This window comes from Oreochromis niloticus, linkage group LG15, assembly GCF_001858045.2.
Source record: "Oreochromis niloticus isolate F11D_XX linkage group LG15, O_niloticus_UMD_NMBU, whole genome shotgun sequence".
NCBI classification, from domain to species: Eukaryota; Metazoa; Chordata; class Actinopteri; order Cichliformes; family Cichlidae; genus Oreochromis; species Oreochromis niloticus.
The window spans coordinates 17,609,189-17,753,367 of NC_031980.2; the positions used below are offsets into that span (position 1 = coordinate 17,609,189).

At 43.7% G+C, this 144,179-nt stretch overlaps 3 protein-coding genes, 1 long non-coding RNA gene and 8 other non-coding genes across 14 annotated transcripts; 10 read left to right on the top strand and 2 right to left on the bottom strand.

Moving 5' to 3' along the window:
- Positions 1 to 701: 701 nt before the first annotated feature.
- On the top strand, positions 702 to 15,225 carry tmem214 (transmembrane protein 214). Its single transcript, XM_003446313.5, has 17 exons — positions 702 to 980; positions 7,059 to 7,252; positions 7,462 to 7,612; positions 7,708 to 7,842; positions 8,676 to 8,758; positions 8,995 to 9,100; positions 9,808 to 9,889; positions 10,051 to 10,152; positions 10,299 to 10,440; positions 10,635 to 10,726; positions 10,852 to 10,900; positions 11,073 to 11,180; positions 11,708 to 11,825; positions 11,908 to 12,004; positions 12,321 to 12,489; positions 12,751 to 12,902; positions 14,185 to 15,225. The coding sequence occupies exons 1-17, from the start codon at positions 827 to 829 to the stop codon at positions 14,312 to 14,314; spliced, it is 2,064 nt and encodes a 687-aa protein (XP_003446361.1). The 5' UTR covers positions 702 to 826; the 3' UTR covers positions 14,315 to 15,225.
- Positions 15,226 to 15,608: 383 nt separating this feature from the next.
- On the top strand, positions 15,609 to 15,696 carry trnay-gua (transfer RNA tyrosine (anticodon GUA)). Its single transcript is given in 2 exon segments — positions 15,609 to 15,645; positions 15,661 to 15,696. It is a non-coding gene; the product is annotated as a tRNA-Tyr (tRNA).
- Positions 15,697 to 15,883: 187 nt separating this feature from the next.
- On the top strand, positions 15,884 to 15,956 carry trnaa-agc (transfer RNA alanine (anticodon AGC)). Its single transcript has one exon. It is a non-coding gene; the product is annotated as a tRNA-Ala (tRNA).
- A 513-nt stretch (positions 15,957 to 16,469) lies between these two features.
- trnaa-agc (transfer RNA alanine (anticodon AGC)) lies at positions 16,470 to 16,542 on the top strand. Its single transcript has one exon. It is a non-coding gene; the product is annotated as a tRNA-Ala (tRNA).
- A 5,614-nt stretch (positions 16,543 to 22,156) lies between these two features.
- Positions 22,157 to 22,229, top strand: trnaa-cgc (transfer RNA alanine (anticodon CGC)). The gene has a single exon. It is a non-coding gene; the product is annotated as a tRNA-Ala (tRNA).
- Positions 22,230 to 22,517: 288 nt separating this feature from the next.
- Positions 22,518 to 22,590, top strand: trnaa-cgc (transfer RNA alanine (anticodon CGC)). Its single transcript has one exon. It is a non-coding gene; the product is annotated as a tRNA-Ala (tRNA).
- Positions 22,591 to 23,387: 797 nt separating this feature from the next.
- Positions 23,388 to 23,460, bottom strand: trnaa-agc (transfer RNA alanine (anticodon AGC)). Its single transcript has one exon. It is a non-coding gene; the product is annotated as a tRNA-Ala (tRNA).
- Positions 23,461 to 38,400: 14,940 nt separating this feature from the next.
- On the top strand, positions 38,401 to 61,403 carry LOC100701731 (up-regulator of cell proliferation). The gene is made up of 3 exons (XM_003446312.4): positions 38,401 to 38,799; positions 54,678 to 54,745; positions 55,796 to 61,403. The coding sequence occupies exons 2-3, from the start codon at positions 54,718 to 54,720 to the stop codon at positions 60,448 to 60,450; spliced, it is 4,683 nt and encodes a 1,560-aa protein (XP_003446360.3). The 5' UTR covers positions 38,401 to 38,799; positions 54,678 to 54,717; the 3' UTR covers positions 60,451 to 61,403.
- A 3,716-nt stretch (positions 61,404 to 65,119) lies between these two features.
- Positions 65,120 to 65,192, top strand: trnaa-cgc (transfer RNA alanine (anticodon CGC)). The gene has a single exon. It is a non-coding gene; the product is annotated as a tRNA-Ala (tRNA).
- A 287-nt stretch (positions 65,193 to 65,479) lies between these two features.
- trnaa-cgc (transfer RNA alanine (anticodon CGC)) lies at positions 65,480 to 65,552 on the top strand. The gene has a single exon. It is a non-coding gene; the product is annotated as a tRNA-Ala (tRNA).
- Positions 65,553 to 124,116: 58,564 nt separating this feature from the next.
- Positions 124,117 to 129,609, top strand: LOC109194916 (uncharacterized). 2 transcript variants are annotated; one of them, XR_002056664.2, is made up of 4 exons: positions 124,117 to 124,445; positions 124,880 to 125,188; positions 127,864 to 127,983; positions 128,330 to 129,609. It is a non-coding gene; the product is annotated as an uncharacterized LOC109194916 (long non-coding RNA). The 2 variants fall into 2 exon arrangements; XR_003214323.1 differs by lacking the exons at positions 124,117 to 124,445; positions 124,880 to 125,188 and adding an exon at positions 125,646 to 127,571 and having other exon boundaries at positions 127,656 to 127,983.
- LOC112842520 (uncharacterized) lies at positions 129,380 to 131,846 on the bottom strand. 2 transcript variants are annotated; one of them, XM_025899229.1, is made up of 5 exons: positions 131,390 to 131,846; positions 130,983 to 131,075; positions 130,428 to 130,601; positions 130,263 to 130,339; positions 129,380 to 130,012 (listed from the first exon to the last, which is right to left on the bottom strand). In XM_025899229.1, the coding sequence occupies exons 1-5, from the start codon at positions 131,417 to 131,419 to the stop codon at positions 129,967 to 129,969; spliced, it is 420 nt and encodes a 139-aa protein (XP_025755014.1). In that variant the 5' UTR covers positions 131,420 to 131,846; the 3' UTR covers positions 129,380 to 129,966. The 2 variants fall into 2 exon arrangements, with proteins under 2 accessions (XP_025755014.1, XP_025755015.1); XM_025899230.1 differs by lacking the exon at positions 130,983 to 131,075 and having other exon boundaries at positions 131,390 to 131,833.
- Between the last annotated feature and the right edge of the window lie 12,333 nt (positions 131,847 to 144,179).

The following is a 144,179-nucleotide window of genomic DNA, read 5'->3' on the forward strand; positions in this document are numbered from 1 at the left end:
ATTTTCACAATTAGGTAATTATTGGTTAATGAAATGACATTAAATGTCTAATATTGTCTGACTACTAAAATAAAGTAAAATAACAAACAGATAAGATGTATGGGTGAGAGGTATGAAAGAGGTGTGGTAGAGATTGTGACCGGAAAAGGAAAGTTACAGAAGTGGGAGCAATGACTGTAGAAAATAGTCTACTACAGTCATTGGGTGGGAGAGTGGATATTGTGGACAAAGGATGTTGGAGTTGGAGCTCTCGGGCAGGATTAAAAGAGGACCACTGTACTCTATAAAATCTAAAATGGCTCACTACTAATTAATATAGTATGGCATAACAAAATAGATAAGAGATAACCCCAAGGATATTAATTTTGGTATTAAGTTAAAAAGTATTAAAATGTAAATTTTGCGCTAATTCTTTTTTTTTATTTTTTGAAAATTTAAAAACAGTTATCAAAAAGCAGTTACTGTTTATTTTACATTAAATTGTAGATTTTAAAAAAAAATTTATTTTATTTTTTAAAACCGAAGTCATATTAATTTTTTATTTAGTTTTTTAAAATGAATCGGGGTCTTCTATGATTACGTTTTGAAGACGCGTTTAATAAATTCCTTATAATGTGTTTAAACTTGTTCCGTTCGGCCACGAATACGAAAGTTAACGGTCCAAACGCGTCACTCTGACGTCATGCCGACATAGAGACGTGGCACGCGGACGGTTAAACGCTCAGAGCAGCTTACGCAACGTCCTCTCGTTCATTCAGCAGCAGGGAGGAAGGAGGCAGGAAGTCACGGTACCCGAACTAATAACAGCCCATCTGGACCCGGAGACATGGCTTCAAATAACGGCTCGGTCGGAAAATGGGAGGTGGTGAAGAAAGGCAAGAAAAACAGCAACAACTTCGGCGGAGGAGGCAAGACAGCGGCCGACAAGAAAGCCAGCGGGGGAAGGAAAGCCCTGGGCGAATCTAACCAGCCGTCCAGACGTAAGTGAACACGGCCCACTGCTACCTGCTGAAGCTCAACCTCACGCAGCATTACTTCCTTGTATTCATTTTATCTCACACCGTCTGCGGTTTTACCAGCTCACCTCTGAGTGGCTCTACCCTAAGTCCGTGTGTCGGCGTGAATTTTAAACTACTAGCTGAGCGGCCTTTGTGCTTCGTGCTGCTAGTTAGCTCGTTAGCAGTGTCAACAAAGTGAACGTCAGCACTGAGAGTCTGTCAGCATGTGTGAGCTGTTTTTTGACCTTTGACTTCTCTTCAGCTGCGCTTTCGAACGAGCCTGAAGGTGTTTTTATCATCTTGGAGCTGATCTGTATGACGTTAAGCAGCATTAGTTTGTTTTTACCTCGCCTGTCATTGCTCTGGGGGTAAATATTTAACAACGTGGCCATTTAAATCTTATGCTACACGTTTAGCCATTGTTTTACTTAAGCTTTATGCCTCATAAACAGTTATCACAGCTATTATCATCGTTTATATAAATAGATTAAACTCGTTACTCTATTTTGTTATTACTTTACTTTTCTGACTTTATTTTCTTACTTATGTAGCAGGACTCCTATTAGTAACAATATAACTTACTGTTCCTGTTTACCTATAATCCTCGAGGTAATCAATGACTTGATTCATAGCAGGGTCAGAGTTATGTTTTTGTTTGAGCCTTCTGGTGTTCTACAGTAGATGATAACCACAGTGACAACAAATAATATAAATAGTGTTGCTAATTTTGATTTTTAAAAAGTTTTCCTGCTAACAACTTTTTATCAAGTAATGTTTACTCAGGTTTTTACTTATGTCTTCTGATCAAACATGGAGTGAAGATTCTACTGACATTCCTCACATGAATAAAGTCGCTGGAGTGTTGGATCTCAAACTTGTCCTCCTTTTATTACTATCAGTGGCATCAGGAGAATTCTCACTGTTAACCAGAAATGTCCCCAAAGTTGGAATAATGTGCTAAACTCAGTAATTTGATTTACACCTTTAAAAATGGGAAAATGAAACCTAGTTCAGTAACGTTGCTATGACAAGTTTAGACGTGCAGTTAGGTGATATTAAGACTGTATTACCAGCTGCTTCAATCTACCACATTGCTGAAACATTATGTCAACCTAATGATGTTTTGTTTTTACGGAGTATGAAGCCCGTACTTAATCTGGAGCTCCTAATCTACTTATTCGTTTTTTTTTTTCTGCCATGTTTTAAGAACCAGAATTAATTTGTGTTTTATCACATGTTACGTACCAAACAAACCCTGCTGTTACCTCTGTTTAGAGTCCCGCCCGGTGTCTCCTACCATGTCAAAGACGGTTACCTTTATATGTGTTAGATATGACTCTTCACAAGGCCAACATATTATTTACTGACCTCTGATCGATTTCTACCCTTAAATTGACCAAAATACTTTCTAAATCTAGCAATAGCAGCTTGAAGAGGCTTCACTGAGTCTTTTGATTTTTGGATGATTATCACAAAATGATTATATCTCACTTTGCTGGAGCTGTTTGTTTCTGCTTCATTTTTATCACTGAATCTTACTGTCCAAAGTCTGATCACTATGGCTGATTCAGTGGGGAAGTGGTGTAAAGCTTTCGCCTAAAGCTTATAAGAAATAAACCCTATCTGTTTAGTAAATTAACTCTCCAACACTTCATGTGAATCATTTTATTAACGCAAACAACAGAATCACACATTCAGAAAGACATTTTGCCAAATCTCAGTTTGTCTCTTAAAGGCTTTCATCAGCACTTGATCATGAGGCTGTTACTTTTGGGTCTGTGGTTTTGACACATAAAACTGGAGGATTTTTTTTTCACTTCAGCCTGGAGGGATTACGTATGTGGTAGAGCAAGAAAAGTGTTGCAGCAAAATCAGGCATTATGTAAGTGTTCAACAGATAAGAGTGTGAAGCTTGGATCCTCTTAAGTCACAGAGAAGAGTGGTAAATGTCTCTGCCTTTGCTTTTTGCATTATTTAAAAAGCCCTTTAAAATCAGTGATGTTTATGATTGTGCATACCTGCCCAGGGACTGCAGATGGGAATTAGCTAGTAGATAAATCTGGTACAAGGCATCTTTTCTCTTATGAGGTCATTGTTTTGGTCCCTGACAAATAAAGAACTGCTTGTATGATAACAATGTTCAGCTTTTTGTTCCCACATGTCTAAACATGTGAGAACGATAAAGCTTGAATTTAATGAAGCTTAAAAACATCTCAGACATCATCTCAGCTATTATTGCCTTAGAGTGGACAATGGTATAAGGGCAGTAAAATTGTATTTATTTATTCTTTTTGGTATTTTCGCTTGATAGAAACTATAATCTGAAAGCTGTCACATGTTAATGATTTCTGCTAATATGCTTCTTGTAGTAAATTACACCAAAATGATCCCAAAACTGTTGTTTCTTTGAGGTAGTTTTAAATGATTTCATAAAACTGAGATGAAAAATCTACTATCAAAATCACCAGGGAGTCTGACTGTAGACAGTAAAATGTGAGATCCTGTTAGTTGTTCTTTCACTGTGGAGCTTTTGAGCCCAGTCATAATACTACAGCTTATAGCTGCCTCGCCCAGCACCAGCCTCATATGTAAAGCATAGGGTGAATGACTGCTGGAAGTCATAGACACAATCGAAAAGATTTAGAGTCATGAAAATGTATTCTAAGCTCTTATTTTGAAAGTTTAGCTAGCTCTGGTCCATCACATGTTTCTCGACTTGCTGGCTTTGTTGTCACTTCCCTCCTTGATATCTTTCAGCTATCCGGAGTCTGTCGTCTCAATCAGGCTGATTTTAACTACGCCATCTTGGACTTCAGCTGGAAGCTGGAAACATTAGTCCTTTCTCTGCTCTGGAGAACCCACATAAGATCTAGAACTAGAACCTGCAGCAGGTGAAGAACTGGTTCAAGTGTTACTACGCTGAGCTGACCAAGTTTGGAAAGCGGAAAAGGGACTGCTGTCATCAGCGGGAGTCCAGTGTGAGGAAGTTGCTAGAGAGCCAGCAGCACAGTCTTGTAACAGTTCATGAAATGGTCACAACATTTAATCTGGGCAATATTTTGGGCTCTCTCTCATACTGACTTGTATCCATGTACACACAAAATAAAAAGAATATTTCCAGTTTCAAAGAGGGAAAAAGGCGACATTTAGAGAGAGCGGGGGTTAATAATTTTACTGCTCACACCAGAGACCAGTTTGAGTCCCACATGGGAAACATTTTTACACTTCAGTTGGATTATATTAATCGTGTTATTTAATTATTTTCACAGCTCAATTTCCATGCAACTCCCTAATCTCAGAAACATGCAGATAAAGATTGAAGATACAGCACGATTCATTCAGAAAAATAAATGTTTAGTGTGGTAAACCTTCTGTAATCCAACCTTCAGTTAAACTTTTATCAGCTTTTTGCTTCTTATTGCTCTAAAATTTTAGAATGCCTTCCCTCTTTGCTGAGCGAAGCCAATCACCCATCAGGAGACTCCTGTCTTTGTTTTGAACCGTTTGTCATTTAAAAGGACTGCTGGTATTTCCCTAAGTCTGCAGTCATGTGCTTCTTTTTTTAAACAGATGTTAATTGGTTGGTTTTAAAGAAACCAACCAATTCACTTAAAGTTCCCTGTTCACTTAGACTTTAAGTGATTATCCACTACAGACAATAGTGCACAAGGTCCCAGATAAGGTTGCAAGGATTTCTGAGTCATATGATGCCATAAGAAAAGACATTTCAAGCTCCACATTTTGTTAAAACCTCGATAATTAACCAGGGAGTCTACTGTTTCAGCAGAATCATTCCATGAAATATCAGTTTCATCACCTTCCCCGTCCCCCTTCCCCCTCTCAGAATCAGCTGATTTATTTCTTTATTTATTGGGTGCAAAAACATTGGTATATTTGTTGAAGCCTTGCATAATTTAACCTCCATATTAATGTATTTTCAGAGTTATAGGCCTGGGGTGGGCTGAAATTCAGTGTTTTTTATTTAGTTTTATTTATTTTCTAGTATTTTTAGACCTCACACAAATTTGTTGTTGTTGTTTGTTTGTTTGTTTGTTTTTCATTTCCCAGCTGAAAAAATACAGATGAAACTGTCCTGCAGGCCACAAGAAAACAGCTGAGCACTAGATACCAAAGATTACAAGATTGTAATTATAGACAGGTCTTCCCATGCCTTAATCCTAAAGCTTTGATGGTGGTAACTTTCCTCCCTGACTTTAAACATTGTTATAGCATTTTTCCAGTTCAAGTCATGAACACACGCAAGCACACATTCATGCAGCATTTGGCTTGCATACTATGCAGCTCTCCCACTATCACACAAACTCACATGCTTGTTAAACCTCTTCATATGTTTCTCTCGTTATATTTTGAGCTTCTCTGTAAAACATGCCACACTGCGGTCACCAAACCTTTTCATGCTTTTAAGTTGTTATCGCCACTTTCATGTTCATGGACTTTTAGCTAGATTCATAATTCCTGAGTTGACTCATCAATTTGATAATGACCATCTTTCACCGCTGTATTTTTTATGTTGGAGTAAGTGATTTCAGATTTAAAGCAAAACTAAATAAAGGAGATAATGGATATGTTGAACTTGCTTGTAGTACAGGACCTGAATGTCAGCGCTTTGCTTCCTGACATGTTTGATTCAATATGACTGACATGTCTGGTCTTGATGCCTGCTTCCAGCTGATTCAGTTCAGGGGCATGAGGACTAGTTTTAGTTTTGCAGTTAACACACTGACTAAATATAGGTGTAATGTTCTCAGCGACATGTTCAGCTTGAATGATCAGTCAACAGCTGGTGGTGACATCTGCTTTAGCTGTAGAAGTCTTTAGCATGAGTTACACAGAAGCTTTAACACTGTAGATTTAAATTGAGTTTTACTATTCTGTGTAGTAGTATTCAGGCAGTACTACTGGTTTAAGTTGATCCCCTGTACCTTGGGTCAGGGAAGAAAAGGTAACGTGATTGGCCTCTTTGGACCAGTGCTGCCATTTCCACCACCAACAGTTATGAGTTCACCTGTGAAGCAAACAAGACAAACAGTATTTTATTCTTGCTTTAATTTTAAAGGAAGCCTGGAAAACACAGAGTGACACTGGTTGTCCAGTGTTGAACGCCGTGTGTTTTACTCATGTTTGAGACTAAAAATAGAGAAACGCTGACTCTAAAGCCACATGTGTGACTAAAGCTTTATTTGGTTCAGTCCAACTTCTATTTTTCTCATGAAAAAGCACAGCAGCTCAGTTATGATCACAGGTAGAGTTTAAAAAGGAGCTCTATTCTGAAACGGAGTGCAGGAAAGAGGCAGCACTGTGACTGACACAATGGCCTGAGTTGGAGTGAAGGAAAACATTTTTCTAGAGCCAACAGAAGCAGCCCATATTACTGTGATCACTATAAAAGCTTCATAGGTAAAAGGCCAATTTGAGTCGTTTATCAAATCACCTCATTAACCAGCTTAAATGTAAAGAAAAGTGATCTTAGTTCCTCCCATCCACCCCTGGTGTGTTTTGCAGAGTGACAAAATGATTCATCACCAACAGAGTAAAAACTGGTAAGCAGTTAAATTGCTCACTGATTTCCCCACAGTCTGTAAAGGTGTCAGATTTATTCCAAGCTGCAGGTATTTGATGGGAAATGAATAAAAGCAGAACAGGGTCTATTTCAATGTATTGCTGCTTTCGGCCAGTGAGAGAGCTTTGACATCTTATAAATACAATTACTTGTTATTGCAAATAAGTATTGATTTAATATCAAAGTACAGGCTCTAAAAATATCAGGCGTTCTTAACTTTGTATACGTCTGCAAAACTGTTTAACAAGTAACACACAAGGGGGAGAGCTGGAATGCTGTTGGTGCTTAACTCCAGTCCTTTGTGAATTGTATTGAGTGTGCCACAAATATTCCTTTGGGTAACAGCCCATTACGCAAGGCGTGGAGGGAGGGCAGAAGGGGGTAAGCAAGACGCTGAGGGGAGTAACTTGATTTTTAGGACTCAGTCAGGATAGAGGAGTCACTGCATTTCACTGCAGCTGCTTTGTTTTGTCCTTCAGCGCCCGTGAAGATGTCAGAGAGTCTGTATGACAGCGTGGAGAAGGTGGGAAAGAAGCAGAACAAGGAGCAGGTTCCTCCACCATCCGATCCTCAAAACAAGAAGCCCTCATCAAGTAAACCACCCAAGAAGTCGCATTCGAGCAATACGGCCTCTCCCACAACTTACAAAACCCTCGAGGAGGCCTTCAAAGCGGTTAGTAAGAGACATTTTCTTATATTGGCTGATATTAAACTCAGTGGAAATTTAGTGAAAAAAATGACCCGAAATGATCTCTAAACAAAGCAGCATTGTTACATCTTCAAAGCCAACTGTCACATGCTGAAACCGATCTAGCCTTTGCTTGAAGGGTGTGTTCTTTTTGAGACTCCAGTGCTGATATTTTTCTCTTGTCCTGTCTTCAGCTGGATGTTGCAGACCTGAAGCAGCAGTTGGCTCGCAGTCAGACCCTGTTTCCAGAAAACCCTTCGGTTTGGATCAAAGACCTGGCGGGATACCTCAACCTCCATTTAACTGCCCAGGATACGGAGCCCACACTCAGCAGCCACCCTTATGGTCAGGCAGACTCTTATTTTGATATGCCCATTTATTTATCGCACAGTTAAAGCATTTCAGTACTTAAGTCTTCCTGTTTGTCTTTTCTGTCCCAGACTACCCATACTGCCTTACAGGAAAAGAGCTGAAGGGCGTGATCAAAGGCCTCATTGGACGTTGCAGCAGCGCTCTGCCAGATTTCTTCGACCACTGTGTTTACACTATGCTCAGGGAGTTGGACAGGCAGTCAGGTAAACCCAGGAGAACCTCTTACATCCTTTTATTGATGTGACTTTACTTAGTAGAACATTAACAGACAGGGAAAAATGCGCCAAAATACTAAAGCTGCAGAAATCTCAATAATAAACTTGAATGTTCTGTAAGTTGAAATAATATTCTGATTGAATATAAAACATATAAAACGTTACATATAAACCAAATAAATACAAGCAAATAAACAAGGGGGTAAATAGGTGGGGGGATGTGGGATTTATGCCCAGGTTAGTGGTTGTCTTTGACTATAAAAAAACATCTCACCTCAATGGCAGCACAGACAGAGGTGAAGAGAAGGCCAGGTGGTGGGCATACTTGTCTGCCTCGCAAAGCCTACAAGGCAGCGACAGGCCTGAAGCCAACATCTGAAAGCAGATGAGGTGAGAGACCCTGAAAGAAAGGCAGCTGCAGGCAATCATGTTCCTTCCTTGTATTCACTTGCAAAAAGCTTTTGTTATGTCTAGATTGATCTATTGATCTAGATTGATCTTTGCACGAGCTAAACTAAAGAAGCTTTTAGCGAGGAGCAAAAGTGCACTGCTGTGAAAGAAAGTGATGTGTCTTGTGGTGTGACTGTCTTGGCAGTCAGGGGACAAAAAAAGTTCTAATCAGTGCAAAAACCACTGTTATGGTTCAACGCTAGGGTGGGGTCAAAACTGATCATGACTCAAACCTCAAATTACCAGTGTTTACCTTTTAACAAACTTGAACCAAGAGCATTGTAAGTAAACAGTCAGCAAGGTCACCAGGATGAAATAAAAATTCATAAGAACTCGAAAATGTACCTAACGCTTATTGTTTTTATTTCCAGGAGAACCTCTACATGGCTACAGAGTTTGCATTCAGGCAGTCCTACAGGACAAACCCAAAATAGCCACCCAAAATCTGCCAGAGGTGAGTGTGTGACTGTCACTCCGGCAAATAATCAGCAGCTTTGCTGCTCTTTTCCTGCTCTGCATGTTATTACACTAAAAGCTCTAGCTATATTTTTCCTAACTTTTCTAGACATGTGTAATATTATCAAATTATGTATTATAGTTCCAGAGTGGGTATTGCTGGATTTGTCTGTTGGAATAATTTTGCATTGTTATATTGTAAAACTCTCCCCTCTCCTTGTTCCTGTTCTGCAGTATTTGGAAATGTTGCGGTCGGTTCAGAATCGTCCAGTAAAGTGTTTGACCATCATGTGGGCTCTGGGCCAAGCAGGATTTTATGATCTCAGCCAGGGTCTAAGAGGTAATAAACACTTTTACACAGAGGCACGCAATAATTTAAATATTTTACATTACTGCATATCTATAAAGCCCAAAACTGCTCTGAACAAGTAGGCATTTGCCCTGTATTAGTCAAGGTCTGTCTGTTTTCCCCTTTCTCCCACTTTCCCAACAATGTGTGAAGACAGACATTCTGGGTTGGGGTTCACTGAAGCAACAGAGCACATTAGAGCAGTAATATTCCCCCGTGATAGCTGCTGGTGCTCCAAGTGTTTGTCTGGTGTTTGGTGAGACTGTGAGTCTGCAGAATGTGGGCATGGGAGGGTGAATATTATTAGAAAATTATGTAACAGCTTTCATCTTTCATCCCCTTTATTTAATTCTGTTTGACTGCTTGAAGGCAAGTGAAAACACATTCTGAGCTTAATATGCTAAAGTATTCCTCATGTTGATAAAAACAAAATGGCAGGATGTGAGGGAATGTGGGTGGAAACCACTTTTGGAAAATTTCTTGTTTGACGTTGATGTCTGGGCTCCCGTATGTCAAAACTTATGTGATTATATTAAATATTTACAGTGCAAAATTGCAATGAAAGTTAGGGGAAAATGGTGTCTAAAATTACTAATTAAGTACGAAATTACACCCAAGTTGTGATTAAACATATATATATTTTCACTTTAACAGAAGGAAAAAGTTCCTAAACTAAAAAAAAATGTTATTTGTTTCAGTGTGGCTGGGCATCATGCTCCCTGTGCTGGGAGTGAAGTCTCTGTCCTCATATGCCATCGCCTATCTGGAGAGACTTCTCTCGTAAGTCTGACTCAGAAATCCATGAAATTTCTCAAATTTCTTCATCTTCCAGTCACTTCCTTTCCATTCATTTGTACTATTTGAACTATTAAGATCATTACCAGTGATACCTTTAATTTGAATGTCATGGATATTTCAACATACTTTAATTCTTTTCCCAGACTTCATTCAAACCTGACAAAGGGATTTGGTATTATGGGTCCGAAAGAGTTCTTTCCTTTGCTTGATTTTGCTTTCATGCCAAAGAACGCCCTGTCATCAAGGTAAATGTAAACCAGTGCAAACACAGACCAACAGCAAGACATCTCAGACTGTTCATAATCTCTGTTTAGAAATAAAAGCATTGCAAAAATGTTATCTACGTTCTGAGCTGAGTCCTAATATATTTTTTTTCTGTTTGTTATTACAGTCTGCAGGAGCAGCTGAGGCGTTTGTATCCTCGACTGAAGGTCCTCGCATTTGGAGCCAAGCCAGAGAACACGTTGCACACGTACCTGCCGTCATTTCTGTCCAGAGCCACGCCACACTGTCCTGATGACATGAAGAGGGAGGTGAGACCCACAATTCTGTATACAGTCCTGCTGCTACTGTACTGTTACAGCAGCCATCACAACACGATCTTTAACAAAAGTGATTAAATAAAGCAGAATGGCTCAATAAAATTGTGTTCTCACTAAACGATGTCAAAGAATACATTGTGAGTAAAACTATAAAAATTAACCTCATTATCTTCTGCTTCTTGCAGCTGCTCAGCAGTATGACTGAGTGTCTGTGTGTGGATGTTCAGAGCTTAGGAGTGTGGAGGCAGCTCTACACCAAACACCTACCCCAGTCCAGGTAACCTGTGGACCATTTATTTTTTTGTCTTTTTTTTATGATCACATCTCCACATAAGGTAAACGGTACAAATCAAGATGATTTCAAACTAGTACATAAGCTGACTCACTGCTTTCTTTCCTCAGTTTGCTTTTGAACCACTTATTAAAGTCCTGGAACATCCTTCCACCAAAGGTACGAGTCCTGTCCCGATGTCTGTTGGTTCATAAACCAAACGCACCTCCCAGGGATACTTTTATTTAAACATCAAAGCCTGTTTAACCTGATTAATAATGCAGTTTTAATGTAACTGGTATTTTTAATGTCTTTTAATTCCATCACTGTGTTTTACTTGGACTTCTTTTAGCTTCGGAAGAACCTCGAGGAAACGATCCAGTCATTTAGAGTGACCAACGAAGAAATGAGAGACACCATTGAATCTCATGACCTTCAGGAGTGCAATAGCCTGTGCCAGGTGAGCAAGTCAGCCTGTTCATGTTTGATAAAGAGATGTTTGTTTAAAATTAAACTCATGATTCCAAAAAAGTCTGGGTTAGACATGAAGATCGTGTAATATTAAATCCTGAAGCACCTCCACAATATGAAAACAAACAATATTTATAAAGTGCTGACAGAAGGCATAAAAACCTTAAAAAAATAAGATATAAATTTAGGAACTAAAACTAAAGGAATGAAGAGAAGAATATTAATTTGAAAGCCTATTAAAGAGATCAGTAGAGTTGTGATATTGGAACGACTGTTTTGGGACTTACTGGGTAGTTTCCAAGCAATCTAGGGCAGAGTTACTGAACTGAAGAGCCTGGTGAGTTGCAAATGTTAGTACTGGAAAGATGAATGTATGAATGAGCATGTGCAAATCCTGTTTAAAAACTTCTTCTGACATTATCCCTGCTTCTTGGGCAACAGCTAGACATGTATGCAATCATAAAGCTAACACTTGGATTATGAACTGTATTTGACATGTGCTTTGTGATTCTCCAGAATCTGCAGGTAAAGATGCGTGGTCACGGGTTTCCCTGGTCCAAGCTGCTTCTGGTTCTGCTCGTGTTCGTTGCCGGCTTCATCGCCCACGACGTCAGATCAAACGGCTCTGTCGCAGGTCTGTCAGAGTGCCGTTTAATCACCATATTCGCCTATCTTTGTATCTGTGGCCTACTCATTGTTTTTATATTGCATTTCAGATTCCATCACAGCCAGGTATCTGCACTCCTCAGGGATCACAGCTGTATCTCAGCAGGCCTGGAGCAAAATAACAGTCTACTCAAAGCAGGGCTTCAGGTACGATCATTTCTAGTCAACAGAGCCGACACTTAAAAATGATCCCTAAAATCTAAAACAAGCTTCTGACTCACTTCCTGATAATGCTCAGGCACACAGTGTTTTATTCCCTGTGGTTTGTTGGCTTTTATTTAGAATACTATATTAATATAGATTTATTAGATTAACCTACTGTTCTGTCATAAAATTATTTGCTTTTTTTTAAAAAAAAAAAAAAAAAAATTCTGTGGCTTTTTCTTTTCTTCCATTTTTCCTCTAATGAAGATTGCAGTTGTGATCATTATTGTCTGTATTGTGTGTTTTGTATTTTCTGTAGCTGGTTGGAGACAAACACTCCTTATTATTACTCTGAGTGTGTCCGGGTTTTGGGTCCAGTAACGGAACAAGGTTTGGAAAAGGCAAAATCAGCAGCCGTCTTCATCTCTGAAAACACCTCACGGTTTATTGTCTGGGTTAAAGAAACCACACCGCTTGTCATAGAATGGGTAAGGCCATGGCTACAGCTGCACCTGACCTTAAACATTTAAATGTTGAAGTACAATATTTTTTTTTGGGGGGGGGGGTGAAGCACAGCTTTCTGGGTGTATATTAAACAGTCCAGCTGGATTGGCATTTCATCCTTTTGTGGATTTATTTGTGTTTATACTGTGTCACTTTTTCCCCCTTAATTAAACTTTTGAGCATTACATAAGAAACTAACAGATAACCTCAGTCTGACTCTGATTGTGTTGCATGTCTTTGTCCAGGTGAACACCAACACCCCAGAGAGTGTGTTCCAGGCTATGGCATATTTGAAGGAGCTCCTCATCTTCCTACATCAAAACTACATCCTGCCAGCGCTGGCGTACACATCTAACCTGCTACAGAGAGCATGGACTAACTTAGAGGACTCTTGCAAGTCAGTACTAACAGCAGCTCTTTAACAGTTAATCTTTAGTACTACATGCCTGAGTCTGGGGCAGTTAAACCAGCTGGGACTGGTTTCACAAAGATGTATTTGGCCTGTAGGGTTAAACAAGAAGAACAGCACAGCTTGTATTAGAATAATCTGACTAAAATGAAGACACCGTACCTCTGGGCTGACTAACTGTAAGAATCTGTGGCACTGCTGCAACAATGATTTAACTATGAAGCCCTCGTTATGGTGCTTGTTGGGATGAAACGTGATTCACTTTTACTTATTGCTGTGTTTTATTGAAGCCACTGAGAAATGTGTGCAGGTTACCAGTCGCACTGACAGATGTAGTGACATGCCAGTTTATCTTGCTGGAGTTTGGACCTCGTTTCTATTTGTTCTTTGAGGGAGTCGCTCACCAGAGTTTTTGGCAGGTCTTTGTAGGCTTTGTCTGTGTATGTTTCTCCTATTTGCATAGTACCGTCACAGCACCACACACACATTTCACTTCTCAGCAGTGTGCTCTTCTTCTGTTTACTGGAGTCAGGTAGTTGCACCCTGCTGATAAACAATCAGACTATTTTTCCATTCATTCATCCTCTGACACCTGTCCAGGTCTCGGTTGAGAGAGCAGCAGTCTAAAGCAGAGATGCATCAGTGGCCATTTCCTTGGCTGTTGATAACCTCTGAGGTGATTGACAGATGAACTCTGTAATGATCTGTCAATCTCCTGCTCTGTATACTCATGAACAAGACCCCGAGAACGAATTCAGAAACTGCGGAGCAGACCGCTAAGGCCTCCTCCTTTGACCACCAGATGTATATAACACTGGATGCCTGCTGATGTGGCCCATTAAGGCCCAACCACCAAGGTGCTTGATTTAAGAGCCTCTAATGCAGGCCTGGCTTAAATGTAAGCGGCATCATCATTGATTAGTCTGTATATCATCTTCTCTTCGCACTGAGTCTGACTCCTCACCAGGGATAATTTTGCTTTGTAACTCTAAATGATCCAAACCATTCTGGAATCACCTGGGAGTGCTATGGTGGTGATTAATGGAAAAATGGATTATTACTATTTAATTTTTTCCCAACAATTTAACGACTATCTAGATATTTGAAAATCATGAGCATTCCCACAAATTGACCATCAAATACGTCTCGCCTGTTATTTAAACCAGTCATCAATAGTGTAGTAGCCAAATGTGTTTGTTTGTATTGTTTAAAAGGAGCTAAAAGAATCATTAAAGCTGCAGTGAGTGATTTTTGACTTTCTCTGTTGCAGTGGGGAGGTGTCTGTATCATGTCTGCAGGGCCACGCCTTGTCCTTTACCAACTCGACGTGGCAGCTACTCCAACACACGACCTCGGCAATCAAGACATGGGCCCAGGATTTGCTCACTCGAGCGGGATAACGTAATACACACACAATATGCACACAGGAAGCTCTGTATACTGTAAACACACCAACACACACACTCTGGCCCAGCGTGAGGCTATCATGTCCTATGTGACGCAAGTGGGTGCCGCAGGGTCAGAGGGAAACGAGCTCACTCAAAAAGACCCTTTTTGTCTCTGGTTTTGGTTAAATTTTAAAATCAGTTTGGTGTTGTTTAGATGTTTGTTTTTTTTCTATCAGACTTTTTGTCACTGCTGGATACGGAGGTCGTACCCTTCTTTCTCTCTCCCTGAGTTTTATACTGCAAATTTCTGCCACTGCTTGAGCCTCTGGGTTAAGCAGGTTCTGTAATTTATAGAAAATATAGGTTTGTAGATGATTTATAAAACGTTTTTATTTAAATATAATGAAAAAAGTGTTATGAAAGTTGGTAAAGGCAGGGAACAGGTCAGAAACTTCTCCAAGCCACTGGAAACCTCATCAGAGGGTCAAGTCATCTTCAACACCTGGTCCTGTGTGTGCAAACCCCTTGTCAAACCTAACTAGGGAATCGTGTCTCCAGGTGGATTTGCTCATCCAGAGTGCGGTTGTGAACACAGTCTTCTCACATCAGTCCAGAAGAAAAAAATCTGTCTGTTTCTGCTGCTTTGTTTCTGTCCCATTTTCTTATGCTTCACCTACCAGCAGAAGCTTCTCGCCCGAGCTGCAAGAAGCACCGGCATCATGTACCTGAAGGTCAATGCATTTCTGTGTTTGTGTCTGGTGGATCAGTGATGCCAGCTTTGTCATCCTGTATGCTCAAATCTGAGAAACGCCCTCCTCTGGACATTTTACTTAACTAACCGCCCCCTGTAAACAAGATGATATGGAAGAGACTAATGTCTTACTTTGTAATGTAAATGATTTGTAATAAAGACTCCAACCCCACTGCAGTGTTTTTATCAGCTGATTTACGCAATTGTGCTACTAGCTACACAGCAAATAATAGAGACCACCTTGTTAACAGTTGTCTTGTCATGACTTGGGGATTTGCCCTCAAACTTCAATTTCGCATATGTATGTTCTTATTAAAATATAATTATTAGATATGTGTATTCAGGGTCATCTTAAGAAGAAACAAATTTGTCTCACCACCTTTTAATATAGATCAATGTGAGAAGAGTACCCTGGGTATGTATTTTTAGTCAAGTGTCGCTGACTAAGCAGTACTCTCAAAAACGTATCTTGTCCCAGTAAATCAGCTTCTTCCGCTCGCCTGCTGAGAAGCGCTCCCGCTTATAGACAAACACCGTGGGGAGGGGATACCATCCCCTTCGATAGCTCAGTTGGTAGAGCGGAGGACTGTAGAGGAGTTCAATAGACATCCTTAGGTCGCTGGTTCAAATCCGGCTCGAAGGAGGTGACTTTTTTTTTTACCTCTCTCTCTCTCACGGTTTACAAGCGCAACGATCGAATACAGATTACATAGTAGATACAGTTCATTAGCCGAACCAGCACCATTGCTAGCAAACAAACAGACTCTCCTGGCTATAGCCCACCGCGATTACATATATATTATATCAGGTTACAAGGCATCGCACTTAAAGGGGGATTAGCTCAAATGGTAGAGCGCTCGCTTAGCATGCGAGAGGTAGCGGGATCGATGCCCGCATCCTCCAAATTTTTGTGTTTCGTTGGCGTGAGTTTGTTTTAGCTCTCAAGTTGCAAAATGCAACCAACCAGACCAAGTAGAAAATATGGTTATTTTAAAAATTGGTTATTTTAAAAATTGGTAATTTTTTTTTTTGGGGGGGGGGGGGCTGAGACACACAACGAAAGAAGATGCCAATGTCACATTTACATTTTGACGAAAGTTTTTGCGACGAATTTCACTGAAATCAATTCGTTCGACACTTCAAACTCAGGTAGTCTTTGTATAAGTTATTATAGGTCCCTGCTGTCAACACGTTCTCACCTTCAAAGCCTAATATTTTAAGCTAGGTGACAAATCGTCGATATCTTACGTTTCCGGGGACCGAACATGAGGAAACATAACCGTTTGGAATGACTCTACACATGTACGCTCGTTTTACGTACATCTCTTTGGAAAACACGACCTAACATCATCAGGACTTGACAAATCGTCATGATATTACGGGTTGGGAGGGCAAACAGGCTGCGCCTGAAGCGTAGGGGGATTAGCTCAAATGGTAGAGCGCTCGCTTAGCATGCGAGAGGTAGCGGGATCGATGCCCGCATCCTCCAAGCTCCGTTTTTGACGTGTTAAAATATTTTAAATAGAGCATTTTAAATATTCATGGGATTTAAAACTGTTTATTGTTTATGGAGACTAATACATTCTAAGAGTAAATCGTAAAACCTGTAAAGCAAACAGGAACTGATTCATTAATTACTATTTCTATATGGCAGTGTATATTAATGAAATATGAAGTTGATATAAACATAACTTTAAATAAATCACCTTAATTAGTAGAATGAAGAAACGACCTGAAATAGAGAATAAACATATTTGTATGTTTATGACCCCCCCGATAGCCGTAGATGTGTCTGTGCTGCCGCCTGGAGGCACAAGAGAGAAGTTACATCTGCAGCTTCAACGTTTTCTTTAACACTAATAACTATGGCAGAGCACTGAATGTAAGAAAGAGAGGCATTACTATGAGATGACTGTGAGGTAGCTTATTATCATTTGGTAAAAAGTGCAAATGTAATCAAGCGCACATGAAAAATTAACTAGCTTTAGAGCTTTTTGTATTAAACTGTGTAAAAAGTTTACTTGCATTGACTTGATATTCTGTGCATGGCGTTTACAATGACTAAAAAGTTCATGTGACCAGGTACCCCAATTAGAACTTAAGTGTTATTAAACAACTTTTGGAAGGAGGAGCAATCCCAGTTCAAAGTTCATATGCAAAGCCCTCATGTGCCTGTACTCAGGACTGCATATGTGCAGCTCTGAAACAATCAGAAGGAGATTAGCACTTGTTTTTTGTTTGTTTATTTGTTCATTTCAGGCACAACAAAATACATATATTAAACATAAGGTGCACAAAAACAAAAAACAAATTTACCTGAAAAGGAGTGGGACGAAGAAAACTTATTAAATCCCACCCCTATACTCACTCATCAACAAAAAACAATAGCTTCCCACAGCTACGCCCATCATTGCAAACCAAACAACACATCAACAGCCCCGGGCATCTCAACGGCAGCTCGCAAACAACAAATAGAACCTTCATAACTTAATACAAAATATATTAATTATAAATTGCGTTACCACAGGTAACAGGCAATAATAATTACATAGTAACAAACACACATCTACACATATATATACATACATACACTTTTTTTTCTTTTTTTTTTGAATCCATACCAGCAATGGTAAGAGAACAGACATTACAGAGCACACCAAAACCATCATTGAGTATACTGTGACCAGACCAACTGTTTGTAGAGGAATTTAAATTTATGAATATTTTTGCATTGTTTCAGTTGTAAACTCAGACTGTTCCAGATTTTCACACCACATACAGACACACAAAAACCTTTACGGGTTGTTCGAGTTCTGGGTAATTTAAATTCTCCGAAGCCTCTCACATTATAAGCCCTTTCTCGAATTTCAAATACAGTTTGTAAATTTGTAGGTAGAAGTTTATTAAAGGCTTTGTATAAGATTATGGATGTATTGTAATTAACCAGATCCTGGAATTTAAGTAACTTTGCCTAACTTTGCTTAGCATGCGAGAGGTAGCAGGATCAACGTCCGCATCCTCCAAATGGGCTTTTCTCTTTAAGCATCATCACGAAAACATTTCTCAAGTCAATTCAAGTAGCTTTTATTGTCATTTCAACCATGTTTAATGGTACAGTACAAAGTAAAACGAGACAACGTTCCTCCAAGACCCTGGTACTACATATGACATGTAACAGACAAACACAGGACTGCGTGAAGTGCAATGTGCAAAAATTGCAACAAGACAAGACGGCACGACACTAGACACAACAGGACAATACAGAGACAAGTGCAATGGAAATGTGCAAAATACTAAGAATTGTGCAAAAAGAAACTTGGTGTCTGAAGCTGTGCGTGTGTGAGATACTGCAGATAAGTGCTTGGTAGTGACATGTATGAAGGTGTGTGTGTGTGTTTGTGTGTGTGTGTGTCATTCCAGTCACTGAGTGTTCAGGAATCTTACAGCTTGGGGGAAGAAACTGTTTCGCAGTCTGGGACCGGATGCTCCGGTACCGGATGCTCCGGTACCTCTTTCCAGAAGGCAGCAGGCTGAAGAGTGTGTGGGGTCCCCCACAATGTTGGTGGCTTTGTGGATGCTTCGGGTGCTATAAGTGTCTGTGATGGAGGGAAGAGAGGCTCCAATAATCTCAGCTGCTCTCACTAAGGTATTTCGATCCGATACAGTGCAGTTACCATACCAGACAGTGATGGAGCTGCTCAGGACTGTGAGATTATTCTGTTATCATATGTTATCTTATATCTGTAGTTAAAGTAGTTGAATTATGTTAACTGTTGTAGGTCATATTATACCCCTTAATATAGAGTGTGTGATCAGTATGTAGTTTTAGTTTGCATTATACTTCTGACTTAAAAGAGTGTGAAAATCATTAGATCTATTGGATTGACCTGTATTATTAGACACTGTTGAATGTGTTACACTGTTTCTTGACATTTCATACTGCTGAATCATGAAGAGAATGTTGGGTGCAGAGGACCTTGTTCTGATAGCAGAAGAGACAGACCACATTCCATGCCCCCACCTTTACAGAGAGCAGAAAGACAGGGAGCCGAGGTCATAACTTAGGCGCCGTAAGAGAGAAAGAATGTGAATGTTTAGGCTTTTTATGACTAGGTGGGGGCCACTAGAGGCTATAAAAGGCTGAGTAGCCCGTCACCATTTTGAGACATGCTGTGACCCTCTGCAAGCATCTCTCCCGTCCGGACGTTCTTATGCTCTTAAGTGTTGAATTGTATGGAAATAAAATATTGTTGATTGAGCATTTATACACCGAGTATTGTCCTTCCTTCAGCCCAAAGATTAAAAGAATTGGGAGATTTTAACAGGACGTTGATGAGACCCACCACAGTCGTGACATCAGTGAACGTGATGTGGTTCGAACTGTGCATTACTGCACAGTTGTGAGTCAGCAGAGTGAACAGCAGTGGGCTGAGCAAACAGCCCTGAGGGGCTCCAGTGCTCAGTGTGGTGGCGTTGGAGATGCTGTTACCCATTCAGACTGTCTGAGGTCTCTTCTTCAGAAAGTCCAGGATCCAGTTGCAGAGGGAGGTGTTCAGGCCCAGCAGGCGCAGTTTTCAAATCAGGTGCTGGGCAATGATTGTGTTGAATGCTGAACTGAAGGCTGTGAACAGCATAACATGCGCCTTTATTGTAGGGTTTAGGGTGGTGGCGATGGCGTCATCTGTTTGGGCGATAGATGAACTACAGTTTGTCCAGTGTGAGTGGCAGCTCACAGTGTGAGGTCTTAATGTGCCTCATGATGAGGCTCTTGATGCACTTCATCATGATGGGTGTGAGTGCAACAGGACGGTAGTCGTTGAGGCAGGACACTGGGGACTTCTTTGGCATGGGGACGATGGTGGTGGCCTTGAGGCACGTTGGGACGACAGCAGTGCTCAGGGAGAGGTTGAAGATGTCAGTGAGGACATTTCATTTCATTTCTTTATTTATTTCACACATGGTTCAACAGTGTTTCTTTTCCTACATACAGAACCTCCTTCCCATTAATATCTGTCAGCTGGTCTGCACATTCTCTGAGCACTGTCCAAGGGATGTTATCTGGGCCAGCAGCTTTCCACGGGTTAACTATGCGAAGAGTTTACCTCACATCAGCAGAGGTCAGACACAGAACCTGGTAATTGTGAGGGGGGGATGGACTTCCTGACCAACACGTCATTCAAGCATCAAACCGTGCATAGAAGTTGTTCAGCGCATCTGATATGGAGGTGTTATCATCATAGGCAGGTGTTGTCTTCCTCTAGTTGGTGATGGCCTGCATGCCTTGCCGCATGCACCGCGTATCTGCGCTGTCCTGGAAGTGGCTGTGGATTCTTCTGCCATGGGTGCACTTCGCTGCTCTGTTAGTAAGCATTTGCTTTCTCATTATGAAAACCTTTAATTTGCAGAGTGAACAAATCCCTTAAATCCCTGTGACTAGCTATCCCTACCAGACCTTACTGTTACTGGGCATTCATAAGTCTGTCACGAGACTCAGGAATATATCCTTCACAGAAAAAAGCAATGTAATCTTTAGTCATCATCAATGGGCGATTGATATAGTCTGACAAATAATAACTAATGCGTCTTGATATTGGTTCAGTGGCACACGTTGTTGCATTGTGCTCTCGCACCAGCAGGAGACACAGGGGGATTAGTTCCAATGGTAGAGCGTGCGCTTAGCATGCGTGAGGTAGCGGCATCGATACCTGCATCCTCCAAACGGCCGTACCTTTAAGCACCAACCTCCAAAAGCTGATTCTGTTCATCTGGACGTAGCGTTTTGTGGGAGAAACATTTCGTCACTCATCCAAGTGACTTCTTCAGTCTCAGCTGACTGCAAGTTTCCCCAATCTTATAAACAGTACATTTGCATAATGACTGAAACCTGCCCAATGATGGAACAATGGGCTAGGAGGTCACTTCCTTAATCTTAATTATGCAAATTTTCATGACCATTGATCAACAACCACTGACCAAAACCCACCACCTACTTCACATACAAGGGTCAGTTCTACAGGCAGAAACAGTGGTGTGTCATGGGTTCTCCGGTTTCACCCATCGTGGCCAATTTGTACATGGAAGAAGTGGAAAAGAGGGCTTTGCTATCCTACCCTGGAACACCACCAAGCCATTGGTTCAGATATGTGGATGACACCTGCATTGATTAGCAAGATTATCATGAGAACATTTTGTCACTGCTCAGTGACGAAAATACTTATGAGCCCCTGAAACGAGACCCAGGAAATGGTTACAGGAAAAGGGTGACAGACTGTCTGAAGTAGCAGGTTAGCCTTCTTAGATTGTGACATTTCCATCAGTAATGGGGGACATCTAAAAGCTGATGTGTACCGTAAACCTACGCATACAGATCAGTATTTAAGGTTTGACTCTCATCATCCAATGGAGCATAAACTGGTTGTCATCAGGACGCTACAACAGAGAGCGAACACCATCCCAACAGACACAGCGGCCAGAGAAGCAGAAGAACATCACATCAAGAAGGTCCTGAGTAAATGTGGTTACTCCAGCTGGACTTTTGTCAAAGCTGGGAAGGCACCGAAAGAAAGCTCCAGCCGATCCAGGAGAGAAGGACAGCTGCCTTCTCGAAAACCTGTAGGGATCCCATATGCATCAGGAGTATCAGAACAGTTGAGATGCATTGTTTCTAAACACCACATCTCTGTGGCTTTAATTTAAGAGAACAAACGTTTTAGGATTTCCTTACCTGGAAAGGAAAAAAATATTTAAAAAACTAATTTGGAGTGTGGCAGTTTGGGCAACAAGGAACAGTTGTCCATTCAAAACGAGCACTCTGCCTTTCAAGACAATGAGCCAGACTTTTCAATTGCAGTTTATTCATTTTTCTAAGTAACAGATCATTTCAAGTGCTGTGTTGACTTGATATTCTGGGCATGGCCTTTACAATATTTGAAACGTTCATGTGACCAGGTACCCCTACTAGAAGCTAAATGTCATTAAACTACTTTTGGAAAGAGGAGCAATCCCAGTTCTAGGTTCATAAGCAAAGCCCTGGTGTGTCTGTACTCAGGACTGCATATATGCAAACACCAAAGATCATGTGACATGTGTAAACTGCAACCAGAGGGGGATTAGCTCAAATGGTAGAGCGCTTGCTTCGCATGCGAGAGGTAGCGGGATCGACGCCCGCATCCTCCAAACGGGTGTTTCACTTTAAACCTCATCATGAAAACATTTAATTTGCAGAGTGAACAAATCCCTTAAATCCCTGTGACTAGCTACCCCTACCAGACCCTACTGTTACTGGGCTTTCATTAGTACGTCACAAGAGTCAGGAATATATCCTTCACAGAAAAAAGCAATGTAATCTTTAGCCATCATCAATGGGCAATTGATATAGTCTGACAAATAATAACTCATATGTCTTGATATATTTTCAGTGGCACTCATCATTGCATTGTGATCTTGCTACAGCCAAAAACACAGGGGGGATTAGCTCAAATGGTAGAGCGCTTGCTTCGCATGCGAGAGGTAGCGGGATCGATGCCCGCATCCTCCAAACGGCCGTACTTTTAAGCATCAACACAAAAACATTTCCTTTCCACAGTAAACAGATTCCTTAAAGCTCTGTGTTCAGCTACCCCTGGTTAAGTAAAGTTACACTGGAAGGAGCAGCAATCCCAGTTCAAGGTCTACATGCAATGCCCCCCATCTGTCTAGACTCTGCGCTTTGCTTATACAGAGCTAAAGGATGGACTGTCTGTATTTTTTTCATTTTTCACCCTAAAACAATGGAGGAGTGAAATAGTCACTGTTAAAGAAAGACTTACCCTAAACTAGATTTACTGCCTGCCACCTTTTTTTCTTTTTCACTGCCTGTGCATGTGAAGCAGGTGCTCTACCATTTGAGTTTTTTATCAACAGAAAATGTTTATCTTTAAAGTCTGTATAATAAATAAATAAACTTTATTTACTTTGAATACACTCTAAGTTTTATGTGTATGAGGTAGTTGGTTACTGGTGATGAAACACTGAACCTTGTATAGAAAAGGGTTCATTACTCAAAGCTTTTTAACACAGTCATCTATGGTCTATTGGCATCTGGTAGCCAATAATATTACGAGCAGCTTGAATCTATAGATTGAAATGAACTGCTTTATTATGATTGTCCGCTCAGTTGACAACCAGTGTTTAATGTGATTTGAGAGTTCTGTGATGTTGGGCTGCCCTTGTATGCTTGAACATGTACAGTATCTTTGTGGGGTGAAAAGACAATGCCTGTCTGGGTAGGTGATGAGAGGGATTTCACTGTGTGAACTCCTCTGTTTTTGTGACGATGCCTAATAGAATACTTTTTGGAGGATGCGGGCATCGATCCCGCTACCTCTCGCATGCTAAGCGAGCGCTCTACCATTTGAGCTAATCCCCCACATGAGTCATGCCTGAATGATGTCACCAGACACTGATAAATAGTCTTAAAATATGTAAGACAGGTCGGACTTTGAAAGTGAATCATCAGCAAATACATAAAGATTATTTCAGAGATGAAAGTAAAATTAATTTGGTTAATTGAACAGATATTTTAGGACAGTGTATTCTCTTCTTGGAGACACAGCACCAAAAATAAATCATATACCATAGCATAAACCACAGCCAATGACAAGAGGGGGGGGGTGTAGTAACTTTTACCATTTACTGAAAAAAGGCATGGGTCATTATCAGCAGAGGTTTCAGATCACCCTGTTTACATGTTTAACTTAATAACTAGAGGTGCAGTACGGGGTCTGGGAACGCCTTTGTGTTCCCCCGGACAAGCTGGATGAGGTGGCTGGGGAGAGGGAGGTCTGGGCTTCTCTGCTTGGGCTGCTGCCCCCGTGACCCGGCCCCGGATAAGTGGAAGAAAATGGATGGATGGATGCTACTGCAGAATTAAATACTACAGGAAAGTACTGAACAGCCTCCTACAATGTAAGCCTTTGCATTTAAAGATTCAGCACTAAAAACTACCTGCCCAAAATCTAAAACTTGTCCCTGAGGAAACTGAGCGTTTTTCCACAACTATTCATGGCATCTTGGGATGTGTTTTTTTTCCCATTTGGTTTGAAACTTCATTTAGAAATTTTTCTAAAACTAAGTAGCTTAATAAGGAGGAGGAGTCCAAAAAGAGGGTGAGGAAGAGATGAAGATATGTGTAATTACCGTTGTTTGAAAATAGAGAGAGGGACATACTTACGAAGGGAGAGATTCAGTGACAAGAACAGGGCCTTCAGAGCAGGCAACAGAGAGGAGGTGAGAATTACTTAAGGGTGAGTCCCTGTGTCCTCAAGGACTATACCCCCAGCTTTGTGGAGTTGTTAATAAATTCTGTTATGACCTTGAGGCTGCAGAGGGTCCTGGTGCTGTGGAAGATATCATGCCTCATTTCTGTACCAAAGATGCCAGGTCCCAGTGGTTGCTAGGATTACAGACCTATGGTACTGATTTTCCATGTCATAAAGACTCTGGAAAGGGTCATTCTTTGTTTTCTTTGGGAGGGGGGGTATAAACAATGAAAGGTGGTGGATTGGCCAGATGCTGGCAGATGTGTAAAAATAACTCAGTTGTTTGGTGGTGGCTATGGCGGAGCTACCACAGAGGCCAGCAGGTGGATGAGGGAAAGAGGGAGGCAGGAGGAGGAGAGACCTGAGGCGGCCGCAGGTCCGAGTGTCAGGTGAACTGAACTTCAGGTAAGAAGTTTATTTTCGTTATGCTGACTTTTTACCGTTAGCTACAATAACTCATACTGCGTACTAGCTAACATGACGGAGTTTCTATACAGCCTGGGTGGGTGCTATGATGTTACTAATAGTGAACTTTATTTTATTCATAAGGTTAGTTAGTAGAGTTGCCAACCATCCTGTAAAAAACGGAATCGCCCCGTATTCAGAGAAAATATTACGCGTTTCGTATTGAGGTGAAAAGGATTGCAGTTTGTCCTGGACTTCAGCTAGAATGGAAAAAGACACAAAGCTGGAGTTATTCTGTGTCTTTACGCTGCAGCTGCCTCTTCTTCTCTCATTCTCTCCCCCTCCCTCTCCTGTTGCTACTTCAATCATGAAACTGATCAATGATCAGCTGATCGGCTTTTCTCTCTTGTTTGTTTATCTCCCACTTTGCGCCAGAAAGAGGAAACCAGCGGATGTCGCGCTAAACAACAGCGGCACGTTTAAGCTTGATCAGCTGTTGTTAGAATTGATTTAATATTACTTTCTAGTATCAGCTGATGTTTGCTGGAGCCACAGCTGTAAAAGCTGCTGGTCATGATATCGGTTTGGATATGTGGTGAAAGGGAAAAATGAAGATGAAACCAGGAGATGTCCTTACTGAATCATCAGAGCTGGACAGGCGATGGAGGTTTAAGTTTTAGGTGGCATGAATGAGTTGAAGGGAAGTTATGAACTGTTTCTGAGAGACAAATAACACCAGGATCTTTTTCTAAGTAAGCTGGTAACTGTCCAGGGGCGGGTCTAGCAAAGTTTTGCCAGGGGGCCAGGTAGGGCATTAACAGGGAAAGGGGAGCACAAAGAAATACTTTTCTTTCTTATTCTCATTTAAAATGTCTAGCTTTTAATAAATAATTATCTGAATCTTGCAATCAAAGTTTTTATCTGATGTAAAATGTATAGAAATCATACATATATACCAACAACACAGTGTACATCACTGTAAACAGCGTTTGTTTTCATTCAAAGGCTTTATGGCCTTTCCTATAATACCTGGTGGACCGGTCTCTAGTCTAAATGCCAATGCCGATTTTCTGTTCCAGTCCAGCCCTGCTTACTAGCCTGACTCGGAGTTGAAGATGCCAACATCTACCTGCTCAATCATGTCTACGCCTATCTGGACCAGCTGTGAGTGTCATGATTTTTTACTTTTCCAGTGGATTCAATGATTGGATGCTTCAGTGGGGGTGATGAGATGGAGTATTGGACTGTGGTGGACTCTTTGGTAGAGAAGCATCAAATGGTGAAACCCCAATCATCTGTAGCTTAATGTGACAAACACAAGCAAATGATTGTGGACTTTAGGAGGACCAGGAAACCAGTGACACAATGTTCAATCCAAGAAGTCGAGTGGAGTGTAAAGTGGAGGACTATAAATTACACACTGACAATAAACTGGACTGGGTTATAAACACAACTGCATTGTACAGGAAGGGTCAGACCCATCTCCATTTTCTGATGCAGCTGAGGTCTTTTAATATCTGTTGGAGAATGGTCAGCATTTTCTATGAGTCTGTTGTGGCCAGTGCCATACTTGCTGTTGCTTAGGGCTGAGGGTTGTTGATGCAACTCATTAAACTGATCCACAAGGCCAGTAACGTTGGGCTAGAGTAGCAAATGTTGCCTAAGTTATCCAAATGAAACACTGAACAACACAGGAAATCGCTTGTGTAGACTCAAATGTCATCACTGGACCCGACAAATCTTTGTAATCCAAAAGTAGATTGAATTTTGAGTTCCCACATCTTGCATTTTTTTAATGCTTCTATTCATACTTTTAACTTCATGTTTTTGGTTACTGCATGGTCAAAGCCAGAAATTTCTGAGACAGAGCATGATCATGATCCACCGTAGGACTGCATTTCATAGGCTGCTCATCTTCTGCTGCTGGGTTGTCTCGCTCAGGTCTTCGTAGCAGAATGGAATATTCATTCCATTAAAATAGTACTGGGGCATCTCTGTTATTTATCTTCCTTTTCCTTTCAAATGTTTTTGGCTGAATGATCTGATCTGGAGTGAAGTGCAGTGTAGACTTTGCTGTGTGCAGTAACGATGAAATTGTTGTTTCTCATTCTCATTAGCCACGGCATTCTTAATTCAGGATTGCTTGGAAAGCCACAGAAACTTAAAAATTCTTTATTTTTGGAAGGTGCTGTTCATTTAGGGAGACAACAATGTTTGTGATACAGTTTTCCTCTGAAAACAAGTTCATCTTTCCTTGTGCTCATTGTTTCACAAATAGGAAGTGAGTCAGCTGCATTCTGCGCTTGTTGATGTTACATCACCACCACAAAATTCATGTCAGTCTTATACTCTGTGATTCCATTGGCTCACCTTTAAAATATCTTGATGGTCTGCATGGGTTTTGTATTTTGGCTCCTCTGCAACAGTCTGAGAGGAAAACTCCTACAAATACATATTCAATTAAGTCAGCTGCAAAACTAGTCGACAGAAAGCTGCTTGGGGGATTTAATGAAGAGGTTCAGTGTCAGTTTTGGATGGAAAGGAGGGGACACAGCAGTTATTTTTGTCCATCCATCCATTCATCCATCCTACCCATCCATCCATCCATCCATCCATCCATCTTCTTCCCATTATCTGGGGCTGGGTTGCAACTCGTTCACTCATGAACAAGACCCCGAAATACTTAAACTCCTCCACTTGGGCCTGGAACTCGTCCCTGACCCAGACTGGGCACTCCACTCTTTTCCAGCTGAGGACCATAGCCTCAGAGGTGCTGATTCTCATTCCCGCTGCTTTGCACTCAACTGCAAACCACTCCAGTGTGAGCTGGGAGCCACTACCTGATGAAGCCAACAGAACCACATGATCTGTGAAAAGCAGAGATGCGATTCTGAGACCACCCAAGCGGAAGCCTTTCCGCTACTTGGCTATGCCTAGACATTCTCTCGATAAAAATTATGAACAGAATCTGGGATAAAGGGCAGCCCTGGTTGGGTCCATCACCCACTGGAAATGAGTCTGACTTATTGCCGGCTATGCGCTCCACCGGCACTATGTACAATAGAGCACTGCTTTCCCCTCCTGAGTCGCTTGACTGTTTGCCAGAATTTCTCCTAGGCAGTACAAAAGTCTTTTTCCATGGCCTCTCCGAACTCCTCCCACACCTGAGTTTTTGCTTCAGACACTGCCTGAGCCGCGTTGCCCTGTTGGTACCTATCAGCTGCTTCCAGACTCCCACAGGCTAACCAAGTCTGATAGGACTCCTTCAGCCTGGTGGCTCCCCTCACCTCTGGTGTCCACCATTTGGTTCGGGGTTTACCACCACGACAGGCACCAACCACCTTGTGTCTGCAGCTCAGATCAGTGGCTTCCTCCCCCACCACCTCATCCAGCTCACCACTAGGTGGTGATCAGTTGACAGCTCAGGGTCTGCCTTCACCCAAGTGTCCAGAACATGTACAAATTTCTGTAAAAATACAGCCATTAATGTGGTAGGCATTAATACCTACCTGCAGGCTCACATAACCTGGAGAAACAAAAGAGCAATAATACATATGAATACACCACGTTTTAGTACTATATTTGGGAAAATTTCAATACAGCATAAATTGCTGTCAGATAGAAGATAGAAGAAGAAACTAAAAAAAAAAAAAACTAAAACCCATCACCAATGGGCACACTGCCCTTTCTGTACCAACAAGACTATACATGAGTACACAAAGCCAAGCCAGGGAGTAAGTGAGATTGGTGTTAAAGAATTTGACTAGCCTGCAAAGAGTCCTGACCTCAACCCGAAAGAACTCCTTTGGGATGAACTAGAGTGGAGACTGCAAGCCGGCCTTCTTGTCCAACATCAGTGTCTGACCTCATAAATTCTCTTCTGGAAGAACGGTCAAAAACAAACTTTCCCATTTATGTCCCTCTTTTTGGCTTCTAACCTCTTTTGGCTTCTAACCTCTCCAAATTCAAAGAGTAGAAAAAGCTCTCCACATTGAGAGAGAAATTTAAAGAAGACTGTCAGAAGAAAGACTCCAAACTCATTGCAGAGCTGGATCAAGCTTTGCTGGAGAGCTCTTTAGGAATAGAGCATTACATGAGAGAGATGGGGCTGATCTATGAGTTTTCTTTGCACTCACAAAAAACTGTTGATGAAATAGATGCTCTGCCAAGTGTTGTAGCTAAAATGCTGCTTGATGGATATCCTTTAGAACTCTTGGATGGAGATGCTTCTAATATTCCAGAGAGATGGGTCGCAGATGTGCTGATGGAGCTTCATAGGAAGGTTGGAGAGAAGAGCAGACTGTTGGTAGTGTCTGTGTTGGGTGTTCAAAGTACAGGGAAATCAACACTCCTCAACACCATGTTTGGTGTGCAGTTTCCTGTCAGCAGTGGCAGATGCACAAGAGGGGCTTATATGGTCTTTCTCAAAGTTGGTGAAGATTTAAAAACTGAGCTGAAATATGACTTCATAGTTCTCATTGATACAGAAGGTCTAAAATCTCCTGACATGGCACAACTAGAGGACAGTTATGAGCACGACAACCAGCTGGCAACCTTTGTCGTTGGTCTAAGCGATGTAACCATTATCAACATTGCAATGGAGAATGCAACTGAAATGAAAGATGTCCTACAAATCACAGTGCATGCATTTTTGAGGATGAGGCAAATTGTTAAAAAGCCAGTTTGTCATTTTGTACACCAAAATGTTGCTGGTGTTTCAGCTTATTCCAAGTGCATAACAGAGAGGAAACATCTCTTGGACCAGTTAAATAAAATGACCAAAATTGTAGCTACAATTGAAAAGCAACCTTCTATTAAAGCATTCACAGATGTGCTTGACTACGACATTGAAAAAAACCACTGGAACATCCCTGGACTCTGGCATGGAACCCCACCAATGGCACCAGTGAACACAGGTTACAGTAGTAGTAATATACCTGTAGCTTTTACATAATACAGCTGAATGCAGGCATGTATAATGTAAAAAAAATATCAGTCTTGACATGGAACCCTGTCGAAAAGCTAACCTTTTTCATGTGGTTAGCAGTGTGCATATAGCTATTGAGGAGGTTTTGCAGGCTGTACCTATTTTGCACATGGAAAATTCAAAGAGTAAAAGAGCAGGGAAGAACGTCTTTGTCCATGAGATGCACAGAGATGAGAAGACAAAAAGAGGGACATAAATGGGAATGTTTGTGACTGCAAAACACACAAAGGACGACTTGTACATTGGACTGTTGTTTGAACCCTTTCTCACTGTAAATAAATGCACTGCCTATTCATTCCAAAAGCTTCGCTTTTGGGTCCCTCATTCTACTCACCGTGACAGTTCCAGACCACACACATTTATTGTTGCTTCTGTCCACATCTTTTCAAACACATCTATCAGCCGTTTACCTGACAGAGCTGATTTTTTGCAGTTGCCCAAGAGCCGCATGACCTGCTCTTCGATCACATCTCTGTATTTTCTCTGTATATCTTGAGCCTTCTTTTTGCTGATCTTTAGCTCAAGGGCACAATCAAGTTTAATGCATACAGACTGTTGAATTTCTTTGGCAAGGCCAGTAATACTTTTGGAAAAATCGTTCTTGTAGTTCTCTATTTCTCTATAAAATTTATATCTCTGTCTTTTCTTTTACGGGGATTGTGTGCTTCAATTTTACTTATAATGTGCCAAATCACTACAACAGGCGGCTCAAGGCAATGCCGTCGAGAGTAATGATCTTGTTAGACAGTGTTTCTAAGATTTTTACATCCCGTAACAATAACCTCAGTTTTATCTGAACTTAGAAGCAGAAAATTAAAGCTCATTATGTGTCTAAGACATCCTGGCAGTTTAACCAATAAAAGTGGGTATCATCTGCACAGCAGTGAAAATGTATGCTATGCCTTCTAAAGCATGTGTAATGTAAACAGAACTGGTCTTAGCACAGAAGCCCCTGGAGCTTCATAATTAACCTCAGTGTGAGTGAAGAGGACTCGCCATTTAATAATAGCTATAATAAAATGTTATGGCCAACGATATCAAACGCTGCACTTAGCAGGAAAGATTTAAATATGAATGAAGGCTGAAAACTGATTAGATTAATGTCTGATGATCTTTTCTGTGCTTCTTCTTCATGTTTGTTACACCGAACATATTAAAGGATGATTTAAGGTCCACAGGAACAGTTTAATTAGACACACGTTTACTATTTTTCTTTATACTCTTTCGTTCTTCCATCACTGACATGTTCAATATGATAACTATATCAGAGGAGAAAATAAACCCTGTGTAGTTTAAAAACTTTAATTTAATCAAACTAAAATGTTGCTGAACTCTGATGGACGTGTCTTTTAATCTTGTCAACAAAATCTGCCATTTATCATCTTGTAAAATGTTCCCTCTGCTTCTGTTGTACATCTCCCCTGACACTCTCTGCTTCACCTGCCCTGTGCAGCTGGTCCAACCCCTGCCTGCCTCCTTAAACTGGTGTGTTTAAATCTCTTTACCTCTGTTGTGAACTTTACACAAAGATTGTGGTAACAAAATCAAACTGACGAGGATCTTGTTTGAAAAACACGCACTCACAAGACAAAATAAAAACAGACTGCTCAAAGCAAAAGCAGAGCCCTCACAGTTGGCAGTACAAAACACAGTGACAACGTGCGTATTAGATTCCCCTTACTCCCAAAAGCATAAATATGAAAAAATGGGATCACCAAGAATATCCTAAAAATGGCATTGAGGGGTGTGTTACAGTGAAAAAACAAAAAGCAGCCAAATTTTCATCTGAAAATGTTGACTTTTAGTAAAAACAATGCTCTGTAGTTTGATACTGTCGTTACAGACAGTGCGGATGTTTAAAGCCTTTGGACGCACATTTGAAATGCTGTCATTCTCCTTATCAACTGGAAATGTTAAAGCCATAAAATGACTTTTTCGAACGGCTAAAAACTATTGAACAAAAAGCATTGTTGAGCCTGTTCCAAAATTTGAATGTACATGTGTTGAAAGTGCGGGTCTTGTTGAATTATTAAACATACTTTCTTTAATTTTTCGAGCCACAAAACCAAAACTTTTAATTTTCTTCCGCACTTAAGTGGAAGTACTGTGGAAAGTTTTACCTTACATATACAGGGCTGACAGTACAGCTTCTGAGGTAAGTGTTTACAAGATGTTATAATCTATCCAAAGGTTCTTTGCAATTTTACATTGATAAACATTAACCTTAACATATTTGGCCCATATAAAGTACTATGGCCACACACTGTCATTTAGAATTGTTTAAATAACTCGTGTCTTAAGTCATTCCATCACACAGAAAATTAAAAAACAAACCCACATGGTTCACTTTTATATCACAAAATGTTAGAAATATAAGTCGTTCATAACAACCTGAAAGGTTGGGAGTTTAAAATGCAAACCAGTGGAAGCAGAAGTAGAAGACTATAATGTCACAGAGCACACGGTGTCTAATATTGTGTAGACATTTATAAATAAGAGCTTAATAAAGATGCTTAATTTCTTAAGACATGTGCAGGTGGAGTGGTCTTTATCAAAAGTAGAAGTTACATTTGTGGCTAAACCACTGTACCCAAATCTTTAAAAATCTACTGTGTAGGATGCTGTGTAAGTAAAGCTTGTCCTTCTCACCCACGTGTAACAAACCATCTGTTGGGGGTTGTGGATTTGTCACCTCAGCATTGTGAAAGTGGGGAAACATGCTTCTGGCTGAGCATAAGAGTTCTGCTTACAACTTAGAATCTCTGTTCTAAATGAAATTCAGATGGGTTTTTTTTAAGTGTGGCTAATGTATTATTTGACTTCTAAGGCACACACACACACACACACACCCACACACACACACACACACACACACACACACACACACACACACACACACACACACACACACGAACAACAACAACACAGCAAAGAAGAAGAGGGGTAGTTTTACTATGCATCATAAAAACGCAATCATGCATCTTCCAACTGTATCTTTCTGTTCTGACTTTAGAATCATTGGTTGTTTACTGATCCGTACTTTGGGAGTCGTACTGTTGTGATACTGGGGAGAAAAGGGTAAGGTTTGATAGACTAAACCATTACACACAAAACTTCAAAAACCTAAAGAGTGAGTGAGACTGCTAGCTGTGTGGTTCAGCAATAAACTTATCTACAAATGTGTTAGTAAAGAGTGACGTGTACTTCTGTACCATTAAGCAACGGTTTAACAAATTTCACTGCAAACTATAATAGGAATCTGTATTTAAATAGAACATAGTAGTGATGGATTAAGTGCAGGAAACACTAGTATAAGGTGTCTATGGAACAAATCTCCTTCAACGTTCAAAATGACCAAAGTGATGACTACAAGCGTTTCTCTCAGTTGGTTGTGTTTAGGGAAAAAGCAGCTAAATACACTGAGACTGCTCCACACTGTTAGTGAGTTAACTCTGGATATCTGTAGATTTTGTCAAACTTGGAGTGAACAAAAGCAGAAAAACAGTAAAAGATGCAGACAGTGAAAGTCTGGTTTATTTTATGAATACAATGAAACATTTTACAGTCCACAGAGCAAAGTAGCATACATGATAAATAGATACACATAACACGGACAGTGAGAAGTAAAACTCGTCGACTTACCACGTTATATTCTGTGAACTTAAAATAAACCACAGAAATTAGAGTTTAGTGTTTTAAAGTCATCTATTAAAAACATGAGTCAACATTACTGAAGTGACACTTTAACGATGCTTCATATCACAGTATTTATGATGATAAAACATGTTCTCTCATTAGCAGATGTCTGCGCTGTCACTTGTCATGAAAATGTCCAGAGCCAGGGTTCAGCTTCCTCTTCAATTACCATTGATCATTAATAGGGCGCACAAAAGATTTGTCACATTATCCCCATAAACAACATGCTTTTATAGAAATCATTGTGACACAAATATTTAGATTCTTGTTTCACAATGTGCATGAACTCAAAATCTTTAGAGTTTCATATTTATAAAGTATCGCAAAGAATACATTTATACCATCGTATGAGCTACACTTCTTGTAAAAAATGAACTGATTGGAAATGCGTTTGAGAAAAGCTCCTGCTGTGACCTTCCTTCTGTGAGGGCACACACTCACACACACGCTCACACACGCACACACACACACACACACACACACACACACACACACACGCTCACACACACGCACAGAGAGAGAGAGAGAGATCATTAATACAAAGGACTGGAGCTGGTTTTGGATTTTCACTTGTTGTTGTTGTGAACAGTCACATAAAATTAATTCCAATTTTTTTGCCTTTGCTTCAATTAGGATGTTTCTTTAAATCTACCATACCTTTTATTGTTCAAAAAGTTTACTGATATAGTAAGGAAGTAGCTAGGGAACTCAGTAAGTATGAGCAACAATAGCTTAGGGACAGTTTCTCCAATAAAGAGGAATTCATCATCTGCAGTTCGTCAAAAAGTGCCATTAAAACAATTCAGCAGATCCTCAAAGTTTGGATACAACCTGTTTTCAGCTGTAGAGGTAGAGGTACACCTCATGCACTTATCAACATACAGTTTAGAGGCTTGCATTAGAGCGCATTGGTGCTTGGGCATCTTTTATTTAGCATGGTTGTACCATTGTGAATGTAGCTATATAAATAAATACGCTCAAGAGTCTATCGTATGTTTGTGATGCAATTAAAAATTTGAAAATATATTTTTAAATCAGTAACTTTGCAAATTTAGAGGAATTGTTTTCGGACAACATATGTGTCACATTTTAAACAGGGTTTGTATAATCAGCACTGACATACAGACATTTATGCACTGGGTATAACAGACATGCTTACCGTGTGAAAGGCCCGCTGATGTCTTGGAGCAGAGAAACACACTGTATTGTTGCTTTTCTCTGTTGTATAAGCAACGTCCGTAGGTCAGAAACGCTGTGTGCGGGTAGCAAAGGCAGCTCCAACGCACATCCAGGCATCCGTGTGAAAGAAAGGTGTCACTGCAGCTAGGCTCTCAGGATAGTCAGGCTTTTATTTATATTTGCATTCTGGTGCGTTAAAACTAGCAGCCTCTGTGTCCCGCTTGGATCATCATTCCGAAAATTCAGATATTTAAATAAAATGGTGAATTGGCTAGCGATGAGGAGCCACTTAGATCCGTAAAATGAGGTTTGATTAAATTAAACTCTTATGAACTGCGATGTATTCTAACTCTCTGCTGATGTGTTCCAAACAAACGATGTTTTCTACATGTCCAAACTGTGTGCTAACTACCTCACACCACTGTGTCTGGGAAAAATAAAAAGTTAAAACGATATACCTTGCGGCAGTTGTGAAGTGCTGAGGAAAATACTGTGTGTCTGATGGGGTGTTTTTATATAGGTGGATTTGGTTTCAGTTGGCCTCTGAGATGCAGATATAAAGAGCAGGTTGTAAAGAAAAAGTGGAAAAAACTATCATGTGTAACACTGTATTTACCTTGTGTTTTTTAGATGTGTTTTTTGCCCTATATAGCTTTGTGATCCTGTAGAAAGAAAGAGAAATACACATTTTAATGTTACTATGTGTGAAACAGGTAAGATTGCTTCTAAACAATGAGGCACAAACTGTTTTGTGTGAGAAGAAGAAACACAAACCTTGTGTAAGTGCACGTGGGGTGTCCCGGTGTGCCGAGTTCCTAAAAATCAGGCTTTTGTTTAGAAAAGAAAACAGTTTGAATATTTTATGATATACTGGTGTATAAATTTAAGAATCCATTAATAGTCTTGTTTTACCTACCATATATGTTGTCCATGTTAAAAAGAACGCTCTTAGGTTTGCTGCCCGTGCTGATGAACGAAGTGTTATGCTCTCAAGGGTCATTGTAAAGGGTTAGTGTGCCTGTTTAGGACATTTTTATATAGGTTGGGGCTTGTTTCAGTTGACCTCTGAGATGCAGAGATAAAGGTGTGGGGGTGTAAGCAACAGGTGAAAACCTGTTTGGAGGATCGGATGGTCAGTAGAAAGTGTAATGGCAAGATAAAAGGTGAAAAACCTTTGGTGGCTCCGCTGGACCTCTGATATAAGATAACAAGATGTTTGTTTGTAATGAAAACTATGCAAGTACAGTTGAGATGCTCTTGATAAGGATGACCTCTTCTGCTGACTGTAGGGGGTCTAACTGTAGCCCCCCTCTGTCTAACTGTTGCAGAATTAAGAATCTGAAGTATCAGAGCAGGAATACCTGCTGTTTGTGGTATTCTGTTTGAAACTATTACCCCCTGTGTGTTTCAGAGCGCTAAAGAAAAAGCAAAATGCTCCTAAAACAGTTAAATCATCTATGTTGAATTAAATGCTATGTTGGGGGGGGGGCAAAAATCTACAGGTATATTACTACTTACAGTGAAGCTGTAGCAGATTTCAAGAAAAATCTTTTGGAAATAATGAAAGATGACAGAGGCAGAGCAGCCACAGAGATCCCAGATTTTCTTGAATGGATGAAAAGTCTGTGGAGAGCAGTCAAATATGAAAACTTTATCTTTAGTTTCAGAAACACTCTTGTGGCTCATGCTTATGACAACCTTTGCAAAGAGTTTAGTCAATGGGAATGGGAGTTCAGAAAACACATATTCTGCTGGCAGACAGAAGCAGAGTTAGAAATCATAAATACTGACAATGAATCAGAAGTTAAAACTTGGGAAAATGTGGTCCATTCCAAAAAATCTCAACTGTCTGGCAAATTAACAGACCAAAAACAGCTAATGATGGAGAAACTAAGTCACTATTATAAAAGAAAAGACAGAGATATAAATTTGATAGAGAAATACAAGAACGATTTTTCCAAAAGTATTACTGGCCTTGCCAAAGAAATTCAACAGTCTGTATGCATTAAACTTGATTGTGCCCTTGAGCTAAAGATCAGCAAAAAGAAGGCTCAAGATATACAGAGAAAATACAGAGATGTGATCGAAGAGCAGGTCATGCGGCTCTTGGGCAACTGCAAAAAATCAGCTCTGTCAGGTAAACGGCTGATAGATGTGTTTGAAAAGATGTGGACAGAAGCAACAATAAATGTGTGTGGTCTGGAACTGTCACGGTGAGTAGAATGAGGGACCCAAAAGCGAAGCTTTTGGAATGAATAGGCAGTGCATTTATTTACAGTGAGAAAGGGTTCAAACAACAGTCCAATGTACAAGTCGTCCTTTGTGTGTTTTGCAGTCACAAACATTCCCATTTATGTCCCTCTTTTTGTCTTCTCATCTCTGTGCATCTCATGGACAAAGACGTTCTTCCCTGCTCTTTTACTCTTTGAATTTTCCATGTGCAAAATAGGTACAGCCTGCAAAACCTCCTCATTAGCTATATGCACACTGCTAACCACATGAAAAAGGTTAGCTTTTCGACAGGGTTCCATGTCAAGACTGATATTTTTTTTACATTATACATGCCTGCATTCAGCTGTATTATGTAAAAACTGCTTATTTTTACCATTGTTATGCAGACAGTATCCTGTTACATATATCTAGAAAGATAAATTTGGTCCTTGTGGAAAGTCTTCCTAGAAGAGTTAGATGTTAGAAAGCTGCAAAGGGTTTGCCAACAACATAAAACCCTGTGGATTAACTATGGGATACCACTCATTCATATGCATGTTACTTTACATTGCTCTCAGAGTAAAAGGCGAGTCTGTGAGTACTGGCACAGAAGTGTCAACAGTTTTGCAATATGAGGAAATATTGCTTTTGTTATCTTGTTATTGTCCTAATAAATGTGGTCAAAGTGATGAAACCTGGGAGCTTTATCTTCTTGTTAACAGCTATTTGATAACTGCTTACTGAAAATGGTCTTGTTATATGGCTTTTTTAATGGATGGTAGGAAATCAGCAGGATTTGGGGTCAAAGTTTGTTTATTGATTAATTAAATAATTAAAACGAGATTCATAAAATAAAAAACAAAAAGATCCACTTTTAACTATACCATAAAATTCCCTGACCCCATTTTGCACTGTATTGTATATACCGTCAAGATGTCCTACAAATCACAGTGCATGCATTTTTGAGGATGAGGCAAATTGTTAAAAAGCCAGTTTGTCATTTTGTACACCAAAATGTTGCTGGTGTTTCAGCTCATTCCAAGTGCATAACAGAGAGGAAACATCTCTTGGACCAGTTAAATAAAATGACCAAAATTGTAGCTACAATTGAAAAGCAACCTTCTATTAAAGCATTCACAGATGTGCTTGACTACGACATTGAAAAAAACCACTGGAACATCCCTGGACTCTGGCATGGAACCCCACCGAAGGCAACTAAGTCACTATTATAAAAGAAAAGACAGAGATATAAATTTGATAGAGAAATACAAGGAAGATTTTTCCAAAAGTATTACTGATTACATTAAAAGATGAATATGCTGCAAGCTGTAAATGTTTTTTATGAGGTTATGGTTTCAACGTGACGTCATGCATCACTGAGTGTGATATAATCCCAGTATAAATGCTCTTAAGGTTATTCCCAAACACCACCTCTTAAGAAGACATTCAGATGAAAGGAAAGACGGCCTCCAACAGGTCGACGTGCTTGTATTTGTGTGTTTGCGTGTGTTCTCCTGTTCTCTTCTGTGTTCATTGTTTACGGAGATAGCTAGCAACGACTGACTTCCGTGCTGCAGTGCTGGAGCCGCCACACCTGCGACACCCAGCTACCTCTAATCATTCGCCATCTTAGGCAGAACTACTTAATGGTGTGGTCGAACGGCAGTCAGCGCTGCGCAAGGGAAAGATATTGCATTTGTGTGTGTGTGTGTATATATACCAGGAACGGAGACGAAAGGGCAGTTCCGGGAGGAGGTTTACGAGCGCGGAGAAGCGTCTGGGAGGAGAACGGAATACTATCACACACCCTTTGAGCACTGGGAGGAGGACACCACTTATTATTGAGACTTTTGAACAGTTTATCCACTATAAATAAACGCACTGTTTATCTTCAAGTGCTCCGCGCCTGGGTTCACTCTTATCATCCACCGTGACAAAAGATACGGCAGTTTCATGTAACCTATGAGAAGTAAGTCTAAACTTCATTTTCTAACAATTTTCTTTTTTGCACAAATGTGTCTTTGATCAACATTATCAAAAAACTTAACAACTCTAGATATCCTATGACCAGTGTTGGGCAAGTTACTATGAAAAAGTAATTAATTATAGTTACTAGTTACTTCTTCAAAAAAGTAACTGAGTTAGTAACTGAGTTACAAAATTCTAAAAGTAATTAATTACTTGAAAATTAACTATTGCATTACTTTAAAAAAAAATGTTTAACCCTCTGGTGTCCAGGATATAATTGGCCATTTTTGACTACTTTTGATTTTCCCTCTACATTTCACCTTTAAAAACTATTTACTTTGCCTTGTTTGGTATCATTCTTTTCAGCACGACCTCACATATCTGAGTTATGTTTTCATTTTGACATACTGTATTAACACAGTAGTAGTAATACGGTGGCACTAGTTCAAAATGGCGGCCGGCATGCGCGTTCAGGTGCTGGGGGTATGCGAGTTCATGTGTGGAAACACACAGGGCGTCCGTGGGGTCATATGAGTTCATGTGTTTTTAACTTAATTTAATCAAACCATAGGGTTTTTAATTAAACAATTTTTTGTCACTTTGGCGTGTCTCAACATTCATTTATGCAGACATATGTGTCCTTAAGAGCAATTCTTTGTTTTTGCATGTAGGGGTGGAAGCCGTTTTTGTTCACAGTGCGCCTTAACAAACCGCGAATGCTTTTTATTTACATCTAGTCAAAAGTGTTGGTAATAGTGTTTTAATCACACTAATTTTGTGATTCTGACAATGTCTCAGCAGGCAGTGATGCAAGTATTTTATTTTATAAACCACTCAAATGGGAATTTCTTCTGAATGGGCAATGTCAGCCTGTTCACAAGTCTTTCATTTAATCAAACCACTAGTTTTAATCTAACTAGTTTTTACGCATCTACTGGGGTTTCTTTCACACGTTGATGCGATCATTTTATTTAAAAATCGTGATTTCGGAATGTTGATCCAAGAGGGAGACGGAGGCTGCTAGTTTTTTCAACACAGTAAATGGTCACAAATAACATTCAGCCCCTTTAGAAAATAGAAGCTATTGGGCTACTTCTAAAACACGTTGCACACGATGTCACCTTTTCCCCAAAGCAGCCAGTATCACTCTTTTCAAACTAAATGTGTTTTAATCACATTCATATTGTGATTCTGATATCCCAGGATGCAGCGATGCAACCATTTTATTTATTTAAAAACGGATCATTTTCTTCCGTAAGGAGTTTCATGGTTTCAGAGTAGTTTTTAACACAACAGATGGTCGCAAATAACATTCAGCCCTTTACAAAATAAACGCTGCAGTGATACTTCTAAAACCAGTCGCACAGACCCGTTCCGTCTTTTCACCAGCCGGCTAATTGTTTGAATTTGTTCAGGATTGCAAAAGCCCACTGCGGGTATCATTTAATTGTTGTGCTTCCTTAGGAAGACAAAAGATAGGTGTATCACTTAGTTGTTGAGAGTACCATGCATACAAGGACCCAACCTATTGTTTAAAGTGGTTGGTATCGGCTCTTTTTGTACTTCCTCGACAAGGTAAAAGCCCAGCAGATGCAGTATTGCCAACTCCTCAGTAAGGAAAATCGCTATTGGCTGTCCTAAAAGTCGCTAGAAGTCGCTAAATGACGTCAACGCCTAATTTGCATAATTGGTCATGCTAATGTAATTGTAACCTGTTGGAGAGAGAAATAACATCGTGGAAGACACATAAAGTCAGTATAAAACGTCCTAAATGCATTTAGAATTTATTTAGATCTACAAATTAAATTTCTTTTTGCAATTATTGTTTTTTAATGTCACAATTCCAACCCTGCTCCTTTATCCGGGCTTGGACCGGCAAAAGTGACCCGAAATCGGCACTCTGGTGGAGTTACTGTGTGTGTGTGTGTGTGTGTGTGTGTGTGTGTGTGTGTTTATAAGTAGTTTTAAAACTTGTGATCCACAAAACAGCATAACAGTAAAATAAGATCTGACTGCGTTACAGTCAGTGTGGGAGCAGCGGCTTCGCTCATGCACGATTCATTTGCAGTTTGGACGCATAGGTGTGAACATGTCCTGCCCTGATAGCAGCTGGGGGAGGACTATCCTCCGCCTGTGAGTGCTTTGGCACGGGTAAGGTGCCCACGGCAGCACCGCTGCTTGTTAACAGTAAGAGTGATACGCGCTTTCACGTCAAAAAGTCATCATAAATAAGTCTCCAATAACACCAGAAAAAGTCGCCAGATTTGTCGCTAGTCGCTTTTTAGAAAAAAAAGTCGCTAAGGGGTCTGAAAACTCGCTAAATATAGCGACAAAGTCGCTAAGTTGGCAACACTGAGCAGATGTACCAGTCGAGCAAGGTCTCGCCTATTTTCTGAAGTAGCCAGCAACAGCGGACCCTTAGGCCTATCTTGGCCAGTTACACCGAAGCTCAGCAACTGCGTGCCCCACCCTCATTTTTTAAACTTGCACAGCAAGGTGATGCCCTGCAGGTGTATCGCCCCCCCAGACTTATCGGCACCCCATCTACTGTTTTTGGAAGCACCCGGTCCTATATGAAGCGTTGCTCAGAGCGTGAGACCCTCGCCATTTCGCGTCAGGACCAGCGCCGGTGCAGACCATTTTCTACCCACACAGAGCGTTTCTGACCAGCCGGCGTTGCTTATGCATAAGAGAAAAGCGACAATACAACGCGGTTCTCTGCTCCAAGACATCCGCGGTCCTTTCACACGGTAAGGATGTGTGTTATAGCCAGCGCTTCATAAATGTCTGTCTGGCAGCGCAGATTATTCAAACTGTTTTTAAAACGTGACTCATTTGTTGTCCAAAAAACATTTCATCTAAATTTGCTAAGTTACTGATTTAAAAATATATATTTTCGAATTTTTAGCTGGATGTCAAACATATGATAGACTCTTGAGCATACTTATATAGCAAAATTCACAGTGGTATAACCATAAAACATGCCCAACTGTGCACCAATGCACTCTAGTGCAAGCCTTTAAACTGTATGCTGATAAGTGCATGAAGTATACCTTTACCTCTATACCTGAAAAGAGTCTGCATCCATAATTTGTGGATCTATTGATTTGTTTTTAATGTGGCGCTTTTTTTTTCTTTTTTTTTTTCACGAACTGCAGATGATGAAATCCTCTTTATTTGAGAAAGTGTCCCTAAGCTACTGCGGCTCATACTTACTGAGTTCCCTAGCTACTTCTTTACTATGTCAGTAAACTTTTTGAACAAGAAAGGTGTTGTAGATTTAAAGACACATCTTAATTGAAGCAAAGGCAAAACATCTGAATGAATTTTATGTGGCTGTTCATATTAAATCCATCAAAGAGTGAAAATCCAAAAGCTGCTGCAATCCTTTGTATTAATGATCTCTCTCTCTCTCTCTCTCTCTCGCTGTGTGAGTGAGTGAGTGCGTGCGTGCGTGCTCGCAGAAGGAAGGTCAAGGCAGGGCAGGAGCTCTTTTTTTTTTTTTTTTTGAATGCATTTCCAATCAGCTTTTCTTTTTTTGCAAGACGTGTAGCTCATACATTGCAATAAATGTATTCTGCTACATCTGCTAATGAGAGAACATGTTTTTCATCATAAAGACTGTGAAAATAAGCATTGTTAAAGTGTCACTTCAGTAATGCTGCTGGGAGAAACAAGTGTTGACTCATGTTTTTTGTTCTTTTGTTTTTTTAAATACATGACTTAAAACACTAAACTCTAATTTCAAAGGTTTATTTTAAGTTTAAAGAGTATAACAGCAGGTAAGACGATGAGTTTTGCTTCTCACTGTCCATGTTGTGTTGTAGTATCCATTATCATGTATGCTACTTTGCTCTGTGGACCGTAAAATGTTTCATTGTATTCATGAAATAAACCAGACTTTCAATGTCTGAATCTTTTACCGTTTTTCTGCTTTTGTTCACCCCAAGTTGACAAAACCCACAGACATCCAGAGTTAACTCACTAACAGTGTGGAGCAATCTCAGTGTATTTAGCTGCTTTTACCCTAAACACAATCAGCTGACTGAGAGAAATGCCTGTAGTCATCCACTTTGGTCATTATGAATGTTGAAGGAGATTTGTTCCATAGACACCTTATACTAGTGTTTTCTACACTTAATCCAACACAACTATGTTCTATTTTAATCCAGATTCCTTTTATAGATTACAGTGAAATTTGTTAAACCATTGCTTAATGGGACAGAAGTATAAGTCGCTCTTTACTAACACATTGTAGATAAGTTTATTGCTGGACAACACAGCTAGCAGTCTCACACACTCTTTAGATTTTGAAGTATTGTGTACAACGGTTTAGCTACAGATATAACTTCTACTTTTGATAAAGATCACTCCCTCTGCATATTTGTTAAGAAATAAAGCATCTTTACTGGGATATTTATTGTCAAACTATGCAATTTTCCAAATGTGTGTGGAGTAAAATGTTGTCCCCATGAATCATTCAGGATTAACAACACAAACTGTTTTGATAGCAGAAACAGTCTGCCTTATAGTTCCCACACTTTACCGCTAGTTTTACAAACACATTCTTCTTCATATCTGTTTAACTGGTTTTTTATGAAACTGATTTTCAATAGTACAACCAACGTCTAACTTTTCCTTGCTCCCCAGTATAAATGCAAGAATTTTGCAGGATTTATTGAAACTGTCACAATTTAACACTCAATGCCATAAACAGAGTTGATCCATGTCTCTATGGACACTGTTTCATACATCAACAGCTCTGAAAATCACTTTTAAAGTAATGTAGAACATGATCTCTCTCACTCTCAGCGTCTCTAAAAAAACCCAGCAAACTGACAATCACCTCTAAAGAAGGGGGTTAGTTTATAGGTTTTTTGCTTGTTTGTTTGTTTGTTTGTTTGTTTTGTTTTTTATCAGGCGCAACACCATGTAATGCATGGATGTTAGACTCTTTCACCACCATGCTCAGGGTCTCTGAGCTCTAACCATGGCTGCCAAATGTGCCTCTGAGCCTCTTGTGCCTTTTCACCACCAGACTAAGTTTGTAGTCTCGTCTCACCTACTAATATTATTTTATTACAGGACAATATTCAGCTAGGTTACTACTTTGACTTTCTTACTTTGAGCACATTTCTGAGCCCATACATTATCAAACTTTTACTTGAGTATTTCTGACACTAGCAGCTATACTTCTACTTAAGTCGCCTCTGTCAGTGCGCCCCAGGGCAGCTGTGGCTACAATGTAGCTTGCCATCACCAGTGTGTGAGAATGGGCGGATGACTGAATGTAGTGTAAAGTGCTTTGGGGTCCTTAGGGACTAAGTAAAGCGCTATACAAGTACAGGCCATTTACCATTTAAGTAAAAAATGCCTGCACTATCGGTATAAAGCTGTCTGTAATTCTTTAACAGTTCATGCAAAAATTATAAATTAAACCTGCAGCACAGCTAACTCTTTTTAATAACCAATAACAGGTGTATTTCTTAGATCTAGTGATACAGCCAAAACACTCTGCTTGTATAATGCCATATTCTCTCCCAGCGTACCCTTGTCTCACAACAGGGTGATTCCCAAAGTACGTCTCAATAAACAGAAACTCTAAAACCAGAACACAAAGATAAAGTTGGAAGATCAAAGATTAAGGTTTGTGTTTTTATAGCACGAAGTAAACTGTCCCCTTGTCTTCTAGGCCTTGGCGTGCGTACCTTAGAAGTCAGATTATACATTAGTCATACTTCCAAAAACATTTTGAATTCCATTTATAACTGAGATGTCAAGCTGATATCAGACATCTTATGCTCACCAGGAGCATGTATCCCCAACTTCAAAACCTTACGGTGTCAAATTCACAAGCCCAACATGGGCTCATTCAACACAGGGGCCAGAAGTGCATGTCACCCTTTACTGACACACTGTAAATAAGTTCAATACAGGGCAACTCGGCTAACAGCCTTGGAAACGCTTTACATGAAATAAAACTTTTTAGAAAACCCTTTACAAGAATAAATGTGATGATCTGTTTTACCTGAATCAAATGTATTAGTTTGTTTACTTGAAATAAAACTTGTTTTGGAAACCCTGTACATGAAGTAAAAAGTATCGTGTTGTAAGTTCTGGCATTAATATTTCCAGCTGATAAGGACACGTATTGCATTTCAAACGCTTTATACAAAAGAGTTTTAAACATCCACTTTGTCTGTAACGACAGTATCAAGCTACATAGCATTGTTTTTACTAAAATTCAACTTTTTCAGATGAAAGTTTTTCTGCTTTTTAACATTTTTTATTGTACTGTAACAACCTCTGAATGCCATTTTAGGATGATATTCTTGGAGATTCCAGATAGATAGATAGATAGATAGATAGATATAGATCTATCTATCTATCTATATATATATAGAGATATATATATATATAGATATATATATATATATATATCTATATCTATCTATCTATCTATCTATATATATATATATATATATATATATATATATATATATATATATATATATATATATATATATATATATATATATATATATATATATATATATGTATATGTGTATATGTATATGCTTTTGGAGTGAGGGTATCTAATACACAAGTTGTCACTGTGTTTTGTACTACCAGCTGTGAGGGATCTGCTTTTACTTTGTCTTGTGAGTATGTATTTTTCAAAGGAGATCTTCATCAAGTTGATTTGGTACCGTAGTCTTGTTGACAAGATTAAAAGACACGTCCATCAGAGTTCAGCAACATTTCAGTTTGATTAAATTAAAGGTTTTTTTTAAACTACACAGGGATTTATTTTCTCATCTGATATAGTTATCATATTGAACATGTCAGTGATGAAAGCAAGAAAATAAAGAAAAATAGTAAACGGCTGTCTAATTAAATTGTTCCTGTGAACCTTAAGCCCAAAACAGCCTTAAATCATCCTTTAATATGTTCGGTGTTACAAACTTGAAGAACCACAGAAAAGGTAATCAGAAATTAATCTAATCAGTTTTTCAGCCTTCATTCATATTGAAATGTTGAAATCTTTCCTGCTAGACCAAATTGCAGCATCTGATACTGCTGACCATAACATTTTATTACAGCTATTATTAAATGGAGAGACCTCTTCACACACACTGAGGTTAATTATGAAGCTTCAAGGGCTTCTGTGCAAAGACCAGTTCTATTTACATTATACATGCTTTAGAAGGCATAGCATACATTTTCACTGCTATGCAGATGATACCCACTTTTATTGGTTAAACTGCCGGGATGTCTTAGACACATAATGAGCTTTAATTTTCTGCTTCTAAGTTCAGATAAAACTGAGGTTATTGTTACGGGATGTAAAAATCTTAGAAACACTGTCTAGCAAGATCCTTACTCTCGACGGCATTGCCTTGAGCCGCCTGTTGTAGTGATTTGGCACATTATAAGTAAAATTGAAGCACACAATCCCGTCGCACAACATCAACATTTATTTATATACAAAATAAAAATGCTTTTTTTTTTTTTTTTTTTTTTTTTTTTTTTTACAGAAAAGAATTGTAACTTCACAATTCATCACCGTTTACGTGGGTACATAGGGTAAGTCCTCATCCTTATCCCATAGTGATTCGGGTAATTTGTCAGGGCCTTGGAAGGGTGGCCATATCAGGATACATGTTTTAAAAATGCGCTAAATGTAGGATACATGTTTGAAAAAGGATACATGCTTTTAAAATGTGGTAAAATGCAGGTTACACATTTTAAGAAAGAAAAATCTGGATACATGTTTGAAAAAATAAGCAGGGTAGCTGTTTGAAAGATACGGTACAATACGTTTTTTTTGTTTTTTTGGAAAGAATCAGTGTTTCAGAGAAAACATTAGCAGCCTCCTTTGTAACACTCTGTGACCAAGCGTGGCTGTCAGATTTTCACCACGTGCAACCCCACCAGATTGGTGTATGCCTCGGCGATGGCGTCAAAGACTTTCCTTTCCGATTTCAGTTCGTGCAAGAGAGTTTCCGCCACCATGAGGGCTTTGACGTCGTCCATTTTGATGTTGCGAGCAAACAGAAGCCGTTGAATAGATGGAATGAAACGAGGGGTGAGGAGTCTTTTTCTGATGCTGTGATAATTTTCAGCGTAAAAGTCATCCTCCAAGACTTTTACGCTGTGATAATTTTCAAAACATGTATCCTGATATGGCCACCCTTCCAAGGCCCTGACAAATTACCCGAATCACTATGGGATAAGGATGAGGACTTACCCTATGTCTACCCTATGTACCCACGTAAACGGTGATGAATTGTGAAGTTACAATCCTTTTCTGTAAAAAAAAAAAAAAAAAAAAAAGCAAAAGCATTTTTATTTTGTATATAAATAAATGTTGATGTTGTGCGACGGGATTGTGTGCTTCAATTTTACTTATAATGTGCCAAATCACTACAACAGGCGGCTCAAGGCAATGCCGTCGAGAGTAAGGATCTTGTTAGACAGTGTTTCTAAGATTTTTACATCCCGTTACAATAACCTCAGTTTTATCTGAACTTAGAAGCAGAAAATTAAAGCTCATTATGTGTCTAAGACATCCCGGCAGTTTAACCAATAAAAGTGGGTATCATCTGCATAGCAGTGAAAATGTATGCTATGCCTTCTAAAGCATGTATAATGTAAATAGAACTGGTCTTTGCACAGAAGCCCTTGAAGCTTCATAATTAACCTCAGTGTGTGTGAAGAGGTCTCTCCATTTAATAATAGCTGTAATAAAATGTTATGGTCAGCAGTATCAGATGCTGCAATTTGGTCTAGCAGGAAAGATTTCAACATTTCAATATGAATGAAGGCTGAAAAACTGATTAGATTAATTTCTGATTACCTTTTCTGTGGTTCTTCAAGTTTGTAACACCGAACATATTAAAGGATGATTTAAGGCTGTTTTGGGCTTAAGGTTCACAGGAACAATTTAATTAGACAGCCGTTTACTATTTTTCTTTATTTTCTTGCTTTCATCACTGACATGTTCAATATGATAACTATATCAGATGAGAAAATAAATCCCTGTGTAGTTTAAAAAAAACCTTTAATTTAATCAAACTGAAATGTTGCTGAACTCTGATGGACGTGTCTTTTAATCTTGTCAACAAGACTACGGTACCAAATCAACTTGATGAAGATCTCCTTTGAAAAATACATACTCACGAGACAAAGTAAAAGCAGATCCCTCACAGCTGGTAGTACAAAACACAGTGACAACTTGTGTATTAGATACCCTCACTCCAAAAGCGCATATATATATATATATATATATATATATATATATATATATATATATAATATATATATATATATATATATATATATATATATATATATATATATATATATATATATATCTGGAATCTCCAAGAATATCATCCTAAAATGGCATTCAGAGGTTGTTACAGTAAAATAAAAAATTTTAAAAAGCAGAAAAACTTTCATCTGAAAAAGTTGAATTTTAGTAAAAACAATGCTATGTAGCTTGATACTGTCGTTACAGACAAAGTGGATGTTTAAAACTCTTTTGTATAAAGCGTTTGAAATGCAATACGTGTCCTTATCAGCTGGAAATATTAATGCCAGAACTTACAACACGATACTTTTTACTTCATGTACAGGGTTTCCAAAACAAGTTTTATTTCAAGTAAACAAACTAATACATTTGATTCAGGTAAAACAGATCATCACATTTATTCTTGTAAAGGGTTTTCTAAAAAGTTTTATTTCATGTAAAGCGTTTCCAAGGCTGTTAGCCGAGTTGCCCTGTATTGAACTTATTTACAGTGTGTCAGTAAAGGGTGACATGCACTTCTGGCCCCTGTGTTGAATGAGCCCATGTTGGGCTTGTGAATTTGACACCGTAAGGTTTTGAAGTTGGGGATACATGCTCCTGGTGAGCATAAGATGTCTGATATCAGCTTGACATCTCAGTTATAAATGGAATTCAAAATGTTTTTGGAAGTATGACTAATGTATAATCTGACTTCTAAGGTACGCACGCCAAGGCCTAGAAGACAAGGGGACAGTTTACTTCGTGCTATAAAAACACAAACCTTAATCTTTGATCTTCCAACTTTATCTTTGTGTTCTGGTTTTAGAGTTTCTGTTTATTGAGACGTACTTTGGGAATCACCCTGTTGTGAGACAAGGGTACGCTGGGAGAGAATATGGCATTATACAAGCAGAGTGTTTTGGCTGTATCACTAGATCTAAGAAATACACCTGTTATTGGTTATTAAAAAGAGTTAGCTGTGCTGCAGGTTTAATTTATAATTTTTGCATGAACTGTTAAAGAATTACAGACAGCTTTATACCGATAGTGCAGGCATTTTTTACTTAAATGGTAAATGGCCTGTACTTGTATAGCGCTTTACTTAGTCCCTAAGGACCCCAAAGCACTTTACACTACATTCAGTCATCCGCCCATTCTCACACACTGGTGATGGCAAGCTACATTGTAGCCACAGCTGCCCTGGGGCGCACTGACAGAGGCGACTTAAGTAGAAGTATAGCTGCTAGTGTCAGAAATACTCAAGTAAAAGTTTGATAATGTATGGGCTCAGAAATGTGCTCAAAGTAAGAAAGTCAAAGTAGTAACCTAGCTGAATATTGTCCTGTAATAAAATAATATTAGTAGGTGAGACGAGACTACAAACTTAGTCTGGTGGTGAAAAGGCACAAGAGGCTCAGAGGCACATTTGGCAGCCATGGTTAGAGCTCAGAGACCCTGAGCATGGTGGTGAAAGAGTCTAACATCCATGCATTACATGGTGTTGCGCCTGATAAAAAACAAAACAAACAAACAAACAAACAAACAAGCAAAAAACCTATAAACTAACCCCCTTCTTTAGAGGTGATTGTCAGTTTGCTGGGTTTTTTTAGAGACGCTGAGAGTGAGAGAGATCATGTTCTACATTACTTTAAAAGTGATTTTCAGAGCTGTTGATGTATGAAACAGTGTCCATAGAGACATGGATCAACTCTGTTTATGGCATTGAGTGTTAAATTGTGACAGTTTCAATAAATCCTGCAAAATTCTTGCATTTATACTGGGGAGCAAGGAAAAGTTAGACGTTGGTTGTACTATTGAAAATCAGTTTCATAAAAAACCAGTTAAACAGATATGAAGAAGAATGTGTTTGTAAAACTAGCGGTAAAGTGTGGGAACTATAAGGCAGACTGTTTCTGCTATCAAAACAGTTTGTGTTGTTAATCCTGAATGATTCATGGGGACAACATTTTACTCCACACACATTTGGAAAATTGCATAGTTTGACAATAAATATCCCAGTAAAGATGCTTTATTTCTTAACAAATATGCAGAGGGAGTGATCTTTATCAAAAGTAGAAGTTATATCTGTAGCTAAACCGTTGTACACAATACTTCAAAATCTAAAGAGTGTGTGAGACTGCTAGCTGTGTTGTCCAGCAATAAACTTATCTACAATGTGTTAGTAAAGAGCGACTTATACTTCTGTCCCATTAAGCAATGGTTTAACAAATTTCACTGTAATCTATAAAAGGAATCTGGATTAAAATAGAACATAGTTGTGTTGGATTAAGTGTAGAAAACACTAGTATAAGGTGTCTATGGAACAAATCTCCTTCAACATTCATAATGACCAAAGTGGATGACTACAGGCATTTCTCTCAGTCAGCTGATTGTGTTTAGGGTAAAAGCAGCTAAATACACTGAGATTGCTCCACACTGTTAGTGAGTTAACTCTGGATGTCTGTGGGTTTTGTCAACTTGGGGTGAACAAAAGCAGAAAAACGGTAAAAGATTCAGACATTGAAAGTCTGGTTTATTTCATGAATACAATGAAACATTTTACGGTCCACAGAGCAAAGTAGCATACATGATAATGGATACTACAACACAACATGGACAGTGAGAAGCAAAACTCATCGTCTTACCTGCTGTTATACTCTTTAAACTTAAAATAAACCTTTGAAATTAGAGTTTAGTGTTTTAAGTCATGTATTTAAAAAAACAAAAGAACAAAAAACATGAGTCAACACTTGTTTCTCCCAGCAGCATTACTGAAGTGACACTTTAACAATGCTTATTTTCACAGTCTTTATGATGAAAAACATGTTCTCTCATTAGCAGATGTAGCAGAATACATTTATTGCAATGTATGAGCTACACGTCTTGCAAAAAAAGAAAAGCTGATTGGAAATGCATTCAAAAAAAAAAAAAAAGAGCTCCTGCCCTGCCTTGACCTTCCTTCTGCGAGCACGCACGCACGCACTCACTCACTCACACAGCGAGAGAGAGAGAGGGAGAGAGAGAGAGATCATTAATACAAAGGATTGCAGCAGCTTTTGGATTTTCACTCTTTGATGGATTTAATATGAACAGCCACATAAAATTCATTCAGATGTTTTGCCTTTGCTTCAATTAAGATGTGTCTTTAAATCTACAACACCTTTCTTGTTCAAAAAGTTTACTGACATAGTAAAGAAGTAGCTAGGGAACTCAGTAAGTATGAGCCGCAGTAGCTTAGGGACACTTTCTCAAATAAAGAGGATTTCATCATCTGCAGTTCGTGAAAAAAAAAAAGAAAAAAAAAGCGCCACATTAAAAACAAATCAATAGATCCACAAATTATGGATGCAGACTCTTTTCAGGTATAGAGGTAAAGGTATACTTCATGCACTTATCAGCATACAGTTTAAAGGCTTGCACTAGAGTGCATTGGTGCACAGTTGGGCATGTTTTATGGTTATACCACTGTGAATTTTGCTATATAAGTATGCTCAAGAGTCTATCATATGTTTGACATCCAGCTAAAAATTCGAAAATATATATTTTTAAATCAGTAACTTAGCAAATTTAGATGAAATGTTTTTTGGACAACAAATGAGTCACGTTTTAAAAACAGTTTGAATAATCTGCGCTGCCAGACAGACATTTATGAAGCGCTGGCTATAACACACATCCTTACCGTGTGAAAGGACCGCGGATGTCTTGGAGCAGAGAACCGCGTTGTATTGTCGCTTTTCTCTTATGCATAAGCAACGCCGGCTGGTCAGAAACGCTCTGTGTGGGTAGAAAATGGTCTGCACCGGCGCTGGTCCTGACGCTCTGAGGAACGCTTCATATAGGACCGGGTGCTTCCAAAAACAGTAGATGGGGTGCCGATAAGTCTGGGGGGGCGATACACCTGCAGGGCATCACCTTGCTGTGCAAGTTTAAAAAATGAGGGTGGGGCACGCAGTTGCTGAGCTTCGGTGTAACTGGCCAAGATAGGCCTAAGGGTCCGCTGTTGCTGGCTACTTCAGAAAATAGGCGAGACCTTGCTCGACTGGTACATCTGCTGGGCTTTTACCTTGTCGAGGAATTACAAAAAGAGCCGATACCGACCACTTTAAACAATAGGTTGGGTCCTTGTACGCATGGTACTCTCAACAACTAAGTGATACACCTATCTTTTGTCTTCCTAAGGAAGCACAACAATTAAATGATACCCGCAGTGGGCTTTTGCAATCCTGAACAAATTCAAACAATTAGCCGGCTGGTGAAAAGACGGAACGGGTCTGTGCGACTGGTTTTAGAAGTATCACTGCAGCGTTTATTTTGTAAAGGGCTGAATGTTATTTGCGACCATCTGTTGTGTTAAAAACTACTCTGAAACCATGAAACTCCTTACGGAAGAAAATGATCCGTTTTTAAATAAATAAAATGGTTGCATCGCTGCATCCTGGGATATCAGAATCACAATATGAGTGTGATTAAAACACATTTAGTTTGAAAAGAGTGATACTGGCTGCTTTGGGGAAAAGGTGACATCGTGTGCAACGTGTTTTAGAAGTAGCCCAATAGCTTCTATTTTCTAAAGGGGCTGAATGTTATTTGTGACCATTTACTGTGTTGAAAAAACTAGCAGCCTCCATCTCCCTCTTAGTTCAACATTCCGAAATCCCGATTTTTAAATAAAATGATCGCATCACCCAGTGAAAGAAACCCCAGTAGATGCGTAAAAACTAGTTAGATTAAAACTAGTGGTTTGATTAAATGAAACGCTTGTGAACAGGCTGACATTGCCCATTCAGAAGAAATTCCCATTTGAGTGGTTTATAAAATAAAATACTTGCATCACTGCCTGCTGAGACATTGTCAGAATCGCAAAATTAGTGTGATTAAAACACTATTACCAACACTTTTGACTAGATGTAAATAAAAAGCATTCGCGGTTTGTTAAGGCGCACTGTGAACAAAAACGGCTTCCACCCCTACATGCAAAAACAAAGAATTGCTCTTAAGGACACATATGTCTGCATAAATGAATGTTGAGACACGCCAAAGTGACAAAAAATTGTTTAATTAAAAACCCTATGGTTTGATTAAATTAAGTTAAAAACACATGAACTCATATAACCCCCACCGACGCCCTGTGTGTTTCCACACATGAACTCGCATACCCCCAGCACCTGAACGCGCATGCGCACACGCACGAAACCGGCCAAACTTGGCCGCCATTTTGAACTAGTGCCACCGTATTACTACTCACAGTTGATCTAAAATCAGACAAAAAACATAAAAAGTAGAAAAAGTTATATTTTTTACTTTAACAACCACAAACATGTTTAATGAATCATATTTCATAACTTCAAATGCAAATATAAATGGTCAATTTTAAAATCCTATGCACAAGTTTTGCAAATGACAAAGTTATTTGCAGCCATTTACCTTTTACCATTTTTTTAATAACCATTTCAAACTATTTACATAACGATAAACTTTTCTGCATTCAATAAGATGCCACACAAATTATTTGTGCCACTCCAAAAAAATTATTTCTGTCCACTATAAAGAAGAACATCACAGCCTGATACCTGCAGGCCTGACAGCAGCAGGTGTATCACTCATCCTGTTTTTTACCTGGAGACAGCAGTCACCTCATTGTTCTGACACACAACACAAGACTATTCACAACACTACACACTAACTACACAAGACAACACACTAACTACACACTCCAAACACGCTAAACGTCACAAATCTCTTACATCTCAAAACTCGCTCTCTCTTTTTCTGCTCTCTCGCCGTCACTCCTAAAACGTCCTCCTCTTCATAAACAACCAAATGTCCTGTTGCCATATAATTTTTTTGATTGGTCAACGTGGTGCATTTTTCCACCAACACGAACAGGCAGGGGTTTTTTTTTGCTCATAAGCAGAGAGTGCTTGCTAGCGCTGTCCTTAGACAGTAAACGTGATGAAACTATTGAGGAAAAACACGCGTATACATTGTTTATTATGACTCTGGTTTTACGTGGCCTATCAACACAATTTAAAAACTGGTATATATCACCTTGCTGCTATGCCATCTTAAAGTGGTCATGTGATTGGCTTACCACGACTACTTTATTCTTCCTCAGTCAAACAGCAGCACTCATGCGATTGTTTTGCCCCCCCTAGCTACAGGTGTTGTGCCAAAAAGTGATTGCAATCAGCGGGAGCACGCAGCTGCTTAAAGCTGCAGCACCCAGATTACTTATGTAGACAGCTGCTTCCGTGCAACTGATATAAGATGTTGCATGTATTCTTGTTGAAAAATAGTAACGCGACCACACCGCATTTTCTTGTTAGTAACAGTAATGGCGTTGTAACGATAGAAATAGTAATTAGATTACTCGTTACTGAAAAAAGTAATGCCGTTACTTGTAACGCCGTTATTCCCATCACTGCCTATGACCAGGATGAAAAAGAATGTACAGAAGGGAAAATCATGGTTAGTAATCTTTGTATTAACTCAGTGAAGTATGCATTGTTTGTTTATTTGACTCATTAATGTCAAAGTATTATTTTTCATAGCTCTATATTAAGTAAATAATATTTTGTCTTTAGGTTTATAGAGAAGAGCACAGAGGAACAATCAGATTCATGAATGATGGACAATGAAGACAAGACTCCAGGTACACAGCCACACACATTAATTCTGTTATTGTCAAAGTTTCTCATTTAAAAGGTATTAGATTTTATATTTGCATGTATTTATTATTCATCTAAAGTTTTATCATAGTAGTTAGTGTTTGCCACCATGAGAATAATTTTCAACTGTTCAAAGGATTAAATGTAATAATTTTCTTAGTATCATCAACAATCAATTTACTTTTGGTAAAAGAAAAGGGTCCAGGACCAGTTTAATGTTTTAAAGTCAAAGGGGACCTGCTAAAATAGTTGATTAAACGGAAAAGGAAAACAACAATAAAGAAAATATTAAATCCTATGAATTAATTATTGTAAATTCAGAAATTTAGTAATTGTTTTCGGTCATTTTGGTCATCTAAGCCTGTGACAACAAAACAGTGGTTGTCTAATATAAGAGAGCAATTTTAACAAAAAAGCCAGTTGAGTTTAAGTTGTGCTACAGTACATAAAGCAACAGTAAAAAAAACACCAGTTATGGATTATTAATTTATTAGTCCTAAAGATTTCATAATTTCTGACTGTTTCACCGATATAGTTTTGAATCTAATAGTAATGTTAGTTACATTCAAGATACAAAATGCTTGTTAGTATTTTCTTATTGCTACGGGGGCATTTCAATTAAAATAAAATTAAATAAAATTGTCACTCAGTCCTCAGCTCTTCAGTGTTTGCCCAATGAGGCCACAGAGGCTTAGAACTCTCTCTTAGTATTGATTTATATCCCATTTTATTTTTCAAGAAAAACTCTGAAAGCAATAGAACAAATTACAAGGTTTTTAAAGACAAATAATAGTTGTTCTAGCTATATAAGTATCCATTGAAAAAGGAGAATGGTACATCGATTGCATCCTGTCTTCCCTTTATATTTTATTTATTATTGAAATATTTCATTCACCCAGACAAAATAAAAAACTAATTTATAACTATATAGTTAAATAACAAACATATAGTCAAAAATTCAGTCACAGATTTTGGAGAAGTTCTTTCTAAAATGCTGCTTGTCTTTAATTGAAACTTCTGTTTCCCTTCTTTAGGCCTGGTAAAATGTATCGCTAAACTTGGACTGGAAAATTTTTATCCCAACAAGCTGACGCTGCAACTTCTATTAGAAATCAACAAAGGCAACACATATGATCACCCTGTTCAATCAGTGAAAGATATACCATGGTGCTTCTTTAGAAGATTGTTTAAAATCAATGCAGAGTGCAGGGACTGCACACACGTACCGAATAATAACCATGAGGAGGATCTGTTTGATGATCAATATGACCTTGACTTTTGCCCTACAGATGACACTGACGATAGGTTTAACCCAGTTGACATCATAGTAGCACTTTTCAAATGTGCTGACAGCTTCTTGCAACAGCAAATGACCCTCAAGATGTCAATGTGCCAGTTTTCTGTCCCACTGTTGATGCCTCATAGCAATAACAGTCAGTGTAACCTGATGCTTTGGGCTCTAAGAGACATTGTCAAAGAGTGGCGTCCACATGATTCGTCTCAATCAAAAAGCTTTGTTGAAGACAACATTGTTCAAGCAGATATGCCACTCTATTCATTTGTGAGGCTGAAAAACTGCAGCCTATCCAAGTCACAGCTTTTGAATATTATTCTCAGCCGGGGTCAACAGAATCACAATTACTTCATTCACAGAGAAATGGAAGGAGGAGCAATTGAAAAGAAAATTGCCAATGGACTGGTTGAGGTTTGTTGGTACCTGCCCAGTGGAAGAGAAAATCTTGACATTTTTCCAGAGCCAGCTGCTTTCGCTAATTTGCGAGGAGACATTTTTGAGTCGCTCGCACAATTCTATTTTCTTTACCAAGTATCAACTGCTGTCTTTGTGTTCCTGGACAAAGTTGAAGAAAATGAGCAGAAGATTTTGCTTTCTCTACCAGATGTGAAAACAAAACTGTTCTTAGTAGTTGATGTCAAAGACAGGAATGCAAAAGAAGACATGTTGTCTGTGAAGGCAACAGTAAAAAAATTGGATTTACCAAAATCCAGCATCAAAATTAAAGGCTCAAACATGAACGTTGTTGAGTTTTCAAAAAAGATTTGTTCAGCTATTAAGACCTCAAATGCAACCACAATGAAAATGATCAACATGTTTGACAAAGCTGCTGAATTTGGTTTGTCTGTGGATGAATGCAAGAGTGAAAACCAAGAAAAGGCAGCTGAAGAGATTATGAGGGGCATTGGAGTGCGAATTATATCTGACTACAAGAAACAACAACTTCCTCTGCAGGGAGACAACTGGAAGAAGTTGTCACAGTTGGAAAAAGAACAGTGTAGATTAAAAGATTTTGGTGACTCAGGACCGGAAGAGTACAAATGTAAACTCCAGCAAGAAGTGAAGCAAATTAAGAAGGAGCAAAGTACCTACAAATTGTCCAAAGCAATGCGAACTTTTATTGCTAACTTATCTACGAACAACAAGGAAGAACAAAACTATTTCCTTAAATGGATGAAACTGAAGCTTGATACACAATCACGGAAAAAACTCTCCACATTGAGAGAGAAATTTAAAGAAGAGTGCAAGAAGAAAGTGTCCAAACTCATTGCAGAGCTGGATCAAGCTTTGCTGGAGAGCTCTTTAGGAATAGAGCATTACATGAGAGAGATGGGGCTGATCTATGAGTTTTCTTTGCACTCACAAAAAACTGTTGATGAAATAGATGCTCTGCCAAGTGTTGTAGCTAAAATGCTGCTCGATGGATATCCTTTAGAACTCTTGGATGGAGATGCTTCTAATATTCCAGAGAGATGGGTCGCAGATGTGCTGATGGAGCTTCATAGGAAGGTTGGAGAGAAGAGCAGACTGTTGGTAGTGTCTGTGTTGGGTGTTCAAAGTACAGGGAAATCAACACTCCTCAACACCATGTTTGGTGTGCAGTTTCCTGTCAGCAGTGGCAGATGCACAAGAGGGGCTTATATGGTCTTCCTCAAAGTTGGTGAAGATTTAAAAACCGAGCTGAAATATGACTTCATAGTTCTCATTGATACAGAAGGTCTAAAATCTCCTGACATGGCACAACTAGAAGACAGTTATGAGCACGACAACCAGCTGGCAACCTTTGTCGTTGGTCTAAGCGATGTAACCATTATCAACATTGCAATGGAGAATGCAACTGAAATGAAAGATGTCCTACAAATCACAGTGCATGCATTTTTGAGGATGAGGCAAATTGGTAAAAAGCCAGTTTGTCATTTTGTACACCAAAATGTTGCTGGTGTTTCAGCTTATTCCAAGTGCATAACAGAGAGGAAACATCTCTTGGACCAGCTAAATGAAATGACCAAAATTGCAGCTAAAATGGAAAAGCAACCTTCTATTAAAGCATTCACTGATGTGCTTGACTACGACATTGGAAAAAACCACTGGAACATCCCTGGACTCTGGCATGGAACCCCACCGATGGCACCAGTGAACACAGGTTACAGTGAAGCTGTAGCAGATTTCAAGAAAAATCTTTTGGAAATAATGAAAGATGACAGAGGCAGAGCAGCCACAGAGATCCCAGATTTTCTTGAATGGATGAAAAGTCTGTGGAGAGCAGTCAAATATGAAAACTTTATCTTTAGTTTCAGAAACACTCTTGTGGCTCATGCTTATGACAACCTTTGCAAAGAGTTTAGTCAATGGGAATGGGAGTTCAGAAAACACATATTCTGCTGGCAGACAGAAGCAGAGTTAGAAATCTTAAATACTGACAATGAATCAGAAGTTAACACTTGGGAAAATGTGGTCCATTCCAAAAAATCTCAACTGTCTGGCAAATTAACAGATCAAAAACAGCTAATGATGGAGAAACTAAGTCACTATTATAAAAGAAAAGACAGAGATATAAATTTGATAGAGAAATACAAGGAAGATTTTTCCAAAAGTATTACTGGCCTTGCCAAAGAAATTCGACAGTCTGTGTGCATTAAACTTGATTGTGCCCTTGAGCTAAAGATCAGCAAAAAGAAGGCTCAAGATATACAGAGAAAATACAGAGATGTGATTGAAGAGCAGGTCATGGAGCTCTTGGGTAACTGCAAAAATTCATCTCTCTCAGATAAACAGCTGATAGATGAGTTTGAAAAGATGTGGACTGAAGCAACAATAAATGTGTGTGGTCTGGAACAGCGAGATATTGCAGGATCAGTCCTGGAGCAATTGAAAAAAAAATTCTTAAACCGGAAAGTCAACAAGGATTTACAGGTTGACTTAGAAGAATATGGAAAAGATCCATTTAAAGTTAAACATGCCCATTCAGATTCCTGGTTGAAAAAGTTTAAAAACTGGATTCTAGGTGATTGTCAGAGTTTTGCAGACAGTGCAATTGAATCTTGCACACAGTTTGTACTTGATACAGTAAAGACAAATGGAGATTACCATGAGTCTTTCGCAAGGGAACTTCTAGAGAAAATTGATAGTTTCCTTGAACACAGTTGCAAACATCACAAAACAAATATACAGTTTGAGATTGACCTGAAACTTCACATTTGTAGCTTTGCCACAAGGCAGTTCCTGGAAATGCACAAAAAGTTCCTGTACAAAAACAATCCTCAAAATAAGCTGGAGAAGCTCAAGAATCAGTATTTGTCAGACTTTCTCGATTTGTACAAAGAGAGAGATCACTGCCAACGAAAAGCAAATGATTTTGCCAGAGTTTGCATCAAACCTGCAGTGGAAGACTATGTAAACAGATCACTGGGAGTAGATATTGTAGATGAGATTGTGACCAGCTGTCATTCAACAGAGTACAGTTCCCGCTCTTATTTCCAGTACAACATTCAGAGAGAATTACTTCAAAAAGAAGATTTCAATAGTTTTGTGAGGTACATCAGTAACTATGAAATGTATGTTAAGAACTGGATTTATGAGCACGTCAAGCAAAAAATGTCAGAGGATGAAACTTTATGCAAACTGAAAAACAAGATCCTGCAGGTCATATTTACAAAAATCACAGAAGCGTTAAATAAGGCATCAGAAGCAAAGGATGGCACTCATCTTGAAGATAACAAGGAAAACATCACAGAGTTCATCAACAGCATGCACAAATATCTAATTAAGGACATCTCATTATCAGAGGAGGATGAAAAAGCCATCCTGTTTCAAATCCAAAGCACATGTTATCCATTTATCAAAAGTCTCAAGACCTCAATAGAAGACTTAAAAGCAGAACTTCAGCAGGAATTCTCAAAATCCAAAGATATTGCTGCAGATTTGGAAAAGCTTCCAATCAGACCACATGATGAGCTTTTCAAGCGGGTGTTTGGTTGTGGACAACAGTGTCCATTTTGTAAAGTGCCCTGTGAGGCTGGAGGGAAAGAACACGCTGAGCATCATGCAGCTGTACATCGGCCACAAGGTCTTGGCAGATATAGAGACCTTGACACAGAGAAGCTGGTTGAAACATTATGTACAACTGATGTGTACAGTGGATGTAAATTTCGTAATGCACTCACTAAGCAGGAATGGCATCCTTACAAAGAATACAAAACATATTATCCAGAGTGGCACATTCCAGCAGACCCTTCCATAGAAGCATCGGACTATTGGAAGTATGTTTTAGTGAAATACAATGAACAGTTTGCTGAAAAATATGACGCCAAGCCAGCTGATGTTCCACAGGCCTGGAGAAGCATTACAAAGGAACAAGCACTGAAAGGCTTAACAGAAGCATTCAACATGAAGTGAATCAAGTACAATCCTAACAAATATCATTGAAGAAAACAATGTTAAAATAAGCAATGATGTGTACTTAGGATACAGGACATCATCATTACGAAGATCAGTCCAAATAAAAATAAATCAATACTAATAGTAAATGATTTACTTGGCTGAAAGATGTCAAGCTTTCTTATTTTCTTTTGTATTGTGTCCTTGATATAAACTACAAATAGTAAGTTTTGACCTTTTTTTAGAGACCATTGTTAGAGTTTTTTTTATCTTATATTATTTGCTTTTCAGACTTTTCAATTTTCTGAAGTTTTCCTGTTTTTTATTCAATATTCTAGATGTTTCATATTCACTACAAAGAATATGTAATAACATTATTTTACAACATGATCATTTATATTTTTGTTTTCTTTTCCTCTGTTTTCCCAAAATATTTTAATATGAAAAAGTAATTTAATTTTAAAATACTTGCTTCAAAATTATATCATGAATTTCTGCAGGGGTTTTTGGACAGCTGGTCATGTCATTTCAGACTTTAACTTTTTCTAAACATTTCACTTTTTAAAGAATTTATTTCATCAGTAATTCATATTGCAACACAGCTATGCATGATAATAAAGACAACAATGCTAATGCTACTTATGACTTTTAAATATCTTTACGTTTTTATTTATCATACACACATTTTAATACTTACACCTATAGGTATAGGTATTTTCATGTTATGTGCATTTATAAATAATTTATGTGTCAATGAAACTGACCTTTTGCTAATTTTTCCTTTTTCTATAAACAAACCAAGAGGAGAAAAAAAAACTAGCATCTGAGGGTAACCATTTTTTTTCTGTTAGACTTGTAATGATTTCAAATAGGCTTTTTTTGTTAAACATTTTAAAGTTCACAGATATATAGCACAACAATTTGCACGATGACTAGTAATGATGATATACTGTATGTACACTACATTTGAAAAAGTCTTCATAATAAATATGTCTTCATAATGATTTTTTTAAGTCAATATTCTTGCTTTAAATTCTCATTTTTTTTTAAACATAGCCATAGCACATTACATTGATGTCAATTTGCACTAGCCCTTAAATGCTGTTGGTACCGACTGTTTCATGGGCCACAATAAAGACTAAATGAAAAGAGTTACATCTTGGTTGGGAGGAGTCTGAGCTTCTAAAAGTGGGGAATTAGCATCTCTAAACAACAATTCAGAAAAGTTTGATTTTGCATATTGAAAAGACTGATCCAATCACTCTGAAAAGACTTTCTAACAGGTCTTCTCTCTTTAATGTCACAAAAACTGGAAAAACATCCCTGCTCATCCTAAAATAATATCAGAAAGATGGCAACTGCTTCTTTAGCAGTGACATGTGTAACTTGCAATCAGAGGGGGATTTGCTCAAATGGATTAGCTCAGGGGTCTGCAACCTTTTACACCCAAAGAGCCACTTGGACCCGGTTTCCACGCAAAAGAAAACACTGGGAGCCGCAAATACTTTTTGACATCTAAAATGAAGATAACACTGTATATATTGTTTTCTACCTTTGTGTGAACAACTAAGGTGTGCTGCTTATGAAATCCATGAAGTGCTACAGAGAAAATTACATTTTATTTATGTAATCAACACATTTTGAACTCTTAAAGAAATATAACAAAAGCAAAGACACCCAGCTGAACTAAAATGATCCATGTAGCAAACAAAAACTGTTGTGAGCCGCCTCCCTTATATCGCCTTTGGGCTTTATATAAGGGAGGCGTGGTCTGCAGCGCCGCTGCAGGGGAGGCGGACGCACCTGAGCGGCACCCGCAATCACGCCTCGCCGCCTTAAAGTCTGTGCTCTCTCTGCTGTTGTTGTTGGTGGTGTGTGTCGGGCTGTGAGCTGCGAAGCTACAGCCGGCTGTATGCGTGCAGCAACCGTGTGTGAAAAGTGGTCAATAAAGAGATGCTGAAAAGCGCGTTCATGCAAACATCGTCGGGTCTGCCGTGATGTGTTTACAATGGGACTTCTGATCCTGAACCTCTGCTCACAGCGTCTGCTAATTGGTGCTGTGCGAAGTCAGTTTACGCAGGACTGTAAGCTGTCATCTGTCGTCTGTGAGGCGTGAGCAGTGTTTGTCTTTAACATAGTTCACGGTGGAGCTGCTGACATAATGTGGGTCCGAAGATCCATAATTGGCCTACCTGGGGTTGAAAGTCTCGATAAATGCACGGTGTTTCGGCGGGAATACCAGCTTCCGCGAGTGTGACTCTTATTTTGAGCAAGGAAAAAATAATAGAATATAATTTTATATTTATATTTCAATATCACAATAATCTTCCAATTTAGAACTACAAGTTTAAAAGAACTAACATAAATAAAATACACTTCAGCGAAATACTTCTAATTTATTTTCCCAAACCACGCGGAGCCGCACTATAAGGACTAAAGAGCCGCATGCGGCTCCGGAGCCGCGGGTTGCCGACCCCTGGATTAGCTCAAAAGTGCTCTACCATTTGAGTCTTTTGTCAACAGAAAATGCTTATTTTTCCAGTCTGTATAATAAATAAATAAACATTATTTACTTCGAATTCACTCTTCATTATGATTGTCCGCTCAGTTGACAGCCACTGTTTAATGTCGTTTGAGAGTTCTGTGATGTTGGGCTACCATTGTATGCTTGAACATGTACAGTATTTTTGTGGGGTAAAAAAAACAATGTCTGATTGTTTGGGTAGGTGATGAGAAGGATTTCACTTTGCAAACACGGGAGGTTGCCCAGAGCGTCATCGGCAAAAAAACCCCAACAAAACCAAAACATTTGCTCGTACTCATGCTGCCCCGACGTCATGCCAGCGCATATTGGGAATGGCATAGGCACTGATTGGCAATAATAAATGCACACCACTCAATTATAAATATCAAGGATTAACAGAGGTGATTATGAATAAATATCAAGAAAATTGACGAGAATATTCCAGAGTAGAAAAGACCGTGTGTAAAAAGGGTGTAACTATTGCAATGTTTACAGTGTATTAGATGGAGGAGTTGTACAGGGAGATGGCCACGGGCAGGAATGATTCAGGGGAGAAGGAGGAGAAAAATAAGAACATTGTTTCTGCCCTGGAGAGCCTGCTGCCTCATCAGAAAACTACTGATTGCTAGAATGAATGGCTTTGGCTGGACCTGCCCCTTTGAACTAGGTCAGAGCGTCACGTCACCAGGCTCCTGATTGGTTGTCGTGGCGCCACGTGACGTTGGAGTTCAGATTTTTCCAACTCCATCGGTAGACGCGATAAGCACGAATGCACAAAATGCACCACACAAACTGCAGTGCGTATTTTACTTCGCGCTTCAAACATGTCAGTCACGCTATTTGGTTGCGCGAATCAGGCAGAAAAGTGTTTTCGTGACACAAATCTGCTTCTGAAGATTTGCGCAACTCCCAGTCGCACTTCATCGCGCTCCTCCATTGACTTTACATGTAAACCTGAAGCTCTGGTCGCGTGTATCGCGCTCGGTGTGAACGCACCTAAAGGCTAATCCTACACTAGATTTACTGCGTAAATCAATGGCCTTTACATTATTTGAAAAGTTCATGTGACCAGGTACACCTACTAGAACCGAAATGTCATTAAGCTACTTTTGGAAAGAGGAGCAATCCCAGTTCTAGGTTCATAAGCAAAGCCCTGGTGTGTCTGTACTCAGGACTGCATATGTGCAGCTCTGAAACACCACAGAACACCACCACTGTTCAAATCCCCACAAGGCTGCCTGCTATGTTGATTGGAATGATGGAGCAAGCTGTGGCTTCTCAGAATGGGCTCATCAGATGCAGCACGGATGACATCTTGGAGAAGCTTGCGGCTGCTGTGAGTACTGAGACCGACTGACAACATCTGACAACATCTCCGAGAGGCTCACGGCTGTTGTGAACACTCGTGCTCTATGAGCAAACTGGATAACATCTCAGTATGGATGGATAACATCGTGGAGAGGCTCACAGCTCTCCAACGAGAGACCTGTGACCAGTGACGGACATTAGACCAACTGTAAAATTGGAAGCAGTTTGTTCGCAGTAACCAAAACAACTACCATCTTCATTTCATGCGACCCCCCTGGCGCCAGCTGGATGCTCAAGGCAAAAGCTGACGAGAATAACAATTCTCCCTTAGATAACAAGACTGTGTTGTGACTTTCTCCCTCCTCTTCAAGGCCACCCGTGTCGACCGAAGACTGCTGACTTTTGCCTAACCGGGTGAAGGGACACTTTCTCTCGGTTGAACACTGAACACACTCACACGTACACATACGCATGTACACTGACTCAGACCTGCACTCACCCCCACCCCCTCCAAACACCTTCGAAGCTTATGTCTTCTGTGTTGTGAGATGTGATGATTCATGTGCTATGTGATGAGGTGTTTTTTCTGTTCTCAAACTGATCTCCCTGTTGGAGCTCAGTCTGGGGGGAGTTATTTTTTCTCCTCGTCTTTCCTCATGTTGTCGTTGTCGTCGTTCCTCATTTCCCTCGGGATGAATAAAGTATTATCTATCTATCTATCTATCTATCTATCAATCTATCAATCTATCAATCTATCAATCAATCAATCAATCAATCAATCAATCAATCTATCAATCAATCAATCAATCAATCAATCAATCAATCAGATCATGTGACGTCTCAATGGCAACCAGAGGGGGATTAGCTCAAATGGTAGAGCGCTTGCTTCGCATGCGAGAGGTAGCGGGATCGACGCCCGCATCCTCCAAACGGGTGTTTCACTTTAAACCTCATCATGAAAACATTTAATTTGCCGAGTGAACAAATCCCTTAAATCCCTGTGACTAGCTACCCCTACCAGACTTTACTGTTACTGGGCTTTCATCAGTACGTCACAAGACTCAGGAATATATCCTTAACAGAAAAAAGCAATTTAATCTTTAGCCATCATCAATGGGTGATTGATATAGTCTGACAAATAATAACTAATGCATCTTGATATTGTTTCAGTGGCACACGTCATTGCATTGTGATCTCGCTGCAGCAGATGACACAGGGGGATTAGCTCAAATGGTAGAGCGCTTGCTTCGCATGCGAGAGGTAGCGGGATCGATGCCCGCATCCTCCAAATGGCTTTACCTTTAAGCATCAACACACAAACATTTCCTTTCTCCTGCTTATGTAAAGTAACACTGGAAGGAGGAGCAGTCCCAGTTCAAGGTCCACATGCAATGCCCCCCATATGTCTAGACTCAGCACTGTGCTTATACTCCCTACATTGGCATTTATCACCCTAAACAATGGAGGAGTGAAATGGTCACGACTTAAACTAGATTTACTGCCTGCCACCTTTTTTTCTTTTTAACTGCCTGTGCATGTGAAACAAGTGCTCTAACATTAGTTTTTTATCAACAGAAAATGTTTATGTTTAAAGTTTGTATAATAAATAAATAAACTTTATTTACTTTGAATACACTCTAAGTTTTATGTGTATGTGGTAGTTGGTTACTAGTGATGGCCAAATTAAGTTTTCTGAAACACTGAAGCTTGTATAGAAAAAGGGTTCATTACTCAAAGCTTTTTAACACAATCGTCTTTGGTGGCATCTGGTGGCCAAAAATATCACGAGCCGCTTGAATCTACAAATTAAAATGAACTGCTTGATTATGATTGCCCAGGCAGTGAGTGACATCATCAGACACCGATAAATAGTTTTAAAATGTGTGAGACAGGTCGGACTTTAAAAGCGAATCATCAGCAAATACAAATAGCTACGATTGTATGATTTTTTTTTTTTTTTTCCATTTATGAGTTCCTAGGATTATGTGATCTATCCGGTATTTAAAGCGTTAAAATTTTGATTTTCATGATCTTTTGATTTTCATGATCAGCACTAATGCCAATTTAAAAAAATCAAGTCAATGAAAGTGGAATTTTTTTTAAAGATATATTAATTTTATAGTATTTTGTAAACGTAAATAAGGGGTGGCCATAAAAATAATAAAAATTACAGACCTAATCTGTTGGTGGACACTTTTGGCCACGAACAAGCTAAAAGGGTAGTGATTTTAAACAAACCCAGAGGGTTAAAATGAACTGTCCAGGTAGGTGATGAGAGGGATATCACTTTGCAAACTTATATGTTTTTGTGACGATGCGGGCATCGGACCCGCTACCTCTCGCATGCTAAGCGAGCGCTCTACCATTTGAGCTAATCCCCCACATGACACATGCCTAAGTGACGTCATCAGACAGTGAGCAATAGTCTTAAAATGTGTAAGAAAAGTCGGACTTTGAAGTGGATCACCAGCAAATACATAAAGAGTATTTCAGAGGTGAAAGTAAAATTTATTCGGTTTATTGAACAGATATTTTCGGACTGTGTATTCCCTTCTTGGAGACGCAGCACTAAAAATAAATCATATACCACAGCATAAACCACAGCAAATGACAACAGGGAGGGGTGAAGTAACTTTTACCATTTACTGAAAAAAGGCATGGGTCATTATCAGCAGAGGTTTCGGATCAAACCACTGTGAGACCTTGGGTCACCCTGTTTACATGCTTAACTTAATAACTAGAGGTGCAGTACTTTAGTGACCTTTAACTGATCACACATGCTGTTGCGTTGTAGAGCTGCAGATGCGCAGTGCTGAGAAAGGACACACGTGGGCTTTGCTTCTGGAAATTATACTACTGGGATAGTTCCTCCCTCCAGCACTCCACGGTCACAGTCAGTTGTTAGCGGGAGTAGCATTCATGTGATCAAAAAATACACCAGTGGGGAATTAGCATCTCTAAACAACAAATCAGAAAAGTTTGATTTTGCAGGTTGAAAAGATTGATCCAATCACTCTGAAAAGACTTTCTAACAGCTCTTCTCCCTTTTAATGTCTCACAAAAACTGAAAAACATCCCTGCTCATCCTAAAATAATATCAATAATTATTTCTGCAGATTTGTGGAGGGGAATTGGAAGCAGCAAATCGCTGCACGTCAGCAGGTGAAAAGAAAAGAGAGGGAGGAAGTTAAGTTGGACGTGTGTGTGTGTGTGTGTCACAGAGATCACACAGCTGAGGCATGTGGAGGTGTACAGCACATAGGTGTTTTGACTGACAGCTTCTAGCTGTAATCACGTGTATGATTGTTTTCACATGTGAAACGGATGTAAAAATGATTGGATGAAAAATCCCCCCGTGGCCGGCAGTCTGAATAAAGGCTGTGAAGTCGTGTCAACATGGTTTCAGTTATCCTGCAGGAAAGTAAGACTTTAACTTTTTATTTGATACATCAAAGCGTGAAGGTATGCAAGAGGGACTACTTTTACACACATGTAGACTATTGTACTGATGTTTCAAGTATATTTTTTTGTCTCTAACCACAAGATCAGATGTTTTCTGATAGTGAGTGAGGGTTTTTTTCCAGAGAGAGCAAATGTTTTTAATATATTGATCATTTTGAGCCATTTTAGTTCACAATGGAGAGATCTGATGAAACTAAAATAATAATTTTAGTCAATTTTAGTCCATAGAATAGGCTGGAAAATCATGGGGAGACCTTTGCCTGTTCACATTTCTCTCTGGTGTGATATCACACCCCCATTGTGCCAATGAGTTTAATCAAAGGATGAAAACTAACATTTTGTACCCGAAAAACTATTGAGTATGGATGCAGTCATTTTGTAAATGATTCTGAAAAAAAAAAAACCCTTTAAAAATACAAGATAAATAATTGGTTCTCTTATATTTTTTTTAAAATTTTTACATACAGAATAATTAGCTAGTTCAGTTACAGAGCCAATGCATAACACCACCCACCTCAAAGTGCTTTATATCATCAGCTAGGCCATACAATACCAGAGAGAAGTCCAAAAATCACTCCCATTTAATAGGAAGAACCATTCAGCAGAACCAAGCTCGTAGGTTAAAGAAAAAACATAAAAGAGGAAGAACAATCAACAAAACACAGACTACAGGAGAGAGAGGGCATTGTTAATGACGTTCAGCAGTGGCACATAGACACGTGGAGAAGAAATGCTGTGTCCATCATGGGAAGGCCTCCAACAGACTGATGTAAGATGCATAACTAAGTGATGTTTCAAAAAGGAACACTTTAAGGCTAACCTTAAAAATACAGGGGACGTCTGTCTCCTGAATCCAAAGTGTAAATGGTTCTACAAAGGAACCTGAGACTTGAAGGCTCTGCCTCGCATTCTACTTTTAGAGGCTCTAGGAACGACAAGCAAGCCTGTAGTCGTTGATCAAAGTGCTCTACTGGGATAATATGGCACAGTGAGATCTGTAAGTTATCATGGCACATGATAATTCAAAACTTTGTATCTCAGGAGAAAGATTTTAACATTAGAACCACCTGTGTAATACTGTGTAGCTGACCTACCATAGATGAACACAAGACTTTGACAGTGAATTCTTTCAGGAGGTTGGAGCGTTCATGGATTGTTGTCAGCAGTTTGTGCCGTTAACACAAGGGACACTCCACAGTCACAGTAACAATAAATGCCAGAACCATAGACTGCATATAAAACATGAATGTAGCTTTGGCGTTTGGAAAGTGAAGCCAGTAATTCAGCTTTCAGTATTCCTGATGGCCGTGAGGAGGGAACTCATTTGGTTTCGAAAATAATTCTTCTTCTATGGAAGTCTGGAAAACAAAGACTTTGATCCACAACCTCAGGAAACACTTTCCTGATGAATTCGTGGCCAGAGTCACTAGTTTCAAGTCTTATTTAATACAATGTGACTTTCATTGTATAAATTATGTTCTCCTTTGTGTAACTGACAACTTGCAAGCCTTTGAGCGTGTGCCTCAATTAAACAGTGAAATCCACACTCACTTGTCACATCCCAGATTCAACATGTCTAGACTGTCACGGCAAAAGTGCACAGCTTGAGGCTTCATAACAAGTTTTTGCAAACTAATGGATGGACTCACAACAGTGACAGTCTGTGGCATAATGTTGCTTTCTAAAGATATGACCGGTGTTTTCTTTTGGCTTTTTTTTATATATATATTTTTCTCATTTCTCATTTTTTTCTGAATTACAATATATGAGATTATTTTCTTGTTCATCCCATAAGAGCACTCAGTTTCATAACAAGAAACCGAGGGTTCTTCATGTCTGGTTCAGACATGAAATTAACCAAAACATTGGTCCAACTCATGCATTTGCCACAACAAAGAAGGCAGATGTTGTAAATTCTCCTCAGCATCAACTCCACATGCCATCGTCCCTATTCTTCATCTCATTACTTGGCATATATAATCTCTGGTTGTACTGTGGCTTTTTGGGGCAGGGAGACAGAGTGAACTATAAAGGGTTTTATACAAGCTGAGGAGTGGAGTTAAACTGGAAGGCAGTCTGCATGTTTGTATGGAAACAATTCTTTCATGAGTTGCAATTCTGTTTGATTCCAGATATAAAAAGCCACAGGGAGAGAAAGATGCATATCAGTCTTGACACCTAAATCCAGGATGATGCTGCACTTGAAGTGCTATCCTAACCTCACCGAAAAGACTACATTTAGCAAAAGTATTCTCTGTGCATTTCTTTTCCTAAGCAATAATGATTCTGAACAAGCAGGATAGAAATTCTTCCAGTTATATTAAAGGATCCACATACTTTTTTGGGGAAGAAAAGTGAGTTAGGTAACTTTAAACTTTGCATATTTGTTGGTGTAAGACAGGCTGGTCTGAGTATTTCAGAAACTGTTGATCTGCTAGGATTTTCCCACACAACCATCTCTGGGGATTAAAAAGAGGAACATATGCAGTGAGCAGCAGTCCTTTGAGTAAAAATGCCTTGTTGATGTCAGAGGTCAGAGGAGAATGGCGAGACTGCTTCAAGATAATAGGAAAGCAGAAATAACTCAAATAACCACTCATATCAACCAAGGTGTGTAGAAAGACATCTCTGAATAACACATTGAATCCTGTAGCAGATGGTCTACAACAGCAGAAGACTACATCAGGTCCCACTCCTGTCAACTAAGACAGCACAGGCTCACCAAAATTGGAAATTAGAAGACTGGAAAAACAATATGAGCAACATTCAGAGGTAGGGTCAGAATTTTGCATAAAAAACACGAAAGTGTGTCTCCGTCATGCCTCGTTCAGGCAGTTTTGCTATACTATTGGCTGTAAATTACTTCAGGTGAATGGAATGTCTCTAAATGCTCATCTCAGCCAAAAAGCTAAGGATTTTTTTAAAACTGTGAATCATGCAAAACCGCTCTGGTAAAATGCAGGAATTGTTTTAAAAAAGGGAAATGAGCATAATAAGTTCCCTTTGACAATAATTTTTTTAAAAATCACAAATTATTATGATCCTACTTTAAGTCTAATCTCTGTACTCAAGTAATTACACTAAGTCATGCAAATGTTTTGTGTTTGTTCTTGACAGGGAAGCACGTTTTCTTTCTGGCTGCTTCTCTGTGGTCTGACCAGAAACTAACTCATCCTTATTCTAGAAAGTGAACCACAACATGTGGCAACAGAGCCCACAAACATGAGCTCATTCCTCTTGAGGGAAACTAGCAACTGAAAAAAACAGAGATAGAAAGAGAGAAAGTCCCAGTGTTCCTCTCCACATCCATTTGTCTTTGGACTACATTCCTGCTCCTCTTCCTCAAATGAAATGGTTATCCCTGCAAACAATGAGAAGACTGAGCTGCAGGAGCATCTGCAGCATGTGAAGTGGGACATGAAACAAAAATTGGCTCACAAGGTCGAGGTCAACTTCAGCATCAGCACATTCTTTGAGCCAAGGCATTGGAGAGAAAGCAGGCGCGAACTGAAAATGGCCCAAGTCTCTTCCTAACATGCTTTTATTTCCCACATACTTTGTGATCAGCAGGCCTCAGTATGTTATCAGGTAATACTGAGACAAACAGCTGCTTACGTGCTGAAATGTGGATGTATTATTTGAGTAAAGCATTACACATGAATCAGAAGAACAATACATTTTGACCAATAGGCTAACAATTAAAGTAAACTCATCAGTATTAAAAATACAGCTGGAAAGGTGAACTGTTCCTACTTTAAGAGCAAGTGCAAGTGCAGGCAGATATGTTGCAAAATGTATTTACCATCATAATTAAATACAAAAAGAAAGAATGTGCAGAAAAAATCTGAACTCTAAACTAACTGTAAAATCAAATGACTATTATTTATTTGCAATAAAATAACATAAAACACACACCAAAGTACACACAGGACTTTTTATTAGTAAGTTACAATGCGGACACATGCACTGCCAAGGACATTTAAAAAAAATAATACTATGACATTTCATCATGTTTCAGTTAAACAAGTTAAGAATCAAGCAGTTAAGTAAGAAAAGATTTTTTCTGTTTATAACAATTAGAACATGTATGATTGAACACAGAAGAAACATGCACTTTACTGCACTGCAACATAGAAAATTATCCTAAGTGTAGAAAAACATATCATTTTCATTTGACAAACACTTGATGATACAAATGTGTTTGCAGTGACTGACTCACCCGAGTTTCTTCCAGAAGCCACAGGTTAACAGGTTAAAGGATATTGTGTCACACAGCATGTTCTTTGGAAACTTGTTCAGCGCAGTGGTTTGAGAAAATATCACAGGCTGTCTGAGCGAGCAGGGTTTCCTTGATGTCATACCCCTCCAGAGGCAAGTGCGGTGTTGGTGGTGCATCACGGTGTAGTGTGATGTACCGGGTTGTCAAAACCGGCTGCTGACATGACAGAACACTGCCCTCCTGCACCAGCCCAAAGGCACTTTCCACAAGGGGCTTGTCAGGTCAGGGATCTGGTAATGGACCCACAATGCCTCTGTAGAATCCACTCCTAAAGAAAACATCAATGACAATAATGTAAGGAAGAAGGTTATTATACTGAACAACAACTAAACTAAAAAGTGTGAAACAGTGGTGCATAAGTTAGAGACTGGGATGTATATATGTACATGACTGAGTTAGCCGTCTTCAGAAAGTGTAATGTTGTATGTAAATTAATACCTATTCTGACACATGCATGTATGAACAAATAGCAACATGCATTTGTAACACAGGAAACCAAATTTTACAAATCTAATTACCGTACTCCAGTCTGGGCCATCCTATTTGGTACCGGCTTAGTGAAGATCATAGAGTTGATAGGTCCTGGCTTCACACCCTAACAGAAGACACATTTACTATGGATGGTGTTGCTGTTCATATGTAAACATGGTCTAATTCAAAAACTTTAACCTTATTTAAATTACCACTGTCCGTGGCTTGTGCCATTGCTGTTCAGATTCGGTGCAGCTACGCACAGGGGGACAACCGGCACTCTGAGTTGTGAGTAGTGTGCTGTTTGGAAGAGCAGTGCCACTGTGTGATTGCACATAACAGCACCTGCCACACAGGAGCACTGGCGATGAATCCAGAAGCTTAATCTAAGAAGAAAGAACTAAAATTAAAAATGTAACATCATCTTCATGGAAGAGCCAAACAGGAACATAGTTCAGTGTTATGGTTACTGACCCCTACAGGCTTACCCTCCTGAATGCTTAGTGTTTCCTTCTCTCCCTATTAAAACAATTTAACCATCCTTGATAACTGTAATAACTTAGATTGTGTATATTTGCAGTATTAACTTGGTGTAAATTTGTTTCTGATCACCCAAACACATCTGACTAGTCAAATTAGGTGTGATAAAGCAGGGGACAAGGAAAACATTCAAGTTGATGGGCCTTCAGGAATGAACTTAACTAATGCTTAAATGAACTGAACCCCACTGAACAGGGATTAACAACTTTACACAGCTTCCTGCCTACACTTAGTCTGTGTGGTGCCTCACTCTTCCTCATTGACCTGTAGCACAGGGCTCTCACACCGACCTCCCCTGTCAACCTGTGTTTTTTTGGACACTGAATAAAGATACAAGAACCATTAGCATTATTTCTGTACTACTCATGTCAACACGTCTTAAACATATATACTTTACACGTAGCAAGAGTAGCATTGGGTAGTTAACTACCTGCTTAGTTAGCCAACTACCTAACACTATTATAAAAGTGTCTAACAACAAAAGTGACATTAGTTAAACCTCAACTATAAACACCGTTTAAGGAAACATGTAATGTAGAGAATTGACATCAAATGAAACACATAGCGGAGTAGCGGAGTGTTTGCATTTCACGTTTAATTTACGTTTTCTTACCTTCGTAGTTGTGTATATATGATGCAGCATATAACTTAAATCCTTTATCTAACATGCGGACGGGGTTTGTCGTCACTCTGTAAATCCGATGAACATCAGTGATGTTCAAATTTGGGAGCTCTTGTAGGACGAGTGCAAACGCGGAGGTCGGATTATGAATGAGTGGGAGGAGTTGCGCCATTAGAAGGAAGATTACATGACGCGTCAAAAGGCTGAGTGCTTTGAAGTTCGGCCGTGCTTTGAAATGCGGCCGTTAGGTTACGCCTACTGAGGGCATAAATAGAAGTCAAAACCAGCATTAGTGTGTGTTAGTCTGTTCCTCTGGCTTTGCGTTTCTTAACGTTTTGTCCATTTCCATCAGCATCGGCGGAGCCTTGGGCATACGCTGTGCGATTTTTTCAGTGGCGTTATTCAGCGCCTGCTCAAACTGTACGATTGACTCGCAGGGGTTAGAAGTTCGTAGGTCACGATGCAGGGTCTCACACTATACGCCCGATGCTCTGATGCGACCTGAGTGCTCACACTAAGCATCAATCTGTCCCTCTCTCTCCCTCTCTGTCTTTCACTCACACAGACACACACACCACCACCATCAACTGTGCTAAATTGCTAATGAAAAATATTGATCAGGCAGCTGTGATTGAGCAGCAATGTCCATTCAAATATTTTCACGGTTGTTGTGGTCGTGATAATTTTGTGAGGAGACATCGAAAAGGCTCGGAAGAGCTTGCAAAAGTTCTACAAGTTGTGCTTTCATCGCTTGTGTCCAGATCACATGCTGCACTACTGTGCTGCTCCGTCTTTTCGCCTTCATTTCTGTCTTTGCGCGTGCGCAGTGTGAGAGGCTGCAGTGACCCTCACGATGGCCGACAGGATTTCAAACAGGCTTGATTTTCTTATGACCAAACGATTGATGATCGGGAGCTGGTCGAGGTGTTAATCGCTTCTTGTTACCCCATGTATACAACACGATGCACGATGAAGGCAAAACTCGGGCCGATCACCAAAACGGTCGCATGACTGAAAGACTCGGCTCAAAATTAGCCAAAAATCGCACAGTGTATGCCCAGCATTACCTACGAACTTCTAACCCCTGCGAATCAATCGTGCAGTTTGAGCAGAAGCTGAATAACGTGACTGAAAAGATCGCAGAGTGTATGACCAGTTTTATTCAGCTCCTGCTCAGCATTTTTTTTTTACATTTTTATGAATCTTCATCAGTTAAACTAAAAAAAAAACAACGGCGGGCATTCGCAGAGGGCTAAAGGAGCTTCTGGGTTGGGAGATGAAGCATCTTTAAAAAATTTCAAGAATTCAGGAGGCTTTCTTTCCAAACTCCTTATGTTTCAGGTGTTGGACCTGTTCTTGGGCTCCTGCACTCTGATATCCATCTCACCCGCTTGTAAGTTTCCATCACAGCAGGCGTGGAAACCTGGAGGTTCCCTCCAGATTTCACAATGCTTTCTTTCAAATCTCCTTATGTTTCAGGTCTTGGACCTTTTCCAGGGCTCCTGCACTCTGATATCCATCTCACCCGCTTCTAAGTGTCCGTCACAACCAGCGTGGAAACCTGGAGGTTCCCTCCAGATTTCACAATGCTTTCTTTCCCCTCCACTTATGTTTCAGGTCTTGGATCTGTTCCTGGGCTCCTGCACTCTGATGTCCATCTCACCTGCTTCTAAGTGTCCGTCACAGCCGGCGTGGAAACCTGGAAGTTCCCTCCATATTGCACAACGCTTTCTTTCCACTCTCCTTGTGTTTCAGGTCTTGGATCTGTTTGTGGGCTCCTGCACACTGATATCCATCTCACCCGCTTCTAAGTGTCCGTCACAGCCGGCGTGGAAAGCTGGAGGTTCCCTCCAGATTTCACGATGCCTTCTTTCCACTCTCCTTATGTTTCAGGTCTTGGATCTGTTCCTGGGCTCCTGCACACTGATATCCATCTCACCCGCTTCTCAGTGTCCGTCACAGCCGGCGTGGAAAGCTGGAGGTTCCCTCCAGATTTCACGACGCTTGCTTTCCACTCTCCTTGTGTTTCAGGTCTTGGATCTGTTCCTGGGCTCCTGCACACTGGTATCCATCTCACCCGCTTCTAAGTGTCCGTCACAGCCAGCGTGGAAACCTGGAGGTTCCCTCCAGATTTCACAACGCTTTCTTTCCACTCTCCTTGTGTTTCAGGTCTTGGATCTGTTTGTGGGATCCTGCACACTGATGTCCATCTCACCCGCTTCTAAGTGTCCGTCACAGCTGGCGTGGAAACCTGGCGGTTCCCTCCAGATTTCACAACGCTTTCTTTCCACTCTCCTTGTGTTTCAGGTCTTGGATCTGTTTGTGGGCTCCTGCACACTGATATCCATCTCACCCGCTTCTAAGTGTCCGTCACAGCCGGCGTGGAAAGCTGGAGGTTCCCTCCAGATTTCACGACGCTTGCTTTCCACTCTCCTTGTGTTTCAGGTCTTGGATCTGTTCCTGGGCTCCTGCACACTGATGTCCATCTCACCCGCTTCTAAGTGTCCGTCACAGCTGGCGTGGAAACCTGGAGGTTCCCTCCAGATTTCACAACGCTTTCTTTCCACTCTCCTTGTGTTTCAGGTCTTGGATCTGTTTGTGGGCTCCTGCACACTGATATCCATCTCACCCGCTTCTAAGTGTCCGTCACAACCAGCGTGGAAAGCTGGAGGTTCCCTCCAGATTTCACGATGCCTTCTTTCCACTCTCCTTATGTTTCAGGTCTTGGATCTGTTCCTGGGCTCCTGCACACTGGTATCCATCTCACCCGCTTCTAAGTGTCCGTCACAGCCCCCGTGGAAACCTGGAGGTTCCCTCCAGGTTTTGGATCTGTTTGTGGGCTCCTGCACACTGATATCCATCTCACCCGCTTGTGAGTATCCATCACAGCCGGCATGGAAACCTGGAGGTTTCCTCCAGATTTCACAACGCTTTCTTTTCAATCTCCTTATGTTTCAGGTCTTGGATCTGTTCCTGGGCTCCTGCACTCTGATATCCATCTCACCCGCTTCTAAGTGTCCGTCACAGCCGGTGTGGAAACTTGGAGGTTCCCTCCAGATTTCACAATGCTTTCTTTCCACTCCACTTATGTTTCAGGTCTTGGATCTGTTCCTGGGCTCCTGCACTCTGATATCCATCTCACCCGCTTTTAAGTGTCCGTCACAACCAGCGTGGAAACCTGGAAGTTCCCTCCAGATTTCACAACGCTTTCTTTCCACTCTCCTTGTGTTTCAGGTCTTGGATCTGTTTGTGGGCTCCTGCACACTGATATCCATCTCACCCGCTTCTAACTGTCCGTCACAGCCGGTGTGGAAACTTGGAGGTTCCCTCCAGATTTCACAATGCTTTCTTTCCACTCCACTTATGTTTCAGGTCTTGGATCTGTTTCTGGGCTCCTGCACTCTGATATCTATCTCACCCGCTCGTAAGTGTCCGTCACAACCAGCGTGGAAACCTGGAGGTTCCCTCCAGATTTCACAACGCTTTCTTTTCAATCTCCTTATCTTTCAAGTTTTGGATCTGTTCCTGGGCTCCTGCACTCTGATATCCATCTCACCCGCTTGTAAGTGTCCGTCACAACCAGCGTGGAAACCTGGAGGTTCCCTCCAGATTTCACAATGCTTTCTTTCCCCTCCACTTATGTTTCAGGTCTTGGATCTGTTTTTGGGCTCCTGCACTCTGATATCCATCTCACCCGCTTGTAAGTGTCCGTCACAGCCAGCGTGGAAACCTGGAAGTTCCCTCCAGATTTCACAATGCTTTCTTTCCACTCCACTTATATTTCAGGTCTTGGATCTGTTTTTGGGTTCCTGCACTCTGATATCCATCTCACCCGCTTCTAAGTGTCCTTCACAGCCGGCGTGGAAACCTGGAGGTTCCCTCCAGATTTCACGACGCTTTCTTTCCACTCCACTTATGTTTCAGGTCTTGGATCTGTTCCTGGGCTCCTGCACACTGGTATCCATCTCACCCGCTTCTAAGTGTCCGTCACAGCCGGCGTGGAAACCTGGAGGTTCCCTCCAGATTTCACAACGCTTTCTTTTCAATCTCCTTATGTTTCAAGTCTTGGACCTGTTCCTGGGCTCCTGCACACTGATATCCATCTCCCCCGCTTCTAAGTGTCCGTCACAGCCGGCGTGGAAACTTGGAGGTTCCCTCCAGATTTCACAACGCTTTCTTTCCCCTCCACTTATGTTTCAGGTCTTGGATCTGTTCCTGGGCTCCTGCACTCTGATGTCCATCTCACCTGCTTCTAAGTGTCCGTCACAGCCGGCGTGGAAACCTGGAAGTTCCCTCCATATTGCACAACGCTTTCTTTCCACTCTCCTTGTGTTTCAGGTCTTGGATCTGTTTGTGGGCTCCTGCACACTGATATCCATCTCACCCGCTTCTAAGTGTCCGTCACAACCAGCGTGGAAACCTGGTGGTTCCCTCCAGATTTCACAATGCTTTCTTTCCCCTCCACTTATGTTTCAGGTCTTGGATCTGTTCCTGGGCTCCTGCACTCTGATGTCCATCTCACCGCTTCTAAGTGTCCGTCACAGCCGGCGTAGAAACCTGGAAGTTCCCTCCATATTGCACAACGCTTTCTTTCCAATCTCCTTGTGATTCAGGTCTCGGATCTGTTTGTGGGCTCCTGCACACTGATATCTATCTCACCCGCTTGTAAGTGTCCGTCACAACCAGCGTGGAAACCTGGAAGTTCCCTCCAAATTGCACAACGCTTTCTTTCCAATCTCCTTATGTTTCAGGTCTTGGATCTCTTCCTGGGCTCCTGCACTCTGATATCTATCTCACCCGCTTCTAAGTGTCCGTACCAGCCGGCGTGGAAACCTGGAGGTTCCCTCCAGGTTTTGGATCTGTTTGTGGGCTCCTGCACACTGATATCCATCTCACCCGCTTGTAAGTATCCATCACAGCCGGCATGGAAACCTGGAGGTTCCTCCAGATTTCACAACGCTTTCTTTCCATCTCCTTGTTTCAGGTCTTGGATCTTTGTGGGCTCCTGCACACTGATATCCATCTCACCCGCTTTAAGTGTCCGTCACACCAGCGTGGAAACCTGGAGGTTCCCTCCAGATTCACAACGCTTTCTTTCCACTCTCCTTTGTTTCAGGTCTTGGATCTGTTTGGGCTCCTGCACACTGATATCCATCTCACCCGCTTTAAGTGTCCGTCACAGCCGGCGTGGAAACCTGGAGTTCCCTCCAGATTTCACAACGCTTTCTTTCCACTCCCTTTGTTTCAGGTCTTGGATCTGTTTTGGGCTCCTGCACCTGATATCCATCTCACCCGCTTCTAAGTGTCCGTCACAGCCGCGTGGAAACTGGAGGTTCCCTCCAGATTTCACAACGCTTTCTTTCCACTCTCCTTATGTTTCAGGTCTTGGATCTGTTCTGGGCTCCTGCACTCTGATATCCATCTCACCCGCTTGTAAGTGTCCGTCACAACCAGCGTGGAAACCTGGAGGTTCCCTCCAGATTTCACAACGCTTTCTTTCCACTCTCCTTTGTTTCAGGTCTTGGATCTGTTCTGGGCTCCTGCACTCTGATATCCATCTCACCCGCTTGTAAGTGTCCGTCACAGCCAGCGTGGAAACCTGGAAGTTCCCTCCAGATTTCACAATGCTTTCTTTCCACTCCCTTATATTTCAGGTCTTGGATCTGTTTTGGGCTCCTGCACTCTGATATCCATCTCACCCGCTTCTAAGTGTCCGTCACAGCCGCGTGGAAACCTGGAGGTTCCTCCAGATTCACAACGCTTTCTTTCCACTCCCTTGTTTCAGGTCTTGGATCTGTTCTGGGCTCCTGCACCTGATATCCATCTCACCCGCTTCTAAGTGTCCGTCACAGCCGGCGTGGAAACCTGGAGGTTCCCTCCAGATTTCACAACGCTTTCTTTCCACTCTCCTTATGTTTCAGGTCTTGGATCTGTTCTGGGCTCCTGCACCTGATATCCATCTCACCCGCTTCTAAGTGTCCGTCACAGCCGCGTGGAAACCTGGAGGTTCCCTCCAGATTCACAACGCTTTCTTTCCACTCTCCTTTGTTTCAGGTCTTGGATCTGTTCTGGGCTCCTGCACACTGATATCCATCTCACCCGCTTCTAAGTGTCCGTCACAGCCGGCGTGGAAACCTGGAGGTTCCCTCCAGATTCACAACGCTTTCTTTCCACTCTCCTTGTGTTTCAGGTCTTGGATCTGTTCTGGGCTCCTGCACACTGATATCCATCTCACCCGCTTCTAAGTGTCCGTCACAACCAGCGTGGAAACCTGGAGGTTCCCTCCAGATTTCACAACGCTTTCTTTCCACTCCCTTTGTTTCAGGTCTTGGATCTGTTCCTGGGCTCCTGCACTCTGATATCCATCTCACCCGCTTCTAAGTGTCCGTCACAGCCGGCGTGGAAACCTGGAGGTTCCCTCCAGATTCACAACGCTTTCTTTCCACTCTCCTTGTGTTTCAGGTCTTGGATCTGTTGTGGGCTCCTGCACACTGATATCCATCTCACCCGCTTCTAAGTGTCCGTCACAGCCGGCGTGGAAACCTGGAGGTTCCCTCCAGATTTCACAACGCTTTCTTTCCACTCTCCTTGTGTTTCAGGTCTTGGATCTGTTCCTGGGCTCCTGCACTCTGATATCCATCTCACCCGCTTTTAAGTGTCCGTCACAACCAGCGTGGAAACCTGGAGTTCCCTCCAGATTTCACAACGCTTTCTTTCCACTCTCCTTGTGTTTCAGGTCTTGGATCTGTTTGTGGGCTCCTGCACTCTGATATCCATCTCACCCGCTTCTAAGTGTCCGTCACAGCCGCGTGGAAACCTGGAGGTTCCCTCCAGATTCACAACGCTTTCTTTCCACTCTCCTTGTGTTTCAGGTCTTGGATCTGTTTGGGCTCCTGCACACTGATATCCATCTCACCCGCTTCTAAGTGTCCGTCACAGCCAGCGTGGAAACCTGGAGGTTCCCTCCAGATTCACAACGCTTTCTTTCCACTCTCCTTATGTTTCAGGTCTTGGATCTGTTCCTGGGCTCCTGCACACTGATATCCATCTCACCCGCTTCTAAGTGTCCGTCACAGCCGCGTGGAAACCTGGAGGTTCCCTCCAGATTTCACAACGCTTTCTTTCCACTCTCCTTGTGTTTCAGGTCTTGGATCTGTTTGTGGGCTCCTGCACACTGATATCCATCTCACCCGCTTCTAAGTGTCCGTCACAGCCGCGTGGAAACCTGGAGGTTCCCTCCAGATTCACAACGCTTTCTTTCCACTCTCCTTGTGTTTCAGGTCTTGGATCTGTTCTGGGCTCCTGCACTCTGATATCCATCTCACCCGCTTTAAGTGTCCGTCACACCGCGTGGAAACCTGGAGGTTCCCTCCAGATTTCACAACGCTTTCTTTCCACTCCTTGTTTCAGGTCTTGGATCTGTTCTGGGCTCCTGCACCTGATATCCATCTCACCCGCTTCTAAGTGTCCGTCACAGCCGGCGTGGAAACCTGGAGGTTCCCTCCAGATTCACAACGCTTTCTTTCCACTCTCCTTGTTTCAGGTCTTGGATCTGTTCTGGGCTCCTGCACACTGATATCCATCTCACCCGCTTCTAAGTGTCCGTCACAGCCGGCGTGGAAACCTGGAGGTTCCCTCCAGATTTCACAACGCTTTCTTTCCACTCTCCTTTGTTTCAGGTCTTGGATCTGTTTGGGCTCCTGCACCTGATATCCATCTCACCCGCTTCTAAGTGTCCGTCACAGCCGGCGTGGAAACCTGGAGGTTCCCTCCAGATTCACAACGCTTTCTTTCCACTCTCCTTGTGTTTCAGGTCTTGGATCTGTTCTGGGCTCCTGCACACTGATATCCATCTCACCCGCTTCTAAGTGTCCGTCACAGCCAGCGTGGAAACCTGGAGGTTCCCTCCAGATTCACAACGCTTTCTTTCCACTCTCCTTGTGTTTCAGGTCTTGGATCTGTTCTGGGCTCCTGCACTCTGATATCCATCTCACCCGCTTCTAAGTGTCCGTCACAGCCGCGTGGAAACCTGGAGTTCCCTCCAGATTCACAACGCTTTCTTTCCACTCTCCTTGTGTTTCAGGTCTTGGATCTGTTCTGGGCTCCTGCACCTGATATCCATCTCACCCGCTTTAAGTGTCCGTCACAGCCAGCGTGGAAACCTGGAGGTTCCCTCCAGATTCACAACGCTTTCTTTCCACTCTCCTTGTGTTTCAGGTCTTGGATCTGTTTGGGCTCCTGCACACTGATATCCATCTCACCCGCTTCTAAGTGTCCGTCACAGCCGGCGTGGAAACCTGGAGGTTCCCTCCAGATTCACAACGCTTTCTTTCCACTCTCCTTGTGTTTCAGGTCTTGGATCTGTTCCTGGGCTCCTGCACTCTGATATCCATCTCACCCGCTTTAAGTGTCCGTCACAGCCGGCGTGGAAACCTGGAGGTTCCCTCCAGATTCACAACGCTTTCTTTCCACTCTCCTTGTGTTTCAGGTCTTGGATCTGTTCCTGGGCTCCTGCACTCTGATATCCATCTCACCCGCTTCTAAGTGTCCGTCACACCGCGTGGAAACCTGGAGGTTCCCTCCAGATTCACAACGCTTTCTTTCCACTCTCCTTGTGTTTCAGGTCTTGGATCTGTTCCTGGGCTCCTGCACCTGATATCCATCTCACCCGCTTCTAAGTGTCCGTCACAACCAGCGTGGAAACCTGGAGGTTCCCTCCAGATTTCACAACGCTTTCTTTCCACTCTCCTTGTGTTTCAGGTCTTGGATCTGTTCTGGGCTCCTGCACACTGATATCCATCTCACCCGCTTCTAAGTGTCCGTCACAGCCGGCGTGGAAACCTGGAGGTTCCCTCCAGATTCACAACGCTTTCTTTCCATCTCCTTGTGTTTCAGGTCTTGGATCTGTTCCTGGGCTCCTGCACTCTGATATCCATCTCACCCGCTTGTAAGTGTCCGTCACAACCAGCGTGGAAACCTGGAGGTTCCCTCCAGATTTCACAACGCTTTCTTTCCACTCTCCTTGTGTTTCAGGTCTTGGATCTGTTTGGGCTCCTGCACTCTGATATCCATCTCACCCGCTTCTAAGTGTCCGTCACAGCCGGCGTGGAAACCTGGAGGTTCCCTCCAGATTGCACAACGCTTTCTTTCCACTCTCCTTGTGTTTCAGGTCTTGGATCTGTTTGGGCTCCTGCACACTGATATCCATCTCACCCGCTTCTAAGTGTCCGTCACAGCCGCGTGGAAACCTGGAGGTTCCCTCCAGATTCACAACGCTTTCTTTCCACTCTCCTTGTGTTTCAGGTCTTGGATCTGTTCTGGGCTCCTGCACACTGATATCCATCTCACCCGCTTCTAAGTGTCCGTCACAGCCGGCGTGGAAACCTGGAGGTTCCCTCCAGATTCACAACGCTTTCTTTCCACTCTCCTTGTGTTTCAGGTCTTGGATCTGTTCCTGGGCTCCTGCACTCTGATATCCATCTCACCCGCTTCTAAGTGTCCGTCACAACCAGCGTGGAAACCTGGAGGTTCCCTCCAGATTCACAACGCTTTCTTTCCACTCTCCTTGTGTTTCAGGTCTTGGATCTGTTCCTGGGCTCCTGCACTCTGATATCCATCTCACCCGCTTCTAAGTGTCCGTCACACCAGCGTGGAAACCTGGAGGTTCCCTCCAGATTGCACAACGCTTTCTTTCCACTCTCCTTGTGTTTCAGGTCTTGGATCTGTTCTGGGCTCCTGCACACTGATATCCATCTCACCCGCTTCTAAGTGTCCGTCACACCAGCGTGGAAACCTGGAGGTTCCCTCCAGATTGCACAACGCTTTCTTTCCACTCTCCTTGTGTTTCAGGTCTTGGATCTGTTCTGGGCTCCTGCACACTGATATCCATCTCACCCGCTTCTAAGTGTCCGTCACACCAGCGTGGAAACCTGGAGGTTCCCTCCAGATTCACAACGCTTTCTTTCCACTCTCCTTGTGTTTCAGGTCTTGGATCTGTTCTGGGCTCCTGCACTCTGATATCCATCTCACCCGCTTCTAAGTGTCCGTCACAGCCGCGTGGAAACCTGGAGGTTCCCTCCAGATTTCACAACGCTTTCTTTCCACTCTCCTTGTGTTTCAGGTCTTGGATCTGTTCTGGGCTCCTGCACACTGATATCCATCTCACCCGCTTCTAAGTGTCCGTCACACCGCGTGGAAACCTGGAGGTTCCCTCCAGATTTCACAACGCTTTCTTTCCACTCTCCTTGTGTTTCAGGTCTTGGATCTGTTCCTGGGCTCCTGCACACTGATATCCATCTCACCCGCTTCTAAGTGTCCGTCACAGCCGCGTGGAAACCTGGAGGTTCCCTCCAGATTTCACAACGCTTTCTTTCCACTCTCCTTGTGTTTCAGGTCTTGGATCTGTTCTGGGCTCCTGCACTCTGATATCCATCTCACCCGCTTCTAAGTGTCCGTCACAACCAGCGTGGAAACCTGGAGGTTCCCTCCAGATTGCACAACGCTTTCTTTCCACTCTCCTTGTGTTTCAGGTCTTGGATCTGTTCTGGGCTCCTGCACCTGATATCCATCTCACCCGCTTCTAAGTGTCCGTCACACCAGCGTGGAAACCTGGAGGTTCCCTCCAGATTGCACAACGCTTTCTTTCCACTCTCCTTGTGTTTCAGGTCTTGGATCTGTTCTGGGCTCCTGCACCTGATATCCATCTCACCCGCTTCTAAGTGTCCGTCACAGCCGCGTGGAAACCTGGAGGTTCCCTCCAGATTTCACAACGCTTTCTTTCCACTCTCCTTGTGTTTCAGGTCTTGGATCTTTCTGGGCTCCTGCACACTGATATCCATCTCACCCGCTTCTAAGTGTCCGTCACACCAGCGTGGAAACCTGGAGGTTCCCTCCAGATTGCACAACGCTTTCTTTCCACTCTCCTTGTGTTTCAGGTCTTGGATCTGTTCTGGGCTCCTGCACCTGATATCCATCTCACCCGCTTCTAAGTGTCCGTCACAGCCAGCGTGGAAACCTGGAGGTTCCCTCCAGATTGCACAACGCTTTCTTTCCACTCTCCTTGTGTTTCAGGTCTTGGATCTGTTTTGGGCTCCTGCACACTGATATCCATCTCACCCGCTTCTAAGTGTCCGTCACACCAGCGTGGAAACCTGGAGGTTCCCTCCAGATTTCACAACGCTTTCTTTCCACTCTCCTTGTGTTTCAGGTCTTGGATCTGTTCTGGGCTCCTGCACTCTGATATCCATCTCACCCGCTTCTAAGTGTCCGTCACAGCCGGCGTGGAAACCTGGAGGTTCCCTCCAGATTTCACAACGCTTTCTTTCCACTCTCCTTGTGTTTCAGGTCTTGGATCTGTTCCTGGGCTCCTGCACTCTGATATCCATCTCACCCGCTTCTAAGTGTCCGTCACAGCCGGCGTGGAAACCTGGAGGTTCCCTCCAGATTCACAACGCTTTCTTTCCACTCTCCTTGTGTTTCAGGTCTTGGATCTGTTCTGGGCTCCTGCACTCTGATATCCATCTCACCCGCTTCTAAGTGTCCGTCACACCAGCGTGGAAACCTGGAGGTTCCCTCCAGATTCACAACGCTTTCTTTCCACTCTCCTTGTGTTTCAGGTCTTGGATCTGTTCTGGGCTCCTGCACTCTGATATCCATCTCACCCGCTTCTAAGTGTCCGTCACAGCCGCGTGGAAACCTGGAGGTTCCCTCCAGATTTCACAACGCTTTCTTTCCACTCTCCTTGTGTTTCAGGTCTTGGATCTGTTCTGGGCTCCTGCACTCTGATATCCATCTCACCCGCTTCTAAGTGTCCGTCACACCAGCGTGGAAACCTGGAGGTTCCCTCCAGATTTCACAACGCTTTCTTTCCACTCTCCTTGTGTTTCAGGTCTTGGATCTGTTCCTGGGCTCCTGCACTCTGATATCCATCTCACCCGCTTCTAAGTGTCCGTCACAGCCGGCGTGGAAACCTGGAGGTTCCCTCCAGATTGCACAACGCTTTCTTTCCACTCTCCTTGTGTTTCAGGTCTTGGATCTGTTTGGGCTCCTGCACTCTGATATCCATCTCACCCGCTTCTAAGTGTCCGTCACACCGCGTGGAAACCTGGAGGTTCCCTCCAGATTGCACAACGCTTTCTTTCCACTCCCTTTGTTTCAGGTCTTGGATCTGTTTGTGGGCTCCTGCACACTGATATCCATCTCACCCGCTTCTAAGTGTCCGTCACAGCCGGCGTGGAAACCTGGAGGTTCCCTCCAGATTTCACAACGCTTTCTTTCCACTCTCCTTGTGTTTCAGGTCTTGGATCTGTTCTGGGCTCCTGCACTCTGATATCCATCTCACCCGCTTCTAAGTGTCCGTCACAGCCGCGTGGAAACCTGGAGGTTCCCTCCAGATTTCACAACGCTTTCTTTCCACTCTCCTTGTGTTTCAGGTCTTGGATCTGTTTGGGCTCCTGCACTCTGATATCCATCTCACCCGCTTCTAAGTGTCCGTCACACCGGCGTGGAAACCTGGAGGTTCCCTCCAGATTGCACAACGCTTTCTTTCCACTCTCCTTGTGTTTCAGGTCTTGGATCTGTTCCTGGGCTCCTGCACTCTGATATCCATCTCACCCGCTTTAAGTGTCCGTCACAGCCGCGTGGAAACCTGGAGGTTCCCTCCAGATTTCACAACGCTTTCTTTCCATCTCCTTGTGTTTCAGGTCTTGGATCTGTTCCTGGGCTCCTGCACTCTGATATCCATCTCACCCGCTTTAAGTGTCCGTCACAGCCGCGTGGAAACCTGGAGGTTCCCTCCAGATTTCACAACGCTTTCTTTCCACTCTCCTTGTGTTTCAGGTCTTGGATCTGTTCTGGGCTCCTGCACTCTGATATCCATCTCACCCGCTTGTAAGTGTCCGTCACAGCCGCGTGGAAACCTGGAGGTTCCCTCCAGATTCACAACGCTTTCTTTCCACTCTCCTTGTGTTTCAGGTCTTGGATCTGTTTGGGCTCCTGCACTCTGATATCCATCTCACCCGCTTCTAAGTGTCCGTCACAGCCGGCGTGGAAACCTGGAGTTCCCTCCAGATTCACAACGCTTTCTTTCCACTCTCCTTGTGTTTCAGGTCTTGGATCTTTCCTGGGCTCCTGCACTCTGATATCCATCTCACCCGCTTCTAAGTGTCCGTCACAGCCGGCGTGGAAACCTGGAGGTTCCCTCCAGATTCACAACGCTTTCTTTCCATCTCCTTGTGTTTCAGGTCTTGGATCTTTCCTGGGCTCCTGCACTCTGATATCCATCTCACCCGCTTGTAAGTTCCTCACAGCCGCGTGGAAACCTGGAGGTTCCCTCCAGATTTCACAACGCTTTCTTTCCATCTCCTTATGTTTCAGGTCTTGGATCTGTTCTGGGCTCCTGCACTCTGATATCCATCTCACCCGCTTCTAAGTGTCCGTCACAGCCGGCGTGGAAACCTGGAGGTTCCCTCCAGATTTCACAACGCTTTCTTTCCAATCTCCTTGTGTTTCAGGTCTTGGATCTGTTCCTGGGCTCCTGCACTCTGATATCCATCTCACCCGCTTGTAAGTGTCCGTCACAGCCGCGTGGAAACCTGGAGGTTCCCTCCAGATTTCACAACGCTTTCTTTCCACTCTCCTTGTGTTTCAGGTCTTGGATCTGTTTGTGGCTCCTGCACTCTGATATCCATCTCACCCGCTTTAAGTGTCCGTCACAGCCGGCGTGGAAACCTGGAGGTTCCTCCAGATTCACAACGCTTTCTTTCCATCTCCTTGTGTTTCAGGTCTTGGATCTTTTGGGCTCCTGCACTCTGATATCATCTCACCCGCTTGTAAGTTCCGTCACAGCCGCGTGGAAACCTGGAGGTTCCCTCCAGATTCACAACGCTTTCTTTCCACTCTCCTTGTGTTTCAGGTCTTGGATCTGTTTGTGGGCTCCTGCACACTGATATCCATCTCACCCGCTTCTAAGTGTCCGTCACAGCCGCGTGGAAACCTGGAGTTCCCTCCAGATTCACAACGCTTTCTTTCCATCTCTTGTTTCAGTTGATCTTTTCTGATTTTCACCGTTTGTCACCCGTCTTTCTTTCACACTTCTTCCTTGTGTTTCAGGTCTTGGATCTGTTTGGGCTCCTGCACTCTGATATCCATCTCACCCGCTTGTAAGTGTCCGTCACAGCCGCGTGGAAACCTGGAGTTCCCTCCAGATTGCACAACGCTTTCTTTCCACTCTCCTTGTGTTTCAGGTCTTGGATCTGTTTGGGCTCCTGCACTCTGATATCCATCTCACCCGCTTGTAAGTATCCATCACAGCCGGCGTGGAAACCTGGAGGTTCCCTCCAGATTTCACAACGCTTTCTTTCCACTCTCTTATGTTTCAGGTCTTGGATCTTTCCTGGGCTCCTGCACACTGATATCCATCTCACCCGCTTCAAGTGTCCTCAAGCCGGCGTGGAAACCTGGAGGTTCCCTCCAGATTTCACAACGCTTTCTTTCATCTCCTTATTTTCAGTCTTACCTGTTCCTGGGCTCCTGACTCTGATATCCATCTCACCGCTTCTAAGTGTCCGTCACAGCCGGCGTGGAAACCTGGAGGTTCCCTCCAGATTGCACAACGCTTTCTTTCCACTCCACTTATGTTCAGGTCTTGGATCTCTTCCTGGGCTCCTGCACACTGATATCTATCTCACCCGCTTGTAAGTGTGCGTCACAGCCGGCGTGGAAACCTGGAGGTTCCCTCCAGATTTCACAACGCTTTCTTTTCATCTCCTTATGTTTCAGTCTTGGATCTTTCCTGGGCTCCTGCACACTGTATCCATCTCACTGCTCTAGTGTCCGTCCAGCCGCGTGGAAACCTGGAGGTTCCTCCAGATTGCACAACGCTTTCTTTCCACTCTCCTTATGTTTCAGGTCTTGGATCTTTCTGGGCTCCTGCACACTGTATCTTCTCACCCGCTTGTAAGTGTCGTCACAGCGGCGTGGAACCTGGAGGTTCCCTCCAGATTCACAACGCTTTCTTTCAATTCCTTATGTTTCAGGTCTTGGATCTCTTCCTGGGCTCCTGCACTCTGATATCCATCTCACCCGCTTGTAAGTATCCATCACATCCGGCGTCGAAACCTGGAGGTTCCTCCAGATTTCACAACGCTTTCTTTCCACTCTCCTTGTGTTTCAGGTCTTGGATCTGTTCCTGGGCTCCTGCACTCTGATATCCATCTCACCCGCTTCTAAGCATCCATCACAGCTGGCGTGGAAACCTGGAGGTTTCCTCCAGATTTCACAACGCTTTCTTTCCAATCTCCTTATGTTTCAGGTCTTGGATCTGTTCCTGGGCTCCTGCACTCTGATATCATTGGGTTACTTAACGTAAACGCTGGTTCTTTGATAACAGAGTGAGGTGTTTCACTATGGGAATCGCCTCGGCGTGACCAACTACGGAAGCTCCAATGACACCACGTCTGTCTCTGACAGACCTGTCGAGCCGTGCTCAGGGCTCCCCCTCATACTAACACGGCCGACCAGCTCCTCCTATCTCATTCCAAGCAGATTTCTTTCCGTGCCTAAGCAAGGAGGGAAGTGTTGGTGAAACACCTCACTCTGTTATCAAAGAACCAGGGATTACGTTAAGTAACCCAACGTTCTTTTTCTAACTTCGCTCGGTGTTTCACTATGGGAGATATGGCCCACTCCCGGATTGTGCCAGCTCCCGAAGCCACACTCCAGTACTACTCCAGGATCTCAGGTCGAACCTGAGGCACCAGAATCCAGCACTGCCTGAGCCAGGGATGACTGTGCAACATCCAGCCGATAAAACCGGACAAACGTGTGCGGCGTAGCCCAGCTTGCTGCCGCACAAATATCCTGGACTGATACACCTCTGAACAAAGCCCAGGATGTGGCCACACCCCTAGTGGAGTGAGCTCGAAGTCCCGGGGGGCCTGCGAGCCCTTACAGCTATAAGCCAGAGCTATGGCCTCTACAATCCAATGAGCTAGCCTCTGGCGTGATAAGGGCCTGCCCTTGTGAGGGGAGGCCCAGGAAACAAACAGCTGATCCGACTTCCTGAATCCAGCTGTTCTGTCAAGATAAGTCCCCAACGCCCGCACAGGGCACAAAGTGTTCAGCCTCTGCTCCGTCTCTGAAGAGAATGGAGGGGGTGAAAAGCCAGGAGCTCTACTGTAGAGCACCTGTATGACGTTTCCAACACTTTAGGGACAAAGGCAGGGTTAGGCCTCAGGCGTGCTTTAGTCAGTCCTGGGGCCAGCTGTAGACAAGAGGGGTGAATAGACAGAGCCTGTAATTCACTAACTCGCTTGGCTGTGGTTAGAGCCAACAGCAGAGTGGTTTTAAGAGAGAGAAACTTCAACCCCACTGCCCCAATGGGCTCAAAGGGGTGGTGGGAGAGGGCGTCCAAAACGACTGACAGATCCCATAAAGGGACCAGTGGTCTAGAAACTGGGAGCGTTCGACGCGCCCCTCTCATGAAGCGACATACGAGGGGGTGCTGACCAGCAGGTTTATCACCAAAACCCACGTGGCAGGCTGAAATAGCTGCTAAATAGACCTTTATGGTGGAAAAAGCTCTCCTTTTGTCCAGCAAGTCCTGAAGAAAACACAACAGCTCCACCACTGAACACTGAAAAGGGATAATCTGCTTTTCACGGCACCACTCCCCAAAAACACACCATTTACTGCTGTAAATGGAACGAGTGGAGGAGGCTCTGGCATTCTGAATGGTTTCAATAACCTTCGGAGGCATGCCTGCTGCCTTCAAATTCCACCTCTCACGGGCCAGGCCCAGAGAGCAACCTGTTCTGGATGGGGATGGTATATCTCCCCACGCGCCTGAGACAGAAGGTCCCTGTGGATGGGGAGTGGCCATGGCTCGTCCACCAGAAGCTGGATGATTTCTGCTATCCAGTGTTTGGATGGCCACCGTGGAGCTATTAAGATCAGTGACAGCCTCTGATCCCTCACTCTGATCAGTGTTGAGGAGATCAGGCTGAGGGGAGGGAAAGCATACAGCAGAGTTTTTGGCCATGGATGGGCCAGCGCATCCACGCCCAGTGGCGCATCTGCGTCTGATAGGGAGAAAAACAGAGGGCACTGTGTGTTTTCTCGTGAGGCGAAGAGATCTACGGCAGCCTGGCCGTATCTCTGCCAAATCTGCTCCACCACCTGTGGGTGAAGCCTCCATTCTCCGAACAGTGGATTTCCTCTGGACAGGAGGTCCGCCCCCTGTTCAGAATTCCTGGCACGTGAGTTGGCCGAAGGGAGAGGAGCCGAGTGCTGCTCCACACAATTATTTCCCTGGCTAACCTGTGTAGCTGCCGGGAACGGGTGCCGCCCTGGCGGTTGATATAAGCAACTACAGTGGAGTTGTCTGTTTTCACTAAAACATGTTGTCCCCGGAGATATGGCAGAAAATGCCGTAAGGCTAGGAGCACCGCGCGGAGCTCCAGCACATTTATGTGATTCAGAGCGAGTCTCTGTGACCAAACGCCATTCACTGCTCTGCCCATCATAGTTGCACCCCAGCCTGACAGGGATGCATCTGTGGTCAGCGTCACCCTGGAAGACACTGCCCCGGGAGGTACCCCCGCAGCGAGAGCTGTCGGGCTCCTCCAAGGCCGGAGAGCCGCGATACACGGCTGCGTTATTTTTACACCATGACTGAGATGTCGGCGAGGGCACAGCTGCAGAGAAGCGACCCACCACTGAAAATCTCTCATCATAAGCAGCCCCAAATGTACCACCGATATCACCGAGGCCATGAGGCCGAGGAGGCGGAGACAGAGTCGGAACCGCACGACTTTCCCCAGCTGAAAACGGGAAAGACAGTGAGTGAAGGATGCGATCCTCCGCTCTGAAAGTGCCATACGATAAGAGATGGAGTCTATTCTGAGCCCCAGATACTCTATAAACTGTGCGGGTTCCAAGTGGCTCTTTTCCAGGTTGATTGTGAACCCAAGCTCCGTGAGGTGATTCACTACCACCTCGGAGTCTTTGATCGCCTGCTCGCGCGATCGTGAGCATATTAGATAATCGTCTATGTAAGAGAATATTCTGATCCTGCTGTTCCTTAACGGAGACAGCGCTGCTTCCACACATTTGCTGAACACCCTTGGGGCTAAGGATAGCCCGAATGGGATAGTTTGAAACTCGTACGCTACTCTCTGATAAGCGAACCTGAGATATTTCCTGTGTGCAGGATAAATGGCAATGTGAAAATATGCGTCTGATAGGTCGATTGTAACAAACCAATCGCCTGTGTGAATTGAGCGACAACGCGTCTTGTGTGTGAGCATTCTGAACGTGTACTTTCTCAAATGCTTGTTTAACACACGCAGATCCAGAATAGGACGGAGCGACGTTCCGTCCTTTTTCGGGATGAGGAAATAGCGGGAGTAAAAGCCCTGCTGAGCTTCTTCGCTCGGAACCGCTCTGATCGCCTTTTTGTGTAACAGGGAGAATATTTCCTCTTTCAGCACATTCGCTGAGTCGCCACTGGCCACCGAAGCCAACACTCCGCCGAATCTCGGTGGTTTTACCGCAAACTGTAGTCTGTAACCCTGGGAAATGGTTGACAAGACCCAGGGATGAACTGCGCATGCGCGCCACCGCTCCAGCCGCGCTGTGAGCGGGCCTCTGAAGACGCAGTAGCGTGACGTCACCCCTGTCTCCCGGAAGGAGTTGGGGCTCTCCCCCTCGGGAAGAGCGTGAGCTCCCCCGCTGGGAACAAAGACAAATGGCAGTGATTTTCTTTTGTTTTTATTTTGAAACTGGGGGACATTCTGCCCTTGGCAAACTGCCTGGCTGCAGAAATGCACGTTTTATTTCTTTTGTTACCCCCAAACCACAGTGAAGTGTCTGGTGACTCTGGGCAGTGCTTGGTGACACAGACAGAGTTCTTAGGAGTGCTTGATGACACTGCGCCATTTGTCCACAAGTCTGTCCTCCCTGAACTGGAGGAGGAGACTGAGAGGGTGCTCCTGGTGAACTGGAAACTTCTGGAGACCCTGAACCTTGGAGTGATTTGGTTACCCCTTCTAACACCTTCCTTCTCTTTGGGGAGAAGAGAGGGGTGACACAGAACGTTGCAGGTGTGCTAGGCTGACCGCTTCTTTTTCCCCTCTCCGGGGTGTGACGGCTTGTTCTTTGCAGCAGCCGCTGCAAAGGAATGCTTGCCCCAAGGTCTTTGGTTCTCTACCTTGGCCTGGTGGGCACCCTGCTGGCCTCCTGCTCCTCTCTGCATTCTGACCCCACTCTGTCTCCCTCTCACAGCTGCTGCTGTTGCGGCAAAGCCAGCTCTTGGCACCTGCTGGGGCTGAGAGTTAGGTTTTCTGGGTAAGCAGAGGTTGAATGCTTCTCCCTCCTGCTTTCTGCGGGTGCTTGTTTCTCTCATTCTCTCCAGGGCTGGGCCAAAGAGACCCTTGGTTGGGTCATAGGCTGCATCCATTACCTCAGCCCTCTGAGCATCACCTAGGCCTGACAGGTTTAGCCACAAGGCTCTCTCACCCGAGACTGCAAGGCCCATAACGCGGCCACACCCTTGGACTGCTCCCCTGGAGGAGCGAAGAATGAGATCATTAACCACGCAGATTTCATCCCAGAGGGCTGGGTTCGGGGAACCCGAGTCAAGCTCACGGCCCATGTCTTCCAGAATTTCTGCCTGATATGCTGATAGCTGTGTGACTGCATTAAGCGAGCATACTGACTGTGCAGCATATTTGTACATCCTTTGATAGATAGATCGCCTCACGGCGATCTATCTTGTTGGGCAAAGAAACACTAGAAGAAGCTGAGATTGCCCTGCGGTTAGGGTGAAGGTGATACGCCACTGAAGGCTCCACTGCTGGGGGTTCGGTCAGCCCCAGTTCACCCATCCCCTGGATCTCAAGCTTGGAGCAGCCCTTGGTCGGAAGCTTGCTTTTAAAAGGGCTTGACCAATAGCGACTCATTTCTTTCATGCAGGCCGGGACTGCTGGCAGAAGCTGCTTCGATGGCGGCAAGGCTGGTGGGAGCCTCTTGCCGTCATACAGGTCGCGTTCTGCCCCTTCGGCATCCTGGGCGGCTGGCCATGGGATGCCTAGCTTGGCAGCAGCCCGTTTGCAGACCTCGTACAAATTACTGTCCACCGGGGGTGCAACTTCAGCCCCACTCGGTGGCCTGGACTGCTGGGGAGGAAAGGTGGAGTCATCCTCCTGTTCCTCATCCATGTCCTCCATGTCGAGGAGGTCGGAGTCGGCATCGCCCTCCGCGTCCTCGCCCTCCGCGTCCTCGCCCTCCGCGTCCTCGCCACCCGGCCCGCCCACGTTTTGATCAAGGAGGTCCTCGAACGATGGGGGCATGAGCGGGGACTCTTCTTCCATCATGTCCGCCCAGCTTGTGGAGGCTCACGGATGATGGATATCGCTCGTAGCAGTAGCGGCCGACAGGCAGGGGTCCTGACTGTTCGTTACTGCTACTCTCAGCCTCCTTTCCAGGACTTTCTCTGGCATCAACGCACAGTGTGGGCATCCCTGAGGGTCCGCCAGTGAAGCCTGAGCATGCTTAGCACCCATACAGACGATGCACATTGGATGAGGGTCCCTGCCCGAGATGGTGGCACCGCATGATGCGGGGCACGGGCGGGATGCAGCCTCTTTGGACTTCGGCTCCGACCTTTTGGCGGGAGTAGGAGCCGTCGACATGGTTAGCGGAAAGTTGGTGAGACTAGGCTACACCAGGCTTGTCTCAACACGTTAGCCCGTAAGTAGCTAGGACTAGCGGCGGGTGTTAAATCCGAGCTAGTCACCGCGGGAGTCAGCTCGTCGTGACACGTTAGCTGCACTCCTCTAGCCAATATCGTTAGCAACTTAATGCTAACTGAGCCCTAGGTCGACTAACAAGCTAATGCTAGTGAGACGCTAATGTTGTTCGTGGCCTGCTAACAAGTTAATGCTAGCCGGACACTGAACGAACAGCTCGCCGTAACGCGTTAGCCCGAGTTACACAACGTCGGCTACCTCGCTAACTAAAACCAGGAACCGCTGGGACAGCTCGCCTGACGCGGTTGCTGTTCCACAGTGCAACTCTAAGTACACTTCTTTCGAAGGACTTACTCAGCACGATCCAAACTGGAACCGGAAAAACTGCGTTTGGCGACGTGCTCCTACACGGGACGCCTGAGAACTGTTAAGCAGCTAATCAAGTTAGCCTGGATGCGCTGAGGGAGCTCAAAGTAGTTTCTCACGGGAAGAAAGCGAGAATGAGTTAGGAGGAGCTGGTCGGCCGTGTTAGTATGAGTGGGCGGAGCCCTGAGCACGGCTCGACAGGTCTGTCAGAGACAGACGTGGTGTCACTGGAGCTTCCGTAGTTGGTCACGCCGAGGCGATTCCCATAGTGAAAGACCGAGCAAAGTTAGAAAAAGAACCATCTCACCCGCTTGTAAGCATCCATCACAGCAGGCGTGGAAAGCTGGAGGTTCCCTCCAAATTTCACAACGCTTTCTTTCCAATCTCCTTATGTTTCAGTTCTTGGACCTGTTCCTGGGCTCCTGCACTCTGATATCCATCTCGCCCGCTTGTAAGCATCCATCACAGCAGGCGTGGAAACCTGGAGGTTCCCTCCAGATTTCATAATCATGATTCTGGTTTTGATATTTGACATCACAGCAGAGAGACAAGTCTGGTATTGATATTTGACATCACAGCAGACAGTCTTGTCTGGCATTGATATTTGCATTCACAGAAGAGACGCGAGTCTGGTATTGATATTTGACATCACAGCAGAGAGACAAGTCTGGTATTGATATTTGACATCACAGCAGAGAAACAAGTCTGGTATTGATATTTGAAATCACAGCAGAGAGGCGAATCTGGCATTGATATTTGACATCACAGCAGAGAGGTGAGTCTGGTATTGATATTTGACATCACAGGAGAGAGACGAGTCTGGTATTGATATTTGACATCACATCAGACAGACAAGTCTGGTATTGATATTTGACATCACAGCAGACACACAAGTCTGGTATTGATATGTGACATCACAGCAAAGACGCAACTCTGGCATTGATATTTGACATCACAGCAGAGAGGCGAATCTGGCATTGATATTTGACATCACAGTAGAGATTCGAATCTGGCATTGATATTTGACATCACAGCAGAGAGGTGAGTCTGGTATTGATATTTGACATCACAGGAGAGAGACGAGTCTGGAATTGACACTTGACATCGCGTCAGAGACACGCCCTGTGCTCGGCGATAGCTCATACTTCACGTCAGACACACCCCATGTGTGTGGCGATTGCTGATAAGTTATGTCACAGACACGCCCAACTATTGGCGATCGCTAATACGTCACGTCACAGACACGCCCGGTGAGTGGCGATTGCTGATAAGTCACAAAACAGTCACGCCCGGTGAGCGCCGATTGCTGATAAGTCACAAACCGGTCACGCCCTGACTCTGGCGATCGCTAATACGTCACAGACACGCCCGGCGAGCTGGGATTGCTGATAAGTCACGTCAGAGACATGCCCTGTGATGGGCGATCACTTATACTTCACGTCAGACACACCCCGTGTGAGTGGCAATTGCTGATAAGTTATGTCACAGACACGCCCAACTACTGGCGATTGCTCATACGTCACATAACAAACACGGCCTGCGAGTGGCGATTACTGATAAGTCACATCACAGTCACGCCCTGACATTGACGATCTCTAATAAGTCACGTCACAGACACGCCCGGTGAGCGCCGATTGCTGATAAGTCACAAAACAGTCACGCCCTGACATTGGCGATCGCTAATACATCACGTCATAGACACGCCGGGCGAGCCGCGATTGCTGATAAGTCACAAAACAGTCACGCCCTGACATTGGCGATCGCTAATACGTCACGTCACAGACACGCCCGGCGAGCGGTGATTGCTGATAAGTGATGTCACAGACACGCCCCACTATGGGCGATTGCTCATATGTCACATAACAAACACGCACAGCGAGCGGCGATTGCTGATAAGTTATGTCACAATCACGCCATGACATTGGCGATCGCTAAGACGTCACGTTACGGACACACCCGGCGAGCGGCGAATGCTGATATGTTTTGTCACAGACACGCCCAATTATTGGCGATTGCTCATACGTCATCTAACAAACACGGCCTGCGAATGGCGATTGCTGATAAGTCACAAAACAGTCACGCCCTGACATTGGCGATCGCTAATACGTCACGTCACAGACACGCCCAGTGAGCGGAGATTGCTGATAAGTCACGTCAGAGACACGCCCTGTGATGGGCGATCACTCATACTTCACGTAGGACACACCCCGTGTGAGCAGCGATTGCTGATTAGTTATGTCACAGACACGCCCAACTACTGGTGATTGCTCATACGTCACATAACAAACACGGCCTGCGAGTGGCGATTACTGATAAGTCACATCACAGTCACTCCCTGACATTGGCGATCGCTAACAAGTCACGTCACAGACACGCCCGGCGAGCGGCGATTGCTGATAAGTTATGTCAAAGTCATGCCCAACAGTTGGCGATTCCTCATACGTCACATCACAGACACGCCCGGTCAGCGCCGATTGCTGATAAGTCCCATCACAGTCACGCCCCGACATTGGCAATCACTAATACGTCACGTCACAGACACGCCTGGCGAGCGGCGATTGCTGATAAGTCACGTCAGACACACGCCCTGTGATGGGCGATCACTCATACTTCACGTCAGACACACCCCGTGTGAGTGGCGATTGCTGATATGTTTTGTCACAGACACGCCCAATTATTGGCGATTGCTCATACGTCACATAACAAACACAGCCTGCGAGTGGCGATTGCTGATAAGTCACAAAACAGTCACGCCCTGACACTGGCGATCTCTAATAAGTCACGTCACAGACACGCCCAGCGAGCGGCGATAGCTGATAAGTCACGTCAGAGACACGCCCTGTGATCGGCGATCACTCATACTTCACGTCAGACACACCCCGTGTGAGCTATTTGACATCACAGCAGAGAGACGGGTTTGGCATTGATTTTTGACATCACCTTACAGAATCTACTTTGGCATTGATAATTGACATCACAGCAGAGACACGAACCTGGAATTGATGTGTGACATCACATCAGAGAATCTACTCTGGCACTGATATGTGACATCACAGGAGAGACGCGAGTCTGGCATTGATATTTGACATCACAGCAGAGAGTCGAGTCTGGCATTGATATTTGACATCACAGCAGAGAGACGAGTCTAGAATTGCTATTTGAAATCACAGCAGAATCATGATTCTGGTTTTGATATTTGACATCACAGCAGAGACTCGAGTCTGGCATTGATATTTGACATCACAGCAGAGAGTCAAGTCTGGTAGTGGCATTTGAAATAACAGTAGAAACACCAGTCTGGCATTGATATTTGACATCACAGCAGAGAGACAAGTCTGGTATTGATATTTGACTTCACAGCAGAGATTCATGTCTGGCATTGATATTTGAAATCACAGCAGAGAGGCGAATCTGGCATTGATATTTGACATCACAGCAGAGAGGTTAAGTCTGGTATTGCTATTTGACATCGCAGGAGAGAGATGAGACTGGAATTGATTTTTGACATCACAGCAGAGTGACGAGTCTGGTATTGATATTTGACATCAAAGCAGAGAGATAAGTCTTGTATTGATATTTGACATCACGTCATAGACACGCCGGGCGAGCCGCGATTGCTGATAAGTCACAAAACAGTCACGCCCTGACATTGGCGATCGCTAATACGTCGCGTCACAGACACGCCCGGCGAGCGGCGATTGCTGATAAGTTATGTCACAGTCACGCCGTGACATTGGCGATCGCTTATACGTCACGTCAGAGACACGGCCGGTGAGCGGAGATTGCTGATAAGTCACGTCAGAGACACACCCTGTGATCAGCGATCACTCATACTTCACGTAGGACACACCCCGTGTGAACAGCGATTGCTGATAAGTTATGTCACAGACACGCCCAACTACTGGTGATTGCTCATACGTCACATAACAAACACGGCCTGCGAGTGGCGATTACTGATAAGTCACATCACAGTCACTCCCTGACATTGGCGATCGCTAACAAGTCACGTCACAGACACGCCCGGCGAGCGGCGAGCGGCGATTGCTGATAAGTCACATCACAGTCACGCCCCGACATTGGCAATCACTAATACGTCACGTCACAGACACGCCTGGCGAGCGGCGATTGCTGATAAGTCACGTCACACACACACCCTGTGATGGGCGATCACTCATACTTCACGTCAGACACACCTCGTGTGAGTGGCGATTGCTGATATGTTTGTCACAGACACGCCCAATTATTGGCGATTGCTCATACGTCACATAACAAACACAGCCTGCGAGTGGCGATTGCTGATAAGTCACAAAACAGTCACGCCCTGACACTGGCGATCTCTAATAAGTCACGTCACAGACACGCCCAGCGAGCGGCGATTGCTGATAAGTCACAAAACAGTCACGCCCTGACATTGGCGATAGCTAATACATCACGTGAGAGACACGCCCGGCGAGCGGCGATTGCTGATAAGTCACGCCAGAGACACGCCCTGTGATCGGCGATCACTCATACTTCACGTCAGACACACCCCGTGTGAGCTATTTGACATCACAGCAGAGAGACGGTTTGGCATTGATTTTGACATCACCTTAGAGAATCTACTCTGGCATTGATAATTGACATCACAGCAGAGACACGAACCTGGAAATGATGTGTGACATCACATCAGAGAATCTACTCTGGCACTGATATGTGACATCACAGGAGACACGCGAGTCTGGCATTGATATTTGACATCACAGCAGAGAGTCGAGTCTGGCATTGATATTTGACATCACAGCAGAGAGACGAGTCTAGAATTGCTATTTGAAATCACAGCAGAGACTCGAGTCTGGTTTTGATATTTGACATCACAGCAGAGAGTCAAGTCTGGTAGTGGCATTTGAAATAACAGTAGAAACACCAGTCTGGCATTGATATTTGACATCACAGCAGAGAGACAAGTCTGGTATTGATATTTGACTTCACAGCAGAGATTCATGTCTGGCATTGATATTTGAAATCACAGCAGAGAGGCGAATCTGGCATTGATATTTGACATCACAGCAGAGAGGTTGAGTCTGGTATTGCTATTTGACATCGCAGGAGAGAGATGAGACTGGAATTGATTTTTGACATCACAGCAGAGTGACGAGTCTGGTATTGATATTTGACATCAAAGCAGAGAGATAAGTCTTGTATTGATATTTGACATCACGTCATAGACACGCCGGGCGAGCCGCGATTGCTGATAAGTTATGTCACAGACACGCCCAACTATGGGCGATTGCTCATACGTCACATAATAAACACGGCCTGCGAGTGGCGATTGCTGATTAATCACATCACAGTCACGCCGTGACATTGGCGATCGCTTATACGTCACGTCAGAGACACGCCCTGTGATGGGCGATCACTCATACTTCACGTCAGACACACCCTGTGTGAGTGGCGATTGCTGATAAGTTTTGTCACAGACACACCCAATTATTGGCGATTGCTCATACGTCATCTAACAAACACGGCCTGCGAATGGCGATTGCTGATAAGTCACAAAACAGTCACGCCCTGACATTGGCGATCGCTAATACGTCACGTCACAGACACGCCCGGTGAGCGGAGATTGCTGATAAGTCACATCAGAGACACGCCCTGTGATCGGCGATCACTCATACTTCACGTAGGACACACCCCGTGTGAGCAGCGATTGCTGATAAGTTATGTCACAGACACGCCCAACTACTGGTGATTGCTCATACGTCACATAACAAACACGGCCTGCGAGTGGCGATTACTGATAAGTCACATCACAGTCACTCCCTGACATTGGCGATCGCTAACAAGTCACGTCACAGACACGCCCGGCGAGCGGCGATTGCTGATAAGTCACATCACAGTCACGCCCCGACATTGGCAATCACTAATACGTCACGTCACAGACACGCCTGGCGAGCGGCGATTGCTGATAAGTCACGTCAGACACACACCCTGTGATGGGCGATCACTCATACTTCACGTCAGACACACCTCGTGTGAGTGGCGAATGCTGATATGTTTTTTCACAGACACGCCCAATTATTGGCGATTGCTCATACGTCACATAACAAACACAGCCTGCGAGTGGCGATTGCCGATAAGTCACAAAACAGTCACGCCCTGACACTGGCGATCTCTAATAAGTCACGTCACAGACACGCCCAGCGAGCGGCGATTGCTGATAAGTCACAAAACAGTCACGCCCTGACATTGGCGATAGCTAATACGTCACGTGAGAGACACGCCCGGCGAGCGGCGATTGCTGATAAGTCACGCCAGAGACACGCCCTGTGATCGGCGATCACTCATACTTCACGTCAGACACACCCCGTGTGAGCTATTTGACATCACAGCAGAGAGACGGGTTTGGCATTGATTTTTGACATCACCTTAGAGAATCTACTCTGGCATTGATAATTGACATCACAGCAGAGACACGAACCTGGAATTGATGTGTGACATCACATCAGAGAATCTACTCTGGCACTGATATGTGACATCACAGGAGAGACGCGAGTCTGGCATTGATATTTGACATCACAGCAGAGAGTCGAGTCTGGCATTGATATTTGACATCACAGCAGAGAGACGAGTCTAGAATTGCTATTTGAAATCACAGCAGAGACTCGAGTCTGGTTTTGATATTTGACATCACAGCAGAGAGTCAAGTCTGGTAGTGGCATTTGAAATAACAGTAGAAACACCAGTCTGGCATTGATATTTGACATCACAGCAGAGAGACATGTCTGGCATTGATATTTGAAATCACAGCAGAGAGGCGAATCTGGCATGGATATTTGACATCACAGCAGAGAGGTTGAGTCTGGTATTGCTATTTGACATCGCAGGAGAGAGATGAGACTGGAATTGATTTTTGACATCACAGCAGAGTGACGAGTCTGGTATTGATATTTGACATCAAAGCAGAGAGATAAGTCTTGTATTGATATTTGACATCACGTCATAGACACGCCGGGCGAGCCGCGATTGCTGATAAGTCACAAAACAGTCACGCCCTGACATTGGCGATCGCTAATACGTCGCGTCACAGACACGCCCGGCGAGCGGCGATTGCTGATAAGTTATGTCACAGACACGCCCAACTATGGGCGATTGCTCATACGTCACATAACAAACACGGCCCGGCGAGTGGCGATTGCTGATAAATCACATCACAGTCACGCCGTGACATTGGCGATCGCTTATACGTCACGTCAGAGACACGCCCTGTGATGGGCGATCACTCATACTTCACGTCAGACACACCCCGTGTGAGGGGCGATTGCTTATAAGTTATGTCACAGACACGCCCAACTATTGGCGATTGCTTATACGTCATATAACAAACACGGCCTGCGAGTGAAGATTGCTGATAAGTCACATCCCAGTCACGCCCTGACATTGGCAATCGCTAATAAGTAACGTCACAGAAACGCCCGGTGAGCGCCGATTGCTGATAAGTCACAAAACAGTCACGCCCTGACATTGGCGATCGCTAATTCTTCACGTCATAGACACGCCGGGCGAGCCGCGATTGCTGATAAGTCACAAAACAGTCACGCCCTGACATTGGCGATCGCTAATACGTCACGTCACAGACACGCCCGGCGAGCGGCGATTGCTGATAAGTTATGTCACAGACACGCCCAACTATGGGCGATTGCTCATACGTCACATAACAAACACGGCCTGCGAGTGGCGACTGCTGATAAGTCACAAAACAGTCACGCCCTGACACTGGCGATCGCTAATACGTCACGTCACAGACACGCCCAAATACTGGCGATTTCTCATACGTCACATAACAAGCACGGCCTGCGAGTGGCGATTACTGATAAGTCACATCACAGTCACGCCCTGACATTGGCGATCTCTAATAAGTCACGTCACAGACACGCCCAGCGAGCGGCGATTGCTGATAAGTCACAAAACAATCACGCCCTGACATTGGCGGTAGCTAATACGTCACGTGACAGACACGCGCGGCGAGCGGCGATTGCTGATAAGTTATGTCACAGACACGCCCAACTATGGGCGATTGCTCATACGTCACATAACAAACACGGCCTGCGAGTGGCGATTGCTGATAAATCACATCACAGTCACGCCGTAACATTGGCGATCGCTTATACGTCACGTCAGAGACACGCCCTGTGATGGGCGATCACTCATACTTCACGTCAGACACACCCCGTGTGAGGGCGATTGCTTATAAGTTATGTCACAGACACGCCCAACAATTGGCGATTGCTTATACGTCACATAACAAACACGGCCTGCGAGTGAAGATTGCTGATAAGTCACATCACAGTCACGCCCTGACATTGGCAATCGCTAATAAGTCACGTCACAGAAACGCCCGGTGAGCGCCGATTGCTGATAAGTCACAAAACAGTCACGCCCTGACATTGGCGATCGCTCATACGTCACGTCACAGACACGCCCGGTGAGCGCCGATTGCTGATAAGTCACAAAACAGTCACGCCCCGACATTGGCGATCGCTAATTCGTCACGTCATAGACACGCCGGGCGAGCCGCGATTGCTGATAAGTCACAAAACAGTCACGCCCTGACATTGGCGATCGCTAATACGTCACATCACAGACACGCCCGGCTAGCGGCGATTGCTGATAAGTTATGTCACAGACACGCACAACTATGGCCGATTGCTCATACGTCACATAATAAACACGCCCGGCGAGCGGCGATTGCTGATAAGTTATGTCACAGTCACGCCCTGACATTGGCGATCGCTAATACGTCACGTCACAGACACGCCCGGCGAGCGGCGATTGCTGATAAGTTATGTCACAGACATGCCCAACTACTGGTGATTGCTCATACGTCACATAACAAACACGGCCTGCGAGTGGCGATTACTGATAAGTCACATCACAGTCACTCCCTGACATTGCGGATCGCTAACAAGTCACGTCACAGACACGCCCGGCGAGCGGCGATTGCTGATAAGTCACATCACAGTCACTCCCCGACATTGGCAATCACTAATACGTCACGTCACAGACACGCCTGGCGAGCGGCGATTGCTGATAAGTCACGTCACACACACACCCTGTGATGGGCGATCACTCATACTTAAAGTCAGACACACCTCGTGTGAGTGGCGATTGCTGATATGTTTTGTCACAGACACGCCCAATTATTGGCGATTGCTCATACGTCACATAACAAACACAGCCTGCGAGTGGCGATTGCTGATAAGTCACAAAACAGTCACGCCCTGACACTGTCGATCTCTAATAAGTCACGTCACAGACACGCCCAGCGAGCGGCGATTGCTGATAAGTCACAAAACAGTCACGCCCTGACATTGGCGATAGCTAATACATCACGTGAGAGACACGCTCGGCGAGCGGCGATTGCTGATAAGTCACGCCAGAGACACGCCCTGTGATCGGCGATCACTCATACTTCACGTCAGACACACCCCGTGTGAGCTATTTGACATCACAGCAGAGAGACGGGTTTGGCATTGATTTTGACATCACCTTAGAGAATCTACTCTGGCATTGATAATTGACATCACAGCAGAGACACGAACCTGGAATTGATGTGTGACATCACATCAGAGAATCTACTCTGGCACTGATATGTGACATCACAGGAGACACGCGAGTCTGGCATTGATATTTGACATCACAGCAGAGAGTCGAGTCTGGCATTGATATTTGACATCACAGCAGAGAGACGAGTCTAGAATTGCTATTTGAAATCACAGCAGAGACTCGAGTCTGGTTTTGATATTTGACATCACAGCAGAGAGTCAAGTCTGGTAGTGTCATTTGAAATAACAGTAGAAACACCAGTCTGGCATTGATATTTGACATCACAGCAGAGAGACAAGTCTGGTATTGATATTTGACTTCACAGCAGAGATTCATGTCTGGCATTGATATTTGAAATCACAGCAGAGAGGCGAATCTGGCATTGATATTTGACATCACAGCAGAGAGGTTGAGTCTGGTATTGCTATTTGACATCGCAGGAGAGAGATGAGACTGGAATTGATTTTTGACATCACAGCAGAGTGACGAGTCTGGTATTGATATTTGACATCAAAGCAGAGAGATAAGTCTTGTATTGATATTTGACATCACGTCATAGACACGCCGGGCGAGCCGCGATTGCTGATAAGTTATGTCACAGACACGCCCAACTATGGGCGATTGCTCATACGTCATATAACAAACACGGCCTGCGAGTGGCGATTGCTGATTAATCACATCACAGTCACGCCGTGACATTGGCGATCGTTTATACGTCACGTCAGAGACACGCCCTGTGATGGGCGATCACTCATACTTCACGTCAGACACACCCCGTGTGAGGGGCGATTGCTTATAAGTTATGTCACAGACACGCCCAACTATTGGCGATTGCTTATACGTCATATAACAAACACGGCCTGCGAGTGAAGATTGCTGATAAGTCACATCCCAGTCACGCCCTGACATTGGCAATCGCTAATAAGTCACGTCACAGAAACGCCCGGTGAGCGCCGATTGCTGATAAGTCACAAAACAGTCACGCCCTGACATTGGCGATCGCTAATTCGTCACGTCATAGACACGCCGGGCGAGCCGCGATTGCTGATAAGTCACAAAACAGTCACGCCCTGACATTGGCGATCGCTAATACGTCACGTCACAGACACGCCCGGCGAGCGGCGATTGCTGATAAGTTATGTCACAGACACGCCCAACTATGGGCGATTGCTCATACGTCACATAACAAATACGGCCTGCGAGTGGCGACTGCTGATAAGTCACAAAACAGTCACGCCCTGACACTGGCGATCGCTAATACGTCACGTCACAGACACGCCCGGCGAGCGGCGATTGCTGATAAGTTATGTCACAGACACGCCCAATTATTGGCAATTGCTCATACGTCACATAACAAAGACGCCCGGCGAGCGGCGATTGCTGATAAGTCACGTCAGAGACACGCCCTGTGATCGGCGATCACTCATACTTCACCTCGGACACACCCCGTGTGAGCAGCGATTGCTGATAAATTATGTCACAGACACGCCCAAATACTGGCGATTTCTCATACGTCACATAACAAGCACGGCCTGCGAGTGGCGATTACTGATAAGTCACATCACAGTCACGCCCTGACATTGGCGATCTCTAATAAGTCACGTCACAGACACGCCCAGCGAGCGGCGATTGCTGATAAGTCACAAAACAATCACGCCCTGACATTGGCGGTAGCTAATACGTCACGTGACAGACACGCCCGGCGAGCGGCGATTGCTGATAAGTTATGTCACAGACACGCCCAACTATGGGCGATTGCTCATACGTCACATAACAAACACGGCCTGCGAGTGGCGATTGCTGATAAATCACATCACAGTCACGCCGTGACATTGGCGATCGCTTATACGTCACGTCAGAGACACGCCCTGTGATGGGCGATCACTCATACTTCACGTCAGACACACCCCGTGTGAGGGGCGATTGCTTATAAGTTATGTCACAGACACGCCCAACAATTGGCGATTGCTTATACGTCACATAACAAACACGGCCTGCGAGTGGCGATTGCTGATAAGTCACATCACAGTCACGCCCTGACATTGGCAATCGCTAATAAGTCACGTCACAGACACGCCCGGTGAGCGCCGATTGCTGATAAGTCACAAAACAGTCACGCCCTGACATTGGCGATCGCTCATACGTCACGTCACAGACACGCCCGGTGTGCGCCGATTGCTGATAAGTCACAAAACAGTCACGCCCTGACATTGGCGATCGCTAATTCGTCACGTCATAGACACGCCGGGCGAGCCGCGATTGCTGATAAGTCACAAAACAGTCACGCCCTGACATTGGCGATCGCTAATACGTCACGTCACAGACACGCCCGGCTAGCGGCGATTGCTGATAAGTTATGTCACAGACACGCCCAACTATGGCCGATTGCTCATACGTCACATAATAAACACGCCCGGCGAGCGGCGATTGCTGATAAGTTATGTCACAGTCACGCCCTGACATTGGCGATCGCTAATACGTCACGTCACAGACACGCCCGGCGAGCGGCAATTGCTGATAAGTCATGTCACAGACATGCCCAACTATGGGCGATTGCTCATACTGTGGTGGATTTTTGTTTGATATGTATAACTATGTAACTATATACACTATATATCTATGCGCACTGAACATATATATTTTAACTTTCATGTAGAGTCTTAAGCACAAGACATTTTTGCTTCACCGAGGTTTATGAAGTTGGTACTGTAACAGGGCAGTTAATGTAGGGGGAGAGTTCTCTTGAATAATTTACTTAATAATTAATTAATTTAACATCTTTAATGCAGCACAACCAAAACAGTAACATTGTAACAGAGATCCTGAACACATCACGATAAAATACCATACAAAATAAACACACACACACACACACACACTTTGAACCCACACTGTAAGCATGTAACCTGTGTATTATATGTTATAAGATTGTGCCACTTGCTGTATAAGATTTAATAATTAGGATTAATGTGTGACCTTTGACCGTGTCATGACCTATTGTGATAAGCCAGAGCAGGGGTACTCAGAGTCCTGACTGGCCTTTGGCCAAGACCTTGGCCGCTATCTGACCCCAGCAGCTGTGCGGGGCGTGTGGGAAAGTTACCCAGCAGCAGGGGGCGGTGATACTGGTCCCTGTATTAGGGGACCAGAGGACACCCCCAGGGCTCTTTTCCTCCTGCTGCTGCTACCTGTCCATCTCTGTGTTGCTCTGCTGTCTGTGCTTAAGGCTGTACACCCCGGGGTTTTTTTGCTTTGCTTGCTTTCTGCTTTGTAATTTTCTTGCTAAATGTCTGTATGTATTTTTCCTGCTGTTCATATGATTCAGTGTATTAAACTCTGTTCCAAGAATTCTACTCTTTTACAGAGCATCTTTTTGAGTGTCTTGATTTTAATTGGATTTGGATCACCACATTGTTGGTGGAAGAAGGTTATCAGGATGGCTTCAAAATTTGCGACCACAATACGTCACATAACAAACACGCCCGGCGAGCGGCGATTGCTGATAAGTCACGTCAGACACACGCGCTGTGATGGGCGATTGCTGATAAGTTTTGTCACAGACACTCCTGGCGAGCGGGGATTGCTGATAAGTCACGTCAGAGACACTCCCAAATATTGGCGATTGCTCATACGTCACATAACAAACACGGCCTGCGAGTGGCGATTACTGATAAGTCACAAAACAGTCACGCCCTGACATTGGCGATCGCTAATACGTCACGTCATAGACACGCCGGGCGAGCCGCGATTGCTGATAAGTCACAAAACAGTCACGCCCTGACATTGGCGATCGCTAATACGTCACGTCACAGACACGCCCGGCGAGCGGGGATTGCTGATAAGTCACGTCAGAGACACTCCCAAATATTGGCGATTGCTCATACGTCACATAACAAACACGGCCTACGAGTGGCGATTACTGATAAGTCACAAAACAGTCACGCCCTGACATTGGCGATCGCTAATACGTCACGTCACAGACACGCCCGGCGAGCGGGGATTGCTGATAAGTCACGTCAGAGACACTCCCAAATATTGGCGATTGCTCATACCTCACATAACAAACACGGCCTAAGAGCGGCGATTGCTAATAAGTCAGATCACAGTCACGCCGTGACATTGGTGATCGCTTATACGTCACGTCACAGACACGCCCGGCGAGCAGCAATTGGTGATAAGTCACGTCAGAGACACGCCCTGTGATGGGCGATCACTCATACTTCACGTCAGACACACCCCGTGTGAGGGGAAATTGCTGATAAGTTATGTCACAGTCACGCCCTGACATTGGCGATCGCTAATAAGTCACGTCACAGAAACGCCCGGTGAGAGCCGATTTCTGATAAGTCACAAAGCAGTCACGCCCTGACATTGGCGATCGCTCATACGTCACGTCACAGACACGCCCAGTGAGCGGCGATTGCTGATAAGTTATGTCACAGACACGCCCAATGATGGGCGATTGCTCATACGTCACATAACAAACATGGCCTGCGAGTGGCGATTGCTGATAAGTCACAAAACAGTCACGCCCTGACATTGGCGATCGCTAATACGTCACGTCACAGACACGCCCGACGAGCGGCGATTGCTGATAAGTTATGTGAAAGATACGCCCAACTATTGGCGATTGCTCAAACGTCACATAACAAACACGGCCTGCGAGTGGCGATTGCTGATAAGTCACATCACAGCCACGCCGTAACATTGGCGATCGCTTATACGTCACGTAACAGACACTCCCGGCGAGCAGTAATTGGTGATATGTCACGTCATAGACACACCCTGTGATGGGCGATCACTCATACTTCACGTCAGACACACCCCGTGTGAGGGACGATTGCTGATAAGTTATGTCACAGACACGCCCAACTATTGGCGATTGCTCATACGTCACATAACAAACACGGCCTGCGAGTGGCGGTTACTGATAAGTCACATCACAGTCACGCTCTGACACTGGCGATCTCTAATAAGTCACGTCACAGACACGCCCGGCGACCAGCAATTGGTGATAAGTCAAGTCACAGACACGCCCTGTGATGGGCGATCACTCATACTTCACGTCAGACACGCCCGGCGAGCGGCGATTGCTGATAAGTTTTGTCACAGTCACGCCCTGACATTGGCGATCGCGAATAAGTCACGTCACAGAAACGCCCGGTGAGAGCCGATTTCTGATAAGTCACAAAACAGTCACGCCCTGACATTGGCGATCGCTCATACGTCACTTCACAGACACGCCCAGTGAGCGCCGATTGCTGATAAGTTATGTCACAGACACGCCCAACTATGGGCGATTGCTCATACGTCACATAACAAACACGGCCTGCGAGTAGCGATTGCTGATAAGTCACATCACAGTCACGCCCTGAAATTGGCGATCGCTAATACGTCACGTCAGAGACACGCCCGGCGAGCTGCGATTGCTGATAAGTCACGTCAGAGACAAGCCCTGTGATCGGCGATCACTCATTCTTCACGTCGGACACACCACGTGTGAGCAGTGATTGCTGATAAGTTATGTCACAGACACGCCCAACTACTGGCGATTGCTCATACGTCACATAACAAACACGGCCTGCGAGTGGCGATTACTGATAAATCACATCACAGTCACGCTCTGACATTGGCGATCGTTAATACGTCACTTTACAGACACGCCCGGCGAGCAGCGATTGCTTATACGTCACATAACAAACACGGCCTGCGAGTGAAGATTGCTGATAAGTTATGTCACAGACACGAACTGACATTGGCGATCGCTAATACGTGACGTCACAGACACGCCCGGCGAGCGGCAATTGCTGATAAGTCACGTCAGAGACACGCCCTGTGATCGGCGATCACTCATACTTCACGTCGGACACACCCCGTGTGAGCTATTTGACATCACAGCAGAGAGACGGGTTTGGCATTGATTTTTGACATCACAGCAGAGAATCTACTCTTGCATTGCTTTTTGACATCACAGGAGAGAGACAAGTCTCGTTTTGATATTTGACATCACAGCAGAGACGCGAGTCTGGTTTTGATATTTGACATCACAGCAGAGAGACAAGTCTGGTATTGATAGTTGACATCACAGCAGAGAGGCGAACCTGGCATTGATATTTGACATCACAGCAGAGAGGTGAGTCTGGTATTGATATGTGACATCACAGCAGGGAATCTATTTTGGTATTGCTATTTGACATCACGTCAGAGACACGCCCTGTGCTCGGTGATAGCTCATACTTCACGTCAGACACACCCCGTGTGAGTGGCGATTGCTGATAAGTTATGTCACAGACACGCCCAACTATTGGCGATTGCTCATACGTCACATAACAAATACGGCCTGCGAGTGGCGATTACGGATAAGTCACATCACCGTCACGCCCTGACATTGGCGATCTCTAATAAGTCACGTCACAGACACGCCCGGTGAGCGGCGATTGCTTTTAAGTCACGTCAGAGACACGCCCTGTGATCGGCGATCACTCATACTTCACGTCAGATAAAACCCGTGTGAGTGGCGATTGCTGATAAGTTATGTCACAGACACGCCCAACTACTGGCGATTGCTCGTAAGTCACATAACAAGCACGGCCTGCTAGTGGCGATTGCTGAAAAGTCACAAAACAGTCACGCCTTGACATTGGCGATCGTTAATACGTCACGTTACAGACACGCCCGGCGAGCGGCGATTGCTGGTAAGTCACAAAACAGTCACGCCCTGACATTGGCGATAGCTAATACGTCACGTCACAGACACGCCCGGCGAGCGGCGACTGCTGATAAGTCACATCAGAGACACGCCCTATCATCGGCGATCACTCATACTTCACGTCAGACAAACCCCGTGTGAGCTATTTGACATCACAGCAGAGAGGCGAATCTGGCATTGATATTTGACATCACAGCAGAGAGGTGAGTCTGGTATTGATATTTGACATCACAGCAGAGATTCATGGCTGGCATTGATGTTTGAAATCACAGCAGAGAGGTGAATCTGGCATTGATATTTAACATCACAGCAGAGAGGTGAGTCTGGTATTGATATTTGAATTCACAGAAGAGACGCGAGTCTGGTATTGATTTTTGACATCACAGCAGAGGCGCGAAATTGTTATTGATATGTGATATCACAGCAGTGAGAGCAATCTGGTATTGATATTTGAAATGGCAGTAGAGGCGAATCTGTAATTGATATTTGACCTCACAGTAAAGACGCGAGTCTGGTTTTTATATTTGACATCACAGCAGAGAGTCGAATCTGGTGTTGATATTTGACATCACAGCAGAGACACGAACCTGGAATTGATGTGTGACATCACAGCAGGGAATCTATGCTTGCATTGCTATTTGACATCACAGGAGAGAGACAAGTCTGGCATTGATATGTGACATCACAGCAGAGAGTCGAGTCTGGAATTAATTGTTGACATCACAGCAGAAAGACGAGTCTAGAATTGCTATTTGAAATCACAGCAGAATCATGATTCTGGTTTTGATATTTGACATCACAGGAGAGAGAAAAGTCTGGTATTGATATTTGACATCACAGCAGCGAGGCGAATCTGGCATTGATATTTGACATCACAGCAGAGAGGTGAGTCTGGTATTGATATTTGACATCACAGCAGAGTGACGAATCTGGCATTGATATTTGACATCACAGCAGAGTGACGAGTCTGGTATTGATATTTGACATCAATGCAGAGAGACAAGTCTTGTATTGATATTTGACATCACGTCAGAGACACGCCCTGTGCTCGGCGATAGCTCATACTTCACGTCAGACACACCCCGTGTGAGTGGCGATTGCTGATAAGTCACATCACAGTCACGCCCTGACATTGGCGATCTCTAATAAGTCACGTCACAGACACGCCCGGCGAGCGGCGATTGCTGATAAGTTATGTCAAAGACACGCCCAACTATTGGCGATTGCTCATACGTCACATAACAAACACGCCCGGCGAGCGGCGATTGCTGATAAGTTATGTCACAGTCACGCCCTGACATTGGCGATTGCTCATACGTCACATAACAAACACGGCCTGCGAGTGGCGTTTGCTGATAACTCACATCACAGTCACGCCCTGAAAATGGCGATCGCTAATACGTCACGTCACAGACACGCCCGGCGAGCGGCGATTGCTGATAAGTTATGTCACAGACACGCCCAACTATGGGCGATTGCTCATACGTCACATAACAAACACGGCCTTCGAGTGGCGTTTGCTGATAAGTCACATCACAGTCACGCCCACACATTGGCGATCTCTAATAAGTCACGTCACAGACACGCCCGGCGAGCGGCGATTGCTGATAAGTTATGTCAACGACACGCCCAACTATGGGCGATTGCTCATACGTCACATAACAAACACGGCCTGCGAGTGGCGTTTGCTGATAACTCACATCACAGTCACGCCCTGAAAATGGCGATCGCTAATACGTCACGTCACAGACACGCCCGGCGAGCGGCGATTGCTGATAAGTTATGTCACAGACACGCCCAACTATGGGCGATTGCTCATACGTCACATAACAAACACGGCCTTCGAGTGGCGTTTGCTGATAAGTCACATCACAGTCACGCCCACACATTGGCGATCGCTAATACGTCACGTCATAGATACGCCGGGCGAGCTGCGAATGCTGATAAGTCACAAAACAGTCACGCCGTGACATATGCGTCTTGTATTGATATTTGACATCACGTCAGAGACACGCCCTGTGCTCGGCGATAGCTCATACTTCACGTCAGACACACCCCGTGTGAGTGGCGATTGCTGATAAGTCACATCACAGTCACGCCCTGACATTGGCGATCTCTAATAAGTCACGTCACAGACACGCCCGGCGAGCGGCGATTGCTGATAAGTCACGTCAGAGACACGCCCTGTGATCGGCGATCACTCATACTTCACGTCAGACACACCCCGTGTGAGTGGCGATTGCTGATAAGTTATGTCACAAACACGCCCAACTATTGGCGATTGCTCATACGTCACATAACAAACACGGCCTGCGAGTGGCGATTACTGATAAGTCACAAAACAGTCACGCCCTGACATTGGCGATCGCTAATACGTCACGTCATAGACACGCCGGGCGAGCCGCGATTGCTGATAAGTTATGTCACAGACACGCCCAATTATTGGCAATTGCTCATACATCACATAACAAACACGCCCGGCGAGCGGCGATTGCCGAAAAGTCACATCACAGTCACGCCCTGACATTGGCGATCGCTAATATGTCACGTCACAGACACGCCCGGCGAGCGGCGATTGCTGATAAGTCACGTCAGAGACACGCCCTGTGATCGGCGATCACTCATACTTCACGTCAGACACACCCCGTGTGAGTGGCGATTGCCGTTAATTTATGTCACAGACACAGCCAACTATTGGCGATTGCTCATACGTCACGTGACAGACACGCCCGGCGAGCGGTGACTGCTGATAAGTCACATCAGAGACGCCCTATGATCAGCGATCACTCATACTTCACGTCAGACACACCCCGTGTGAGCTATTTGACATCACAGCAGAGACGCGAGTCTGGCATTGATATTTGACATCACAGCAGAGAGACATGTCTGGCATTGATATTTGAATTCACAGAAGAGACGCGAGTCTGGTATTGATATTTGACATCACAGCAGGGAATCTACTCTTGCATTGCTATTTGACATCAAAGGAGAGAGACAAGTCTGGTATTGATATTTGACATCACAGCAGAGAGTCAAGTCTGGTAGTGACATTTGAAATAACAGTAGAAACACGAGTCTGGCATTGATATTTGACATCACAGCAGAGAGACACGTCTGGTATTGATATTTGACATCACAGCAGAGAGTCGAATCTGGCATTGATATGTGACATCACAGCAGAGACGCGAGTCTGGCATTGATATTTGACATCACAGCAGAGAGACGAGTCTAGAATTGCTATTTGAAATCACAGCAGAATCATGATTCTGGTTTTGATATTTGACATCACAGCAGAGACGCGAATCTGGCATTGATATTTGACATCACAGCAGAGAGTCAAGTCTGGTAGTGACATTTGAAATAAGAGTAGAAACACGAGTCTGGTATTGATATTTGACATCACAGCAGAGAGACAAGTCTGGCATTGATATTTGACATCACAGCAGAGAGTCAAGTCTGGTAGTGACATTTGAAATAACAGTAGAAACACGAATCTGGCATTGATATTTGACATCACAGCAGAGAGACAAGTCTTGTATTGATATTTGACATCACGTCAGAGACACGCCCTGTGCTCGGCGATAGCTCATGCTTCACGTCAGACACACCCCGTGTGAGTGGCGATTGCTGATAAGTCACATCACAGTCACGCCCTGACATTGGCGATCTCTAATAAGTCACGTCACAGACACGCCCGGCGAGCGGCGATTGTTGATAAGTCACGTCAGAGACACGCCCTGTGATCGGCGATCACTCATACTTCACGTCAGACACACCCCGTGTGAGTGGCGATTGCCGTTAATTTATGTCACAGACACGCCCAACTATTGGCGATTGCTCATACGTCACGTGACAGACACGCCCGGCGAGCGGTGACTGCTGATAAGTCACATCAGAGACACGCCCTATGATCAGCGATCACTCATACTTCACGTCAGACACACCCCGTGTGAGCTATTTGACATCACAGCAGAGACGCGAGTCTGGCATTGATATTTGAATTCACAGAAGAGACGCGAGTCTGGTATTGATATTTGACATCACAGCAGCGAGGCGAATCTGGCATTGATATTTGACATCACAGCAGCGAGGCGAATCTGGCATTGATATTTGACATCACAGCAGAGAGACATGTCTGGCATTGATATTTGAATTCACAGAAGAGACACGAGTCTGGTATTGATATTTGACATTACAGCAGGGAATCTACTCTTGCATTGCTATTTGACATCAAAGAGAGAGAGACAAGTCTGGTATTGATATTTGACATCACAGCAGAGAGTCAAGTCTGGTAGTGACATTTGAAATAACAGTAGAAACACGAGTCTGGCATTGATATTTGACATCAAAGCAGAGAGACACGTCTGGTATTGATATTTGACATCACAGCAGAGAGTCGAATCTGGTGTTGATATTTGACATCACAGCAGAGAGTCGAGTCTAGAATTGCTATTTGAAATCACAGCAGAATCATGATTCTGGTTTTGATATTTGACATCACAGCAGAGAGTCAAGTGTGGTAGTGACATTTGAAATAACAGTAGAAACACGAGTCTGGTATTGATATTTGACATCACAGCAGAGAGACAAGTCTGGTATTGATATTTGACATCATAGCAGCGAGGCGAATCTGGCATTGATATTTGAGATCACAGCAGAGAGGTGAGTCTGGTTTTTATATTTGACATCACAGCAGAGACACAAACCTGGAATTGATGTGTGACATCACAGCAGGGAATCTACTCTTGCATTGCTATTTGACATCACAGGAGAGAGACAAGTCTGGTATTGATATTTGACATCACAGCAGAGAATCTACTCTGGCATTGATATGTGACATCACAGCAGAGACGCGAGTCTGGCATTGATATTTGACATCACAGCAGAGAGACGAGTCTAGAATTGCTATTTGAAATCACAGCAGAATCATGATTCTGGTTTTGATATTTGACATCACAGCAGAGACGCGAATCTGGCATTGATATTTGACATCACAGCAGAGAGTCAAGTCTGGTAGTGACATTTGAAATAAGAGTAGAAACACGAATCTGGCATTGATATTTGACATCACAGCAGAGTGATGAGTCTGGTATTGATATTTGACATCACAGCAGAGAGACAAGTCTTGTATTGATATTTGACATCACGTCAGAGACACTCCCTGTGCTCGGCGATAGCTCATGCTTCACGTCAGACACACCCCGTGTGAGTGGCGATTGCTGATAAGTCACATCACAGTCACGCCCTGACATTGGCGATCTCTAATAAGTCACGTCACAGACACGCCCGGCGAGCGGCGATTGTTGATAAGTCACGTCAGAGACACGCACTGTGATCGGCGATCACTCATACTTCACGTCAGACACACCCGGTGTGAGTGGCGATTGCCGTTAATTTATGTCACAGACACGCCCAACTTTTGGCGATTGCTCATACGTCACATAACAAACACGGCCTGCGAGTGGCGACTGCTGATAAGTCACAAAACAGTCACGCCCTGACATTGGCGATCGCTAATACTCACGTCATAGACACGCCGGGCGAGCCGCGATTGCTGATAAGTTATGTCACAGACACGCCCAATTATTGGCAATTGCTCATACATCACATAACAAACACGCCCGGCGAGCGGCGATTGCCGATAAGTCACATCACAGTCACGCCCTGACATTGGCGATCGCTAATACGTCACGTCACAGACACGCCCGGCGAGCGGCGATTGCTGATAAGTCACAAAAGAGTCATGTCCTGACACTGGCGATCGCTAATACGTCACGTCATAGACACGCCGGGCGTGCCGCGATTGCTGATAAGTCACAAAACAGTCACGCCCTGACATTGGCGATTGTTAATACGTCACGTTACAGACACGCCCGGCGAGCGGCGATTGCTGATAAGTCACAAAACAGTCATGCCCTGACATTGGCGATAGCTAATACGTCACATGACAGACACGCCCGGCCAGCGGTGACTGCTGATAAGTCACGTCAGAGACACGCCCTGTGATGGGCGATCACTCATACTTCACGTCAGACACACCCCGTGTGAGTGGCGATTGTTGATAAGTTATGTCACAGACACGCCCAACTATTGGCGATTGCTCATACGTCACATAACAAACACGGCCTGCAAGTGGCGATTGCTGATAAGTCACAAAACAGTCACGCCATGACATTGGCGATCGCTAATACGTCACGTCATAGACACGCCGGGCGAGCTGCGATTGCTGATAAGTCACAAAACAGTCACGCCCTGACACTGGCGATCGCTAATACGTCACGTCACAGACACGCCCGGCGAGCGGCGATTGCTGATAAGTTATGTCACAGACACGCCCAATTATTGGCAATTGCTCATACGCCACATAAGAAACACGCCCGGCGAGCGGCGATTGCTGATAAGTTGTGAGTCTGGTATTGATATTTGACATCACAGTAGAGAGACAAGTCTGGTATTGATATTTGACATCACAGCAGAGACGCGAGTCTGGTATTGCTATTTGACATCACAGCAGAGAGACAAGTCTGGTATTGATATTTGACATCACAGCCGGGAATCTACTCTGGCATTGATATTTGACATCACAGCAGAGAGACAAGTCTGGTATTGATATTTGACATCACAGCAGAGAGGTGAGTCTGGTATTGATATTTGACATCACAGCCGGCAATCTACTCTGCCATTGATATTTGACATCACAGTAGAGACGCGAGTCTGGAATTAATTGTTGACATCACAGCAGAATCATGATTCTGGTTTTGATATTTGACATCACAGCAGAGAGTCACTTCTGGTATTGATATTTGACATCACAGCAGAGAGACAAGTCTGGTATTGATATTGACATCACAGCAGAGAGGCGAATCTGGCATTGATATTTGACATCACAGCAGAGAGGTGAGTCTGGTATTGATATGTGACATCACAGCAGGGAATCTATTTTGGCATTGCTATTTGACATCGGGTTTCACAACGCTTTCTTTCCAATCTCCTTGTGTTTCAGGTCTTGGACCTGTTCCTGGGCTCCTGCACTCTGATATCCATCTCACCCGCTTGTAAGCATCCATCACAGCAGGCGTGGAAAGCTGGAGGTTCCCTCCAGATTTCGTGACGCTTTCATCACCAGTGGACTTAACTTTTTCGCCGTGAGTTAGAGCTCGCTGGAGGAAGACCTCTGCATGTTATCTTTGCTTTCATTTTAAAATAAATAAACATGAAATAAAACAATATACCTTTTCCATTTGGTTATTCCATGTTAATCCATATAAAGTGGCAAACAGAGTGAAATGTAAATGAAACAGGACACATTGTTTATAAAACATTTATGCCCTACTCATTATTGTGATGATAATACAAACTCAACTTATGAAATGTTAAATATGAAAGCTGCTCATACTAAATTTAATAGAACCAACAAGTTTTTACCCCTCAGTCCTAAAAGGCTTATAATGATGGCATAGACAAACAAGTTTGTGAATGAGGTGGTGTAGGAACTGATACCGTGTTTATCTATTAACAATCTCAGGTGATTTTAAATTTCAGTAATCTCAAAGGACCTCAAGGTCAATCTAACAGGTTAAGTTTTCTTAAAATGATGAAAGGCTCGTGTTCAAGCTGATACTTAAATTGTATTTCTTTAGAAATCAGTTTTGGTTCTGTGAGGGGAAACACAATGAGGAAAAAAATGCACAAAAGAACAGCATGAAACAAAAAAAAAAATACAACAAGAAAATCTCAAAAACATGAGAAATACGAAGAGGAAACAAGAACTAGATGCATGTGGAAAAAATTATAACAAAACAAAAGCAACATTTAAAAAGACCCAAACGAAAACAAATTAACAAAGAGAATAACATGAGAACACAGGGATTGGACAAGGCAGAAAATAAGAAAAAGGTGAACAAATGAGATAAAACAACATTTAAACACCAAGAAAATTAAAGATGACGAATTTTAATGACATGGATGAAAGCAGGAGAAAATAAAGATTTGGCAATGAGTGGGTGGAAACAAGGGAAATTACAAACTGGGAGTCTTCATCCTTCCTGCCACTCAAAACCTGTCATTGTACCAGAAAAGGAACGGCACACGTCATCCTTTGTCATGCAGCCACTTTTAAAGTTACTTTAATTTTCAAACTGATGCTGTGTGTATCATCACATTCACAAGTTATCACATTCACAATCTCGGCACTCAAGTTTGTGAATGTGATAACTTGTGAATGAGTTGATGTATGGTGTCGAACTTGATGCTGTGGGTGTGTCTACTAAAATTTTTCCACAAATTCAAATCACAGTTACTTTGACTTCAAGATCAAGGTCAGAGGTCAAGTTTTCTCATAATCTTGTGAATGCACCACATAATACCTTCTGTCATCGATTACATCTGCATACAGTATCAGTGTTCTTTGGCTAGCTGATCACATTAAATCATCACATGTGACATCTGCATTACATTACATACCTCCATCGTGTCTGCATAATAGTGAAAGGCAATGAAAACTCTGGGCTGCTGGGCTTCTTTTCATAATCACTTTAATATATGCAACAACGATTAAACATCTGTATTGTTGCTCATTCTATTTAATGATATATAACACATTAGAGGTCAAATAGTTTGTCAGCTAATCAGTACATTAACAAAAACTCTTCACATTATCTTCTTAAACTTTCTGTGTGACTGGATTTTGTATTTTTTAATATTTTATAGAAGAAACAACAACAAATAATCATTAGATAAATCACTAATGCCAATAAATGTTTCAACAATACAGTGTTCAGACCAAAGTTTTGCCTTTTGTATCTTTCACAAATACAGTTACAACCAATAACTGACATCTTCTTTTGTTGTTGTTTTCTACATTAAAGCAAAGGTAAATCTTTCAGCTGCAGGTCTGTACAAGCAGCAGTAAGTTTGTACTGCACACAGGCTTTTACTGCCAAGCATGATGGGTTTTTTTTTTTTTTTACCTGTTCTTAAAATATTTGAAATATTGTATTTGCATCACTTTGCATCTTTGACTTTCTATTTACTCTGCATAAAATCTAAATTTGTATAAATTTAATCTGGAAAGTAGACCATTGGATTGTATATAAAAGTGAGCATTGTGGCCAGTGGCATTACTGTTTTTGTGTTTTTGAAACTAGTCATGAAAAGCATGGGAGGATCTGTCTGAGAAACTCAATGCTGAAGAAAGAAGCCACATCCAAAGGCAGGCCCTGCTTTACTATTTTATCCTCAATGAAACTACAATTTAGAAAATAAAGATTGTACTATATTAAAAAAAAATACTCTGAAGCCGTGAATCTGGTAAAAAGTGTTCACTGAGGTTAAAGATCTGCAAATAGGCTTGTAGACTTATATTTTCACCCCCTGCTGGCCATTAAAAAGAATGCAGGTTTGAGACTGTTTCACTTTTTCAGGCTATGTCACTGAATCCAGTCTGTGATTGCAGCCCTAAGCCACTCCCACACAAACACTGCCTGCATCGATATCATATAATGGAGATATTTTTTTATTGTAGAAATCTCCATAAATAGTTGTGCGTTGAAGAGTAAACTCCTGGCTGAATTTTACAGCAGATTATTTCATTCTCATTCAAATTCTTCTTAGACATCAGGCAGAAGGATATGTGGAAATTCTTTTCGGAGCACAGGAAGCGATAAAGCAAATGAAATGTGAAATGCTGCAGCTCACCATGACACTGAACCTCCTCAACACCCTCATCACGCATGAAAAATGGCCTCGCTGAGCTGTTTTTCTGACTCCACCTTATGTAATCCTTCACATTTCACAAATATATTAAATTAAATTTGCTAAAGAAAGTTGCCAAAGTGGGGAAATGCCTATAGCAACAATAATTTGCAGTTAAAACAGGATCCAATCAAATTTGACATAGTAAAGTTAATAAACCGATTTAGAGTGTTAGAAATTTGAAATGCAAAATGGTTACATTTCTAGTTATATATTTATCCACAGATTAATGGAACCAATCAGAATTTTAGTTGTATAATTTCCATCCCATTCACAGGTCCATAAATGAAAGTAAATACACAGCTGCGCACTCTTTTGTGCACAGCAACATCTGTAGCTTTCCGTACGACTGTGTGGCGGCCAGGCCTCTGAGCTTGGGCCTGATGTCTCTCATTTATCTTCTAGAGGCGTCAGATTCAGCACTTTGGCTCCAGAGTTATTACTTTCTTTATAAAACAACAGCCAAAGATAACACCCTTGACTCCTTCCATATTTTTTCTCTCTGTTTGTTTGTCATCTCCTTTTAAAAAACTGATATGTTAAGTTAACCATAAAAACAAGCAAAAGAAGGTTGAATGTTTTTTTAAGTAAATCATTTTGTACTGGCATTAGTTTTTTTTAGAAAATAAAGGGCAGTTTGTAGTATACTACAGTATTTATACATGTTTTTTTATTTGTAATTTTAACATGTTTTTAATTAAAGTTACAGTATATCTTCATAGCATCCAAGTGGCAGTTTCTTCAGCTTTTCTTTCCAGCTCAAATTCAAATTGGATTTTGTGCCATTTCATTTCCAACTTAACAAACAAGAAGTAAAGGGACAAAAATTGCAATTTTTTTAAAGTCAGTGAATGTAAGACTGAACTGAAAAAAAAAAGCATGTTGATTTTTACAGATCATATTCTCTGTATTTTTCAGCAGACTTAATTTCTTTGGACATTTCTAAATAAAAAGAGCTGCAGATTGGTGACAAAATAAATTTAAAAAACACTTAACCCCATATAGTGAAAGGATCTGATTGTTCTGTTATGCATTGCTTTTTCTTTGGTTCAAAAAGCTAGAAAATCACAGATGCAGGTATGTTGTGTCTTGGCTGTGTTCTGTGTATCTTTTATAACACTGTGCAGCTCATAACAGATAGAAGAGCTTAGGAATTAAAAAAGGATTTCACCTGAAAACTCACAGAGCTTTTTACTTTGTGTACTGTTTATATGTGCCACTAAAATGCTGCACATGTACTGCTGAAATAATAAAATGTAGATTTGTTTAAACAGGTGAACTTCAATGTGGTTCACCTTCACTGGTGGTGGTCAGAGGGCCCGGTGGCGCCAGTGTCCGGCAGCCTCGCCTCTGTCAGTGCGCCCCAGGGCAGCTGTGGCTACAATGTAGCTTGCCATTGCCAGTGTGTGAATGGGTGAATGACTGAATGTAGTGTAAAGCGCTTTGGGGTCCTTAGGGACTGAATAAAGCGCTATACAAATGCAGGCCATTTACCATCAGAAAGATGGCAACTGCTTCTTTTAGCATTCAGCGCTACTGAAGAGTAGTGTTCACAAATGTACTAACACTTTCTAAGTATAACGTCTTGATGCATGCTCAATCATCCAGGTAAGTAGATCAGTACATCAGTATGAGCAAACAGCATGCAAGATGGCTGATTACAGGAACCACCTGAGATTCAGCCTCAGATGCCGACAAGACAGGATTACTCCTAAAAGTCTGCTAAAAGCTGCTTAATGAACGGGTGAGGCAAACAAGTTTTACCATCGACGTGTTAAAATCTGAAGAGGAGTGGATCCGACAGAGACTTACAATGCTTCTAGATGACAATGCTCTTAAAAAGGTGTTTGAATTCACCGAGAAGGATCGTCTAGCACAGCACGAGAAGTCTAAAACCAGGCAACAGAGTTTGACTTGTTGTGCGTCGGAAACCACAGCAAAATACAAAGAGTGTCCTCAGTGGTCAGAAGAGAGAAGGATGCCAAACCGAGGATGTGGACAAGTGGGTGAAGAATTTGTCTGACAGACAGCTCACCCAAACAGAGAAAAACATCCTTGCTGAAGGTTTGAATTTTGCTGTGACGCCAAGACAAATCCCGCTAGTGGAACTGATCACAGCCACAGAAAGAGCAATTTGAAAGAACAATATTGCAGACGTGGAAGCAGAGCAACTACGGGCAGACGTTTCGGTCTGTCTCAGCAACGCAAAGCCCCCAGCATCCAACATCAGCATGGAAGAGAGGAAGGCACTCCCATCACATTATCATCCTTTAGGCAGACAAAGGTAGGTGCACAGTTTTGCTAAACCAGCCAGACTATCATGAGAACATTTCGTCACTGCTCAGTGACGAAAATACTTATGAGCCCCTAGGACCCAGGAAATGGTTACAGGAAGAGGGTGATAGACTGTCTGAAGTAGCAGGTTAGCCTTCTTAGATTGTGACATTTCCATCAGTAATGGGGGACATCTAAAAGCTGATGTGTACCGTAAACCTACACATACGGATCAGTATTTAAGGTTTGACTCTCATCATCCAATGGAGCATAAACTGGTTGTCATCAGGAAGCTACAACAGAGAGCGAACACCATCCCCACAGTCACAGCGGCCAAAGAAGCAGAAGAACATCACATCAAGAATGCCCTGAGTAAATGTGGTTACTCCAGCTGGACTTTTGTCAAAGCTGGGAAGGCACCTAAAGAAAGCTCCAGCCGATCCAGGAGAGAAGGACAGCTGCCTTCTCGAAAGCCTGTAGGGATCCCGTATGCATCAGGAGTATCAGAACATTTGAGATGCATTGTTTCTAAACACCACATCTCTGTGGCTTGAATTTAAGAGAACAAACGTTATAGAATTTCCTTACCTGGATACCTGGATTACCTTTAAGACCTACCATAGAACCAAGTCCGCCAGAGCTTATATTATATTTTTACATGCTGTAGTGCCATTTTTGGGAGCATTTCAAGTTGATATACATCAATACAACCATTATAACCCAAATTTTAATAATATGTATGCATTAAGTGCATAGTAAGTACATAAATTGCAAAAAAGTGCAATAAACTACAAAAAAATTGAAAATCGTTTTTGTTTTTTTTAACATATATTTCTAGTTAGAGAAATTTAAGAGGCTTATCCCTCAAAACTGTAAATACAAAAAAGTTTCACAAACTAGTTTCCCACCACAGGAAATTTATTTTAAGTGTCTTCATAGTTTTATTTTTGAAATACACCAATTTTCATATACTGCAGGAAAATCGAAAATAAATATTATAATGCAAATTTGCGAAAAAACAGCATATGCATCAAAATAAACTATTTCCAGCAGTGCAATATGAGTCCTAAGCATCCCAGAAACGACACAGAAAGTCATAAAGTCAAACATAACTTTTAAAAACACAAGTATAGGCTCATAAGCCCCTGATGGTAAAAGAAACTACATTTCCGCAAAATGACGTCACGTCCGGTTTCGGGCAGATCACGGTGGACATTGCGCTGATGGAGTAGGAAGTGTTACGAACAGCTGATCGGATCGGCAAAGCGTGTTTCTGGAATATTATGTTTTTGTTGCTGCAAGCGCTTTTTATGCAGTTTTTGCAAAGCTATATGTGGAAGGAAACCGTGACCTAGGACAAGCTGATGGCATAAAATGTAAGTACAACTCCTCCGGTTTCATATGCAAAAAAAATTATTGCGCTAGCTTACATGGTTGCAGTGCTACCGGGATTTAAAAACAGTTACGCACAACAGAGCGTGCCCGCTCCGACCGGCTTTAAAGGGTTAACACAATCGTCTTTGGTGGCATCTTTGCTTCTGGAAATTATACTGGGATAGTTCCTCCCTCCAGCACTCCACGGTCACAGTCAGTTGTTAGCGGGAGTAGCATTCATGTGATCAAAAAATAGACCAGTGGGGAATTAGCATCTCTAAACAACAAATCAGAAAAGTTTGATTTTGCAGGTTGAAAAGATTGATCCAATCACTCTGAAAAGACTTTCTAACAGCTCTTCTCCCTTTTAATGTCTCACAAAAAAAGAAAAACATCCCTGCTCATCCTAAAATAATATCAATAATTATTTCTGCAGATTTGTGGAGGGGAATTGGAAGCAGGAAATCGCTGCACGTCAGCAGGTGAAAAGAAAAGAGAGGGAGGAAGTTAAGTTGGACATGTGTGTGTGTGTGTGTGTGTCACAGAGATCACACAGCTGAGGCATGTGGAGGTGTACAGCACATAGGTGTTTTGACTGACAGCTTCTAGCTGTAATCACGTGTATGATTGTTTCCACATGTGAAACGGATGTAAAAATGATTGGATGAAAAATCCCCCCGTGGCCGGCAGTCTGAATAAAGGCTGTGAAGTCGTGTCAACATGGTTTCAGTTATCCTGCAGGAAAGTAAGACTTTAACTTTTTATTTGATACATCAAAGCGTGAAGGTATGCAAGAGGGACTACTTTTACACACATGTAGACTATTGTACTGATGTTTCAAGTATATTTTTTTGTCTCTAACCACAAGATCAGATGTTTTCTGATAGTGAGTGATGGTTTTTTCCAGAGAGAGCAAATGTTTTTAATATATTGATCATTTTTGAGCCATTTTAGTTCACAATGGAGAGATCTGATTAAACTAAAATAATAATTTTAGTCAATTTTAGTCCATGGAATAGGCTGGAAAATCATGGGGAGACCTTTGCCTGTTCACATTTCTCTCTGGTGCGATATCACACCCCCATTGTGCCAATGAGTTTAATCAAAGGATGAAAACTAACATTTTGTACCCGAAAAACTATTGAGTATGGATGCAGTCATTTTGTAAATGATTCTGAAAAAAAAAACCTTTAAAAATACAAGATAAATAATTGGTTCTCTTATATTTTTTTTATTTTTTACATACAGAATAATTAGCTAGTTCAGTTACAGAGCCAATGCATAACACCACCCACCTCAAAGTGCTTTATATCATCAGCTAGGCCATACAATACCAGAGAGAAGTCCAAAAATCACTCCCATTTAATAGGAAGAACCATTCAGCAGAACCAAGCTCTTAGGTTAAAGAAAAAACATAAAAGAGGAAGAACGATCAACAAAACACAGACTACAGGAGAGAGAGGGCATTGTTAATGACGTTCAGCAGTGGCACATAGACACGTGGAGAAGAAATGCTGTGTCCATCATGGGAAGGCCTCCAACAGACTGATGTAAGATGCATAACTAAGTGATGTTTCAAAAAGGAACACTTTAAGGCTAACCTTAAAAACACAGGGGACGTCTGTCTCCTGAATCCAAAGTGTAAATGGTTCTACAAAGGAACCTGAGACTTGAAGGCTCTGCCTCGCATTCTACTTTTAGAGGCTCTAGGAACGACAAGCAAGCCTGTAGTCGTTGATCAAAGTGCTCTACTGGGATAATATGGCACAGTGAGATCTGTAAGTTATCATGGCACATGATAATTCAAAACTTTGTATCTCAGGAGAAAGATTTTAACATTAGAACCACCTGTGTAATACTGTGTAGCTGACCTACCATAGATGAACACAAGACTTTGACAGTGAATTCTTTCAGGAGGTTGGAGCGTTCATGGATTGTTGTCAGCAGTTTGTGCCGTTAACACAAGGGACGCTTCACAGTCACAGTAACAATAAATGCCAGAACCATAGACTGCATATAAAACATGAATGTAGCTTTGGCGTTTGGAAAGTGAAGCCAGTAATTCAGCTTTCAGTATTCCTGATGGCCGTGAGGAGGGAACTCATTTGGTTTCGAAAATAATTCTTCTTCTATGGAAGTCTGGAAAACAAAGACTTTGATCCACAACCTCAGGAAACACTTTCCTGATGAATTCGTGGCCAGAGTCACTAGTTTCAAGTCTTATTTAATACAATGTGACTTTCATTGTATAAATTATGTTCTCCTTTGTGTAACTGACAACTTGCAAGCCTTTGAGCGTGTGCCTCAATTAAACAGTGAAATCCACACTCACTTGTCACATCCCAGATTCAACATGTCTAGACTGTCACGGCAAAAGTGCACAGCTTGAGGCTTCATAACAAGTTTTTGCAAACTAATGGATGGACTCACAACAGTGACAGTCTGTGGCATAATGTTGCTTTCTAAAGATATGACCGGTGTTTTCTTTTGGCTTTTTTTTTATATATATATTTTTCTCATTTTTTCTGAATTACAATATATGAGATTATTTTCTTGTTCATCCCATAAGAGCACTCAGTTTCATAACAAGAAACCGAGGGTTCTTCATGTCTGGTTCAGACATGAAATTAACCAAAACATTGGTCCAACTCATGCATTTGCCACAACAAAGAAGGCAGATGTTGTAAATTCTCCTCAGCATCAACTCCACATGCCATCGTCCCTATTCTTCATCTCATTACTTGGCATATATAATCTCTGGTCGTACTGTGGCTTTTTGGGGCAGGGAGACAGAGTGAACTATAAAGGGTTTTATACAAGCTGAGGAGTGGAGTTAAACTGGAAGGCAGTCTGCATGTTTGTATGGAAACAATTCTTTCATGAGTTGCAATTCTGTTTGATTCCAGATGTAAAAAGCCACAGGGAGAGAAAGATGCATATCAGTCTTGACACCTAAATCCAGGATGATGCTGCACTTGAAGTGCTATCCTAACCTCACCGAAAAGACTACATTTAGCAAAAGTATTCTCTGTGCATTTCTTTTCCTAAGCAATAATGATTCTGAACAAGCAGGATAGAAATTCTTCCAGTTATATTAAAGGATCCACATACTTTTTTGGGGAAGAAAAGTGAGTTAGGTAACTTTAAACTTTGCATATTTGTTGGTGTAAGACAGGCTGGTCTGAGTATTTCAGAAACTGTTGATCTACTAGGATTTTCCCACACAACCATCTCTGGGGATTAAAAAGAGGAACATATGCAGTGAGCAGCAGTCCTTTGAGTAAAAATGCCTTGTTGATGTCAGAGGAGAATGGCGAGACTGCTTCAAGATAATAGGAAAGCAGAAATAACTCAAATAACCACTCATATCAACCAAGGTGTGTAGAAAGACATCTCTGAATAACACATTGAATCCTGTAGCAGATGGTCTACAACAGCAGAAGACTACATCAGGTCCCACTCCCGTCAACTAAGACAGCACAGGCTCACCAAAATTGGAAATTAGAAGACTGGAAAAACAATATGAGCAACATTCAGAAGGTAGGGTCTGAATTTTGCATAAAAAACACGAAAGTGTGTCTCCGTCATGCCTCGTTCAGGCAGTTTTGCTATACTATTGGCTGTAAATTACTTCAGGTGAATGGAATGTCTCTAAATGCTCATCTCAGCCAAAAAGCTAAGGATTTTTATAAAACTGTGAATCATGCAAAACCGCTCTGGTAAAATGCAGGAATTGTTTTAAAAAAGGGAAATGAGCATAATAAGTTCCCTTTGACAATAATTTTTTTTAAAAATCACAAATTATTATGATCCTACTTTAAGTCTAATCTCTGTACTCAAGTAATTACACTAAGTCATGCAAATGTTTTGTGTTTGTTCTTGACAGGGAAGCACGTTTTCTTTCTGGCTGCTTCTCTGTGGTCTGACCAGGAACTAACTCATCCTTATTCTAGAAAGTGAACCACAACATGTGGCAACAGAGCCCACAAACATGAGCTCATTCCTCTTGAGGGGAAACTAGCAACTGAAAAAAACAGAGATAGAAAGAGAGAAAGTCCCAGTGTTCCTCTCCACATCCATTTGTCTTTGGACTACATTCCTGCTCCTCTTCCTCAAATGAAATGGTTATCCCTGCAAACAATGAGAAGACTGAGCTGCAGGAGCATCTGCAGCATGTGAAGTGGGACATGAAACAAAAATTGGCTCACAAGGTCGAGGTCAACTTCAGCATCAGCACATTCTTTGAGCCAAGGCGTTGGAGAGAAAGCAGGCGCGAACTGAAAATGGCCCTAGTCTCTTCCTAACATGCTTTTATTTCCCACATACTTCGTGATCAGCAGGCCTCAGTATGTTATCAGGTAATACTGAGACAAACAGCTGCTTACGTGCTGAAATGTGGATGTATTATTTGAGAAAAGCATTACACATGAATCAGAAGAACAATACATTTTGACCAATAGGCTAACAATTAAAGTAAACTCATCAGTATTAAAAATACAGCTGGAAAGGTGAACTGTTCCTACTTTAAGAGCAAGTGCAAGTGCAGGCAGATATGTTGCAAAATGTATTTACCATCATAATTAAATACAAAAAAAGAATGTGCAGAAAAAATCTGAACTCTAAACTCACACCTATGATATTAATTTAAAAATCATAGTTGACCTTTTCGAGTTATTGTAACAAAAAAGGAAAAAAGTCTTTTCTGTGGCTAAGTCCTCAATTTTCCTTTATTCCTTGTAATGTTGTCAGTCTCCATATGAGTCACGTTGACCACGTGCTGTGTGCTTCATGCTTTGCTCTGGAATGTCAGGTTTCAAATAGCATGTACCCGATATTGCCTTGCCATGCCATGCCAGAGATATAAGATTGTGTGTAACTGTAAAATCAAATGACTATTATTTATTTGCAATAAAATAACATAAAACACACACCAAAGTACACACAGGACTTTTTATTAGTAAGTTACAATGCGGACACATGCACTGCCAAGGACATTTAAAAAAAAAATAATACTATGACATTTCATCATGTTTCAGTTAAACAAGTTAAGAATCAAGCAGTTAAGTAAGAAAAGATTTTTTCTGTTTATAACAATTAGAACATGTATGATTGAACACAGAAGAAACATGCACTTTACTGCACTGCAACATAGAAAATTATCCTAAGTGTAGAAAAACATATCATTTTCATTTGACAAACACTTGATGATACAAATGTGTTTGCAGTGACTGACTCACCCGAGTTTCTTCCAGAAGCCACAGGTTAACAGGTTAAAGGATATTTATTGTGTCACACAGCATGTTCTTTGGAAACTTGTTCAGCGCAGCGGTTTGAGAAAATATCACAGGCTGTCTGAGCGAGCAGGGTTTCCTTGATGTCGTACCCCTCCAGAGGCAAGTGCGGTGTTGGTGGTGCATCACGGTGTAGTGTGATGTACCGGGTTGTCAAAACCGGCTGCTGACATGACAGAACACTGCCCTCCTGCACCAGCCCAAAGGCACTTTCCACAAGGGGCTTGTCAGGTCAGGGATCTGGTAATGGACCCACAATGCCTCTGTAGAATCCACTCCTAAAGAAAACATCAATGACAATAATGTAAGGAAGAAGGTTATTATACTGAACAACAACTAAACTAAAAAGTGTGAAACAGTGGTGCATAAGTTAGAGACTGGGATGTATATATGTACATGACTGAGTTAGCCGTCTTCAGAAAGTGTAATGTTGTATGTATATTAATACCTATTCTGACACATGCATGTATGAACAAATAGCAACATGCATTTGTAACACAGGAAACCAAATTTTACAAATCTAATTACCGTACTCCAGTCTGGGCCATCCTATTTGGTACCGGCTTAGTGAAGATCATAGAGTTGATAGGTCCTGGCTTCACACCCTAACAGAAGACACATTTACTATGGATGGTGTTGCTGTTCATATGTAAACATGGTCTAATTCAAAAACTTTAACCTTATTTAAATTACCACTGTCCGTGGCTTGTGCCATTGCTGTTCAGATTCGGTGCAGCTATGCACAGGGGGACAACCGGCACTCTGAGTTGTGAGTAGTGTGCTGTTTGGAAGAGCAGTGCCACTGTGTGATTGCACATAACAGCACCTGCCACACAGGAGCACTGGCGATGAATCCAGAAGCTTAATCTAAGAAGAAAGAACTAAAATTAAAAATGTAACATCATCTTCATGGAAGAGCCGAACAGGAACATAGTTCAGTGTTATGGTTACTGACCCCTACAGGCTTACCCTCCTGAATGCTTAGTGTTTCCTTCTCTCCCTATTAAAACAATTTAACCATCCTTGATAACTGTAATAACTTAGATTGTGTATATTTGCAGTATTAACTTGGTGTAAATTTGTTTCTGATCACCCAAACACATCTGACTAGTCAAATTAGGTGTGATAAAGCAGGGGACAAGGAAAACATTCAAGTTGATGGGCCTTCAGGAATGAACTTAACTAATGCTTAAATGAACTGAACCCCACTGAACAGGGATTAACAACTTTACACAGCTTCCTGCCTACACTTAGTCTGTGTGGTGCCTCACTCTTCCTCATTGACCTGTAGCACAGGGCTCTCACACCGACCTCCCCTGTCAACCTGTGTTTTTTTGGATACTGAATAAAGATACAAGAACCATTAGCATTATTTCTGTACTACTCATGTCAACACGTCTTAAACATATATACTTTACACGTAGCAAGAGTAGCATTGGGTAGTTAACTACCTGCTTAGTTAGCCAACTACCTAACGCTATTATAAAAGTGTCTAACAACAAAAGTGACATTAGTTAAACCTCAACTATAAACACCGTTTAAGGAAACATGTAATGTAGAGAATTGACATCAAATGAAACACATAGCGGAGTAGCGTAGTGTTTGCATTTCACGTTAGCTAACGTTTCTTTGTCGGTTAATTTACGTTTTCTTACCTTCGTAGTTGTGTATATATGATGCAGCATATAACTTAAATCCTTTATCTAACATGCTGACGGGGTTTGTCGTCACTCTGTAAATCCGATGAACATCAATGATGTTCAAATTTGGGAGCTCTTGTAGGACGAGTGCAAACGCGGAGGTCGGATTATGAATGAGTGGGAGGAGTTGCGCCATTAGAAGGAAGATTACATGACGCGTCAAAAGGCTGAGTGCTTTGAAGTGCGGCCGTGCTTTGAAGTGCGGCCGTTAGGTCACGCCTACTGAGGGCATAAATAGAAGTCAAAAACAGCATTAGTGTGTGTTAGTCTGTTCCTCTGGCTTTGCGTTTCTTAACGTTTTGTCCATTTCCATCAGCATCGGCGGAGCCTTGGGCATACGCTGTGCGATTTTTTCAGTGGCGTTATTCAGCGCCTGCTCAAACTGTACGATTGACTCGCAGGGGTTAGAAGTTCGTAGGTCACGATGCAGGGTCTCACACTATACGCCCGATGCTCTGATGCGACCTGAGTGCTCACACTAATGCCGGGCTCACACTGTGCGATTTTTGACCCTTTTTGAGTCGTGCGACCGTTTTGGCAATCGGCCCGAGTTTGTCCTTCATCGTGCCTCGTGCATCGTGTAGTGTACGTGGGGTAACGAGAAGCGATTAACACCTCACGACCAGCTCCCGATCATCAATCGCTTGGTCGGGAGGATTTCAAACCTGTTTGAAATCCTCGCAACCGTCGTGAGGGTGTCACTGCAGCTTCTCACACTGCGCACGCGCAAACACAAATGTCAGCGAAAAAGACGGCGCAGCACGGCAGTGCAGCGTGTGATCTGGACACAAGCGATGGAGGCACAACTTGTAGAACTTTGGAAAGCTCACCCGAGCCTTTTCGATGTGGCCTCACAAAATTATCACGACCACAACAACCGTGAAAATAGTTGGATCTACACTGCTGCTCAATCACAGCTGCCTGATCAATGTTTTTCATAAAGTTGATGGTGGTGGTGTGCGTGTCTGTGTGAGTGAAAGACAGAGAGGCAGAGCGAGCGGCAGAATTTCTGTTATAACCTTCATTTTATGAACGCACAATTTGAGCACTCAGGTCGCATCAGAGCATCGGGCCGTATAGTGTGAGACCCTGCATCGTGACCTATGAACTTCTAACCCCTGCGAGTCAATCGTACAGTTTGAGCAGGAGCTGAATCGCGCGACTGAAAAAATCGCACAGTGTGAGCCCGCATAAGCATCAATCTGTCCCTCTCTCTCCCTCTGTCTTTCACTCACACAGACACACACACCACCACCATCAACTGTGCTAAATTGCTAATGAAAAATATTTATCAGGCAGCTGTGATTGAGCAGCAATGTCCATTCAAATATTTTCACGGTTGTTGTGGTCGTGATAATTTTGTGAGGAGACATCGAAAAGGCTCGGAAGAGCTTGCAAAAGTTCTACAAGTTGTGCTTTCATCGCTTGTGTCCAGATCACATGCTGCACTACTGTGCTGCTCCGTCTTTTCGCCTTCATTTCTGTGTTTGCGCGTGCGCAGTGTGAGAGGCTGCAGTGACCCTCACGATGGCCGACAGGATTTCAAACAGGCTTGATTTTCTTATGACCAAACGATTGATGATCGGGAGCTGGTCGAGGTGTTAATCGCTTCTTGTTACCCCATGTATACAACACGATGCACGATGAAGGCAAAACTCGGGCCGATCACCAAAACGGTCGCATGACTGAAAGACTCGGCTCAAAATTAGCCAAAAATCGCACAGTGTATGCCCAGCGTTACCTACGAACTTCTAACCCCTGCGAATCAATCGTGCAGTTTGAGCAGAAGCTGAATAACGTGACTGAAAAGATCACACAGTGTATAACCAGTTTTATTCAGCTCCTGCTCAGCATTTTTTTTTACATTTTTATGAATCTTCATCAGTTAAACTAAAAAAAAAACAAACGGCGGGCATTCGCAGGGGCTAAAGGAGCTTCTGGGTTGGGAGATGAAGCATCTTTAAAAAATCTCAAGAATTCAGGAGGCTTTCTTTCCAAACTCCTTATGTTTCAGGTGTTGGACCTGTTCGTGGGCTCCTGCACTCTGATATCCATCTCACCTGCTTGTAAGCATCCATCACATCCAGTGTGGAAACCTGTAGGTTCCCTCCAGATTTCACAACGCTTTGTTTCCAATCTCCTTGTGTTTAGGGTCTTGGGTCTGTTTCTGGGCTCCTGCACTCTGATATCTATCTCACCCGCTTGTAAGCATCCATCACAGCCGGCGTGGAAACCTGAAGGTTTCCTCCAGATTTCACAACGGTTTCTTTCCACTCTCCTTGTGTTTCAGGTCTTGGACCTGTTCCTGGGCTCCTGCACTCTGATATCCATCTCACCCGCTTGTAAGTGTCCGTCACAACCAGCGTGGAAAGCTGGAGGTTCCCTCCAGATTTCACAATGCTTTCTTTCCCCTCCACTTATGTTTCAGGTCTTGGATCTGTTCCTGGGCTCCTGCACTCTGATGTCTATCTCACCCGCTTCTAAGTGTCCGTCACAGCCGGCGGGGAAACCTCGAGGTTCCCTCCAGATTTCACAACGCTTTCTTTCCACTCTACTTATGTTTCAGGTCTTGGATCTTTTCCTGGGCTCCTGCACACTGATATCCATCTCACCCGCTTCAAAGTGTCCATCATAGCCGACGTGGAAACCTGGAGGTTCCCTCCAGATCTCACAACGCTTTCTTTCCACTCTCCTTGTGTTTCAGGTCTTGGATCTGTTCCTGGGCTCCTGCACTCTGATATCCATCTCACCCGCTTCTAAGTGTCCGTCACAGCCGGCGTGGAAACCTGGAGGTTCCCTCCAGATTTCACAACGCTTAGTTTCCAATCTCCTTATGTTTCAGGTCTTGGATCTGTTCCTGGGCTCCTGCACACTGATATCCATCTCACCCGCTTCTAAGTGTCCGTCACAGCCGGCGTGGAAACCTGGAGGTTCCCTCCAGATTTCACGACGCTTTCTTTCCACTCTCCTTGTGTTTCAGGTCTTGGATCTCTTCCTGGGCTCCTGCACTCTGATATCCATCTCACCCACTTGTAACTATCCATTACAGCCTTCGTGGAAACCTGGGGGTTCCCTCCAGATTTCACGACGCTTTCTTTCCAATCTCCTTATGTTTCAGGTCTTGGATCTCTTCCTGGGCTCCTGCACACTGATATCCATCTCACCCGCTTCTAAGTGTCCGTCACAGCCGGCGTGGAAACCTGGAGGTTCCCTCCAGATTTCACGACGCTTTCTTTCCACTCTCCTTGTGTTTCAGGTCTTGGATCTCTTCCTGGGCTCCTGCACACTGATATCCATCTCACCCGCTTCTAAGTGTCCGTCACAGCCGGCGTGGAAACCTGGAGGTTCCCTCCAGATTTCACGACGCTTTCTTTCCACTCTCCTTGTGTTTCAGGTCTTGGATCTCTTCCTGGGCTCCTGCTCACTGGTATCCATCTCACCCGCTTGTAAGTGTGCGTCACAGCCGGCGTGGAAACCTGGAGGTTCCTTCCAGATTTCACAACGCTTTCTTTCCAATCTCCTTGTGTTTCAGGTCTTGGATCTCTTCCTGGGCTCCTGCACTCTGATATCCATCTCACCCGCTTCTAAGTGTCCGTCACAACCAGCGTGGAAACCTGGAGGTTCCCTCCAGATTTCACAACGCTGTCTTTCCAATCGCCTTGTGTTTCAGGTCTTGGATCTCTTCCTGGGCTCCTGCACTCTGATATCCATCTCACCCGCTTGTAAGTGTCCGTCACAACCAGTGTGGAAACCTGGAGGTTCCCTCCAGATTGCACAATGCTTTCTTTCCACTCTCTGTGTGTTTCAGGTCTTGGATCTGTTCCTGGGCTCCTGCACTCTGATATCCATCTCACCCGCTTCTAAGTGTCCGTCACAACCAGCGTGGAAAGCTGGAGGTTCCCTCCAGATTTCACAACGCTTTCTTTCCACTCTCCTTGTGTTTCAGGTCTTGGATCTCTTCCTGGGCTCCTGCACTCTGATGTCTATCTCACCCGCTTCTAAGTGTCCGTCACAGCCGGCGTGGAAACCTCGAGGTTCCCTCCAGATTTCAAAACGCTTTCTTTCCACTCTACTTATGTTTCAGGTCTTGGATCTTTTCCTGGGCTCCTGCACACTGATATCCATCTCACCCGCTTCAAAGTGTCCATCATAGCCGACGTGGAAACCTGGAGGTTCCCTCCAGATCTCACAATGCTTTCTTTCCAATCTCCTTGTGTTTCAGGTCTTGGATCTCTTCCTGGGCTCCTGCACTCTGATATCCATCTCACCCGCTTCTAAGTGTCCGTCACAGCCGGCGTGGAAACCTGGAGGTTCCCTCCAGATTTCACGACGCTTTCTTTCCACTCTCCTTGTGTTTCAGGTCTTGGATCTCTTCCTGGGCTCCTGCACTCTGATTCCATCTCACCCGCTTCTAAGTGTCCGTCACAGCCGGCGTGGAAACCTGGAGGTTCCCTCCAGATTTCACAACGCTTTCTTTCCAATCTCCTTGTGTTTCAGGTCTTGGATCTGTTCCTGGGCTCCTGCACTCTGATATCCATCTCACCCGCTTGTAAGTGTGCGTCACAGCCGGCGTGGAAACCTGGAGGTTCCTTCCAGATTTCACAATGCTTTCTTTCCAATCTCCTTGTGTTTCAGGTCTTGGATCTCTTCCTGGGCTCCTGCACTCTGATATCCATCTCACCCGCTTCTAAGTGTCCGTCACAACCAGCGTGGAAACCTGGAGGTTCCCTCCAGATTTCACAACGCTTTCTTTCCACTCTCCTTGTGTTTCAGGTCTTGGATCTCTTCCTGGGCTCCTGCACTCTGATGTCTATCTCACCCGCTTGTAAGTGTCCGTCACAACCAGCGTGGAAACCTGGAGGTTCCCTCCAGATTGCACAACGCTTTCTTTCCACTCTCCTTGTGTTTCAGGTCTTGGATCTGTTCCTGGGCTCCTGCACTCTGATATCCATCTCACCTGCTTCTAAGTGTCCGTCACAGCCGGCGTGGAAACCTGGAAGTTCCCTCCATATTGCACAACGCTTTCTTTCCACTCTCCTTGTGTTTCAGGTCTTGGATCTCTTCCTGGGCTCCTGCACTCTGATATCTATGTCACCCGCTTGTAAGTGTCCGTTACAACCAGCGTGGAAACCTGGAGGTTCCCTCCAGATTTCACAATGCTTTCTTTCCACTCCACTTATGTTTCAGGTCTTGGATCTGTTTGTGGGCTCCTGCTCACTGGTATCCATCTCACCCGCTTGTAAGTGTGCGTCACAGCCGGCGTGGAAACCTGGAGGTTCCTTCCAGATTTCACAACGCTTTCTTTCCAGTCTCCTTGTGTTTCAGGTCTTGGATCTGTTCCTGGGCTCCTGCACTCTGATATCCATCTCACCCGCTTCTAAGTGTCCGTCACAACCAGCGTGCAAACCTGGAGGTTCCCTCCAGATTTCACAACGCTTTCTCTTCAATGTCCTTGTGTTTCAGGTCTTGGATCTCTTCCTGGGCTCCTGCACTCTGATATCCATCTCACCTGCTTCTAAGTGTCCGTCACAGCCGGCGTGGAAACCTGGAGGTTCCCTCCAAATTGCCCAACGCTTTCTTTCCACTCTCCTTGTGTTTCAGGTCTTGGATCTCTTCCTGGGCTCCTGCACTCTGATATCCATCTCACCCGCTTGTAACTATCCATTACAGCCTTCGTGGAAACCTGTAGGTTCCCTCCAGATTTCACAACGCTTTCTTTCCAATCTCCTTATGTTTCAGGTCTTGGATCTGTTTGTGGGCTCCTGCACACTGGTATCCATCTCACCCGCTTGTAAGTGTGCGTCACAGCCGGCGTGGAAACCTGGAGGTTCCTTCCAGATTTCACAACGCTTTCTTTCCAATCGCCTTGTGTTTCAGGTCTCGGATCTGTTCCTGGGCTCCTGCACTCTGATATCTATCTCACCCGCTTGTAAGTGTCCGTCACAACCAGCGTGGAAAGCTGGAGGTTCCCTCCAGATTTCACAACGCTTTCTTTCCACTCTCCTTGTGTTTCAGGTCTTGGATCTGTTTGTGGGCTCCTGCACACTGATATCCATCTCACCCGCTTGTGAGTATCCATCACAGCCGGCGTGGAAACCTGGAGGTTCCCTCCAGATTTCACGACGCTTTCTTTCCACTCTCCTTGTGTTTCAGGTCTTGGATCTCTTTGTGGGCTCCTGCACACTGATATCCATCTCACCCGCTTCTAAGTGTCCGTCACAGCCAGCGTGGAAACCTGGAAGTTCCCTCCAGATTGCACAACGCTTTCTTTCCACTCTCCTTGTGTTTCAGGTCTTGGATCTGTTTGTGGGCTCCTGCACTCTGATATCCATCTCACCCGCTTGTAAGTATCCATCACAGCCGGCGTGGAAACCTGGAGGTTCCCTCCAGATTTCACAACGCTTTCTTTCCACTCTACTTATGTTTCAGGTCTTGGATCTTTTCCTGGGCTCCTGCACACTGATATCCATCTCACCCGCTTCAAAGTGTCCATCATAGCCGGCGTGGAAACCTGGAGGTTCCCTCCAGATTTCACAACGCTTTCTTTTCAATCTCCTTATCTTTCAAGTCTTTCACCTGTTCCTGGGCTCCTGAACTCTGATATCCATCTCATCCGCTTCTAAGTGTCCGTCACAGCCGGCGTGGAAACCTGGAGGTTCCCTCCAGATTGCACAACGCTTTCTTTCCACTCCACTTATGTGTCAGGTCTTGGATCTCTTCCTGGGCTCCTGCACACTGATATCTATCTCACCCGCTTGTAAGTGTGCGTCACAGCCGGCGTGGAAACCTGGAGGTTTCCCTCCAGATTTCACAACGCTTTCTTTTTCAAATCTCCTTATGTTTCAGTTCTTGGATCTGTTCCTGGGCTCCTGCACACTGGTATCCATCTCACTTGCTCCTACGTGTCCGTCGCAGCCGGCGTGGAAACCTGGAGGTTCCCTCCAGATTGCACAACGCTTTCTTTCCACTCTCCTTATGTTTCAGGTCTTGGATCTCTTCCTGGGCTCCTGCACACTGGTATCTGTCTCACCCGCTTGTAAGTGTGCGTCACAGCTGGCGTGGAAACCTGGAGGTTCCCTCCAGATTTCACAACGCTTTCTTTTCAATGTCCTTATGTTTCAGGTCTTGGATCTCTTCCTGGGCTCCTGCACTCTGATATCCATCTCACCCGCTTGTAAGTATCCATCACATCCGGCGTCGAAACCTGGAGGTTTCCTCCAGATTTCACAACGCTTTCTTTCCACTCTCCTTGTGTTTCAGGTCTTGGATCTGTTCCTGGGCTCCTGCACTCTGATATCCATCTCACCCGCTTCTAAGCATCCATCACAGCTGGCGTGGAAACCTGGAGGTTTCCTCCAGATTTCACAACGCTTTCTTTCCAATCTCCTTATGTTTCAGGTCTTGGATCTGTTCCTGGGCTCCTGCACTCTGATATCATTGGGTTACTTAACGTAAACGCTGGTTCTTTGATAACAGAGTGAGGTGTTTCACTATGGGAATCGCCTCGGCGTGACCAACTACGGAAGCTCCAATGACACCACGTCTGTCTCTGACAGACCTGTCGAGCCGTGCTCAGGGCTCCGCCCCCTCATACTAACACGGCCGACCAGCTCCTCCTATCTCATTCCAAGCAGATTTCTTTCCGTGCCTAAGCAAGGAGGGAAGTGTTGGTGAAACACCTCACTCTGTTATCAAAGAACCAGGGATTACGTTAAGTAACCCAACGTTCTTTTTCTAACTTCGCTCGGTGTTTCACTATGGGAGATATGGCCCACTCCCGGATTGTGCCAGCTCCCGAAGCCACACTCCAGTACTACTCCAGGATCTCAGGTCGAACCTGAGGCACCAGAATCCAGCACTGCCTGAGCCAGGGATGACTGTGCAACATCCAGCCGATAAAACCGGACAAACGTGTGCGGCGTAGCCCAGCTTGCTGCCGCACAAATATCCTGGACTGATACACCTCTGAACAAAGCCCAGGATGTGGCCACACCCTAGTGGAGTGAGCTCGAAGTCCCGGGGGGGCCTGCGAGCCCTTACAGCTATAAGCCAGAGCTATGGCCTCTACAATCCAATGAGCTAGCCTCTGGCGTGATAAGGGCCTGCCCTTGTGAGGGGAGGCCCAGGAAACAAACAGCTGATCCGACTTCCTGAATCCAGCTGTTCTGTCAAGATAAGTCCCCAACGCCCGCACAGGGCACAAAGTGTTCAGCCTCTGCTCCGTCTCTGAAGAGAATGGAGGGGGGTGAAAAGCCAGGAGCTCTACTGTAGAGCACCTGTATGACGTTTCCAACACTTTAGGGACAAAGGCAGGGTTAGGCCTCAGGCGTGCTTTAGTCAGTCCTGGGGCCAGCTGTAGACAAGAGGGGTGAATAGACAGAGCCTGTAATTCACTAACTCGCTTGGCTGTGGTTAGAGCCAACAGCAGAGTGGTTTTAAGAGAGAGAAACTTCAACCCCACTGCCCCAATGGGCTCAAAGGGGTGGTGGGAGAGGGCGTCCAAAACGACTGACAGATCCCATAAAGGGACCAGTGGTCTAGAAACTGGGAGCGTTCGACGCGCCCCTCTCATGAAGCGACATACGAGGGGGTGCTGACCAGCAGGTTTATCACCAAAACCCACGTGGCAGGCTGAAATAGCTGCTAAATAGACCTTTATGGTGGAAAAAGCTCTCCTTTTGTCCAGCAAGTCCTGAAGAAAACACAACAGCTCCACCACTGAACACTGAAAAGGGATAATCTGCTTTTCACGGCACCACTCCCCAAAAACACACCATTTACTGCTGTAAATGGAACGAGTGGAGGAGGCTCTGGCATTCTGAATGGTTTCAATAACCTTCGGAGGCATGCCTGCTGCCTTCAAATTCCACCTCTCACGGGCCAGGCCCAGAGAGCAACCTGTTCTGGATGGGGATGGTATATCTCCCCACGCGCCTGAGACAGAAGGTCCCTGTGGATGGGGAGTGGCCATGGCTCGTCCACCAGAAGCTGGATGATTTCTGCTATCCAGTGTTTGGATGGCCACCGTGGAGCTATTAAGATCAGTGACAGCCTCTGATCCCTCACTCTGATCAGTGTTGAGGAGATCAGGCTGAGGGGAGGGAAAGCATACAGCAGAGTTTTTGGCCATGGATGGGCCAGCGCATCCACGCCCAGTGGCGCATCTGCGTCTGATAGGGAGAAAAACAGAGGGCACTGTGTGTTTTCTCGTGAGGCGAAGAGATCTACGGCAGCCTGGCCGTATCTCTGCCAAATCTGCTCCACCACCTGTGGGTGAAGCCTCCATTCTCCGAACAGTGGATTTCCTCTGGACAGGAGGTCCGGCCCCTGTTCAGAATTCCTGGCACGTGAGTTGGCCGAAGGGAGAGGAGCCGAGTGCTGCTCCACACAATTATTTCCCTGGCTAACCTGTGTAGCTGCCGGGAACGGGTGCCGCCCTGGCGGTTGATATAAGCAACTACAGTGGAGTTGTCTGTTTTCACTAAAACATGTTGTCCCCGGAGATATGGCAGAAAATGCCGTAAGGCTAGGAGCACCGCGCGGAGCTCCAGCACATTTATGTGATTCAGAGCGAGTCTCTGTGACCAAACGCCATTCACTGCTCTGCCCATCATAGTTGCACCCCAGCCTGACAGGGATGCATCTGTGGTCAGCGTCACCCTGGAAGACACTGCCCCGGGAGGTACCCCCGCAGCGAGAGCTGTCGGGCTCCTCCAAGGCCGGAGAGCCGCGATACACGGCTGCGTTATTTTTACACCATGACTGAGATGTCGGCGAGGGCACAGCTGCAGAGAAGCGACCCACCACTGAAAATCTCTCATCATAAGCAGCCCCAAATGTACCACCGATATCACCGAGGCCATGAGGCCGAGGAGGCGGAGACAGAGTCGGAACCGCACGACATTCCCCAGCTGAAAACGGGAAAGACAGTGAGTGAAGGATGCGATCCTCCGCTCTGAAAGTGCCATACGATAAGAGATGGAGTCTATTCTGAGCCCCAGATACTCTATAAACTGTGCGGGTTCCAAGTGGCTCTTTTCCAGGTTGATTGTGAACCCAAGCTCCGTGAGGTGATTCACTACCACCTCGGAGTCTTTGATCGCCTGCTCGCGCGATCGTGAGCATATTAGATAATCGTCTATGTAAGAGAATATTCTGATCCTGCTGTTCCTTAACGGAGACAGCGCTGCTTCCACACATTTGCTGAACACCCTTGGGGCTAAGGATAGCCCGAATGGGATAGTTTGAAACTCGTACGCTACTCTCTGATAAGCGAACCTGAGATATTTCCTGTGTGCAGGATAAATGGCGATGTGAAAATATGCGTCTGATAGGTCGATTGTAACAAACCAATCGCCTGTGTGAATTGAGCGACAACGCGTCTTGTGTGTGAGCATTCTGAACGTGTACTTTCTCAAATGCTTGTTTAACACACGCAGATCCAGAATAGGACGGAGCGACGTTCCGTCCTTTTTCGGGATGAGGAAATAGCGGGAGTAAAAGCCCTGCTGAGCTTCTTCGCTCGGAACCGCTCTGATCGCCTTTTTGTGTAACAGGGAGAATATTTCCTCTTTCAGCACATTCGCTGAGTCGCCACTGGCCACCGAAGCCAACACTCCGCCGAATCTCGGTGGTTTTACCGCAAACTGTAGTCTGTAACCCTGGGAAATGGTTGACAAGACCCAGGGATGAACTGCGCATGCGCGCCACCGCTCCAGCCGCGCTGTGAGCGGGCCTCTGAAGACGCAGTAGCGTGACGTCACCCCTGTCTCCCGGAAGGAGTTGGGGCTCTCCCCCTCGGGAAGAGCGTGAGCTCCCCCGCTGGGAACAAAGACAAATGGCAGTGATTTTCTTTTGTTTTTATTTTGAAACTGGGGGGACATTCTGCCCTTGGCAAACTGCCTGGCTGCAGAAATGCACGTTTTATTTCTTTTGTTACCCCCAAACCACAGTGAAGTGTCTGGTGACTCTGGGCAGTGCTTGGTGACACAGACAGAGTTCTTAGGAGTGCTTGATGACACTGCGCCATTTGTCCACAAGTCTGTCCTCCCTGAACTGGAGGAGGAGACTGAGAGGGTGCTCCTGGTGAACTGGAAACTTCTGGAGACCCTGAACCTTGGAGTGATTTGGTTACCCCTTCTAACACCTTCCTTCTCTTTGGGGAGAAGAGAGGGGTGACACAGAACGTTGCAGGTGTGCTAGGCTGACCGCTTCTTTTTCCCCTCTCCGGGGTGTGACGGCTTGTTCTTTGCAGCAGCCGCTGCAAAGGAATGCTTGCCCCAAGGTCTTTGGTTCTCTACCTTGGCCTGGTGGGCACCCTGCTGGCCTCCTGCTCCTCTCTGCATTCTGACCCCACTCTGTCTCCCTCTCACAGCTGCTGCTGTTGCGGCAAAGCCAGCTCTTGGCACCTGCTGGGGCTGAGAGTTAGGTTTTCTGGGTAAGCAGAGGTTGAATGCTTCTCCCTCCTGCTTTCTGCGGGTGCTTGTTTCTCTCATTCTCTCCAGGGCTGGGCCAAAGAGACCCTTGGTTGGGTCATAGGCTGCATCCATTACCTCAGCCCTCTGAGCATCACCTAGGCCTGACAGGTTTAGCCACAAGGCTCTCTCACCCGAGACTGCAAGGCCCATAACGCGGCCACACCCTTGGACTGCTCCCCTGGAGGAGCGAAGAATGAGATCATTAACCACGCAGATTTCATCCCAGAGGGCTGGGTTCGGGGAACCCGAGTCAAGCTCACGGCCCATGTCTTCCAGAATTTCTGCCTGATATGCTGATAGCTGTGTGACTGCATTAAGCGAGCATACTGACTGTGCAGCATATTTGTACATCCTTTGATAGATAGATCGCCTCATGGCGATCTATCTTGTTGGGCAAAGAAACACTAGAAGAAGCTGAGATTGCCCTGCGGTTAGGGTGAAGGTGATACGCCACTGAAGGCTCCACTGCTGGGGGTTCGGTCAGCCCCAGTTCACCCATCCCCTGGATCTCAAGCTTGGAGCAGCCCTTGGTCGGAAGCTTGCTTTTAAAAGGGCTTGACCAATAGTGACTCATTTCTTTCATGCAGGCCGGGACTGCTGGCAGAAGCTGCTTCGATGGCGGCAAGGCTGGTGGGAGCCTCTTGCCGTCATACAGGTCGCGTTCTGCCCCTTCGGCATCCTGGGCGGCTGGCCATGGGATGCCTAGCTTGGCAGCAGCCCGTTTGCAGACCTCGTACAAATTACTGTCCACCGGGGGTGCAACTTCAGCCCCACTCGGTGGCCTGGACTGCTGGGGAGGAAAGGTGGAGTCATCCTCCTGTTCCTCATCCATGTCCTCCATGTCGAGGAGGTCGGAGTCGGCATCGCCCTCCGCGTCCTCGCCCTCCGCGTCCTCGCCACCCGGCCCGCCCACGTTTTGATCGAGGAGGTCCTCGAACGATGGGGGCATGAGCGGGGACTCTTCTTCCATCATGTCCGCCCAGCTTGTGGAGGCTCGCGGATGATGGATATCGCTCGTAGCAGTAGCGGCCGACAGGCAGGGGTCCTGACTGTTCGTTACTGCTACTCTCAGCCTCCTTTCCAGGACTTTCTCTGGCATCAACGCACAGTGTGGGCATCCCTGAGGGTCCGCCAGTGAAGCCTGAGCATGCTTGGCACCCATACAGACGATGCACATTGGATGAGGGTCCCTGCCCGAGATGGTGGCACCGCATGATGCGGGGCACGGGCGGGATGCAGCCTCTTTGGACTTCGGCTCCGACCTTTTG

Coding starts and splice junctions, on each gene's coding strand:
- tmem214 (XM_003446313.5), top strand. CDS start 827: ATGGCTTCAAATAACGGCTCGGTCGGAAAATGGGAGGTGGTGAAGAAA. Junction 7,613..7,707: donor ACTCAGCAGCCACCCTTATG/GTCAGGCAGACT, acceptor TTTCTGTCCCAG/ACTACCCATACTGCCTTACA. Junction 12,490..12,750: donor CACCGCTTGTCATAGAATGG/GTAAGGCCATGG, acceptor GTCTTTGTCCAG/GTGAACACCAACACCCCAGA.
- LOC100701731 (XM_003446312.4), top strand. CDS start 54,718: ATGATGGACAATGAAGACAAGACTCCAG. Junction 54,746..55,795: donor CAATGAAGACAAGACTCCAG/GTACACAGCCAC, acceptor TCCCTTCTTTAG/GCCTGGTAAAATGTATCGCT.
- LOC112842520 (XM_025899229.1), bottom strand. CDS start 131,419: ATGCTGCATCATATATACACAACTACGAAG. Junction 131,076..131,389: donor ATATATACACAACTACGAAG/GTAAGAAAACGT, acceptor ATCTTTATTCAG/TATCCAAAAAAACACAGGTT. Junction 130,013..130,262: donor ATGGCCCAGACTGGAGTACG/GTAATTAGATTT, acceptor TGTTTTCTTTAG/GAGTGGATTCTACAGAGGCA.